Source organism: Bufo bufo, chromosome 3 (genome assembly GCF_905171765.1).
Source record: "Bufo bufo chromosome 3, aBufBuf1.1, whole genome shotgun sequence".
Taxonomy (NCBI): Eukaryota; Metazoa; Chordata; class Amphibia; order Anura; family Bufonidae; genus Bufo; species Bufo bufo.
Window position 1 is genome coordinate 622,125,030 of NC_053391.1, and position 129,123 is coordinate 622,254,152.

At 44.3% G+C, this 129,123-nt stretch overlaps 1 protein-coding gene across 1 annotated transcript; it reads left to right on the forward strand.

The window, feature by feature from the left end:
• The first annotated feature begins 431 nt into the window (after positions 1–431).
• ALG5 (ALG5 dolichyl-phosphate beta-glucosyltransferase) lies at positions 432–72,018 on the forward strand. The gene is made up of 10 exons (XM_040426101.1): positions 432–656; positions 14,345–14,516; positions 16,495–16,541; positions 17,650–17,718; positions 35,633–35,725; positions 39,183–39,296; positions 45,616–45,675; positions 47,209–47,360; positions 69,480–69,565; positions 71,564–72,018. The coding sequence occupies exons 1-10, from the start codon at positions 591–593 to the stop codon at positions 71,677–71,679; spliced, it is 975 nt and encodes a 324-aa protein (XP_040282035.1). The 5' UTR covers positions 432–590; the 3' UTR covers positions 71,680–72,018.
• Positions 72,019–129,123: the final 57,105 nt, after the last annotated feature.

Here is a 129,123-nt window from a genome sequence, read left to right on the forward strand (position 1 = left end):
TGGAGATTACGTCAGGATAGACCTAGTGAATACGCCGACCGGACAGAACGTATACGGCCGTGACCGAAGACTAGTTTAGGTCCTTTGTACGCTTTTTGATAACCACAATGTGGGTGACCGGGTTGGACGTCCATCAACAGGAAATCTCCAACTAAATGCACTTTCCAATGAGACCATAACATAGTGGCGTCTAGCAAGTGAAAAACCAAGCAATGATTACACGAATTAAAACCCGCAGGCTGCCTATTTATCTACTGTCATACACTATTTGTGTTTTATGTCTACAGTCCTACAATACGTCATCCCTATGTAAAAGTATAGGCAGCAATGGTAGAGGCCGCTATGCAGCCTCCGGGCGCACGGTGGCGCTCCTTACAGGACTGGACGCTCGCCTGTGACGTTCGCTCTTGAATTAGAAGGCGCAGCAGAGCAGTGACAGCCTCACTTCCGCATAGGTGTATGTGTGCTATAGGTTCCGGCAGATGCGGGGCTGGTGTGTGCCGGGTACCGGAAGAGAGTTGTTCCGGGCTGCAGACAGCGTTGACTGCTCCCCGTTTTAGCTGCCTGAGGCCGGGCATGGTGTGGGTATCATGCTGTGCTGCCTGTGTGATCTCCTGCAGCTGCTGGCTGCTCTGGCCGCTGCCCTGCTGCTCGCGGTGAGTCCAGAGATAACGTTAGTACATACGGGCAGCGTCTCCTCGGGGTGTACAATGTCTAACCGTGGCCATGCTTCTGCTAGCTTTGCAGATAGCCTTGATTAGAAAGTAAAGAAATCCACTGTTGTGTACACAGCTCTTGTACAGACCTATGCGTCTCCATGGTTACAGCAAACAAGCCCAGTGTAGTATCCTGCAGTAATCCCCCCATCTGTCTGGCTCCTGCTCCCTTCTAATGCACAGTTGATAGGTTTTGCCTTCAGGATTGGGGGACGCAGGTAACCATGGAGACGCATAGCTTTATAGGAGCTGTGTGCACCTAATGAGCTGTGGCTTCGTTTATAACAATGTATTACAGAGTAAAATAATGGTGGTTGCAAAGGTGGACATCCAAATATTCACCAGCTGTCCTCAGGATAGGTCGCCCGTTTCTGATTGGTCCCAGCAGCCCCGCCAACCAGCTGTTGGAAGAGCACTGTGACCTCTTCATATAATACCAAGCATGGCGCCGCACACTAGTGGCTGTGCTTGGTATTGCTGCTGAGTCCTAGTCACGTGAATGTGCTTGAGCGGCACGTAGCTCAGGTGATTGGTGGACGTGATGTCGCAGCTCGTGTCGAGCACGAATATTCGAATAGCAAATTTTTGTCGCGAATATTTATAATACAGTGCTATATATTCGTCATATCGCATATTCAGCTTTTTTTTTTTCCATCTGAACACGTGATTCCTCTCTGCTTCTTGCTTGTGGGCCAATGAGAAGGAAGCAATGTCAACAGTGATGGTCAGTTGGCAGTGTTTGCCAGCGAACACATGCGGGCTGCCATCTTTAGTAAGGTAGACTCACCCGTCCGGCAATGCACAGGTAAGCCCTTAAAGGGGTTATCCGAGTTAACTTAACCTTATCTTTATGGCTTTATTTCTCCTATACCTTAGTTTTCCTAAATCACTTACTGTACCTATCTTGTGCCGTTTCTCTGCTACACTAAACAGTCATGTGACCGCCCACGTCATCAGCTGTGACGTTCCGTTGACATGGAGCTCTCTGCTTGTCGGAGTGACTAAGCCATGTCAACGGAACGTCATCAGCCTTGGCCACGCCCCCACCTCTCTGCATTACAGTCCGTGCGGCTGTGAGTTGATCGCGCATGCGCGATCCTCAGGCTACTTTCACACTAGCGTTCGGAGCGGGTCCGTCTGATGTTTCATCAGACGGATCCGCTCCTATAATGCAAACGCTTGCATCCGTTCAGAACGGATCCGTTTGCATAACAGTTTATTTCAGATCTGATTTTTCACTTCGGAAAACTCAGATCCGACAGTATATTCTAAACACAGAAGCGTTCCCATGGTGATGGGGACGCTTCAAGTTAGAATATACTGAGAACTGTGTACATGACTGCCCCCTGCTGCCTGGCAGATGCTGCCAGGCAGCAGGGGGCAGACCCCCCCCCCCCCCCCCTCCTGTATTTAACTTATTGGTGGCCAGTGCAGCCCCCCCTCCCTCCCCAGTATTAATTGTAACCAGTGCGGCCCCCCTCCCTCTATATTCATCGGTGGCCAGTGCGGATATTAAATATGACCAGTGCGGCCCCCCCTCCCTCCCCAGTATTAAATATGAGCAGTGCGGTCTCCCCCTCCCTCCCCAGTATTAAATATGAGCAGTGCGGTCTCCCCCTCCCTCCCCAGTATTAAATATGAGCAGTGCGGTCTCCCCCTCCCTCCCCAGTATTAAATATGAGCAGTGCGGTCTCCCCCTCCCTCCCCAGTATTAAATATGAGCAGTGCGGCCTCCCCCTCCCTCTATTCATTGGTGGCCAGTGCGGATTCAAAGTATTGTGATCAGTGCGGCCTCTCCTCTCTTCCCCCCCCCCCCTCCCCCATCATTGGTGGCAGCGGAGAGTACCGATCGGAGTCCCAGTTTAAATCGCTGGGGCTCTGATCGGTTACCATGGCAGCCAAGACGCTATTGCAGTCTTGGCTGCCATGGTTACTTAGCAACAATTAGCAGCATTATACTTACCTGAAGAGCTGCGATGTCTGTGACCGGCCGGGAGCTCCTCCTACTGGTAAAGTGACAGGTCTGTGCGGCGCATTGCCTATAGACCTGTCACTTACCAGTAGGAGGAGCTCCCGGCCGGTCACATAGATCGCAGCTCTTCAGGTAAGTATAATGCTGCTATTTGTTGCTAAGTAACCATGGCAGCCAAGACTGCAATAGTGTCTTGGCTGCCATGGTAACCGATCGGAGCCCCAGCGATTTTAAACTGGGACTCCGATCGGTACTCTCCGCTGCCACCAATGATGGGGGGGGGGGGGGGGTCGAGAGGAGAGGCCGCACTGATCACAATACTTTGAATCCGCACTGGCCACCAATGAATAGAGGGAGGGGCAGGCCGCACTGCTCATATTTAATACTGGGGAGGGAGGGGGAGACCGCACTGCTCATATTTAATACTGGGGAGGGAGGGGGAGACCGCACTGCTCATATTTAATACTGGGGAGGGAGGGGGAGACCGCACTGCTCATATTTAATACTGGGGAGGGAGGGGGAGACCGCACTGGTCATATTCAATATCCGCACTGGCCACCGATGAATATAGAGGGAGGGGGGCCGCACTGGTTACAATTAATACTGGGGAGGGAGGGGGGGCCGCACTGGCCACCAATAAGTTAAATACAGGAGGAGGGGGGGGGGGTCTGCCCCCTGCTGCCTGGCAGCATCTGCTAGGCAGCAGGGGGCAGTCATGTACACAGTTCTCAGTATATTCTAACTTGAAGCGTCCCCATCACCATGGGAACGCTTCTGTGTTTAGAATATACTGTCGGATCTGAGTTTTCCGAAGTGAAAAATCAGATCTGAAATAAACTGTTATGCAAACGGATCCGTTCTGAACGGATGCAAGCGTTTGCATTATAGGAGCGGATCCGTCTGATGAAACATCAGACGGACCCGCTCCGAACGCTAGTGTGAAAGTAGCCTAACTGCGGCTAATAGCTCAACCCCTCCCACAAATATTCATGAGGGAGAGATGAGTCATTGTTACTGCTGCATGTAAACACAGCAATAACAGAACCTGGAAAAGTTGTAAGGATCGTTCTTTTTTCAAAAAATCAAGCTTGACTAATGTATATGTATATCCTGATTAATTTTGTTAGGTTTTATTTTTTTTCCCATAACTCGGATAACCCCTTTAACTGTGTCTGTGCTTGGGGGGCCTTCATCGGGCTGTTCTCCGAACTGCCTGCTCCCGGTGACTGCATTCGATTTCAGACCGGCTCCTGGCACAGGTAAGGGCTTACCTGTGCATCGCTGGATGGGTGAATCTACCTTACTAAAGATGGCAGCCCGCATGTGTTCACTGGCCAACACTGCCAACTGACCATCACTGAATGTCAAGTCACAACAATACTTAGTGCACCAATCAGTAATCTGTAGTCAGACCGCTAAAATGGGAAGTTGCACGTAGTGCGAAAAAATATTCTAATCCCTGCCGATTAGCGCTATTGGAGCACCCTATCTGCATAGAAAGCTATTGTAATGTTCTGCCGTGCCAACCATTTTCTCCAGTCTCAGGAAACTTATACCAGCTTGAAAAATGTAGCCAAAGTGACCCACGTCTGTATTTTGCGTTAGGAATTTGCATTACGCTATTTTTACATTGCTGATTTTTTGCATTCAATAAAATAATCTCAAATTCGCAAATATTCTACAAAATATTCGTGAAATATCACGAATTCGAATATAGCCCCAGCCGCTCATTACTACTGAGCACTACAGCTGATCCGTGGGGGGTGCTTGGAGTCGGACTTATCTGATATTGATGACCCCTCCCGAGGACAGATCATCAGTATTTAAAGGGGTTGTCTGACAAATTGGAACATGAATGGCAGCCAAGACAACCCCTTTAAATTGGGTATTGAGAATAGAAGCATGGGGCAGAAGGTTGTTAAAGACCTATGAAAGGCTGTGGGGAACAAAACTTAAAGGGGTTCTGCAGTTATTTTAAACGGATGATCTATCTTCTGGATAAATCATCAGCATCTGATCGGCGGGGGTCCGACACCGGGGACCCCCGCCGATCAGCTGTTTAACCACCTCCGGACCGCCTAACGCAGGATCGCGTTCCGGAGGTGGCAGCGCTGCGCACAGTCACGCATATACGCGTCATCTCGCGAGACGCGAGATTTCCTGTGAACGCGCGCACACAGGCGCGCGCGCTCACAGGAACGGAAGGTAAGAGAGTTGATCTCCAGCCTGCCAGCGGCGATCGTTCGCTGGCAGGCTGGAGATGTGTTTTTTTTAACCCCTAACAGGTATATTAGACGCTGTTTTGATAACAGCGTCTAATATACCTGCTACCTGGTCCTCTGGTGGTCCCCTTTGTTTGGATCGACCACCAGAGGACACAGGTAGCTCAGTAAAGTAGCACCAAGCACCACTACACTACACTACACCCCCCCCCCATCACTTATTAACCCCTTATTAGCCCCTGATCACCCCTAATCACCCCTGATCACCCCATATAGACTCCCTGATCACCCCCCTGTCATTGATTACCCCCCTGTCATTGATCAACCCCCTGTAAAGCTCCATTCAGACGTCCGCATGATTTTTACGGATCCACTGATAGATGGATCGGATCCGCAAAACGCATCCGGACGTCTGAATGAAGCCTTACAGGGGCATGATCAATGACTGTGGTGATCACCCCATATAGACTCCCTGATCACCCCCCTGTCATTGATTACCCCCCTGTAAAGCTCCATTCAGATGTCCGCATGATTTTTACGGATGCACTGATACATGGATCGGATCCGCAAAACGCATCCGGTCGTCTGAATGAAGCCTTACAGGGGCATGATCAATGACTGTGGTGATCACCCCCCTGTCATTGATTACCCCCCTGTAAAGCTCCATTCAGATGTCCGCATGATTTTTACGGATGCACTGATAGATGGATCGGATCCGCAAAACGCATCCGGACGTCTGAATGAAGCCATACAGGGGCATGATCAATGACTGTGGTGATCACCCCATATAGACTCCCTGATCACCCCCCTGTCATTGATTACCCCCCTGTCATTGATTACCCCCCTGTAAAGCTCCATTCAGATGTCCGCATGATTTTTACGGATGCACTGATAGATGGATCGGATCCGCAAAACGCATCCGGACGTCTGAATGAAGCCTTACAGGGGCATGATCAATGACTGTGGTGATCACCCCATATAGACTCCCTGATCACCCCCCTGTAAAGCTCCATTCAGATGTCCGCATGATTTTTACGGATGCACTGATACATGGATCGGATCCGCAAAACGCATCCGGTCGTCTGAATGAAGCCTTACAGGGGCATGATCAATGACTGTGGTGATCACCCCCCTGTCATTGATTACCCCCCTGTAAAGCTCCATTCAGATGTCCGCATGATTTTTACGGATGCACTGATAGATGGATCGGATCCGCAAAACGCATCCGGACGTCTGAATGAAGCCTTACAGGGGCATGATCAATGACTGTGGTGATCACCCCATATAGACTCCCTGATCACCCCCCTGTCATTGATCACCCCCCTGTCATTGATTACCCCCCTGTAAAGCTCCATTCAGATGTCCGCATGATTTTTACGGATGCACTGATAGATGGATCGGATCCGCAAAACGCATCCGGACGTCTGAATGAAGCCTTACACGGGCGTGATCAATGACTGTGGTTATCACCCCATATAGACTCCCTGATCACCCCCCTGTCATTGATCACCCCCCTGTCATTGATCAACCCCCCTGTCATTGATCACCCCTCTGTAAGGCTCCATTCAGATATTTTTTTGGCCCAAGTTAGCAGAATTTTTTTTTTTTTTTCTTACAAAGTCTCATATTCCACTAACTTGTGTCAAAAAATAAAATCTCACATGAACTCACCATACCCCTCACGGAATCCAAATGCGTAAAATTTTTTAGACATTTATATTCCAGACTTCTTCTCACGCTTTAGGGCCCCTAGAATGCCAGGGCAGTATAAATACCCCACATGTGACCCCATTTCGGAAAGAAGACACCCCCAGGTATTCCGTGAGGGGCATATTGAGTCCATGAAAGATTGAAATTTTTGTCCCAAGTTAGCGGAACGGGAGACTTTGTGAGAAAAAAATTAAAAATATCAATTTCCGCTAACTTGTGCCAAAAAAAAAAATATTCTATGAACTCGCCATGCCCCTCATTGAATACCTTGGGGTGTCTTCTTTCCAAAATGGGGTCACATGTGGGGTATTTATACTGCCCTGGCATTCTAGGGGCCCCAAAGCGTGAGAAGAAGTCTGGTATCCAAATGTCTAAAAATGCCCTCCTAAAAGGAATTTGGGCACCTTTGCGCATCTAGGCTGCAAAAAAGTGTCACACATCTGGTATCGCCGTACTCAGGAGAAGTTGGGGAATGTGTTTTGGGGTGTCATTTTACATATACCCATGCTGGGTGAGAGAAATATCTTGGTCAAATGCCAACTTTGTATAAAAAAATGGGAAAAGTTGTCTTTTGCCAAGATATTTCTCTCACCCAGCATGGGTATATGTAAAATGACACCCCAAAACACATTCCCCAACTTCTCCTGAATACGGCGATACCACATGTGTGACACTTTTTTGCAGCCTAGGTGGGCAAAGGGGCCCATATTCCAAAGAGCACCTTTAGGATTTCACAGGTCATTTACCTACTTACCACACATTAGGGCCCCTGGAAAATGCCAGGGCAGTATAACTACCCCACAAGTGACCCCATTTTGGAAAGAAGACACCCCAAGGTATTCCGTGAGGGGCATGGCGAGTTCCTAGAATTTTTTATTTTTTGTCACAAGTTAGTGGAAAATGCTTATTTTTTTTTTTTTTTTTTTTTTTCATACAAAGTCTCATATTCCACTAACTTGTGACAAAAAATAAAAACTTCCATGAACTCACTTTGCCCATCAGCGAATACCTTGGGGTCTCTTCTTTCCAAAATGGGGTCACTTGTGGGGTAGTTATACTGCCCTGGCATTCTAAGGGCCCAAATGTGTGGTAAGGAGTTTGAAATCAAATTCTGTAAAAAATGACCTGTGAAATCCGAAAGGTGCTCTTTTGAATATGGGCCCCTTTGCCCACCTCGGCTGCAAAAAAGTGTCACACATCTGGTATCTCCGTAATCGGGAGAAGTTGGGGAATGTGTTTTGGGGTGTCATTTTACATATACCCATGCTGGGTGAGAGAAATATCTTGGCAAAAGACAACTTTTCCCATTTTTTTATACAAAGTTGGCATTTGACCAAGATATTTATCTCACCCAGCATGGGTATATGTAAAAAGACACCCCAAAACACATTCCTCAACTTCTCCTGAATACAGAGATACCAGATGTGTGACACTTTTTTGCAGCCTAGGTGGGCAAAGGGGCCCACATTCCAAAGAGCACCTTTCGGATTTCACAGGTCATTTACCTACTTACCACACATTTGGGCCCCTAGAATGCCAGGGCAGTATAACTACCCCACAAGTGACCCCATTTTGGAAAGAAGAGACCCCAAGGTATTCGCTGATGGGCATAGTGAGTTCATGGAAGTTTTTATTTTTTGTCACAAGTTTGTGGAATATGAGACTTTGTATGAAAAAAAAAAAAAAAAATCATCATTTTCCACTAACTTGTGACAAAAAATAAAAAATTCTAGGAACTCGCCATGCCCCTCACGGAATACCTTGGGGTGTCTTCTTTCCAAAATGGGGTCACTTGTGGGGTAGTTATACTGCCCTGGTATTCTAGGGGCCCAAATGTGTGGTAAGGAGTTTGAAATCAAATTCAGGAAAAAATGAGGAGTGAAATCCGAAAGGTGCTCTTTGGAATATGGGCCCCTTTGCCCACCTAGGCTGCAAAAAAGTGTCACACATCTGGTATCCCCGTACTCAGGAGAAGTTGAGGAATGTGTTTTGGGGTGTCTTTTTACATATACCCATGCTGGGTGAGATAAATATCTTGGTCAAATGACAACTTTGTATAAAAAAATGGGAAAAGTTGTCTTTTGCCAAGATATTTCTCTCACCCAGCATGGGTATATATAAAATGACACCCCAAAACACATTCCCCACCTTCTCCTGAGTACGGAGATACCAGATGTGTGACACTTTTTTGCAGCCTAGGTGGGCAAAGGGGCCCATATTCCAAAGAGCACCTTTCGGATTTCACAGGTCATTTTTTACAGAATTTGATTTCAAACTCCTTACCACACATTTGGGCCCCTAGAATGCCAGGGCAGTATAACTACCCCACAAGTGACCCCATTTTGGAAAGAAGAGACCCCAAGGTATTCGCTGATGGGCATAGTGAGTTCATAGAAGTTTTTATTTTTTGTCACAAGTTAGTGGAACATGAGACTTTGTAAGGAAAAAAAAAAAAAAAAAAAAATCATCATTTTCCGCTAACTTGTGACAAAAAATAAAAAGTTCTATGAACTCACTATGCCCATCAGCGAATACCTTAGGGTGTGTACTTTCAGAAATGGGGTCATTTGTGGGGTGTTTGTACTGTCTGGGCATTGTAGAACCTCAGGAAACATGACAGGTGCTCAGAAAGTCAGAGCTGCTTCAAAAAGCGGAAATTCACATTTTTGTACCATAGTTTGTAAACGCTATAACTTTTACCCAAACATTTTTTTTTTATCAAAGACATGTAGAACTATAAATTTAGAGCAAAATTTCTATATGGATGTCGTTTTTTTTTGCAAAATTTTACAACTGAAAGTGAAAAATGTCATTTTTTTGCAAAAAAATCGTTAAATTTCGATTAATAACAAAAAAAGTAAAAATGTCAGCAGCAATGAAATACCACCAAATGAAAGCTCTATTAGTGAGAAGAAAAGGAGGTAAAATTCATTTGGGTGGTAAGTTGCATGACCGAGCAATAAACGGTGAAAGTAGTGTAGGTCAGAAGTGTAAAAAGTGGCCTGGTCTTTCAGGGTGTTTAAGCACTGGGGGCTGAGGTGGTTAAGAAGGCAGTAGCGCCGCGGCCTTCTCACTGTTTACTGCTGGCCCAGTGACGTCACGACTAGTATCAATGGCCTGGGCGGGGCTAAGCCCCACTCACGTGAACAGAGCTTAGCCCCGCCCAGGCCATTGATACAAGTCGTGACGTCACTGGGCCAGCAGTAAACAGCGAGAAGGCCACGGCGCTACTGCCAGCGCAGCTGCCTTCTCAAACAACTGATTGGCGAGGTCTCGGGTGTCGGACCCCCGCCTATCAGAAGCTGATGATCTATCCAGAGGATAGATCATCAGTTTAAAAAAAACTGCAGAACCCCTTTTAAAGGGGATTTTACCAAACGCAAGCCCTCTACTGTACAGAAGTTAAATGGTTTCTGTCATGAGAAATATCATTATGTAGCTGGCTGACATTAGCGATGTGGTAATGTCAGCAGAACATAACTGTATGACTTATATCTCCCTGCCTGCCGCCGTTTTCTTAAAATACAGACTTTTATAATATGCTAATGAGCCTCTAGGCGCTAGTGGGGCGTTGCTTCAGCACCTAGAGGCTCCATCTACGCACCCTTTAGCACGCCCAGGTCCAGTTGATTGACTTTCGAGTTCTCCTCATCGTTCCGTAAATTCCGCGCCGTCTCGTTTAGTATTCGCGCAGGGGCACTGGCTTCCTCACTGCGCATGCGCCGAAGGAAGGAAGCCTGCAGCAGGAGCGCGTCCTTCACTTACTGCGCCAGCGCCGAATACTAAACGGGATGGCGCAGGCACGGGATTTACAGGACACTGAGGAGAACTCGAAAGTCAATCAACTGGACCTGGGCGTGCCAAAGGGCGCATAGACGGAGCCTCTAGGTGCTGAAGCAACGCCCCACTAGCACCTAGAGGCTCATTAGCATATTATAAAAGTCAGTATTTTAAGAAAACAGCAGCAATATAAATGATACAGTTATGTTCTGCTGACATTACCACATCGCTAATGTCAGCCAGCTACATAACGATATTCCTCATGACCGAAACCATTTAAATATTCAAAACATCTCAACTTATTCAGTATAAGTGTCTTGTGCAGAAATACATGCCCTTTTGCAGGCCTTGGCATGCTATCGATGTGGTCATTAATGGTTGTCTGAGGAAAGTTCTGCCACACCAAATGCACTTGGAAACGGAGGCACTGCAGGCCATGGTAGCAGATTTCGGACACACAGGCTGCTCACAGTAGCACAAGCAATATGTGGCTGGACGTTGTCCTGTTGAAAAACGGCTCCTGGGACACTTTGGAGAAATGGGCGTCCCACTAGTTCAACGACCAAATCAATGAAACCCTGTGCTATTAGCGTGCCTGAAATGTGGACTAGAGGGGTTCGGCTATCATACATTGTGCCACCCCACATCCCTGGAGTGGGACCAGTGTGACGTTAGCCTTGTGAAGGCCTCTGCAGGAAGTTAGCCTCTGGAGACCACATGGGCATCATTGCTTCTGAGACAAAAGAAGGACTCATCGCTGAAGACGATAGACCTCCATTCCAGCCTCCATTGCCATCTTGCTGTGCATCATGATGGCCTATATGAATGGTGGTGTGAGATCAATACAACATCTTTAGCTGGCCATCTAGCTCATAGCCCAATGTCGTGCAAACCTCTTCTGATAGTTTGTATAGACACTGTTTGCCGCCTTAGGCTTGGGATGTGACGTTTAATTTTACTTGCCGTACAGAATGGATCACTATGCGCCATTGTTCTAATCAGGCGATCCGTCCATGCAGGGGTTCACCTCTGTGCATCTCTTGCTGTCATTCCAGTTTATCATTCCCATCCACCAGTACACACTGACCAGTGCTGACATCTCGGCCTAACCGTGTAGCAATCTGCCGGGGTGATAAACCAAGGTCTCCCAGTTCAAGGATTTTGTCCTTCCCGTTTGTGACAAGTGAGGATGACTGGCACATTGATGAACAGGGGGCATCACACAATCATCCCACACGACTTGATCTGATTTTGGAAGATTCATGTGGTGAAAAACTTTGACTAATATGCCCCTCCCACATTTCACTGATTGGAGCTAGGTGCTTGAAAATACGATCATCTGCAGATCTTAGCGACTCCTGCTAATTCCTTGATCTTCACAACCTTACGGCTTGTCCTTCTTGGTGTTGCTGTTTCAATGTTGAAGTGTGTAGATTATTGGGTGCTGCACCCCTCCAAGTGTGCTGTATACAGTTGTAGTGATCCATTTTAAGAGGAGGTGCCTTTACCACTTTCTTTTTGCTAATATCAGTGTTCGCTTATACGTGTTTCAAAAAGTAAATGGCCCATGGGTTGGGTTCCTACAAACGTCACATTACCAGTATGTGGGCGTATATAGAGTGTCACTGAGCCTCTCCGAAAAAACTGCCTGGCAGAGAAGCTCCCTGACTATATCTGCTCCGGCCTTCATCTTTAACTCTTTCCATAACTCAATACAAAATATGTGAATGTACATGACTAAACCAAGGAGGATAATCGATGAGAAATCTTCATTTGGCGCAAAGTGTTAAATGCAGTTTTATTAGAGCCTGATTTGTGAGAGGGACAAATGTGTATATAAAAAACAAAAAAAAGCCTTAATGGTCTGGAAACAGCACCACTGTAGTCCATGGGTTGTGTCTGGTATTGCAGTTCATCCTCATCCAAGTGGAAGGGTCTGAGCTGCAATACCAGGCACAGCCCATGGACAAGAGTGGCGCTTTTTCTGTGGGAATAACAGCAGCATCTGTTCATATTCTCTATTGGGGTGATGGACTTCATGAGGAGAAGGGTCCCCAATTTGGAACTCCTGTCTATGAGAACAGAGAGCTGCACTCTAATCAGTTTTGGACCCTGGAAGCGTTACATGGATATGTGATGCTGTTTGTGTCACACTAAGGCTACTTTCACACTAGCGCTTGATCGGATCCGTTCTGAACGGATCCGATCATATTAATGCAGACGGAGGCTCCGTTCAGTACGGATCCGTCTGCATTAATAACTTAGAAAAATTTCTAAGTGCGAAAGTAGCCTGAGCGGATCCGTTCAGACTTTCAATGTAAAGGCGGACACCCGAACGCTGCAAGCAGCGTTCAGCTGTCCGCCTGGCCGTGCGGAGGCGAGCGGAGCGGAGGCTGAACGCCGCCAGACTGATGCAGTCTGAGCGGATCCGCATCCATTCAGACTGCATCAGGGCTGGACGGAAGCGTTCTGCTCCGCTCGTGAGCCCCTTCAAACGGAGCTCACGAGCGGACAGCAGAACGCTAGTGTGAAAGTAGCCTTATCGTAGTGTGCCCATGACAATGGCCGTGGTTGTCGGATGCAATTTTAACATATTTGGCCTGTAAAACCTGTGTAACCGAAAGTGATGAGCGGATAGGCGATATTTTGTGAATTTTTTTTGCATTATATTCGCAGTGAATTCGTTCTCTCCAGTCATTATTTTAGCAATTGCACAAATCGACACTAATGATGCACAATACATGCAACTTCACATTTTATCAGGTCTGAGTAGTGTGGGGTTTGGCTCTGGTAGATAGGGTAAGCGGACGCAGTACAGAGGCAAAAGACAAGTTCTTAACGCAAAACTTCAGTGTTTATTCACACTTGAGGGAAATGCACAAAACAATGCGTTACTTTGCAGTCTTGGTGTTTACTTCACACAAAATGGAAAATTTATATAGGACAAGTCACCTTGATGTCAGTTCTGCCTCCAGCAGTCCAGGGCAGGCTTTAGGGGGCTTGTTTCCTCAGCCCATGGGTCTCAGCCCTCCAAACTGGCATCAAGCCTCAGATCCCAACACAGAGATCCTGCTGCTGAGCCCAGCTGCCTATTTAAGGACATCCAGGTGCTGCCAAAAACCCGGACCGGCATTCAAAATCCAGTCCGGTATTTGACCCCTCCAGGCTGCAAATCAGCCCAGCGGCACATGGTGGGAGGAAAATACCTGTTTTCCCAGACCATTCCCCTCACTGTGCCACAGTAAATATTACTAATTGGTGCACTAAGTATTGTCTGTAGCATGTAGGTTCTGCTGTCCATACTTATCAGCTACACTATCAATATCTAACCTACACTGACTATCTCACACTAACTATCTGTATTATATATATATATATATATATATAAATAACTACGGTAACTATCTAATGTAATTGGATAAGGAATATGATCCAGATGAGAGCACAGAGCACAGCAATGTCACTGCTCTCTCTCTCAGAACTGCAGGAAATGGCTGCTGGGGAGGTTCTTATATAGTAAGGGGTAGGCAACTTTCCTATTGGTTGTTAGGGATGTTGCTAAGCTCAGAAAAAGACATTGCAGCCTTCTCATTGGCCCACAAACAAGAAGGGAGGTTACTGATAAAAAAAAAATCTAGAATATTCGTGATTACGAATATATAGCACTATATTCTAGATTTTCGCGAATTGCTGATATTTGCGATAAAAATTTGCGATTAGAATATTCACAATCAACACTAGTAACCAATAACTACATTGCCAAACTGCAGCAATTCTTAGTAAAATACATGCAGTTTAGCCTCATGGTAATTGGTTGGGTGACACATTACCGCTATCTGTGACCCCAGTCTGTTGACAAGCTCAGCTCTTCGTGCTCTGCTATGTGTTGGATGCAGTGGCCCAGTGCTCCCATCTAACGTAATGTCTGAACACTCTCTTACCAGGTTGCAGTTATAGCCCATGTGACCGCCAGGAAAATGCCAAATCTGCATCGCCACGAGGCCGAGAAGTTCTTTATTGCCAGTAATGGAGAAAAGAAACCTTTCCCAAGTATTCATGACCGTCCCGAAAAAGACCTATCTGTGGTTGTCCCCGCATACAACGAAGAAGAGCGGTGTAAGTGCTACAAGGCAGGGCTTAACCCCTTAGGGACCAGGCTCATTTTCACCTTAAGGACCTGCCTTCCATGCCATCGGGTCCCCATTACAGCCGCACGGGGACCCGATGGCACCGCCCACTGCAACTCCCGTCATCGCCGCAAACCGCAGGTCTGAATTGACCTGCGGTTTGCTGCGATCGCCGACATGAGGGGGTCACAGAACCCCCCCCCCCCTGGGCATTGACCCAAGGTGCCTGCTCAATGATTTGAGCAGGCACCTTGTTCCGAACACCGCGTGGCGGTGATTGGAAATACACAGGACGTACAGTTACGCCCTGTGTCCTTAAAGGGAACCTGTCACCAGGAATTTGGGTATAGAGCTAAAGACATGGTTTGCTAGATCGCCGCTAGCACATCTGCAATACTCAGTCCCCATAGCTCTGTGTGCTTTTATTGAGTATAAAAACCGATTTGATACATATGCAAATGAACCTGAGATGAGTCAGAGCTTGAAAATATGACTCTTCTCTGGTCACACAAGTAAGATATGACTCCTATGTTAATTTGCATATGTATCAAATCGTTTTTTTTACACAATAAAAGCACACAGAGCTATGGGGACTGAATATTGCAGATGTGCTAGCGGCGATCTAGCAACCCATGTCCTCAGCACTATACCCAAAATCCCGGTGATAGGTTCCCTTTAAGTACCAGGACATCAGGGCGTACCTGTACACCCTGTGTCCTTAAGAGGTTAAAGGGGTCCTGCATCTTCACGTTACTGTTAGGGATGAGCGAATCGACTTCGCGAAGTAATAACTTTGGGTCATCGGAGCCAATACATTCTAATCCTGTACAGAGCGCTCGCTCCGTACAGTATTCTAACAAAGTTTTATGCGAATCGACTTCGGCTGTTTCATCCGAAGTGGATTCTCTCATCCCTAGTTACTGTGTTTGATCAGACACCCACTGAGCTGGAGGAAACCACCCCATGTACACGTAGTCAGGACAATGCTGTGTATATATGGGTATTCATGTGTAAGGAACTACATCTATGGACACCATGTATACATAGAGTCCATGTAGATCTAGAGGCAGCTGTATGGATTAGCATGTACACATACATGTGCAAATACTATATTTCTCTGCTTGTCCAAGTGATCACAAGCGTAGCATGCTAAGCCACGGGTCTAACCCCACCCAGTGCATATCTATACACGCCCTATCATGCTCAGTCCTCTTAGTGCCTCCATCCAGCAATTATTACCCACTAGTGCGCTCATACAGTAGAATGCCCCCACACATTAGTTATTCCCTCTTTGTGCCCCCACACAGTAATTATGCCCCCTTAGTGCCCCACTCACGGTCAGAATGCCCCCACGAAGTAGTTAAGCCCCATTTACGGTTATGCTGCCCCCTTACAATAATGTTGCCCCCTTAGTGCTCCCCTCTTACAGTAGTGAAGTCCCTTAGTGTTCTGAAGATAGGTGTGGGTCCAGGGGCGGACTGGCCATAGACCCTACAGCGAAATTTCCCAGTGGACCGATGCCTAAGGGGCCGCCCAAGCCCTCCTCACAGCCATCGGCTGGGTACATAACGTTCTGATGCTCTCAGCAAATGGTAATGATGACCTATCCTCAGAACAGGTCACCATTATCGGATCACCGGAGGTCCGAGTCTCAGCACCCGCACCGATCAGCTGTGTCAGGGAGCCGTCGCGCTGTGCTTGGTATTGCAAGTCAACCATCGGTCATCTCTGCCTACTCGTGTCGCTCCGCCTTCTGTCAATCTCCACACGTTTACAACATGGGGCCACTTTCTCCCCCCCCCATGGCCACTTTAAGATCCTAGTCCACCCCTGTTAGTGGCATATCCTACCAACGTCTAAATAAGTTATGATTGGAGTTGAGGTAGGTGCACGAGTTGAGGTAGGTGCACGACTTATGTCATTGCTTATATCTTACCCACTGATTACTGTGTTTGTCTTTCTTCCAGTGCCGGTTATGATGGACGAGGCATTGGGATTTCTTGAGAAAAGACAGGTATATACATATAAGAAAAAAATAAAACCCCATAGCCTTTTATATCGACCATTTTTATACAATAGTTTATTATAGTTTGTTAAACCTTTGCCTCCTTCTACCTCTTTTGACATGCCTGTTTTAGTAACGACTTGCATTCCCCCTTGTAATAGTAATTCTGGAGCATCTACTCTCATGACTCCATCGTGTGCCATTCCTCTATTATTCCTTCTAAAAGTTATGAAGGAATAGCAGTTTGCAATAAGGGCCCATCTGGGTGGTACCAGCTTGTGGGGGGGGGGGGGGGGGGTTCTGATGCTATCAAGTGAGTGCTGCCAGTTTTAGACTGTAGGGACCCCCCCCCCCCCCCCCCCCAATTATATTTATAAATTTCTCTTAGGAATAACAGAGGAATGGCACAACATAGTCATAAAGAATAGATGCTCTAGAGTTGTTCTTACATGGGGATGCAAGTGGTTACTAAACAGACACGTCAGGGGAGGTTGAAGGAAAGTGACATTGGTAGCATCTACATCAGGCATGGCCAACCTGTGGCTCTCCAGCTGTTGTAAAACTACAATTCCCACCATGCCCTGCTGTAGGCTGATAGCTGTTGGCAGTCCAGGCATGCTGGGAGTTGTAGTTTTGCAACATCTGGAGAGCCTCAGGTTGGCCATCCCTGATCTACATGGACAGTCTTAGAGCTGTTTTCTAAATGTAACTGGGTTTGCCAAATGTTTTCAGTTAAATTTGCCTTGGTATAATGGCCAATTTCCTGCTTCCCGTATTGATAAATAAATGGTTAACATTACCTGTATTTTGAATACAGCTACCAGTCCTTGGTGCTGTATGGATGTTGCCTGCATGTGTTCCAACTAACACTAGGGGGCAGTAATGTTATTACAATAATGAGGGGCTGCTGTCAGACCAATCCCTTAGTGTCTAGTAATGGTGACCACGTGCTTTGTAGTCCTTCAGCAGTGCGAGCTAACTGAAGGAGACAGGATGGAGCCTTGTGTGTTGGTCACTGGAGTGGTCGTTATGTGATAATTGTTGGGTTGATGTGGAATATGTTGGCAGTGTAGGAACCAAAGGAAATAACGTTATTGTGCTTCTTACTGTTCTACAGAGGCAACGTCCGTCCTTGAAGTATGAGGTCATCGTTGTAGATGATGGGAGTTCTGATAAAACATCACAGGTAATATAACACATGTCCTAGCCAGCTTGTGGCCAGGCAGTGCTCCATTCTGTTGTATGAAAGGGTTATTTAGACCATTTAGTTAGGTTGTTTTTTTTCTTAAAAAATCAGAGCGGTAGATCTATTAATAACTGATCAGTAGAGTTTACGGTGAACTGGAAATTTAGCAGAATTGACGTCTGGCCTACTATGATCCTAAACACATTTTTGCCAAGGGCCACATCAGCCTTATGGTTGTCTTCAAAGGGCCTTCAGTGATTCTGTATAAATGTAACTATGCCATTTATAACCCGTTGAAGGCAACCCTAAGGCTGATGTTACCCTGGACGTATCCCCTTCTTCCCCCACTCAGCCCCCCTGACATGAGGCTCTCCCTTGTCCTGCGCTGTATTGTGCAGGGCAAGGGCTTTTGTGTTTACATTTTTACACTGTCAGGTGGAAGCCACCGTCTAGCATGCCCATGGAGAGCCCGGTACGTCACCGGATCTCCAGAAAAAGCCCTTGCCCATCTCAGTGGGGGAAGAATGGAATATGTCCCCCTATGGGATATCTACCCCTTTAACCCCTTCACGCAACATCACGTACATGTACGTGGGGGAATGTGGTGCCTCACCGCATCCCCACGTGCATGTACGTGATCGACTTTCTGTGTCAGCGCAGGGAGCGAAGCGCTGAAGCTTCAGTGAAGCCGGCATGCTGGGGTTGCTAGGCAACCAGAGAAGCCGGCAGGAGCTGTATTGGAGCTCTGACCCGCCCACGATCGCTGTGATTGGTCCATTACTGCAGAGGGACCAATCACAGCGCATCGGGGCAGGTTAGGGAGGGACTATGTGCTTCTCCTTCTCTGATCGCCCCAATTCCTGTCAGGGAAGCGATCAGAGAAGGAGAAAGTGTGAAAATATTCCCGACCTATGACGAGTATACTCGTCATGGAGCACTGCTACTTAGCGCCCCATGATGAGTATACACATCATGGCATAAACTGTCACCATGTCTGCAGACATGGTGACAGCGCTGAGATCCCGGCTGTCACACACAGCCAGGCACCTTAGGTCAATGCCGAGGGGGGTGCTGTGACCCCCCCATGTCGGCGATCGCTGCAAACCGCAGGTCAATTCAGACCTGCGGTTTGTAGCGCTTTCTGCGGTTTCTGATCCCCGCGGTCCCTGACCGCGGGGATCAGAAACTTTAGTATGTCCAAAATAAAGATGTTTCACCCCCCCTGCCCCCCTGAATGATATTATGTGGGCGGGTGGTGCAGGGGGGGTGTCGCAGGCGGTGCGGTAAGGTGCGGGAGGCGGGCGGTGCGGCAGGCGGGATCGCGATCCCCCGCCCGCCTCCCTTTCAATGATCGTTGGCGTCTAGTGGGTATACCAGGGTGCCAGCACATTGCTGGCACCCTGGTATAAACGGCTGACATCTGCGATGCGATGTCAGCCGTTTAACCCTTTCCATACAGCGGTCCGTACGGACCGCTGTATGGAAAATGTTAACAGCGCAGGGAGCTCCCTCCCTCTCCCATCGGGGGGCTGCTGTGCCTTTTTAGCCCCCCGATGGGAGAGGGAGAGCGCCCCCCTCAGCCCTGTGCTTACCCTTCCCCGTCTGCGCAGTTATGACCAGTACTGAGCAGACGGGGAAGGTTCCCATGGCAACAGGACGCCTCTCAGGCGTCCTGCTGTCCATGGTGCTGAACAGATCTATGCTAAAAGGCATAGATCTGTTCAGACAAGTGTAAAATACAGTACAGTGCAATATATATTGTTCTGTACTGTATTATACAGACATCAGACCCACTGGATCTTCAAGAACCAAGTGGGTCTGGGTCAAAAAAAAAGTTCAAAAAAGTTAAAGTAAAGTTTCAAAAAAACACATTTATCACTGAATAAAAAAAATAAAAAATACACTACACATATTAGGTATCGCCGCGTCCGTAACGACCTGATCTATAAAACGGTCATGTTACTTTCCCCGCACGGTGAACGCCATAAAAATAAAAAAATAAAAACTATGAGGAAATTGAGATTTTGCCCACCTTACTTCCCAAAAAAGGTAATAAAAGTGATCAAAAAAGTCGCATGTACGCCAAAAAAGTACCAATCAAACCGTCACCTCATCCCGCAAAAAATGAGCCCTTACATGAGACAATGGCTCAAAAAATAAAAAAACTATGGGTCTCAGACTATGGAGATACTAAAACATGATTTTTTTTTTTTTTTGTTTCAAAAATGATATTGTGTAAAACCCTGATAAATTATAAAAAGGTAGACATATTAGGTATTGCCATGTCCGTAAGAACCTGATCTATAAAAATACCACATGACCTAACCCCTCAGGTGAACACTGTAAAAAAAATTAAATAAAAACTGTGTCAAAAAAGCTATTTTTTTGTTACCTTACATCACAAAAAGTGTAATAGCAAGCGATCAAAAAGTCATATGCACCCCAAAATAGTACCAATCTAACCGTCATCTCATCCCGCAAAAATGATACCCAACCTGAGACAATCGCCAAAAAAACTGAAAAAACTATGGCTCTCAGACAATGGAGACACTAAAACATGTTTTTTTTTTTTGTGTCAAAAATGATATTATTGTGTAAAACCTAAATAAATAAAGTATACATATTAGGTATCGTCACGTCCGTAAGAACCTGCTCTATAAAAATAGCACATGATCTAACCTGTCAGATGAACGTTGTAAATAATAAAAAATAAAAACAGTGCCAAAACAGCTATTTTTTGGCAAATTTTCCATTTTAATTCATTTTTTCCCATAACAAAGCAAGGGTTAACAGCCAAACAAAACTCAATATTTATTGCCCTGATTCTTTAGTTTATAGAAATGCCCCATATGTGGTCGTAAACTGCTGTATGGCCACACGGCAGGGCGCAGAAGGAAAGGAGCGCCATATGGTTTTTGGAAGGCAGTTTTTGCTGGACTGGTTTTTTGACACCATGTCCCATTTGAAGCCCCCCCAATGACCCCATTTTGGAAACTACACCCATCAAGGTATTCAAAACTGATTTTACAAACTTTGTCAACCATTTAAGTGTTCCACAAGAGTTAATGGCAAATGGAGATGAAATTTCTGAATTTCTATTTTTTGTTACTTTGCCTCACAAAAAGTGTAATATAGAGCAACCAAAAATCATATGTACCCTAAAATAGTACCAACAAAACTGCCACCTTATTCCGTAGTTTCCAAAATGGGGCCACTTTTTTGGAGTTTCTAACCTAGGGGTGCATCAGGGGGGCTTCAAATGGGACATGGTGTCTAAAAACAATCCAGCAAAATCTGCCTTCCAGAAACCATATGGTGTTCCTTTCCTTCTGCGCCCTGCCGTGTGCCCGTACAGCAGTTTACGACCACATATGGGGTGTTTCTGTAAACTACAGAATCAGGGCCATAAATAAAGAGTTTTGTTTGGCTGTTAACCCTTGCTTTGTTACTGGAAAAAAAATATTAAAATGGAAAATCTGCCGAAAAAGTGAAATTTTGAAATTGAATCTCTATTTTCCATTAATTCTTGTGGAACACCTAAAGGGTTAGCAACTTTTGTAAAAATCAGTTTTGAATACCTTGAGGGGTGAAGTTTCTTAGATGGGGTCACTTTTATGGAGTTTCTACTCTAGAGGTGCATCAGGGGGGCTTCAAATGGGACATGGTGTCAAACAAAACAGTCCAGCAAAACCTGCCTTCCAAAAACCGTATGGCATTCCTTTCCTTCTGCGCCCTGCCGTGTGCCCGTACAGCGGTTTACGACCACATATGGGGTGCTTCTGTAAACTACAGAATCAGGGCCATAAATAAAGTTTTGTTTGGCTGTTAACCCTTGCTTTGTAACTGGAAAAAAAATATTAAAATGGAAAATCTGCCAAAAATGTGAAATTTTGTCTCTATTTTCCATTAAATCTTGTGCAACACCTAAAGGGTTAACAAAGTTTGTAAAATCAGTTTTGAATACCTTGAGGGGTGTAGTTTCTTAGATGGGGTCACTTTTAGGGAGTTTCTACTCTAGGGGTGCATCAGGGGGCTTCAAATGGGACATGGTGTAAATAAACCAGTCCATAAAAATCAGCCTTCCAAAAACCAAACGGCGCACCTTTCACTCTACGCCCCGCTGTGTGGCCGTACAGTAGTTTACGGCCACATATTGGGTGTTTCTGTAAACGGCAGAGTCAGGGCAATAAAGATACAGTCTTGTTTGGCTGTTAACCCTTGCTTTGTTAGTGGAAAAAATGGGTTAAAGTGAAAAATTAGACAAAAAAATGAAATTCTCAAATTTCCTCCCCATTTGCCAATAACTCTTGTGCAACACCTAAAGGGTTAACAATGTATGCAAAATCAGTTTTGAATACCTTGAGGGGTGTAGTTTCTTAGATGGGGTCATTTTTGGGTGGTTTCTATTATGTAAGCCTCGCAAAGTGACTTCAGACCTGAACTGGTCCCTAAAAATTTAGTTTTTGTAAATTTCGGAAAAATTTCAAGATTTGCTTCTAAACTTCTAAGCCTTATAACATCCCCAAAAAATAAAATATCATTCCCAAAATAATTCAAGCATGAAGTAGACATATGTATGTAAAGTCATCACAATTTTTTGGGGTATTACTATGTATTACAGAAGTAGAGAAACTGAAACTTTGAAATTTGCAAATTTTTAAAATTTTTGGTAAATTTAGGTATTTTTTTGTGCAAAAAAAAAATTTTTTTTGACTTCATTTTACCAGTGTCATGAAGTACAATATGTGACGAAAAAACAATCTCAGAATGGCCTGGATAAGTCAAAGCGTTTTAAAGTTATTAGCACTTAAAGTGACACTGGTCAGATTTCCAAAAAATGGCCTGGTCCTTAAGGTGAAAATAAGCCCGGTCCTGAAGGGGTTAAATAACCCAGGGAGCCTGCTGCCATGTTGCCCAGGGGGATCTGCTGCCATATTGCTGCTACAAGTTGCATTTATCTTCTTCTCCACTTCTGCTCCACGGGGGCACAAAAAGAAAATGGCACACCCAATGATCCGTGCTCACCAATCCCGCAATGCATTGAGCCCCAGCTCTGCTACCACCACCTAGCGTGGAGGTGGAGCTGCGTCAAACTGATTGCTGAGCAGCTGGGGCAGAATTGGTGAGTATACATGGGGGGGGGGGGGGGGTGACTACATGGCCACAGTGCGCTGCTCATAGGAGTCGCTCTGCTGCAGCACTACTCGCAAGTATTTCGGGCTTTATTTCTCCTCAGCCGCCCATATCACCGGCAGGCCACAAAAAACAAGGCCTTGTGTTTGACACGTGCTTTTAAGATTTAGATGTTTTTATATAGGACATTTCTGGTGCTGCTTATCTAAAGGGATCACTGGAAAAATCGCCTTTTCTTCCATTAAAGTACAATTAGGCGTTCAGATTTCTTAACAACATCACTATATTATTACCAATATATTAAAGGGGTTGGCAGAGAGTTTGAAGGATAACTGTTGTATATTTGTTTGGGGAGTATTGGATTGTGGTGATTAATATCACCTTGGTGGCCCTATTTCTACTTTTCACTGTGTATTCAATTACCCCTTAATTCCACACTTTTGTTCCCTGTACTGCCTACTTTTACCTGTGCTTAAAATAGGGTTGCTAGGCACGGTCCGTCTATCTGTTGAAGGACGGAGCACGCTGCGTGCAGGGTCACATTACTGACAGCCAGGGACTGTAGGTAAATGATTAAAGCCAGGTCCTCCCCAGCAGCTGATAACAGTGCCTGGGCTGTGTGCACTTCTCCCTGTCCCTGCGCTTGGCAGACGCTCCCTCACTCAGCAGAGCTGGAGAAGGCAGAGTTGGTGCAGTGCAGACCAGGGAAGGGAGATCTGCCGTCTGCTCAGTGTATAAATGAAAGCAACATGTGGTAAGAGGACCCCTTTGTGCTGCAGGAGATTAACCCTTTAGGGGGAGGGCTCTGGTTACTGACCCTTTTGGGGGGCTATTGTTACTGGCTAGTGAGGGCAGGCGGGATTAGCCTCAGGGTGAGGGCAGTGGCGGCCATCTTAACTGAATAGTGAAATTGCAGTTTTATGCAGACTGGTTGCTAAGGGCTGAATCTTATTAAATATGGGGTAAGTCAGTCTAATAGTAACTGATTCTGGAATATCATGTTATTAGTAACTACATATATGAAAATTGAAATTGGGGTCTAAATGTGACAGTTATCCTTTAAGAAATTATAGTTGCTGCAGGAAATGTTCTAAAAGTAAAAAAAAATACCCACCCACCGCTCCAGCACCGATGCTCTGGTGGTCCTCACAGGTCATTTATTATGCTTCTGGAGCAATGACATGCCATTAGAGATGAGCGACTCGATTCGTCTCATCCACAAGAGTTCCCCAGCTGCAAGGGACTGTCCTCGCTTCCGAAGAAGCTCCCCTCTGCCGCTTGATTGACCAGGCCAGACATCTCGGCCGGTCCTGCCAATCTCACAGCTGCACCGCTGCTTCCAGTAGTGGAGGAAGTTCAGAGGCTTTGCTTTCGTCCTTCTGGAGCAGCGACTGTTCATGCACCGCTGGCAGGAAGTGTAGCAGCGCATGCGCAGCCGCTGCTCAAGAGCCTCTGTGCTTATGCTACTGCATGGAGCAATGGTGCAAGCGTGAGATTGGCAGGGCCATGTGTGGACCTGTCAATTCAGCAGCAGAGAGCTTCTTCAGCAGTGAGGACAGTCCCTCGCGGCTGCAGAACTCTTGTTGATGAGACAAGTCTATTTGCTCATCTATAAAGGGAATCTGTCATTAACTTTATGCAGCCCATACTAACGGCAGCATAAAGTCGAGACAGGTGAGTTGATTTCAGCCGTCTCATTTAAAAGTTAAAAGTAAGTGGTTGCCGAGAACCAACTTCGCAATCCTTGCAGACTGGGCCTGGAAAAGTCCCGGCCACCTGAGAAGAGTCCTGGTTATTCATGAATTCCTGCTCTCCTGCCCACCTACTGATGACTGACAGTCTTCTACCTAGTTTTCTCCCTTTCTGTCTTGGAGAGAACTGCCAATCATCAGCAGATGGGTGAGCGTTGGAGAGCAGGAAATTATGAATAACCAGGACTCTTCTCAGGTAGATTGACTCTTTTCGAGCCCTGTGCTGCAATGATTATGATGCTGGTTCTCGGCAACCACTTACTTTTACCTCATGAGTGACACTCCGCTGACATCAGCATTTCTGTCACTACTTTATACTGCCCTCAGTGAGGTCAGCATAAAGTTGATGATGGGTTCCCTTTAGTGGTGTGTCATTGCTCCAGAAAAAATAATAAATGACTTCTTCTAAACTCTCCGACAACCCCGTTAATATATCTGTGATAAAATAGTTGTGTTGTTGATGAGACAAATCGATTCACTCATCCTACGTTCCATACATCCACATGACCATTGTAGCCATTCAGCTGCCAGGATATCCGATCCCTACTGCCTAACCCCTTAGAATCGATGACCCATCATCCCCCATGCAACATGATCACTGCGTGTCTCGGGTTGTTACGGCAGCCAGGAGCATAAATAACCCCAGGTCTGCCATCGTCATGCTCCTCGGATTGTCTGCACTTGTATCTTCTTAATTGTAGTGCTGCAGAATATGTTGGCTCTAGATAAAGATTATTATTACACCTGTTAGGACCTGCCATGGCCTAATGGGATGCCTGCATTATGCTCAAGTATTGCAGTGTACTGAAACATGTACTATAAAATGTTAAAGAATATTTATTTTTATATTAAACATCCTTTCCTGTTTTATGTAGAAAAAAAATCTTTAAAAAAAAAACGAATTGGTATTATTGCATCCATAATGACTTGAACTAGAAAAGCTACAATTTCTGGGGAAATTGTGTGACGTGTTCTTGCCTCCACCAGTAGTCTACAACTGGAGTGGGCGAAGTAACTGGGTGGAGTGGCTTGAGTAACTGTGGAAAGGTTGGAGTGGGCAGAGTAACTGTTTGGAGTGAGTAAAGATAGTAGACATTACACTAACCAATTGATCAAATGTAAAAAGTGCACATGGCAAGCTTGATAGAGTGATAAATGCATTTCAACTTTTATATAGCACATTTAATTGCAATGTTGTTGCCCAAAGTGCTTCACAGTTACATTAAAACATACATTTATAAAAACATTAGCAGCCAATTTGTGTAGGTGGGCTTGAAAATGAGAGAGTGGTGGCAGTTTAGAAATCATGTCCTGATTTTTCAGCTCACACTCTAGCTTTTGTCACTCTGCTGGCTGCTCACACACCTGGGTTCCTATGGCAACTCACTCTACAGCAAGGGCAGAGGAGAGCGGTTAAAAACAAACTGCTCCAACTTACTCACTTCACTGGCGATTTTCCATCTTCAAACGGTTGTAGTTTAAAAATTATAAATCCTACAGTGAAGAGCTTTATATTGTGAGAATCACAAGACCTAGACCTACATTTTGATGCATAGTATGTCTCTGAAATATTAAAAATGAAGGCACAGCCGCAGTTTAGAGATTGCCGTTCAAATTTGAGGTGGCTAGAGTGGAGTTTCAATGAATGTTAATGGACGGCGTGAGTTGCAAACAAATGGTCATATTGTGAAAACTATCATGGCTTAGCCGTGGACCTTTTTAGTGGCAGCAGGGATAGCTGAACGTTTTGATATAAGATTTGTGTAGGTGGGCTTGAAAATGAGGGAGTAGTGGCAGTTTAGAAATCATGTCCTGATTTTTTCAGCTCACACTCTAGTTTTGAACATTCCCCCATTCATTCCTATAGGACCAATTTCGCCACAAAAACGCTGATATTTCGTGAACCATTCGGCGAAACGTTCCACAAAGTAATACTACACCAATCGGGAACAATCCGCACGTTTCGGTATATTACGGTATATGTAGTGTAAAAACTGTGGGAGGAGTTAGGGTGGTTAAATTTGGCTATAATAAGAATATATATGTGAGATAACAGTATGTCTCCCGCCTCAATAAGTCCTATATACCGCACAATGGGATCAATAAAACTACTCCTGCAAAAATACACGCCTCTCACATAGCACTGTTGATGGGGGGGATAAAAATACCATGGGTTTTCGAATACGATGAAACAAAAACTTTTCTTTAAAGTGTTTTTATTGTGCAAATGTAGTAAACCATAATAATGTATAAATTCAGTATAGACGTAAATGTAAAGACCCCAGGTTAACGTTAACATGCCTTTAAAGGGAGTTTCTGATACTTTAATATTGATAGCCTATTCCCAGGATAGCACATTACTATCTGATCGGCAGGGGTCTGACATCCTATACCCCAGTCCGCTCCAGCACTACAGCTCCATCCTTTTCTGCTGTAGAGGGAGATGGTTACTGCAGCACTGCTCCCACTGAAGTGGATGGAGCTGTGTAGTTGCGGCGCTGGAGCTACTATGACCACTGCTGAAAGTCGATCGGCAGGGTTGTCACACCACTGCCAATTAGATATTGATGGCCTATCCTGAGCGGAAAACCCCTTTAATGCTGCGCAGTGAAAACTGAAATATAGGCTAAAATAAGCCACGTCCTTAAAGGGAACCTGTCATGTGGATATTTGATTATAATCTAACTAATTATATACAATCCTTAACTACTAAAAAGTACCTTAGATGTATTCACTTACTGGTGTGACAGATGGTTACCTCATAATATACACACAAAGATGCCGCATGCTAATGAGCTGATTGGAGTCCAGCGTGATGTCATTGAGTCCAGCGTTTTTTTAATTCAGAGCTGTAGCCACTCCCCTGCCCACCTGCTGCTGATTCATATGGAGAAAAACTGTCAATCAGCAGCAGGTGGGCGGGGAGAGTCAGGAGCTCATGAATATTCATGACTCATCATTATGAGCTGGAGCTTTTCAATACAAGATGTTGGCAGATTGACTGGGTCAATTAAAGAAAGTGACCCAGCATTGTGCTAAGAGAATCAGTCACTTATTTATGTTGCCCTTAGTTAGGACACCATAAAACTGGTGACAGGTTCCCTTTAAAGGGAATGTGTCATGAGAAGATGACCTAACGTTTAATTGTAAACATACACTACTCACAAAAAATTAGGGATATTTGGCTTGTGGGTGAAATTTCAGGATGAGCCTAAAATGCACTCTAACCTTTACAGGAGAACTTAATGTGACCTTCTCTAAACTTTTGAATGCACATGTCTAACTGTTCAGTGTTTCAGTACTTTTTGCACAACTTGCTGTTCGCTAACAAGTAGCTTAACTGCAAAATTCACAACAGGTGTTTGATATATGAATGCATTTCCTGGATCAATTAGAATTGGTATTTAACCCCTTCCCAACTGCCATATGGCTATATACGTGCTATTTGCACATGCCCCGTGCAGCTAGCACATATATAAATGTTATGGCAGCTCTTTAATCCAAGCACTGCAAAATGCTTGGAATAAAGCTTCTGCCCCATGACTGCCGCTGTCACGGACAGCATATCGTCCAGTAATGCCTGCAAGGGTCCAATCAGAGTGGTCCCTTGCCGGAGATCGATCCGATTGGTTAGTCTGCACAGACTAACCAAATCGGATTGCGGCAGTGTAAAAGTGCCTGTTTCAGGCTCCCATCTGCATTCTGCAGATGAGAGGCTGAAATCAGGTAGTGTGTACTCCGTCGTCGTCCCCCCCCCCCCCGATCTGTGGGCCCCATCTGTGCACCCTGCAATCGTTGCGCACCCCAAACCCTCCCTTCCACCCCGTGTTTCCCTGCTTCCAAACATTCTGCCGACCATGTGCTCTTGCGCACTTCTGTCCTGGCACTGCCCCATCCATACCCCTGCCCCTAATGCGGTCCCCCCTGCTGTATGTGATGTATGCTGACACGCTGTTATAACCCCTTTGATGCCGCGGCATCCATGGGGTTAATAGAGTGAGGGGGCTCCCTCTCTCAACCATCACGCTGCGATGGCAGCGGCCCGATGATTGCCATGGCAACCGGACGCTTTGCAGAGGCGTCCGGTGTTGCCATCTATCAGGAAACCTGATAGTACTATACTTTGCAAAGCAAGAGCATTGCAAAGTATAGTACAGCCATCAGCCCCACTAGATCTTCAAGATCCAAGTGAGACTTGATAAAAAAAAAGTGTGAAAATAAAAAAAGTTTAAAAATAAATAAATAAAAATGTTAGTTAAAAATAAAATTGCCTTTTCCTATATCTGCTCATTTATAAGAGATGAAAAAAATAAATAAACTGCACATATTAGGTGTCACCGCGTCCGTAATGACCGGCTCTATAAATATATCACATGATCCACCCTGTCCGATAAACACCATAAAAAATAAAAACTGTGTCAAAAAAAGCAATTTGTCACCTTGCATCACAAACCGTGCAACACCAAGCGTTCAAAAAGGTGTATGTCCCATCGCAAAATGGTACCAATAGAACCCTCACCTCATCCTGCAAAAAATGAGCCCCTACATAAGAAAATCGCTTAAAAAAAAAAAAATATATATATATATAGCTCTTAGAACATGGAGACACTAAAACATAATTTTTGTTTCAAATATGCTATTATTGTGTAAAACTTAAATAAATAAGAAAAAGTATACATATTAGGTATCACCGCGTCCATAACAACCAGCTCTATAAAAATATCCCATGACCTAACCCCTCAGCTGAACACTGTAAAAAAAAAAAACGGTGCCCAAAAAGCAATTTTTGTCACCTTACATCACAAAAATTGCAACACCAAGTGAGACCCTACCTACGACAATCGGTCAAAAAACATCTATTTTATTTTTTTTTCAAAATGGTACCAATAAAAACGTCAACTCTTCCTGCAAAAACGAGCCCCTCAACAAGACAATCGGCAGAAAAATAAAAAAATATGGCGTTCAGAAAATGGAGATACAAAAACATTATATTTTTTTTTTTTTCAAAAAAGCTTTATTATGTAAAACTGAAACAAACAAAGTAGACATATTTGATATCATTGCATCCGTAACAACCTGCTCTATAAAAATAGCACCTGATCTACAACCTGTGCCAAAACAGCCATTTTTTGGTTACCTTGCCTCACAAAAAATGTAATATAGAGCAATTAAAAATCATATGTACTCCAGAATAGTACCAATAAAACTGGCACCTTATCCCCTAGTTTCCAAAATGGGGTCCCTTTTTTTTGAGTTTGTACTGTAAGGGTGCATCAGGGGGGCTTCAAATGGGACATGGCATCTAAAAAAAAACTTTTCAGCAAAATCTGCCTTCCGAAAACCATACAGCGCTCCTTTTATTCTGCGCCTGGCCGTGTGCCCTTACATTAGTTTACGACCACATGTAAGGGGGTTTATGTAAACCGCACAATCGGGGTAATAAATGAGTTTTGTTTTGCTGTTAAGTTAACCAAAATTTAGAAATTTCATCTCCATTTTCCTTTAATTCTTGTGGAACATCTAAAGGGTTAACAAATTTGTAAAATCAGTTTTGAGTAACTTGAGGGGTGTAGTTTCTATAATGGGGTCATTTATGGGGAGTTTCCACTATGTAAGCCTCACAAAGTGACTTCAGACCTGAACTGGCCCTTTAAAAAGTGGGTTTTGGAAATTTTCTTAAAAATTCAAGAATTGCTATTAAAATTCTAAGCCTTCTAACGTCCTAAAAAAATAAAATGACATTTACAAAATGATGCCAACATAAAGTAGACATATGGGGAATGTTAAGTAATAAATATTTTATGAGGTATCACTTTCTGTTTTAAAAGCAGAGAAATAGAAATTTTGAAAATTGTGAATTTTTAAAAAAATTTGGGTAAATAAGGAATTTTTTCATAGATAAAGGTGAAATATATTGACTCAAATTTATGACTGTCAATGAAGTACAATGTGTCACAAGGAAACCATCTCAGAACAGCTTGGATAAGTAAAAGCGTTCCAAAGTTATTACTACATAAAATGACACATGTCAGATTTGCAAAATTAGACGTGGTCACGGGGGCATCAATGACCCTTGGTCATAAAAGGGTTAAACAGTCCTCCTCATCATGCTGTTCACATTTTGACATCATGGGACCAAGATGACGCCTAACAATTGATCAACAGTACCTCGCTATTGTGAGGCTTCAAGCAGGATGTTCTCAGACTGAAGTGGCCACTGAGCCTAGAGCAGGGGTGGCCAACCTGTGGCTCTTGAGCCACATGCGGCTCTTCGCTTCTTCAAGTGAGGCTCTAGCTGTGAAGCCAGGAAGCAGTCAGGCCTGCTAACTCTCCGCCCCATGCTCAGATCTCTTTTCCTGATCGGGCACTGTTACTACTTTGCAGCTCCAGCTCACTCTCCACTACATCCTGATGCACACAGTGTGAGAACGTATTATGTGGAGACACGCACTATGACCTGACGTTGTGCTCATCAGGTCACAGTGGAGAACGTGTCAGACCTGCACCGAGCAGAAGCCCAGTGCCTGATCAGGAGAGGTAAGAGATTTTTATTTTTAATTTTTAATTTTTATTATAGAACTGAGCATGGGAGGTTCTTATCTGAGCATGGGGGGGGGATTCCTGATCTAGGCAATGGGTGTCTGATCTGAGCATGAGTGGGAAGATCTGAGAATGAGGGTTCATATTTGAGCATGAGGGCAGATCTGATCATGGGGGGTCTTGTTTCAGCATGGGTTGGTCAGGTCTGAGAAGGGGGAGATCTGAGCATGGGGAGGGGGGATCTGAGCACTGAGTGTCTGACACTGGGAGTCTGATTTGTGTTGTCTGATCCGAGCATTGGGGGTCTGATTTGGAGGTCTGATTAGGATTGGGGATCTGATTTAGGAGTGTGATCTGAGGTCTGATGAAAAATATTTTCATTTTTTTTTCTCTGCAAATGAAAATTAAGAAAAAAAAAATATTTTTAGCAGACCTCAGATCGGATGGAAAAAAAAATAAAAAATTATATATATATATATATTTTTTTTTTTTAAATCTTATTTTTCTTTAAAACCTAGGTGCATCTTGTAGGGAAAAAAATACGGTGACTCGTGTGTAAATGTATAGCTTGTGGCTCCTGGTAGTCATACGTGTTTTTTTTTGGGCTCTTTGTGTATGTAAGGTTGGCCACCCCTGGCCTAGAGTGTCACAGAGGGTCATCAGCAGTTTGCAACAGAGAGACTGGAAGAGTCACAGAAAGGCATAGAAGGGGATGTCCTTTGGCCACATCCCACACTGATGACTTCTTCATTGTAAACAATGCCCTGTGGAACCGGATGATGAATGCCACACAAGTCCAGGCACATTTAAGGGAGGTGAGAGGGACCGAAGTAGCACGTCAGACCATTCGAAACTGTTTACATCAGCGGAGTCTGCGTGCTATATACCTGACCACAGGCATCATCGTCTTGTATGGGCTAGGGACCATCTATGCTGGACAAGGGACCAGTGGGCCTCAGTGCTGTTCACTGCTGAAAGTCTATTCACGCTGAGCAGAAATGATGGCCACCAACGATGTTGTAGACATCAAGGAGAGCGCTATGCATCAGCCACAGACAAGCCTTTGGTGGTGGTGGTAGTACAATGTGGGCAGGGGTGTCTAGTCAATACAGAACTGCCCTACACTGAATGGTACAGTGACAAGCCTATGTTTCTTGAATAACCATTAATCCAGTCATTGTGCCTCTGCATGAACAACACAGGCCTAATTTCATCTTCACGGACGACAATGCACCGGCTCATCGAGGTTACATCATTAGGGACCCGATGGCATGGAAGGCAGCGCGCTGCCTTCCGGTGACGAGCCTGTGAGATCCAGCCCCCTGGATCTCACAGGCCGGAAGCTGTATGAGTAATACACAAAGTATTGGAATGCATTGAAAAGGATTAGACCCCCAAAAGTTCAAGTCCCAAAGTGGGACAAAAAATAGTGAAAAAAAAAGTTATAAAAAGTTTTCCCCCCAAAAAATAAAGTTTCAAGTAAAAATAAACCAAAACGTCATTTTCCCCAAATAAAGTAAAAAAAATTGGTAAAAAATATACATATTGGGTATCGCCGCGTCTGTATCGACCGGCTCTATAAACATATCACATGACCTAACCCCTCAGATGAACACCGTAAAAAATAAAAACTGTGCTAAAAAAAACATTTTTTTCGTCACCTTACATCACAAAAAGTACAACAGCAAGCGATAAAACCATCACCTCATCCCGCAAAAAATGAGCCCCTACCTGAGACAATCGCCCAAAAAATAAAAAAAAACTATGGCTCAGAATATGGAGACACTAAAACATAACTTTTTTTTGTTTTAAAAAAGCTGTTATTGTGTAAAACTAACATAAATAAAAAAAAAGTACACATTTGTTATCGCTGTGTTCGTATCGACCGGCTCTATAAAAATATCACACGACCTAACCCCTCAGATGAACACTGTAAAAAAAAATTAAATAAAAACTGTGCTAAATAAACAAACAATTTTTTGTCACCTTATATCACAAAAAGTGTAATAGCAAGCGATCAAAAAGTCACACGCACCCCAAAATAGTGCCAATAAAACCGTCATCTCATTCCGCAAAAATCATACCCTACCCAAGGTAATCGCCCAAAAACTGAAAAAATTATGGCTCTCCGACTATGGAAACACTAAAACATGATTTTTCTTTTGCTTCAAAAATGAAATCATTGTGTAAAACTTACATAAATAAAAAAAAAAGCTATACATATTATTAGGTATCGCCGCATCCGTGACAACCTGGTCTATAAAAATATCACATGATCTAACCTGTCAGATAATTGTTGTAAATAACAAAAAAATAAAAACTGTGCCAAAACAGCTATTTCTTGTTATCATGCCTCACAAAAAGTGTAATATAGAGCAACCAAAAATCATATGTACCCTAAACTAGTACCAACAATACTGCCACCCTATCCCGTAGTTTCTAAAATGGGGCCACTTTTTTTTGGCAGTTTCTACTCTAGGGGTGCATCAGGGGGGCTTCAAATGGCACATGGTGTCAAAAACACCAGTCCAGCAAAATCTGCCTTCCAAAAACCGTATGGCATTTCTTTCCTTCTGCGCTTTGCCATGTGCCCGTACAGCTGTTTACGACCACATATGGGGTGTTTCTGTAAACTACAGAATCAGGGCCATAAATATTGAGTTTGGTTTGGCTGTTAACCCTTGCTTTGTAACTGGAAAAAAATTATTAAAATGGAAAATCTGCCAAAAAAGTGAAATTTTGAAATTGTATCTCTATTTTCCATTAATTCTTGTGGAACACCTAAAGGGTTAACAAAGTTTGTAAAATCAGTTTTGAATACCTTGCGGGGTGTAGTTTAAAGAATGGGGTCATTTTTGGGTGGTTTCTATTATGTAAGCCTCGCAAAGTGACTTCAGACCTGAACTGATCCCTAAAAATTGGGTTTTTGAAAAATTTCAAGATTTGCTTCTAATCTTCTAAGCCTTGTAACATCCCCCAAAAATAAAATATAATTTCCAAAATGATCCAAACATGAAGTAGACATATTGGTAATGTAAAGTAATAACCATTTTTGTAGGTATTACTATGTATTATAGAAGTAGAGAAATTGAAACTTGGAAATTTGCAATATTTTAAAAAAAATTGGTAAATTAGATTTTTTTTTTTTTTATAAATAAAATTGATTTTTTTTTTCTTTGTTTTTAAAGTAAAAAATGATCTCAGAATGGCCTGGATAAGTCAAAGCGTTTTAAAGTTATTAGCACTTAAAGTGACACTGGTCAGATTTGCAAAAAATGGCCAAGTCCAGAAGGTGAAATGGGGCTGAGTCCTTAAGGGGTTAAATGTCCTACTTTTATGATATAAAATCACTGTAGTGAGAACGTTTTCCATAAATTTCACCCAAAAGCCAAATATCCCTAACTGTTTGAGTAGTGTATATATTTTTTGAGTTTTTGGTAATTTTTGTAAAATTTTAAAACTTAAAAAAAAATAAAAAATCCTAAAATTGGGCACTAAGCTTTTTAATATATAAAGACTTCCTGTTTAGAGATATGCTTTACAGCAGCCATGGGTCATAGACACAATGGACAGGAGCTGACCTTATTGACATCTATGGAAGAGTTTCCTAGGTATTGTGATTTGTGGATCCTGTGTTATCTATGCATAGGTAATATCTGTCATTGTGAGCCTGCCTGTAATGATGGTGAGATGACTGCTGAAAACTGACCTCTACAGAACAGGAAGTGTCACAGTATTAGGGTCCATTCACACGTCCGTAGAATGGGTCCGGATCCGTTGCGGAACAAATCCGGACCCATTTATTCTCTATGGGGCAGGAATGGATGCGGATAGCACAGTGTGCTGTCCACATCTGCAATTCCGGAGTGCGGCCCCGATCTACCGGTCCACGGCTCCTTAAAAAAAATTAAAACATGTTCTATTCTTGTCTGCAATTGCGGATAAGAATAGGCAGTTCTATGGGGGTGCCGGCCGGGTGAATTGCGGATCCGCAATACACCACGAACATGTGAATGGACCCTTTAGACTTGGTGGCCTGTCAAAAATTTTTAGGATTTGTTTAAATATAGATTAATTTTTTTTTTAAATAAAAGATAAAAATAAAAAAGTGTTTTGAACAACGTCATTTTCTGATGACACATTCCCTTTAAGGGGGCTACAGTGTGCAGCGTCCGCTTCTAATGGCTTTGTGGCTGGCGCTCTGTCGGTGTACTGGAAATGTATTTAGTTGTTTCTCTACGTAACAAACTGCTCTTGTAACGGGTGTAATTCATTCTGCGACCCATCGAGGAGCTCCCAGCTACAGACCCACGAGCTGTCTCCTCACATTGTTAATAGGCCTGATTTCAGGATTGGTAAAGTATAAAATTGTACAGAATAACTGTGCCCCTTTTTTTGTTTTGTAGCAGCTTTGTCTTTATTTTTTTCCGACACTTTCTGAAATCTGTCACATTCCCCAACATATCTTGTGTTTTTCCTTTTCTGTGTAGGTCGCCTTGAACTATTCCAAGAAATATGGAAGCGATAAAGTTCGGGTGCTGACACTGGTGAAAAATCGAGGCAAAGGTGGAGCTGTCCGGATGGTGCGCAAATGTCTATTTTCTGTATTTTACCCAAGCTTTAAAATCAAGCCCCTCTTTTTTTTTTTTTTTTTTCTGTCACTCTCAGTTCTACAGTACTTTGTAACACCTTGGCATCTTCCTACCATCTGTTTCAACCTTAAAGGGGTTGTCTCACTTCCACAAATAGCATTTATTACGTAGAGGAAGTTAATACAAGCCACTTAATAATGTATTAGTAACCATGTTGCTTCCTTTTGCTGGCTGGATTCATTTTTCCATCACATTATACACTGCCCGTCTCCAGGGTTATGACCATCCTGCAATCCATCAGTGGTGGCCATTCTTGCACACAATAAAAAGTGCCGGCCTCTCTGGTGGCCGGGACAGTGTTAGCGCACATGGGCTAGTGCTTTTTTTCTATAGTCTACAAGCACTGCCACCACTGATGGATTGCAGGGTGGCCGTAACCATGGAAACGAGCAGTGTATAATGTGATGGAAAAATGAATCCAGCCAGCAAAGGTGGCAATCTGGACAATCACAATACGTTAGGAAGTGTCTTGTATTCACTTCCTCTACATAATAAATGCTATTTGCTGAAGTGAGACAACCCCTTTAAATTGGACCATTGTCATTTGAGTGTTATACCAGACTCGCACACAATCGCTAGGATATGCCACCAATGTCAGATAGTTGCGGATCTCACCTCTGGGATCTGCTCCCATCTCCAGTACAAGCCCCAGAGAGTGAACGAGAGCACACTGGGCACGTTCGCCTGCTCTCCATTCACTTTTATGGGAGTTCCGAACAGGGCACTAGAGTTTGAGTCGAGGAGTCGGAAGCAATTTTGGGTACCTAGAGTCTGAGTCGGCAAAAATGAACCGACTCCGACTCCTACTAAATTTAAATTAGAATAGAATAAAAAAAAATAAAAAAAAAGCAAGTTTAAATGTCCCAATTCACAAAAAGTGCGATCATCAAGCTCCTGAGGCAACAGCGCTCACATTACGTCACTGGGCTCGGCGCATGCCCAGTGAGACTTTTGAGGCTGTTGCCCTCAGGAGCTTTATGATCGCGCAGGCGGTACTGCGCCTGTGCAAGATTTCTGCCAGCCGACAGGAAGAAGAAAGGGGCGTTTCTTGAAGGTAGAAGATGACGTGGCGAGGGGGTGGAACCGTTTGCCGGGCTGTGGGAGGTTATTTCAGGATCAGGAGGCGTTCTTGGGCTTCAAATTAAGGCGGGCTGGGCACTGCAGGGGGGCGTTACTAGGGGGCTCCAGAGAGGGGGAAAAAAACGCCCCTCTGGGCACCTTGGAGCTTCATTAGCATATCATAAAAAGATCTTTTTTTTTTTTTTTTTTTTTTATCAAAATGACAAAACGAAATAAAGTAAGACGACCACTGCAGGAAATAAGGTACTTTATTGGACATGGCAATGTTGAAAGCTTAAAATGCTAAAAGCAGGTGAGAGATTCCCTTTAATTACTTCTCTACTGTAAGAATAAAGGCCAATGCATGCAGTGCGTCACGTTACCGCAAAACGAAAACGTGTCCGTGAAGAAGCATGCTTTTCATATGCTTCACTATATGGCACGCAACGCACAGTTCAGGAGCGGCAATACCTATACTTTCCATTGCGTTATGTTCCGCTGTTACAGGGAGCACAACGCCCATGGTTAACCAAGCCTCTCACTGATAACTGATTAAGTAAATATGTTTTGTGCAGGACTAGACACTTGTATAAGTGACGGGAATGGGTGGTCAATAGTTCAAGACTGAAGCTGTAAACCATTTGAAAAACTGCTGTCATTCAGCGAAGGCTATAAAAACCTTGTAAACTCAGATTGTTAGCTTAGACTTTAAACATGACTATGGGATTCTACTAGGGAAATCATGTTTTACAATAAATGCCCCTTCCTGGATCCTCCCACTGCCCGATCTTCAGCAGAAGATCAGCACACAAAGGAGAAGGCAGCGGCTTCTGCCCAACTACCTCTCTCTGCTATAAGAGCTCAGAAGAACTTGGTGGAACAGCTGTATGTTGCCTTTCTTTCCTTCAAGGAATGTATAAAATACATTTGCATATTAAATACAGAGTCGGGGAGTCGGAGTACCAAAAACTGAGGAGTCTGAGTTGGAGTCGGAGCATTTATCTACCGACTCCACAGCCCTGGTTCCAAAAACAGCTGAGGGAGCGCTCTCTGCTATTTTCGGGAAGTCCCATAGAAGTGAATGGGGAGCGTACCGCGCATTCGTGGTCACTACTCCATTCTCTCCTAGTCGACTGCCATAAATCGAGTGTGGCTGCCCTTGCGCAGTGGGCTCTCTTTTACTTTCAGGTGCCCGTTCTTGAGCTAGGAGTAGATTCCAGAGGTGGGACCCATACCTATCTGGCATATCCTAGCGAGCCTGTGATTGATTGTTCAATGATATGATGCACTGAAATACTTCTATATTGCAGTGTGTATTCATTTTACCATTGTCCTATTACACCTTGTCATTGGCAGGGTGTAATAGGAATGGCAGTCCTGGGAGTTTTCCCATCTGATCACAAGGAGACTGATCGTGAAACAGAAGGATCCCTATACTTTGCCCAACCACTTTAGCATCATGGCTGCTATTGACTGGGCAAGTGAGGGGTTAGACAACCCCTGCGTGCTTCTACTATACATATACAGCAGTTGTTCCCAATAGTGAAGTATAAGTATGTAGAAAAAACGTAAAGCTTGTCATTTGTAACCCTTACCGTCACTCCTACCGAATGGTCTTTATCTGAGGCCTTGTTTTAATTTGGAGGAAAACTGATTACTTAGAATTGTGTCCTTGCAATATAGCACGGTCCCAAAATAAGCCTGGAGCTCGCCTATAACGTAAGTTCTAAACTAAGAGTTCTTCTAAAACTGTCCATACTCATAGAAATGTCAGCTGAACCCCCTAATCTCTGCAGGATCGGTCAGTGATCTCATCTGTATGGGGGTCTCTCTCAACTCTGCCATGTTAGGCAAGAGGTATCAGGCATATTGGAATTCAGCAAACCCAATCCTTTATTCCCACTGTAATAAATGTGCATAGCTGGGGTCATCACCAATCAAAGAATGGGGGTCCCAGACTCTCCTGTGTGAATGGAGTGGTGACATGCATTTGGGACCACCGATCCATTTACTTCTGTAGGAATGACCTCAGATAGCGGAGCGCTGCACTTGTCAGGCCCACAGTAGTGCATGCATGCACACCACTGCTCCATTACAGGATACCCGGGGATCCCTGTTGTGATTGGGAAGGGGGGAGGGGGGCGGTACAAGTGGTCAGACCCCAGCGATCATCCATGAGCACCTAACCTATGGATAGGCGATAAGTGATGTTGATGGGAAAACCCCCTTAAGGCTGAACTATCCACACGTGATGTCCATGGGAGCCGAGCTCTGTAATGAGATTGCATTTATATATTCATGTTCCCTTTTCCTTCTGTTATGTCATCAGGGTGTTCTTGTATCGAGGGGAAGGACTATATTAATGGCTGATGCAGATGGAGCTACGAAGTTTGCAGATCTAGAACATGTGGAAGCTGGACTGGACAGCCTGAAACCCTGGCCTGTAAGTCATCCCTTTTCTGCACAATTCACGTTTAGGAAGCGGCCTGTGCCAGGGTCTTGACTTTCACATGTGGCACACCGGGTTATTGGGATCTCCATTTGACTGCATTTATAGAAAATGTATGTTAGGCCTCATGCACACAACAGTGTTTTTTCACTGTCAGCGATTTGGCTTCAGTGGTCCGTGTCCGATTTTGCTTCAGTTGTGTTTCCTTGTGTCTTCCTTTTTTTTTTGCCTGACAGAGGAAAAAAAAAGGAAGGTTAATGAAAAGTGTCATTTTATTGCACCAAGGTCTTTTAGGGAAAAAAACGGACACGGATGACATACCAGTTGTGCATCCGTTTTTTTTAACTGACCCATTGATTGAATGGGTCCGTCCTCCGTTTTCCACTGACAAGAATAGGACAGGTTATATTTTTTTGACTGACTGGAATCACGGATCACTGACGTGAAGAAAAAACGGAGGACTATCAGTTTTTTTTTCACAGCTCCATAGAAATGAATGGGACCTCCGCTAAACTGTGAAAAATGACGGAACGGACGCGGATGCACACAACGGTCGTGTGCATGAGGCCTTACAGAGATGAAGCATTTTGGGTGCACAGTTACATAAGCCACATACGCAGAAGATGGTGAACTATTTAAAAGAAAACAAATTATATAATTTGAGTAAATTTTTAGACAGTAGTTCCAGTCCAGTTCAGCATTATTTTTTTTTTTTCTCCCAGACCTGCTAACCTTGATGTTTCCATATGGTCTACTAATATAGAGCTGCTTATTCTGCTACCACTGAACTCCAGAACTGAACGGATTATCCCAAGAAGAAGTATTTATTATGTCGGTTAACCTCTCCATTCACTTGTATGGGAGTGACCGAGCACTGTCTAGATCAGACCCATAGAGGTGAATGGCTTGGAGGACCAGCACCTACAGTTCTCCATTAACACAGGGCACTTCCATTCTCGGCATCCCAGCGGTCAGACCCACAGTGATCCATGATTTAACACTTGTTCTGTGGATAGGTGATAAATACTTTTTGTGGGCTAACTCCTTTTAAAGAGGACCTTTCATGGGTCCGAACATTGTAAGATAACTATCTGGACATGTAGAGCAGCGCCCAGGGATCTCACTGCACTTACTATTATCCCTGGGCGCCGCTCCGTTTGCCCGATGTTGCCCTGTTAACTTCTCCCGCGCTGTATGGTAATTACTACTCTCGGTTCACCAGGGAGGAGTCTGCCCTGTTTCTCCCTGGGCGTTCCTTCTCCCTGGCTGTGGCGCTGTCCAATCGCAGCGCAGAGCATCACAGCCTGGGAGAAGGAACGCCCAGGGAGAAACAGGGCAGACTCCTCCCTGGTGAACCGAGAGTAGTAATTAACTTGTCCCGCGCTGTATGGTAACAGGGCAACATCGGGCGAACGGAGCGGCGCCCAGGGATAATAGTAAGTGAGATCCTTGGGCGCCTCTCTACATATCCAGATAGTTATCTTACATTGTTCGGACCCATGAAAGGTCCTCTTTAAGGCTGGTTTTAAACAGTTTATTTTTATTTTTTAAAATTTTGTGGCGTTTTTCTGCACTTCTGTGCACGCAAATTGTGGGTTTTTTTTGGGGGGGTTTTTAACGCATTATGCTGGAGCTCTTGGTGTTCTTTCAGGCATTTTGACAACACACATATTCTATAGGAGAAAACGCCATGAAGAAATCATTAGTGGTAACACACTGGCCCAACAATCCGTCTAAAAAGTGGAGCACATTGGTGCATCTACAGTTTCTATGCTTTTTTTCCCGACATGCTTGTGAAGGGAACAAGATGTGTAATTTTGTTAAAAAATTTTGCCAAACCTCTGGCATAAAAATCTGTCGCAGTGAGCCAACCAATAGTTGGTACAGAGTGTCACGATCTATTGTTTAACCTTTTAAGGACATAGGGCGTACAGGTACGCCCTTGTGCCCTGGTACTTAAGGACACAGGGCGTACATGTACGCCCTGTGTATTTTCGATCACTGCCGTGCGGCTGGCAGTGATCGGAACCCGGTGCCTGCTCAAATCATTGAGCAGGCACCTAGGCTAAATGCGCGGGGGGGTCCCGTGACCCCCCCATGTCGGCGATCGCGGCAAACCGCAGGTCAATTCAGACCTGCGGTTTGCTGCGATTTCTGAAGTTTCTGGTCCCCGCAGTCCCTGACCGCGGGGATCAGAAACTTTATATGCCAAAAAAAAAGTTTTATTCACCCCCCCCTGCACCCCCGAATGATTTTTATGGTGGCGGGAGGTGCAGGGGGAGGGTTGCGGGCGGTGCGGGAGGCGGGCGGTGCGGCAGGCGGGATCGCGATCCCCCGCCCGCCTCCCCTTGTATAATCGTTGGTGTCTAGTGGGGATACCAGGGTGCCAGCACATTGCTGGCACCCTGGTATAAACGGCTGACATCTGCGATGCGATGTCAGCCGTTTAACCCTTTCCATACAGCGGTCCGTACGGACCGCTGTATGGAAAAGGTTAACAGCGCAGGGAGCTCCCTCCCTCTCCCATCGGGGGGCTGCTGTGCCTTTGCAGCCCCCCGATGGGGAGGGAGAGAGCCCCCCGAGAGATCCCCTCCTTACCCTTCCCCGTCTGCGAAGTTCTGAGCAGACGGGGAAGGTTCCCATGGCAACAGGACGCCTCTCAGGCGTCCTGCTGTCCATGGTGCTGAACAGATCTGTGCTGAAAGGCATAGATCTGTTCAGTGTAAGTAAAATACAGTACAGAACAATATATATTGTACTGTACTGTATTATACAGACATCAGACCCACTGGATCTTCAAGAACCAAGTGGGTCTGGGTAAAAAAAAAGTGAATAAAAGTGAAAAAAAAGTAAAAATCAAAAAACACATTTATCACTGATAAAAAATGAAAAAAATAAAATTCCCTACACATGTTTGGTATCGCCGCGTCCGTAACGACCTGATCTATAAAACGGTCATGTTACTTTACCCGAACGGTGAACACCATAAAAATAAAAAATAAAAAACTATGATGAAATTGAAATTTTGCCCACCTTACTTCCCAAAAAAGGTAATAAAAGTGATCAAAAAAGTCGCATGTACGCCAAAATTGTAACAATCAAACCGTCATCTCATCCCGCAAAAATCATACCCTACCCAAGATAATCGCCCAAAAACTGAAAAAACTATGGCTCTTAGACTATGGAAACACTAAAACATGATTTTTTTTGTTTCAAAAATGAAATCATTGTGTAAAACTTACATAAATAAAAAAAAAGTATACATATTAGGTATCGCCGCGTCCGTATCGCCCGGCTCTATAAAAATATCACATGATCTAACCCCTCAGATGACCACCGTAAAAAAATAAAAATAAAAACGGTGTAAAGAAAGCCATTTTTTGTCATCTTGTGTCACAAAAAGTGTAATAGCAAGCAATCAAAAAGTCATATGCACCCCAAAATAGATGCCAATCAAACCGTCATCTCATCCCGCAAAAAATGAGACCCTACTTAAGATAATCGCCCAAAAACTGAAAAAACTATGGCTCTTAGACTATGGAGACACTAAAACATTTTTTTGGTTTTAAAAATGAAATCATTGTGTAAAACTTACATAAATAAAAAAAATTGTATACATATTAGGTATCTCCGCGTCCGTGACAACCTGCTCTATAAAATTACCACATGATCTAACCTGTCAGATGAATGTTGTAAATAACAAAAAAAAAACGGTGCCAAAAAAGCTATTTCTTGTTACCTTGCCGCACAAAAAGTGTAATATAGAGCAACCAAAAATCATATGTACCCTAAACTAGTACCAACAAAACTGCCACCCTATCCCGTAGTTTCTAAAATGGGGTCACTTTTTTGGAGTTTCTACTCTAGGGGTGCATCAGGGGGGCTTCAAATGGGACATGGTGTCAAAAAAAACAGTCCAGCAAAATATGCCTTCCAAAAACCATATGGTGTTCCTTTCCTTCTGCGCCCTGCCGTGTGCCCGTACAGCTGTTTACGACCACATATGGGGTGTTTCTGTAAACTACAGAATTAGGGCCATAAATAATGAGTTTTGTTTGGCTGTTAACCCTTGCTTTGTAACTGGAAAAAAAATATTAAAATGGAAAATCTGCCAAAAAAGTTAAATTTTGAAATTGTATCTCTATTTTCCATTAAATCTTGTGCAACACCTAAAGGGTTAACAAAGTTTGTAAAATCAGTTTTGAATACCTTGAGGGGTGTAGTTTCTTAGATGGGGTCACTTTTATGGAGTTTATAATCTAGGGGTGCATCAGGGGGGCTTCAAATGGGACATGGTGCCAAAAAAACAGTCCAGCAAAATCAGCCCTCCAAAAACCAAACGGCGCACCTTTCACTCTACGCCCCGCTGTGTGCCCGTACAGTAGTTTACGGCCACATATGGGGTGTTTCTGTAAACAGCAGAGTCAGGGCAATAAAGATACAGTCTTGTTTGGCTGTTAACCCTTGCTTTGTTAGTGGAAAAAATGGGTTAAAATGGAAAATTAGGCAAAAAAATGAAATTCTCAAATTTCATCGCCATTTGCCAATAACTCTTGTGCAACACCTAAAGGGTTAACAACGTATGTAAAATCAGTTTTGAATACCTTGAGGGGTGTAGTTTCTTAGATGGGGTCACTTTTAGGGAGTTTCTCCTCTAGGGGTGCATCAGGGGGCTTCAAATGGGACATGGTGTAAATAAACCAGTCCATAAAAATCAGCCTTCCAAAAACCAAACGGCGCACCTTTCACTCTACGCCCCGCTGTGTGGCCGTACAGTAGTTTACGGCCACATATTGGGTGTTTCTGTAAACGGCAGAGTCAGGGCAATAAAGATACAGTCTTGTTTGGCTGTTAACCCTTGGTTTGTTAGTGGAAAAAATGGGTTAAAATGAAAAATTAGACAAAAAAATGAAATTCTCAAATTTCCTCCCTATTTGCCAATAACTCTTGTGCAACACCTAAAGGGTTAACAACGTATGCAAAATCAGTTTTGAATACCTTGAGGGGTGTAGTTTCTTACATGGGGTCATTTTTGGGTGGTTTCTATAATGTAAGCCTCGCAAAGTGACTTGAGACCTGAACTGGTCCCTAGAAATTGAGTTTTTGTAAATTTCGGAAAAATTTCAAGATTTGCTTCTAAACTTCTAAGCCTTATAACATCCCCAAAAAATAAAATATCATTCCCAAAACAATTCAAACATGAAGTAGACATATGGGGAATGTAAAGTCATCACAATTTTTGGGGGTATTACTATGTATTACAGAAGTAGAGAAACTGAAACTTTGAAATTTGCAAATTTTTTTCAAATTTTTGTTAAATTAGGTATTTTTTGGTGCAAAAAAAATTTTTTTTTTGACTCCATTTTACCAGTGTCATGAAGTACAATATGTGACGAAAAAACAATCTCAGAACGGCCTGGATAAGTCAAACCGTTTTAAAGTTATCAGCACTTAAAGGGACTCTGGTCAGATTTTCAAAAAATGGCCTGGTCCTAAGGTGTAAAAAGGCTGTGTCCTTAAGGGGTTAATATCGTGCCCCTAGTGTATTGGGGCACAATATTAAACAATAGATCGTGACTCTCCTCCCCTCTATCGCCTTCCTAGAGATTGTACCAACCAACAGGTCAATCTCCTAATCTCTCTTAAAAAATATATAATACTAAAAGCTAAGAATCTAGAGCAAGCCCGCACCACTGAGAGTTTTAAAATATGTCTTTAGTATAGCAATAGGATTAAATAAGATTAAAAGGTTAATGTATATTAAAATAACAGAATAAAAGTGAAGTTTTAAAAGAAAAAACAGTACTTGATCCAAGAACGTAAATAGGTCCATAGTGACCACCAGTTAGTAATTGTAATGTTATACACAATGACCCACGTTTTGCTAGTGTGAGTGCACCTAGATTTTGGTGTAAAATGGACCAAAATGTGGTGCAGTTTGGCACATCTAGGTTCAGAGAAATTTTGCGCCCCTAGTCCAATGAGGGGGCGTGGCTTACTGGAAAGGGGGTTGGCTTCAAAGGAAAGGGGTGTGATCTAATATTCAACCTCTTGTGCCAAAATTGCACCACAACTGTGGCGTAAAATTCGTATTTCTAATAAAGCCGACCATTAGTTTGGGGTAAAGTCAGATGAAAGTGTCTGTCCCTCCATCACACTGATCATCGAGCCTGAGCCCCTGTGATAAATCGGAAGGTCTAGACCGCCAGTCTAAGCCTCCGCCATCCACAGGCTTAGTAAACTGCTCCATAGCTTTGTCTCTGAAATGTATAAAATCTGCTCCGTTTGTGTAACGTTGTTTCCGTTCCATCAGGATAACCTGGCAATATCCTGTGGATCCCGAGCTCACCTGGAGAAGGAGTCCATAGCAAAGGTAAATATTAGTTTTCTGGTCATCGATTAATCATGTCTAAGTTAAAGGGCTTGTCCACTAGTTGTGTTCTGACACAGGCAGCTCTAAATACCCCTCTTACCACTGCACTGTATTTCAAGACCCCCTGAATCGTTTGTATGTAACCTGTGGGGCGCGGCGGTGTCCCTGTCCATAGGACTCTAGATTCAGACCACCTCCCAGGTTAGGGGTCTATGCTATGTACAGGGACACTGCCGCTGCCCACTGTTTATGCAGCCAATCCAGGGGCATTATGGGGCCTTGAAATTCAGCACAGGGGTAGGCAGTGGGGTACTTATAGTTACCTGGGAAAGAACACAACAGTTTAGTGAAGTTTAGATATTTGACTAGGACGTGGTGACCCCCTTTAATATCTCTACCTCTCCCAGGCATTTGTAGCAATCCTTGTTTGCTGGCATCTAAAGCTAGGGACAAAAGGGATGTTCTTACTGATGACCTCTCCTCTGGGGAACATTCGCCTGGTGTAAAGGGCCGTTTCATTGCCATACCTGTACAATTGTGATCTTCTGTTATAACCCTGCTCATTACTAGTTCTCCAGCCGCAGTACTTCAACATCTGCATGAAAATGCTCCGCTGCACGCAGCAGGTGTTTATACTTTAGTGTACATTGTTTTTGAATTAGAAGATCTCTGCTTGCTGTCATTGAATGTAAATATTATGACTTGCCTTTCGACAGTGAAAACCAACCCAGAGAGAGGCAGTGTGTCGCCAAAACTTGTATCTGCCAGTTAAAACCAGATAGTGACGCGCATCATTTTTTTATCTAATCGTTTCTATTCTGATTACAGATATTTTTATTCTATTTCATGAACATGATTATGGGGGCGGCCATCTTGTCTGACCTGTTTTTTAGCAGCATTTAAAAGCATTGAGAAAATTGCTTTGCTGCAGCCTCATGGTCCGTAGACACAATGGACAGGTGGGGACCCCATTGACTTCTATGGGAGAGTTTTCTAGGCATGTTCCTTTTTTTTCCAGGGCACTTTCAGTTCCCAGTCCGCCCCTGCTTAGGGGTCAGTGTGAAATCTACAGGATTTCAGGAGTTTTTTGTTTAAAGATGGATACAGACATTAAAAAAAAAAAAAGACATAAAAAAATTCTTTAAAAGATGTTAAAAATAATGTGATTTAAACAATAGGTCGTTTTCTGATGACGTATTCCCCTTTAAAACAAGTGCTGCCCCCTCAAAGTGTGCCAAGAGATTTCATCTTGAATTTAAAAATAAATGAATAAATGATCCCACCTGTAGTAAGCCTTTACATTCTAGCCATGAGAAGTCAAGGACGATGACAATCATTTGTAACGCGCTTCTCTTGCAAGGACTTGGAGCAGGGATAGTTGTGTGATTGGGACGACTCCCCGGGAAGTCAGTGGCTGCCATATAGGCAATCGACCACAGCGCACACTGGGGTCGGTGTAGTAGGGAGCCAATTTGTCATGATGTCTTGCACGTGGCAGTGTGAGAGTTAATCTCATCCCCATTTATTTTCCAGCGTTCCCTGTTCAGAACCATTCTCATGTATGGGTTCCACACCCTCGTCTGGTTTTTGTGTGTTCGGGGGGTTAAAGACACCCAGTGTGGGTTCAAGCTGTTTACAAGAGAAGCCGCTGCTCGCACATTCACAGCTCTCCATGTCGATCGCTGGTAAGTGCTCCCCTTTTCTACTTTATTGTATACGTCTTTCTTCCTCTCCTTTCAGTTCACGCTCGTTGACGCACATAACCGTTCTACTAGGGAATCGCTGGCTGCCTAATACGGCCCTAACGTGTGACCCAAATCTCATGAACCCTTTAACGACCTATGATGGTTATTTTCACTGATAGTTAACATATCATGCCATGTATCAGTCATGACTATCTTGTGGGCACTGCCCAATGTCCTCACAAGATCTCCAGAGAAGCTTGTCTGTAGAACACAGATGGGCTTCCACTGCAGCTGGCGTGGCGCCAGTCCTTGTTGCTTCCAGTACCCACCATGCCAGAAGTGTGATATGCCATCTACATGCATGTCATCACTATGTCCAGCCAGCTCTACTTTATTTTTTTTATTTTTAGGTCTCGGACAACCCCTTTAAACCCATAGATGCTGAGGTCAGTAGTGACTATGGCATCTCAGGTCTTCAACAAAGGGTTTAAAGGGTTATTTTCAAGTTGTGGAAAGTTATCCCTTAGGCCTAGTTCACACGAACGTGTGTGATCCGTGGCCGTATTGTGGCCCGCAAATCGCGGGCTGCAATACACGACCACAGTTCCGTGTGTATTCCGCATCACGGATGCGGACCCATTCACTTCAATGGGTCCGGAATCGCGGAACGGCCGCACGGGACGGGACCCCTCGGAAGCACTAGAACATGTCCTATCTTTTAGCAGAACGGGCGGCTCGCGGACCCATTAAAGTGAATGGGTCCGCGATCCGATGCGGCTGACCTACGGCCGGTGATCGTGCATTGCGGCCCGCTATTTGCGGGCCGCAGCACAGGCACGGGTCACACACGTTCGTGTGAACTCAGCCTTTCACACTAGCGTTTTTCTTTTCCAGCACTGAGTTCCGTCCTAGGGGCTCTATACCAGAAAAGAACTGATCAGGCATATCCCCATGCATTCTGAATGGAGAGTAAACCGTTCAGGATGCATCAGGATGTCTTCAGTTCAGTCTTTCTTACTTTTCAGGACAGAGATAATACCGCAGCATGCTGCAGTTTTATCTCCGGCCAAAAAAACTGAACACTTGCCTGAATTACGGATCCGGCATTTTTTTCCATAGGAATGTATTGGTGCCGGATCCGGCATTCAAATTGACGGATCCGGTATTCCGGGCTGCGTATGCGCAGACCTTTAGAAATGTGAAAAATAAATAAATACCGGATCCGGGTGTGAAACTAGTCCTGAGAATGAAGCAGCGGCAGCTCTGATTCGGTAGTGCAGACCATACACAGTGACACCCGGGCCACCCTCTCTGCCAACAAAACTGCCGCACAGCTCCATTTAAGTAAATGGGGGTGGCTGTGGTTCCCTGTACAGTCAGGTGGCCAGAAGTTCTGCCGTGCACTGAAGGATCATGGGGGTCCCAGAGTTCAGACCCCACTAGTCATAGTCATGTCATCCCTTTACAAGATGGAAATGCCTCTTATAATGAAGGGTCAGTAGCTGAAGCTTTATGGATTTATTTTTATCTTTACTAGCAAATTGTTAGCATTCCCCGTCCTCGGGATTAGCTCGTGTGAGGATTCTCTAAATATTAAGAACAGTTCTGTCTCCAGCCGCTGACTTGCAGTCTTTTAACTAAACACTGGTGTATCCGGACATCCTGCGCTGTGCTCTGTACTCATGTCCGACCCAACTGCAGCCTGTCTCTGGATGTAGTGCAGAGTTTACCATCTAATATAGAGGAAGGGGTGGGTTCACTTCTGGACTCGGTTCTAAAGTTTACATGTAGAAGCATGACTTGTGTTGTACTGATCATGGGTTACGGTACTAGAGTCTAGAGCTACATTCACAATTTGCTTCAGAGCTAAAATCTCCCACAATTTTAATTCCGGCTCAGTGAGCATTAGGCTAGGGCACTTCTTGACGCAGAAAAGTCACGCTACATTTTTTGTAATGATAGTCAATGGTGTCGCACTGTGACAAGTTGGATTTCTGTGCGACTATTGTCGCACGTTGCTTTTCCCCTTCTAAATGCTGCACGTTGCAGTGCGACACCATTTACTATCATTATAAAAAAATGTTGCACAACACGTTGCAGTGTAGTTGTTCCCTTATTGTCGCGCTACAAAACGCTGAGTAGCTCTAGCCTTAGAGCTTCACACACTTTTCCCCTTCATATCCTGCTCCCCGCCATTACCTTTCTGAGACCAACAACAACCACCACCACCAAGTCTCAGCTGGTCTCTGCTTCTCCACTGGAGAGAGACAAGGAAGTAGGGACCAGTGCGGACTGGGAGAACATCAGAACAGAAGCAGCAGGAGGTCGACGGAGGGCGTGTATGACTTCTTTTGCTTTGAGTCCTTAATAAAATATATTGGCTAAGCAACCCCTTTAGCCACTGATTCCCAACATCCATATTTTTGTACAGGAAGGCTAATTTTAATCTGTCAGAAAATCTGAAAATGCGTTTACCAAACCAATTAGTCCTCGTTCACACATCAGTGAATCATGGACGCGTGCTGTCCATAGTCTCCACAGACTGCCCACATATATTTTGACTTTAATGTACGAATTCACACACTAGTTGTTTTCCATGGACCTTGGGTCGGTGGTGACACAATGGAAGCCTGCTCCGTTTTTGTCGGATCCCTCAATCACATTATGGTCTATAGATCCGCAAAGACCACAGACACAACACAAATGGCATCTGTGTTTGGTCCATGGTTTTCACGGATCATTGCTAGGAGATGTTCTGGAAACCAATTTTCAACTAAGCAGCGTCCTTGGAATATGGATGCCACACAGAGAGCACAAAATGGGCACGGACAAAACATGGAATCTTCACAGATGAAACATCATGGGCACAGACTTGTTAATTGAGGCGGGTCTCTCATTCAGGACACTGATTTTATTAATTTTTTTTATTCATAGCGAAGTGTGGCTACAAATGGCGCCCCTAACTCTGCAGGACCTAACATGTTCAAACATTACACAAAAAGCCCATTGATTTTAGCAGAAACTATCATGCTTTATGTCCCCTGTGGTGGCGCTATAGGGAAATTGATCACTCTATGATCAGCTCATCGTAGGGGGATCGTATTAACAAAAAGTGATTGTCTACATCACACAACCTCTTTTAATTGTAATATTAACCCTTTCACACATTTGGTTGTAACTGTAGGTCCAAATTGCAAGTGACTTTCTGCATTATATAGTGTCACAGCCCCGGAGAGCAGAGACATCGGGGAAGTCGGCAAGGGACCCATCAGAGTAGACCCTTGCCGGTAAGCACTCTGATTGGTTAGTCTCTGCAGACTAACCAATCAGAGCGCTTCATTGAGAAAAATGCCGGTTTCAGGCTGTGATCTCCACGCTTGAGACCATAGCCTGAAATCAGGCATGGCTGCCATTGTGCCCCTGTGCCTCTGATAAATGTAAGTGCCCCCTTCATGCTGCCATGTCCTCTCTGCCGGCTGTGATGGCAGCGGCTCAAGAAACAGAGCCGCTGCCATCAGCATTGAGTGTCTGCTGTAACTTACAGATAACTCTGCTGCTACGGACAAAATCTGTGTTGGCACCGATCTCGGCCGTTTAACCCCATAGATGCCGCGGTCAGCAGCCGCCTGCCGCATCCATAGGGTTGAGAGGGAGGGAGCTCCTTCTCTCTTGCATTGGGCCACTGCTGCTGTTGCCATGGCAACCGGACGCCTTACAAAGGCACCCAGGTTGCCATGTACCTAAGGGCTCATTCAGACGGCCGTATGCTGTCCGCAAAAATACTGAATGCTATCCGTTTTTTTGCGGATCCGCAAAAAAAATGAAACATGTCCTATACTTGTCCGTGAAAATCAGGACATGGCCCCATTGAAGTCTATGGGTCCGCAAAAATACTGAATGCTATCCGTTTTTTTGCAGATCCGTTTTTTTGCGGATCCGCAAAAAAACGGATAGCATTCAGTATTTTTGCGGACAGCATACGGCCGTCTGAATGAGCCCTAAGGCTGATCAGCCTTAGTGTAAGTATAGCACTGACTATACAGTACATTACAATAGACGACTATTGCAATGCACTGTATAGTCATCAGGCCCACTGGATCTTCAAGATCCAGATGGGTCTTCATAAATAATTTTTATTTAATTTTATATATTTTTTTTATCTTTTCTCATATCCGTTCATTTGTCATTACAGAAATGAAATAAATAAAAAAAACTACACATAATTGGCATCGCCGCCTCCATAACGACCTGATCTATCAAAGTATCATATTACTAATCCCGCGCGGTGAACTCCGTAAAAAATAATGTAGAAAGGAAATGACGGAATTGCTTTTTTTGTCACCTCACGTCCACAAAAAAATTAAAAACAAGTGATCAAAAAGACGTATGTACCCCAAAATGATACCAATAAAAACTACAGCCCATCACTCAAAAAACAAGCCCCCTAACAGCTACGTTGGTGAAAAAATAAAGTTATGGACTTTAGTATATGCAAAATATCATTTATTTTTAACACACAAGTGATTTTATTGCTGAAAAAGTAGTAAAACATAAAAAACTACATAAATTTGGTATCGCCATAAACGTATCCACCCACGGAATAAAATATCATATAATTACCACAGAGGAACCCCATAAAAAACACTGACAGAATTGTCATTTTTGTCCACTTCACCTTCACAAAAAATGGTCTAAAAAGTGTTAGATATATATACCCCAAAATGATACCAATAAAAACTACAGCCCGTCCCACAAAAAAAGTCTCCACACAGCTACATTGGTGAAAAAATACAAATGTTATGGGCCCTAAACTAATTTCAGCAAATTACATGTTAGAAAATCCCAATGCCGCTTTTACCCTTCTGAATGCTGCTGTGTCCCAAAACAGCGGTTTATGACCACGTAATGCATTTTTTCCTGTTACCCCTTGTGAAAATGGAAAATTTGGGGCTAAAGCAATTTTATATTGGAAATAAAAGTAAATTTTTCATTTTCACAGGCATGTGTTTCTAAGTTCTAAGAAATGCTTGTTGGGTCAAAGCATTCACTTCATCAATAGATTTATTTCTTGAGGTGGGTAATTTGCAAAATGGGGTCACTTTTGGGGGTTTTCTTTCTAGGGGTACCTTCAATATGGCACTCCTTTCCCCCTGCACCCTGCCGTGTGCCCATAAAGCAGTTTACGACCAGCAGTTTCTGTAAATTTCAGAATCGGGATAATAAATATTGAGGTTTCTTTGGCTGTTAACCCTTGCTGTGTTACAGGAAAATTGGATTCAAATGGACAATCTGCCCAAAAAAAATAATAAATTTAAATTTCCCTTCAATTTAGCTTTAATTCTTGTGGAACACCTAAAGGGTTAATAAAGTTTGTAAAATCAGTTTGAATAACTTGAGGGGTGTAATTTCTAAAATGTGGTCATTTATAGGTGGTTTCTATTGAGTTAGCCCAACAAAGTGACTTCATAACTGAAATGGTCCTTAAAGTAGGTTTTGGAACTTTTCTTAGAAGTTTAGAAGCACATTTTTAACTTCTAGCTTTCTAAAAAAAAAAATATATGGGGAATGTAAAGTGAGAACTATTTTATGAAGTATCATTATCACCCCTACAGTAGAAACTTCCAAAAAGTGACTTCATTTTGGAAACTAGGGGATAAGGTGACAGTTTTGTTGGTATTATTTTGGAGTACATATGATTAACCGCTCTAGATTTGTTTTTTGTGAGGCAAGGTAACCAAAACATGGCTGTTCTGGCACAGTTTTTATTTTTTGTTTTTTTCAACATTCATTGGACAGGGTAGATCATGTGCTATTTTTATAGAACAGGTTGTTACGGACGCAATGATATCAAATATATCTACTTTCTTTGTTTCAGTTTTACATAATAAATATTTTTGTGAATTATTTTTTTTGTGTCTCCATTTTCTGAACGCCTTTTTATTTATTTTTTCTGCCAATTTGTCTTGTGCAGAGGCTCGTTTTTTGTAGTTAATGTTTTTATTGGTACCATTTTTGGGTACATATGATTTTTTGATCATTCATTATTACACTTTATGGGGCAAGGTGACCAAAAAATGGGTTGTTTTGGCACAGTTTTAATTTTTACAGCGTTCACCTGAGGGATTAGGTCATGTGATATTTTTATAGAGCAGGTTATTGCAGATGTGGAAATACCTAATATATATACTTTTTATTTTTTTTAAGTTTTACATAATAGCATTTTTTCAACCCAAAAAAATTATGTTTTAGTGTCTCCATAGTCTGAAAGCCATAGCTTTTTTTATTTTTTGAACGATTGTCTTAGGCAGGGTCTCATTTTTTGCGGGATGAGGAGACTGTTTGAATGGTACTATTTTTGGGGGGCATACGCCTTTTTGATCACTTGGTGTTGCACTTTTTGTAATGTTAGGTGACAAAAAAATGTTATTTTTTTCTCCCATTATTTTTTTTTTTACGGTGTTCATCTGAGAGGTTAGGTAATTTGATAGTTTTATAGAGATGGTTGTTACGGATGTGGCGATACCTAATGTCTACTTTTTTATGTTTTTCACTTAAACACAATAATAGCATTTTTTTAAACAAATTTTTTTTATTTTATGGTCTCCATATTCTGTATTTGGAGACTATTAAAGTTTTTGGGCGTTTGTCTTATGTCGGGGCTAGTTTTTTGCGGGAAGATGTGACTGTTTTATTGGTTCCTTTTTTTTTTATCGCTTTGTGTTGCACTTTTTGTGATGTAAGGTGACAAATATGGCTTTATTTTACAGTTTATTTATTTTTACGGTGTTTATCGGACGGGGTGGATCATGTGGTGTATTTATAGAGCAGGTCGTTACGGACGCGGCGATACCTAATACGTATTTGTTTTTTTGTTTTTGTTCTATTTTTTTTATTATAAAATCAGGGGAAAGGTTTTTTTTTTTTTTTTTTTTTTTTTTGTTTTGTTTTTTAACCATTTCTGTCCCACTATGGGACTTCAACTTTGGGGGGTTTGATCCCCTCTGCAATGCATTACAATACATCTGTATTGTAATGCATTGCCTGTTAGTGAAGGAGTGTAATACACTAACAGGTTTCCTAGGAGACCGGGCCTGGATCTCCTCAGCCCCCATAAAAGGCAGGTCCTGATGCCGTGCAAGGCATCGGGCTGCCCTCTCACCCATCGGGTCCCCGCCACAGCAGCGCGGGGACCTGATGCGCTCCCTCACCTGCCGCAACATGCTGCCGGATACAGCAGGGGGCCCTGCAGTGATCGGGCGTGCACCGCTCCGGTGCCCGCCCGATCACCATGACGTAATAGTACGTCAAAATGCGACCAGTCGCCTGCCGCTATGACGTACTATTACGTCATGTGTCAGGAAGGGGTTAATTTGTTTTTTGTTTTTTTTTCTGGACTGCGCTTTTACATCCTTTTCTTTCCATCGTATATGTTAAACGCAGGGCAAAAACAGACTGTCAACCCAGCCTAGCAATTTGACGGTTTTATTTTTTACTGTGGGCAAATATTGGCTAGGTTGCTTTATGACAGAAGAATCCCATGGTAATAAACTGAACACATAGGAGAAAATAATCATTGTTTAACCCGTTAGTGACTAGTCTGTTTTGGTCCTTAACCACCTCAGCCCCTATAGCTTAAACACCCTTAATGACCAGGCCACTTTTTACACTTCTGACCTACACTACTTTCACCGTTTATTGCTCGGTCATGCAACTTACCACCCAAATGAATTTTACCTCCTTTTCTTCTCACTAATAGAGCTTTCATTTGGTGGTATTTCATTGCTGCTGACATTTTTACTTTTTTTGTTATTAATCGAAATTTAACGATTTTTTTGAAAAAAAATGACATTTTTCACTTTCAGTTGTAAAATTTTGCAAAAAAAACGACATCCATATATAAATTTTTCTCTAAATTTATTGTTCTACATGTCTTTGATAAAAAAAAAAATGGTTTGGGTAAAAGTTATAGCGTTTACAAACTATGGTACAAAAATGTGAATTTCCGCTTTTTGAAGCAGCTCTGACTTGCTGAGCACCTGTCATGTTTCCTGAGGTTCTACAATGCCCAGACAGTAGAAAAACCCCACAAATGACCCGGAAAGTAGACACCCTAAGGTATTCGCTGATGGGCATAGTGAGTTCATAGAACTTTTTATTTTTTGTCACAAGTTATTGGAAAATGATGATTTTTTTTTTTTGATTTTTATTTTCTTACAAAGTCTCATATTCCACTAACTTGTGACAAAAAATAAAAACTTCTATGAACTCACTATGCCCATCAGCGAATACCTTGGGGTGTCTTCTTTCCAAAATGGGGTCACTTGTGGGGTAGTTATACTGCCCTGGCATTCTAGGGGCCCAAATGTGTGGTAAGTAGTTTGAAATCAAATTCTGTAAAAAATGGCCGGTGAAATCCGAAAGGTGCTCTTTGGAATGTGGGCCCCTTTGCCCACCTAGGCTGCAAAAAAGTGTCACACATCTGGTATCACCGTACTCAGGAGAAGTTGGGCAATGTGTTTTGGGGTGTCATTTTACATATACCCATGCTGGGTGAGATAAATATCTTGGTCAAATGCCAACTTTGTATAAAAAAAATGGGAAAAGTTGTCTTTTGCCAAGATATTTCTCTCACCCAGCATGGGTATATGTAAAATGACACCCCAAAACACATTGCCCAACTTCTCCTGAGTACAGAGATACCACATGTGTGACACTTTTTTGCAGCCTAGATGCGCAAATGTGCCCAAATTCCTTTTAGGAGGGCATTTTTAGACATTTGGATCCCAGACTTCTTCTCACGCTTTAGGGTCCCTAAAAAGCCAGGGCAGTATAAATACCCCACATGTGACCCCATTTTGGATAGAAGACACCCCAAGGTATTCAATGAGGGGCATGGCGAGTTCATAGAAAAAAAAAAAAATTGGCACAAGTTAGCGGAAATTTATTTTTTGGGGTTTTTTTCTCACAAAGTCTCCCTTTCCGCTAACTTGAGACAAAAATTTCAATCTTTCATGGACTCAATATGCCCCTCAGCGAATACCTTGGGGTGTCTTCTTTCCAAAATGGTGTTATTTGTGGGGTATTTGTACTGCCCTGGCATTTGAGGGTCTCCGCAATAGTTACATGTATGGCCAGCATTAGGAGTTTCTGCTATTCTCCTTATATTGAGCATACGGGTAATCAGATTTTTTTTTTTTCCGTTCAGCCTCTGGGCTGAAAGAAAAAAATGAACGGCACAGATTTCTTCATTCGCATCGATCAATGTGGATGAAAAAGGAGGGGAAAGGCGTCTGCCAGGACATAGGAGCTCCGCCTAACATCCATACCCACTTAGCTCGTATGCCCTGGCAAACCAGATTTATCCATTCACATCAATCGATGTGGATGAATAAATCATTGCCGGGATTTTTTATTTTTTTTTATATATACAAAGTGTTTGCCAAAGCATATGAACACCGCCACCTCCTCAGCTCATATGCCTCGGCAAACGTATCTTTTACTGCAGAGGAGAAATCTCGTCTTGCAGCGCCGCATACACCGACTTGTGTGTAATCTGACAGCAGCGCAATGCTTCTGTCCGAATGCAAATCAGTGCTGCAGCTAGTCGATCGGTTGGTCCACCTGGAAACAAAACAAAAAAGAAAAAACCAGGCCGCAACGCAATAAATTTTATTAACTTTATAATAACTTTTGAACAGAACATATAAACTTTTTTTTTTTACTTTTTGAACTGAAGTTAACTTTTTTGCTTACCTTTTTTTTGTTTTTGTTTTTTTGTTTGTTTTTTACCTTTTTATAGGACAAACCTCTCCTTCCCCATGGGACAATGTGCAAAGCGCAAATCGCCCAAAGATGTGGCGAAGTACATTATGCACTTTATCCCAGGTGAAAGGAGAGGTTTGCAGTAGCTGTGAGTGTAAGGGCCCTAATAGCCCTGTGTGCCTGTCCTGTGAGATGCAATCCCTATGCTAAGTGTACCTGTGTGTGGTACTTCCTGAAACACTCTCCAAAGCATAGGGCAGGGTGGTCAGGACAGTCAGGACAGAAATAGCGGGTGTCACGCCTTATTCCGCTCCTGCTACAGACACGACATCTTTTTTCGGGGTGACGGTTGGGTTGAGGTACCAGGAAAGACACTGGGGAAATGTCGCTCGTGTAGACGGCTAACTACACTGGTGGATGGGGCCACGGAACCTTCTGGATACAGGAGGTTCTCGATGATCTCTTCCTGAAATTTGAGGAAGGATCGTGTTCTCCCAGCCTTACTGTAGAGAACAAAACTATTGTACAGAGCCAATTGAATTAAATATACAGACACCTTCTTATACCAGCATCTGGTGCGTCGGGAAACTAAATACGGAGACAACATCTGGTCATTGAAGTCCACCCCTCCCATGAGCAAATTATAGTCGTGGACACAGAGGGGCTTTTCAATGACACGGGTTGCTCGCTCAATTTGGATTGTCGTGTCTGCGTGAATGGAGGAGAGCATGTAAACGTCACGCTTGTCTCTCCATTTCACCGCGAGCAGTTCTTCGTTACACAAGGCAGCCCTCTCCCCCCTTGCAAGACGGGTGGTAACGAGCCGTTGGGGGAAGCACACGCGACTAGTTCGCGCGGGGCCACAGGCGCCAATCTGTTCTAGAAACAAATGCCTAAAGAGGGCCACACTTGTGTAGAAATTGTCCACATAAAGATGGTACCCCTTGCCAAATAAGGGTGACACCAAGTCCCAGACTGTCTTCCCACTGCTCCCCAGGTAGTCAGGGCAACCGACCGGCTCCAGGGTCTGATCTTTTCCCTCATAGATCCGAAATTTGTGGGTATAGCCTGTGGCCCTTTCACAGAGCTTATACAATTTGACCCCATACCGGGCACACTTGCTTGGGATGTACTGTTTGAAGCCAAGGCGCCCGGTAAAATGTATTAGGGACTCGTCTACGCAGATGTTTTGCTCTGGGGTATACAAATCTGCAAATTTCTGGTTGAAGTGGTCTATGAGGGGCCGAATTTTGTGGAGCCGGTCAAAAGCTGGGTGGCCTCTGGGACGGGAGGTGGTGTTGTCGCTAAAATGCAGGAAACGCAGGATGGCCTCAAATCGTGCCCTGAACATAGCAGCAGAGAACATGGGCATGTGATGAATCGGGTTCGTGGACCAATATGACCGCAATTCATGCTTTTTGGTTAGACCCATGTTGAGGAGAAGGCCCAGAAAAATTTTAATTTCGGAAACTTGGACTGGTTTCCACCGGAAAGGCTGGGCATAATAGCTTCCCGGGTTGGCGGATATAAATTGTGTGGCATACCGGTTTGTCTCTGCCACGACTAAGTCCAAGAGCTCCGCAGTCAAGAACAGCTCAAAAAATCCCAGGGCCGAACCGATCTGAGCCGTCTCAACCCGAACTCCAGACTGGGCGGTGAAAGGAGGAACTAATGGTGCGGCTGAAGTTGGTGACTGCCAATCAGGATTTGCCAGCACCTCAGGGACTCTAGGGGCTCTACGGGCCTGTCTGTGCGGTGGCTGCGACGCGGTAACTACTGCACGTGCCACCGTACCAGCTTCAACTGCCCTTCTGGTGCTCGCCACTTCACCATGTTGTACGGCAGTGCTGGTACTAGGTCCAGGGAGGGCTGCGCTGCTGGTGTATGCCTCACCACGTGATCCGACAGCGACAGCCCCACTCTGCTGCTCTTGAAGCGGATCCTGCGTAACCTGTGGTCTAGCGACACGGGGCCGGGTACGCCTGGTGCCATCAGGGACCTCCACCTCCTCGTCCGAACTTTGGGTCAGAGTGCCATTGCTTTCTACAGGTTCATATTCGTCAGATGAGGGTTCCCATTCCTCATCCGACTGGGTCAGAATCCTGTAGGCCTCATCAGAAGAATACCCCCTGTTTGACATTTGGACTACTAAATTTAGGGGTATTCCCTGAGACTACCCAAGAAAAAAAGCAAGCCTGTCTTACAAAGGGGAGGCTAGCGAAGTACCGGAGGCCGCTGCGGTTGATTAAAAAATATCAAAACTGATTTTTTTTTATCGCCGCAGCGCTTGGAAAGTGATTGTGCAGTGATCAAAAAAATATATATTTTTTGTCACTGCGGTGGGGCGGGTGTGGGTGAACGCACGTGTGGGTGAACGCACGTGTGGGCGACCGATCAGGCCTGATCGGGCAAACACTGCGTTTTGGGTGGAGGGCGAACTAAGGTGACACTAATACAATTATAGATCTGACTGTGATCAGTTTTGATCACTTACAGATACTATAAAAGTACAAATGCTGATTAGCGATACGCTAAACAGCGAATATGTGACTGCGGTGGGCTGAGCGCTAAACAATCGCTAAACTACCTAACCAAGGGACCTAAACTATCCTAAAACCTAACAGTCAATACCAGTGAAAAAAAAAGTGACAGTTTACACTGATCTCTTTTTTCCTTTCACTAGGTGATTGACAGGGGCGATCAAGGGGTTAATTCGGGTGATGGGGGTGATCTGGGGCTAAGGTGTAGTGTTGGTGGGTACTCACAGTGATCTCTGCTCCTCTGCTGGAACCAACCGACGAAAAGGACCAGCAGAGGAGCAGACAAGCCATTTAACACATCATATTTACTAATATGATGTGTTAGATGGCTTGTGATTCGTTTTTTTGAAAATCGCCAACCTGCCAGCCAATGATCGTGGCTGGCAGGCTGGTGACGAACTTGTCCTCTAACTTTTGCTGGCCCGCGATGCGCATGCGCGGCCTGGCTTTGAGCGAAATCTCGCGTCTCGCGAGATGACGCGTATATGCGTGACTCTGCGCAGCGCTGCCGCCTCCGGAACGCGATCCTGCGTTAGGCGGTCCGGAGGCGGTTAATAAGGATGAGCGAATTGATGCTAACGATTTCTCATCAGGAAAAGTTATTCACCTTTTTTTTAATGGCTTTCCCACAATTTTCATAATTTATAGATTATTATTTTTTGAACAGAATATAAATCACACAGTTTGCAAGAATTATAGAAGTCCAATAGAAATAGACCTCTGTAAATATCATTGTACAATAGAACAATAAAAGTGTGTAAAATGAAACCGTGTCTCTTCATGTCTATAAAGCTATCATAGTCCTACGAGTGTCCCATGGTTGCCAACATTTCAAGAATTTGGCCGTCGTGTTCCGCTGAAGAGCTATTGAATTCTCCAGGGATCTGATCTCCTGTATCCGAGCATAGAGGTCCGGTCCCGAAGGTGTTGCGGCGTGTTTACAGTAGAGGGCGATCAGACATTTAGCTGCCGTTGGTATATGAAGGAGCAACCTGGCACCTTGACCCCTCAGTGTTGTTGGGACTATGTTTAGGAGTAGAGTCGATTGATCCCTGGGGATAGGAATATCTAGCATAACCCTTAATAATCACGTCACTTGCCTCCAAAATGGCGTTATAACCGGGCACGACCAGAAAATATGAAATGGAGGCATTAGGTAAGGACCACCTCCAACAGAGATCCAGCACCTCAGAATTCATGGCGTGAAGAACTGCTGGTGTATGATACCAGAACATTAGGATTTTCAATTGGTTTTCCCTATATGTTATGGAAGATGAACTAGTATGTGCCCTTCTCCATATGGTCTGCCAAGTCTTTGGGGGGAGCTCCCTTTGCACCCAATTCTCCCACTTCAGCATAAATCCATATGGAAGTCTGAGGAGGACAATATCAGGTATATGTCAGAGATGAGGCCTTTGGCGGAGGGGCTTAAATATAGGCTTAAAGAGGGTTAGGTTGGGGACATTCATGGATCCCATTATGGTCTCAATAGTGGAGTATTCTGTGGAATTGAAATTTTAGAGTATACAGTAGTGAGAATTTAGCCTGCAGTTCTTCAAATGTCAGAATCCTATCAGAAAAAGGATCTTTCAGGTTGACAAGGCTGTACAGCACCACAGCTGTCCACTGTCTAACCATCCCCGCCTCAGAGCTTTCCGGAAGATGAGTGAAGAGAAAGAGGGGAACGAAGTGTTGCTAAATTATATCTAATCCTGGTCCTGTACCAAATCTCTCTTGTAAACAACATGGGCCGAGTAAATTTGAAGGAGAGATAGGGGTAGGGGAGCCCCAGATCATAGTCCCTGGGTGAGTTGGTGCCAGCCACAGCCTCTCAATCTCGGTCCATCGGTTATAGGAATGGAGCGTAGACCATGAGGCAATATGCCTCAGATGTGTTGCTAGGTAATATGAAGTGATATTAGGAAGGGCTAAGCCTCCATTCGTAACTGGGGCTACTAAAGTCTGATTAGAAAATCTATGGCGTTTATAATTCCAGACAAAAGTAGTGAAGGAGGACTGTATGAAGCAAAGAGCAGTAGCCGGCACCCTCACCGGGAGGGTTTCAAAAAGGTGTATGAATTTGGGGAGAATGGACATCTTGATGGCTGCAATGCGACCAAGTAGTAATATCGAGAGTGATTTCCACTTAGTGAAGAGGGCGTTCATTTCCGATATCAATGGTTGAAAATTTGCTTTATATAGAGCAGAGTAGTCAGGGGTAAGTTGGATTCCCAGGTACTTTTATGGATTGTGTACGCCAAGTGTAGTTAAACCTGCTTTGGAGGAGGTGGAGTCTGTCAGGGGGGATATTGATTGGCAGTGCCTCGGACTTAGAGGCATTAAGCTTATAACCTGACATCGCACTACACCGGTCTAAGACTGCGTGGAGGTTGGGGAGAGAAAGAAAAGGTTTTGTCAGAGTAAGCAACACATCGGCGAAAAGGCAAACGGAGAATGATTTCTCCCTAATGTCTGGGGTTTTACGTATAAGAGCTGCCAGGGGTTCGATGCTGAGAACATGGGAGAGGGGGCATCCCTGTTTTGTCCCGTTGTAGATCGAGAGAGATGAGGAGTGGGCATGGGGCAGCCTAAACACTACTGTGGGGGAAGAGTAGAGGCCCCTTAGGGCCGTAAGGAATGGACCCTTACAGCCGAAGTGATGTAATGCTCGGAACATGAAGTACCAATTCAGGCGATCAAATGCTTTTTCGGCATCTAAGCTAAGCAAGAGGGCCTCCACTCCCCTTCTGTCCCCCGCCTGGCGGAACTGGACAAAACCAACTTGGCCTTTATGAACCAGGTGATGAAGCCAGAGATTCAACCGGTTCGCCAGCAATTTGGTAAAGATTTTCAGATCTAAATTCAATAGACTAATAGGCCTGTAGCTTGCACAGTCTGCAGGGTCCTTGCCAGGTTTGGGGAAAACACACATAATAGCCCAGCATGGAGTCAGGGATTCTATCTCCTCGTAGGAACCCATTTAACAGTACAGCCATGTGAGGAGTCAATAGTTCCCCAAATGTCTTAAAATAATCATAAGAAAGTCCATCCGATCCGGGTGACTTTCCATTAGGCAATTCAGAAATGGTGTCCCTGATTTCTTCCACCGTGAAAGGTTGGTTTGGATGGGCTAGGGCTGCAGGAGTTAAGGGATGTAATTGGCATTCTGAGAGGAACTCATCTAAGAGTGCATTACGTTTCGTTTCATCCTTAGGTAGAGCAGAGGGGAGGAAGTATAGGGCCGAATAATATGTATGAAATAACCTAGCAATAATCGCAGGGTGGTATTGGAGCACACCCTGGCAGTCTCTAATAGCGTGTGGGGTAGAGGTGGCTGAGTGGTCCTTAAGTTGTTGGGCCAGCAGGGTATGTGGCTTGTTACTATATGCAAAGAAGCGTTGTCGAGTGTAGCGGATCAGCCGCTCTGTTGATGAGGAGGCCAGGGACTTGAGTTGGGCTCGCAGGTCAGTTATTTGTCTCTGTATCCGAATGGAGGGATGAGATGCGAGAGACTACTCTGCCGTTCAAAGATAACGTAGACCTTCTCGATTATTGTGCCTCTCTATCCTTCATTCGAGAAGAGAAGGAGATGCACACACCCCGAAACACCGCCTTGTGTGCCTTCCATAAATCACCCGGGGAAGGCGCAGTAGGGGTGTTTTCCACAAAATACTGGGACAAAGGAGAGCGAAGCTCATCTCGTGTAACAGGATTGGTTAAAAGAGAGTCATTTAATCGCCATTGGGTGTGTCTCAGGGGGGCGGAGGGAAGACTGAGTTCCAAATATATAGGTGTATGGTCCGACCAAGTTATCGGGCGATATATGTCATAATATCTCCAAATAAATAATCAATCCTCGTGTGTGAGGTGAGGATTGAAGTAGAAGGTATATTGGCGAGAAGTAGGGTTATCCACTCGCCATAGGTTGTAAAGGGAGTGTGTACAGACCAGTTTACGGAAGCCTCTAGAAAGGTGTTTACTCTGGTTAGATGGAGGTGTCGGGAGCGTGGTAAGCCTGTCAGTGCATTCAGAGAAATGGATATTAAAATCACCCCCTATTAATTGTACCGCCCCTCGAACAGAAGAAAAAGCCGAAAGGAGAGAGGAGAGAAAAGTAAGCGGATCTGAATTGAGAGCGTAGACTGTGCAAAGCTGTAAGCTCACCCCATACAGAGTACCTTGGATAGTGAGGTAGCGTCCTAGGGGATTGGCTTGGACCTTGTCGACCTGAAGAGGGCAGGACTTGGAGATGAGAATTGAAACCCTGCAGACTTGGAACTAGCAGAGTAAACACCTTAGGCTACTTTCACACTTGCGTTCAGAGCGGGTCCGTCTGGTATCTGCACAGACGGATCCGCTCCTATAATGCAAACGCTTAGATCCGTTCAGAACGGATCCGTTTGCATTACCATGAACAAAAAAAAAAAAAATTTTTTTTTTTTTTTTTTGTTCATGATAATGCAAACGGATCCGTTTTGACTTTACATTGAAAGTCAATGGGGGACGGATCCGTTTGAAAATTGAGCCATACTGTGTCAACTTCAAATGGATCCGTCCCCATTGACTTACATTGTAAGTCTGGACGGATCCGTTTGCCTCCGCACGGCCAGGCGGACACCCGAACGCTGCAAGCAGCGTTCAGGTGTCCGTCTGCTGAGCGGAGCGGAGGACAAACGCTGCCAGACTGATGCATTCTGAGCGGATCCGCCTCCACTCAGAATGCATTAGGACTGGACGGATCCGTTCGGGGCCGCTTGTGAGAGCCTTCAAACGGAGCTCACAAGCGGACACCCGAACGCTAGTGTGAAAGTAGCCTTAGGGAACCAGTGTTTAGCAAAGGCGAAGGATCCATCAGCCGTAAGATGCGTCTCCTGTAAAAGAACAATGCCGACTCTGGATCTACATAGTTCTCGTAGTGTAATGCGTCTCTTAAAATTTGAATTAAGGCCTTTTACATTCAAGGACATTATCTTAGCCATGTGGGGGAGGGAAAAAGGTGGGGAGCATCTTTCGTGGCCAAAGCGGTAGGTAGAGGAGTGTTGAGTATTGGGTGCCAGGCTGCCCCCCCTATAATCCCTCAGTACTCGACCAATAAGAGGGGTAGACACATATAGTGGGCATGAAGAGAGAACATAAATTAAAAAGGACTATTGAAAAACTGAGGAAATCAGTACTAACATCGTAATGTAAAAAAAACTATTGTGACAATAAAGGCATAGTAAAAACTGAGACCTTTATGTCCGTGGAGTTTGGACAGGAAAAAGCAGTAACAACTAACAATGCAGCTAACTAATGGTAGCTGAGCCGAATGTAATGAACTCTGTTGGGGAGATCTAGCGGAAGCTTGTAAACCGAGACTAAAGAGTCTCCGCCCCAGAACTCCACAGAGACAAAGGGACCTACAATGAACACCGGAATAAAACTTATAAACCTGTTCAGGGAGGGAAGAAGCGGAGATCTAATTAGAGAAGGAGACAGGGAGAAAAGAAGGGAAAGACGTAATTGCACTCCCGAAGAGAAACCTTCTAAGGGAAGGGTCCAGTTCCCCTCTGGAGTGGCGGAGTGAGAGCAAGACGGGTGCAGAAGTCAGGGAGGTCTTCTGGATTCTTGACGACTGCTGTTGTGCCGTTTTTTTCGTGCGGTGAGGATGAAGGGGAAACCCCAGCAATATGGGATAGAGTGCTTGCAAAGTAAATTCAATAAGGGTTTCAAGGCTCTGCGCGATCTTGAAATCAGGACACCGTAGCTTCCTGGTAGTCCACTTGTTGCATAGTACGTGCTTTCGCCATAATGTCCTCCTTAAAGCCAAAGAAAACGTTGTGAAGAGCAGCACCCACGGGCCTATTCGACCTTTCCGAAATGCAACAGCCAAACCACGACCGCAGATCCACAGCAGTCCACCAATTAGTAGTCAAACAGGTAAAGGCAGCATCTCCAGATATTCCTTTTATTCTTCGTACTTACAGGAATGTGTACAAAAAGAGCAAAAAATTCTACGTTTCAGCTACATAGTAGCTTTTGTCAAGCATAGCTACAAGTGATAAAACACAAATATATATATGTGCATGTGACATCTCCCAATACCTCGAAGAGGCCAATCAAGTAGACTGTCCAACGCCCCATAGTTATGTCATGTCATATGTCATGTTATATTAATTATAATTGTGTTCAATTAAGAGGACGTGTATTACCTCACGGAGGGCGGGAGCAAAAGGAGCACATCCACCAGGCGACTCGGTTGACCATTAGCGTGTATTTAATGCAATTGTGCATGCTTAAAACGTCATCAAAGGGTACCACACATAGCTTGCAACAGTAATAGTATCCAATGATGTATTGATAACTGAAACAAGGTGCTTGGGTCACCCCAATCTGCTCCGCCCTCCGTCTGTGAAAAACAGTGCCAAGCTAAAATGGATAATTAAAAACATGATCGATAAATGCTCACTACTGATGAGGACATATAAAATCTAACGTCATCAACTCGCCTATAGAATTTAGTCCAAACCACTAACATTGAACTCAATGTTGAGTCCATAAGGTTGTAGTGCCCTCAAGGTGAAGATCCATTTTAGTTCCTTCTTCCTAAACTTTTTCTTTATCACCACCTCTTCTCAATGTGCTCACTGAGTCTGACACGGAATCTCAACTGATTGACAAAGTGACCACACTGCACAAAATGCTTGGCCACCGGTTTGTCCAACATCTTTTTCCTGATTGTACTTTTGTGTTTATGCTTTCCCTGATTTCCATGGTCGTCTCGCCCACATTAATTAGACTACACGGGCATTGTGTCATGTATATAACATCCCTAGATCTACATGTGTAGAACTCTCTGATGCTATATCTTTGTCCTGTATAAGGATGTACAAATGTGTCACCCTTTTATCATATTTCCAGTTACAGGGAAAATTGCCCATTTTACGGGGAGCTAGATATCGCTGCCTATCTTTCTGTGTATTCCCTATATCATTTTTCACCAATCTATCCCGCAAATTAGCATTCTTCTTATGCCAAAAGTGGGGGATTATCAACTTCCCATATAGTTGGTAACCCTTATATAGGATATGGCATTCCTTCCTCAGAATATCAGCAATTTTTCCCACTGTGTCTACCATATGTGGATACAAATGGAATTCTTTGAGTCTCATTCACAACCAGGGTCCTGTGCAATGTGGTCTCCCTAACAACCGCAAAGATTCTCCTACTAGCCTTCTGCAATAATCTACAGGGGTAACCTCTTTTGGAGAATTTATCGCACATCTCCTCCACCCTATCTTGAAATTTCACATCAGATACCACCCTCCTGACCCTCAGGAGTTGACTCCATGGAAGTGACTCCATCATGCGTTGGGGATGATAACTGTCATACCTCAAAAGGTTATTCCTATCCGTGGGCTTTTGGTATAATTGAGTTTTAATGTCTCCATTTTCCACACACACCTTTACATCAAGGAACTGTAGCTCTCTTTGAGAAGTTATCGTGAAATGTAACCAGGGACACCCCTATTCAAATGTTGGTGAAAATTGTCCAAATCTTCCATATTCCCACTCCATATCGTAAAGATATCCTTGATGTAGCGCCACCAGCACAGGACTCTCTCCATGAATGCTGATTTGATATACAAGCCTGTCCTCCACATCCGCCATGAAGATGTTTGCATAAGTTGGGCAGTCTACTTGATTGGCCTCTTCGAGGTATTAGGAGATGTCACATGCACTATATATGTTTGTGTTTTATCACTTGTAGCTATGCTTGACAAAAGCTACTATGTAGCCGAAACATTGCAATTTTTTTATTTTTTTTGTACACATTCCTGTAAGTACGAAGAATAAAAGAAATATCTGGAGATGCTGCCTTTACCTGTTTGACTACTAATCGGTGGACTGCTGTGGATCTGCGGTCGTAGTTTGGCTGTTGCATGCCGGAAACGTTGAAAAGGCCCGTGGGTGCTGCTCTTCACAACGTTTTCTTTGCTGTTTGGATCCAGAGAGAGTGCACTGGGGATTATTATACATCTGAAATGGAAGAATCCCAAGGACCGGGTAAGACCAAAGAGGCTGTTAACATGAATGTGTACTTATATACTGAAGAGGACATTCACAGATTGATCAATGATAAGAGTAATGTCTTTTTTTTAAGCACACCATCAATCGATCTGTTGAAAAGGAAATATGAACAGGAGTCTAAAAGGCTCACCACGATTGAACTACACCTCAATACATTGAAAGAATACTATAAAACACAAAGGATCCCACGAGGTTTGAGGTCCCACCTACGCCCTAATTTATTTCCTAATAATGAGGAATTTTGTGAGAAGTTTGAATTGGTGAACAATACTCATTTGAATTGATGTTATTGAACATTGAGTATTTACACAAAGAAGTGGAAATAATAAAAAAAAAAACTGATATCTTTAGTCACTCAAATACAAGGTCTACTTGGGGCGGATGATTTTGCTCTGAACCCGGACAACCCTTTTAAGGAAAACATTATGGCGAAAGCATGTACTATGCAGTTTACGAAGAATAAAAGGAAGATCTGGAGACTCCTTAAGGCCAAAGTCATTAATATAGCAAATGATGTCACGCGGAGGCCCCTTCAGCGATTTTTGTCTGAGTGCACTATCCATACTCCGCGCACCCTAATATTGTGGTGGCAACCTCTATTGTCTAGATCTTCCACGTGACTTTGCAAGTCGCGTAATTGGAGGGTATTCGAAGATGTTTGCTTTCGAAGTGTGCAAATGACTGTGCGTGAATCACGCATTATGGTCTTCTTGCTGGTGTATGGGGTGGCCCACATTTTGTACCATCCTGTCTCACCGCCGCCAGTTCCTCCTTAAAGGCGTTGGGCTGGTGACAAGTTGTATTTTTGTTCGCACTATTTAGTTGGCCATGTCTTGGGTTAGAAAATGGGGGGGGGGACAATCTGTGGGGTGAAATTGAAAGAAAAAACGCAAATCTGACATGGTTTTTTGTTTTTAGGGTGTTGACTATGCGCTAAAAACAACATCTTAGCCATATTCTGCGGGTCAGCACCAATTCTGTTTGTTTACTGACGGTGACATATCGGGCTTCACATCACTATGCTAGGTGGAGACTTTGCCTAGCAGTGAGCACGGTGACGTCACCACAATAAATGGGTGGTCTATAGTGCTGCCCTAGGCTGTTTTGTAAGCGTTCCGGTGATGTCACCTGGCACACGGCTAGGCGAAGTCTCCACCTAGTATAGTGATGTGAAGCCGGTTATGTCACCAGCAGCAAACAAACAGACCTTGTGCTGCGAGATGCAGCGCAAGGCAAGGGGGGGCATTGGAGCAAGGAAATTCTCAGATGCTCTACGCATATATAGTAAAAGAATAGCTTCTTGCTGGCTCCGGCCTGAACCAGAGAACCCCTTTAGGTGTTATTTTTACATTATTATTATTATTATTTATTATTATTATTACCTTTTTATTTAATGGCACTGTAGATATGAAAAGGGGTGTACATACATAAAACTACAAAAAGCATGAACGACATAAGTTACAAACTAGTACAGAAGGCGAGAGAACCTGCCCGTGAGGGCTTACAATCTACAACCTTCCATTGTATAGAGTCCCAGACTGTACATGAATTTCTCCAGGATTTAGCTTGGTGTTTTGATTAATAGACCGCAGGGTGCACCGACCTTCTCATCTATGTAATTAACCTTCCTCTTTATAAGAAGATGATTCTGAGCAGATAAACCACTTGATTTGTAAATGGCCTCTGCACAGAGCAGTAATGACATCTGCAGTAGCACCGATCAATATTCTGTATCTCCTGTTTGCAGGGCGTTTGATGTGGAACTACTATATATAGCCCAATGCTTAAAGATCCCAGTTGCAGAAATTGCAGTAAATTGGACAGAGATTGAAGGTAAGATGTAGGTTGTATTATGCTGTACTGAATGCATAGCAAAAGTCTAAAGGCTCCTTTACCTGGCCGGTCATTGAGTGGAGGTGATAGCTGCGTTTCCACACGGTAGCGATTGCTCATCCACATACAGATTCATTGTCTGCCGACAGCAGATCCCCGTTTGCACTGCAATGTACTGCTGACAGACAATGATTTTATGTAGAGGCCTTAAAGGACCTTAAAGAACACTGCATAATAACAGACATGGGACATTTCACAGACAAAACTGGGTTCTTGATAAGATATCCCCTTTATGTAATCAAAACCCAAATGTTGGGATCTTCAACGATCTAATGTTTTTGGGACTCCCAAATACTGCCAAAGGTTGTGAGGGGATTTAATTAGAAGGATTTTTAGTAAGTTTCTGCCATACAGCTTTCACCCAGATATATTATGTTATGATTATGATCATTTTAACACCTTCCAGGGTCCAGTCTATACGTCAAATAGCCACGAGTAGTATATTTACACTTGGGAACTGCTGCTGGACTGATCTTATTGACGATTGTGGCTCCATCTTGAATCAAACTCCTTTTTAAATCCAACCAAATTATCAGATATTCTGGATTATTGGACAGTCATAGAAAGTATATGCTGTTTAAAGCTGTTGTTTTATGAAGACAGGCCCTATTCTACCTGATTAGTGCATGTGGACATCATAGAGGGGGAAATCACCTACTTGGGAGATCTGCTCTTATTCAGACATCATAGAGATCACCCACTTGGGAGAGCTGTTCTCATATGGACATCCTAGGGGAGAGATCACCCACTTGGGAGAGCTGTTCTCATATGGACATCATGGGGGAGAGATTACCCACTTGGGAGAGCTGTTCTCATATGGACATCATGGGGGAGAGATTACCCACTTGGGAGAGCTGTTCTCATATGGACATCCTAGGGGAGAGATCACCCACTTGGGAGAGCTGTTCTCATATGGACATCATAGGGGAGAGATCACCCACTTGGGAGAGCTGTTCTCATATGGACATCATTTGGGAGAGTTGTTCTCATATGGACATCCTAGGGGAGAGATCACCCACTTGGGAGAGCTGTTCTCATATGGACATCATAGGGGAGAGATCACCCACTTGGCAGAGCTGTTCTCATATGGACATCATAGGGGAGAGATCACCCACTTGGCAGAGCTGTTCTCATATGGACATCCTAGGGGAGAGATCACCCACTTGGCAGAGCTGTTCTCATATGGACATCCTAGGGGAGAGTTGTTCTCATATGGACATCCTAGGGGAGAGATCACCCACTTGGGAGAGCTGTTCTCATATGGACATCATAGGGGAGAGATCACCCACTTGGCAGAGCTGTTCTCATATGAACATCCTAGGGGAGAGATCATCCACTTGGGAGAGCTGTTCTCATATGGACATCATTTGGGAGAGTTGTTCTCATATGGACATCCTAGGGGAGAGATCACCCACTTGGGAGAGCTGTTCTCATATGGACATCCTAGGGGAGAGATCACCCACTTGGCAGAGCTGTTCTCATATGGACATCCTAGGGGAGAGATCACCCACTTGGTAGAGCTGTTCTCATATGGACATCATACAGGGGGGATCACCCACTTGGGAGAGCTGCTCTGATGGACTCGAGCCCTTCTATGTATTACATTAACAACCATTTATTGGAATGGTTACCATGTTGGACGACATGCTGCCGGAATATCTAGCTCCTAGAACTGTTTTTTTCATTAATCCACAATTTTGGAAACCTGCAGAAGCTAAACATATTTCTACCTCATCATTGTAGAGTATTCAGATATAGCAGTTGACGTGCTGCGCAGCCAAAAATAAGATCCACTTAACTACTGATTTCCATGGTTTTAATGACTTACTGCTGTGTGTGTATATTTAAACGTCATTGGTCTATTAAACTCTTTTTGATAGGTAAATTATGAGGTGAATATTTTTGGATGCTCCTTAATATTTCTTATTTTATATACAGGATCTAAACTGGTGCCTTTCTGGAGTTGGTTGCAGATGGGACGAGACCTTCTTTTTATACGGCTGCGCTATCTCACTGGTGCCTGGAAATTGGATACTACTAGAAAGTTGGATTAAGATTCTATAATCTAAGGAAACATGGAGTCCGGAAGCAGCAGTCCTTGTTGGATGATCTTGGCGTGGGAGGTCCCAGTGTTAATATGGGTCTACATTTTACGGTGTATTGAAACAATTCTGTGTTTCATCATCTCTGGTGGTAGCGTTGTCCGATGGCAGGACTTTATTACAGCAGGGGTCAAATCTATGTGAATAGGTGCATCCTACTGTTCAGTGACCAGTCCGTTCTCTACAAACGGCAAAAGAGACAGCAAATGTCTAGAAATGGTTGGCCTTCTTTCTTTTTCTTTTTCTTTTTTTTAACACATAATTGAAACTGTGTAATATGTATATTGGCATAATTACATATTAAAAATGTTCCTTTTTACATAAATGTCTCGTCCGTAGGTCACTTTGATCTTTAAACGTGTTGCAAAAAAGGTTTTGTCACAATGAATTATGTTGTGCCATGTAAAGGGATGTTTATGTGCAAGCAAAGGATCTTCATTGCTAAGCTAAAGGTCTTGTCTCATGAAGTCAACCCCTGTCCATATGCCCTGTTAGGACATATCAAGGTCATGGAGGCTTGGAGAGCTGTCCTGTAAGAAGGTTCCATACTGGCGGATTTGAGACGTTCATGCATTGCATTTGAATTTCTTCCATGTAATACCATGGTTGTCCGGCCAGAGAAGGCTTCCTGTGTGCTGACAAATAAATCCTGGACACAGCGCAAAGAATTGTGGGTATACATATGCAAATGGATCACAACACTACCCAATTATATGGTCTTTCTAGGGGTTGTCGCTTTGAAATAACCCCACTGTAACTGGAGGCCTGGTCTGGCTTCTCTAAACTTCATTGATGGGCTATTAATGACAGAGTAAGCCAGGTCCTGTGCAAGGACCACTGGAGAAGAATTGTAGTATTACATAGCAGCCATTTAAATTAATCTTGCATAGCAGCTCTATGTTCAGGCTCGTAGAGTGGGGTCCTGAGCATCAGACCCCCCCAGTAGCGTATCTATAGGGGCATCGCAGATGCAGTTGTGACCAGGCCCACAGACCCCCTTCACCACATGAAGTACTTGATTGATCCCCTTTCTGATTTACTTTGATGTCTGGCATCCAAAGTATCATAAATCTGAGACAGTGGAGTGGAAGAGACAGGGGAAGAAGATTGATGCTGGACATCCTCCGCTGTCAGAAAGAAGATTGCTACTTTTGGCATTAAAAGGTTAATAATCAGTACATAGTCAAGAAAGGGAAGCTGTGAAGAAAAATGCAGACTGACGGCTGCAAGAGTTCATGTTTTCATACCAAATGTCTAAATGGAAGAGACTACAGCATGTACAGATTGTCAATATATTGAGTAATGTCAATCGGTGCATGTTTTAATCGGCCTATTACAGAGACTGATGCTAAATGAATCGTGGAGGAAAGAGTGCTACTGCTGTCATTCTTCCCTCATTCAGTTTTAATGATTATTACACAGACCGATGCTCTGCCAATTATTGTGCATCTTTCATCAGAGTGAAAAATGCACTTCAGCTGACAAATGAGACGTATAATTGTGCCAGTTATCTGGAATGACTGTTATTGTGAACACTTATTCCAGATAATTGGCCTTAAAATCGCTCCCTCTAATATGGCTTACAGTGCTGGTGGTGTGTAGGGGTATGCATATCAGGGCCTACAGGCCAGGTAGATTAAGGCCTAGTTCACACTTCAGTGATTTGGTCAGTGATTTTGATCCAAAACCAGAAGTGGAAGATACACAGACACAAGGTATAATGGAAAGATTTGCACCTGTTGTGTGTTTTTGACCCGTACTTGGTTTTGGCTCACAATCACTGATGGAAATCACTGACCAAGTCACTGAAATGTGAACTATGTCTAAAGTTGGCTGTTCATGCAGTGATTGATAGCAAAGAGTGCATACATTTGGAAACTATTTGGGAAGCAGACGACTCTAATTAGAGATGATGTAAATGGACTGTAATTACTGGCCTCTAGTGCTGCATTGATTTAAATCCCTGCTCTTTCTGAGCTTAGATAGAGGTGGAATTAATTGGTTCTACCACAAGTAGTTCACTAATAGGTTCAAAACAAGACCATTAGGAGAGCAAAGATACCGTGGGGGGTAGTCTCTTAAGGGTCAAGGAGAGCTGATGCGTGTAATCTGCTGTAATTGAAGCCTTGTGTTAATGCACATATGGTACATTCCATATATCCTGGTCTGTGAGCACTATCCAGGGCATGTAATATTTTATAGTGCTAGAAGAGCTTGATTTTGAAGTTTCCTTCTGGCTTTGAACTTGTGTTTGCCTCAGTACTGGTAGTTGAGGTCCTCCTATAACTCACTTTGGAATCCAAACACATGAAGAGATTTACAAGCATACACAATGACAATTCATGCAAACATTTTGGAAATTCCAGACATGTCTGTTTTCAGGAGTGTTAAGCCTAAATGGGAAGCACCCATGGACAGTCTGGATAACGAATGTCTGCCACACAGTCAGGTATCCTACTATCCCACTATTGTCATGATATAGAACGTTACTGAGAATACTGCCTTCTCTTATATGGTTACAATAGTGTATACACAATGGACCTGATGCATCAAGACTAGGGCAGGCAGAAAACATGGAGTTAACCCTAGCCACCAGTTATATCACCGGTTTCTCTGTCTGGTTGGTATGTAAAATCATGGTTGCCTACTGACCCATTTGCCATGTATGCTGCATTTGGTTATCCTTGAATAGAAAGAAGGTACATGAAATTCTTTGTACTAATCTATCTGACAACCGGCTTTACCTTACACTGAGCTACCGTACATACTGCTGCTATATTGTCTGTTTTTTTTTTATTTATTCCCATTTTTACCCTGGCCCCAAGACCAGTCACCAGCTCACTTATCAGCTTTTCTATGTAGACAGGCTGAGAAATGAAATGTGATTTATAGGCTATGGACAATGGCAAAAAATATTTCAGATATGTTAATGGTGACCTTGCGTTTAAAAACTTCAAGTTAAATTCTTCATTCAGCTTCCCTGCTATGTGGTTACTACCTGCTGCTAGTTAGATTTTTTATTTTTATTTATTTTTCCTGTGTCCAGGATGCTGCTGCCTTCACTAGCTCTCATGTATCAGAAAAGCTTCATTCTTGTACTGCTTTCCCCTTCTACAGCCCCTGAGGGATCTCTGCTATTCTGTACCAACAGAAACTGATGCTGAGAAGTGATTTCTCAATCCCTCCCCTGCAGAGACTGCCATCTTTCCCTACTTCTTGCTGCTCTCTGGTACACAAACTGTCTTGTCTGCTCTGCTCCATATATACACTGTAGTACTGTCCAGCTTGTGGGATCGGCCCTCTTGGATGCTCTTTGTCCCGATCCTTGACCGATGTAAATTATTGGGGACAAACATTCATACAAATTTATTTTCCTCTATTTATTTTACTTACATAGCTCTGACATTTTCTACAGCACTTTACAGAGATTATCATTGCTTGCTATCCCCAATGGGGTTCACAATCTAGGTTCCCTATAAGTATGTATTTGGAGTGTGGGAGGAAACCGGAGAACCCGGAGGAAACCACACAAAGAAGGGGAGAACGTACAAACTCCATGTAGTTGTCCTTGGTCAGATTCAAACATGGGGCCCCTGCACTACAAGGAACCAGTGCGAACCACTGAGCCACTGTGCTGCCCAAATTGTTGTTTCTGATAATTGCTGGATGTAAACGTGCTGCCAACCACCCAAGAAACAAGCAACTGATTTATTCTTCTGGTGATCTTTTAATTGGCACCTAAAATCACTGTCTTGCAGCAGCATATTGTGAAAAAAACAGCAATGCCACTATCGTCTTTTTACGTTAGAAATTTTGCAACATTCACTTTGAAGCATAAATAACACTAACAAGACCCATAACTATTATTTATTTATTTTTCTATATAGCTATGTGCGGGATTGATTTTTGCAGGATGACTTGTACCATAGTTTTCATTGCTATCATTATGATGTTTTGATCGCTTTTTATCCCATCTTTTTGGTGGTAGATTCAGTGGCACCATGCGCGTTGAATTACATGGGGCGATACCAAATATGTGGAGGGGGATATACACTCAAAAAAATAAAGGTAACACAAAAATAACCCATCTTAGATTTGAATTAATTAAATATTCTTCTGAAATACTTTGTTCTTTACATAGTTGAATGTGCTGACAACAAAATCACACAAAAATTAAAAAATGGAAATCAGATTTTTCAACCCATGGAGGTCTGGATTTGAAGTCACCCTCAAAATGAAAGTGGAAAAACACACTATAGGCTGATCCAACTTTGATGTAATGTCCTTAAAACAAGTCAAAATGAGGCTCAGTAGTGTGTGTGGCCTCCACGTGCCTGTATGACCTCCCTACAACGCCTGTACCTTTATTTTTTTGAGCAGTGTATTATTCACTTTAAAGGGTTAGCTTGCATTGACTTATACAATACTGTGTTTTTATGTGTGTTGTCATACACTGCTCAAAAAAATAAAGGGAACACTTAAACAACACAATGTAACTCCAAGTCAATCACACTTCTGTGAAATCAAACTGTCCACTTAGGAAGCAACACTGAGTGACAATCAATTTCACATGCTGTTGTGCAAATGGGATAGACAACAGGTGGAAATTATAGGCAATTGGCAAGACACCCCCAATAAAGGAGTGGTTCTGCAGGTGGTGACCACAGACCACTTCTCAGTTCCTATGCTTCCTGGCTGATCTTTTGGTCACTTTTGAATGCTGGCGGTGCTTTCACTCTAGTGGTAGCATGAGACGGAGTCTACAACCCACACAAGTGGCTCAGGTAGTGCAGCTTATCCAGGATGGCACATCAATGCGAGCTGTAGCAAGAAGGTTTGCTGTGTCTGTCAGCGTAGTGTCCAGAGCATGGAGGCGCTACCAGGAGACAGGCCAGTACATCAGGAGACGTGGAGGAGGCCGTAGGAGGGCAACAACCCAGCAGCAGGACCGCTACCTCCACCTTTGTGCAAGGAGGAACAGGAGGAGCACTGCCAGAGCCCTGCAAAATGACCTCCAGCAGGCCACAAATGTGCATGTGTTTGCTCAAAAGGTCAGAAACAGACTCTATGAGGGCCCGACGTCCACAGGTGGGGGTTGTGCTTACAGCCCAACACCGTGCAGGACGTTTGGCATTTGCCAGAGAACACCAAGATTGGCAAATTCGCCACTGGCGCCCTGTGCTCTTCACAGATGAAAGCAGGTTCACACTGAGCACATGTGACAGATGTGACAGAGTCTGGAGACTCCGTGGAGAACGTTCTGCTGCCTGCAACATCCTCCAGCATGACCGGTTTGGCATTGGGTCAGTAATGGTGTGGGGTGGCATTTCTTTGGAGGGCCGCACAGCCCTCCATGTGCTCGCCAGAGGTAGCCTGACTGCCATTAGGTACCGAGATGAGATCCTCAGACCCCTTGTGAGACCATATGCTGGTGCGGTTGGCCCTGGGTTCCTCCTAATGCAAGACAATGCTAGACCTCATGTGGTTTGAGTGTGTCAGCAGTTCCTGCAAGACGAAGGTATTGATGTTATGGACTGGCCCGCCCGTTCCCCAGACCTGAATCCAATTGAGCACATCTGGGACATCATGTCTCTCTCTATCCACCAACGTCACGTTGCACCACAGACTGTCCAGGAGTTGGCAGATGCTTTAGTCCAGGTCTGGGAGGAGATCCCTCAGGAGACCGTCCGCCACCTCATCAGGAGCATGCACAGGCGTTGTAGGGAGGTCATACAGGAACGTGGAGGCCACACACACTACTGAGCCTCATTTTGACTTGTTTTAAGGACATTACATCAAAGTTGGATCAGCCTGTAGTGTGTTTTTCCACTTTAATTTTGAGTGTGTCTCCAAATCCAGACCTCCATGGGTTGAAAAATTTGATTTCCATTTTTTTAAACTATGTAAAGAACAAAGTATTTCAGAAGAATATTTAATTAATTCAGATCTAGGATGTGTTCTTTTTGTGTTCCCTTTATTTTTTTGAGCAGTGTATATAGGGATGAGCAAATCGACTTTGGATGAAACATCTGAAGTCGATTCGCATAAAACTTAGTTCCTATACTGTACGAAGCAGGAACTCCGTACAGTATTAGAATGTATTGGCTCCGATGAGCCTAAGTTATTGCTTTGCGAAGTCTCGTGAGACTTCGGGTAATAACTTCATAAATTAATTTCTACTGTAAAAAACATTTCCCGAAATCTGGTTCAGTTCCAAGGTACCACTTGCAACCGAACCAGAGTTCGGGAAATGTTTTTTTACAGTACAAATAAATTTATGAAGTTATTACCCGAAGTGTTGCGAGACTTCGCGAAGCAATAACTTTGGCTCATCGGAGCCAATACATTCTAATTAGGGATGAGCGAATCGACTTCAGATGAAACATCCAAGGTACCACTTGGAACAGAACCAGAGTTCGGGAAATGTTTTTTTTACAGTATAAATCAATTTCTGAAGTTATTATGCGAAGTCTCGCTCTGTACAGTATTGAAACGAAGTTTAAAGCGAATTGACTTTGGATGTTTCATCCGAAGTCAATTCGCTCAGTCATATATGTTCTGCTCATTCGCACAGTACTGTGGAAAGGGTTTATAAATACGGAGAGACTTTGGGGACTTTCTAGCTAATAATGAGAAGCTAGTAATTTTGCCCAGCTACCATAAGGTTTAAAAAACATGTTTTGGAGGGAAAAGGGCAGATTTGTTTACCACCAAAACCAGACAGACTGACCTTTTGAATGCCATGTGCTGCTATGTTATTATGTCTGAAAATCTATTTTTGTCTGGAAAAACTGCTGTGTCATTGCCATTGAGTATTATTGAAGGACTAATACAAGTCTATAAGAGACAAAGTGTAACATTGTATTTGTTTGTGCTGAGTTTCTCCACTCCACCCCTCCCACTAGAAGGTTCTAGTTCAGCTAGAAATGGTATATAAGGAGAGCAGTCAAAGCCACTAGTGTTCTGCAGTTAGGGCTCATGCACACGACCGTTGTTGTTGTTTTGTGGTCCGTTTTTTTATTTATTTCAATATTCTTTATTAAGAGTATTTAAGAAAATAGTTTACAAATATGCAATTTCACATGACTATATAAAGTATCATAAACATTATACATCCACATAGACTTGTCAGGAGAGTGTTCAGACCCTCCCTGCCCACATATTTGAAGGTCCCAATGTAAGTGTGGAACATGAAGTATTTCCTTCTTAAAATCGTTTATAATTCTTTCTTACAAAAGGAAGCAAGGTCTACGTAAAGTGTGAGATCAAGATGAGCAGCATTGTGAAATGTACCATAATAAACACAAACTAAACAAACAAACAATAGGTCTCAGGTGCCCCTATAGATGTAGATCAGATAGGGTGGGGTTGGTCGAAGAGAAGTGTAATAACCACTGGCCCCAACAAAGTGTTGGATTGTAGTATATTTCCAATATCTAGTGATCGCTAATTTAGTCGTAAGAAACAGGAATGCCACTGGGATCCAGTTACGTGCAGGTAAAGTATTAATATCTTTAAAGAAAAGGGCCTTCGAATACTATGCCACTGAATTTTGAGGCTATTCCAAAGATCTCCTCCCATAGATGTGTTAAGAGAGGGCACGTCCATAAAACATGTAAGAGGGTACCACTTCCACCACAACCCCGCCAGCAGAGATGTGAAGCTCCAGGATATATCCTGCTTAGTTTGTCAGGGGTAAAGTACCATCTTAAACAAGTCTTGATGGCTGCTTCTAAAAGAGAGGTACTGCGAAAAATAAGTGTTATAAATTTAAATGTTGACAGCCATTCTGAATCTGAGATAGTTCACTGGAGCTCTCTGTCCCATGCAATGAGGTGGGAGGATTTTGAGAAGGTAGATTTTGTTCCTAGAGTTAGATATAGAGGTTTGATACCTTGTTTAGAAGAATTGGTTACGGCTGTCCACATTTCTAGAGTGTCTGTATTAGCGATCACTTGATAGGGGGCTTTAGAGGTCAAAAGGTGGCGTACTTGCAAGTACTTAAAGAAGTCTTCCCTAGGTATCTCAAATAATTTTTGAAGCTGTAGGAAAGATTTTAGATTACCTTTTATATAGCGTTGGCATACAAACCGGATACCTCTGTCCCTCCATGTACCTAGCTCCGTTTCTCGGAGGTGTAATTCCAAAAGCTGGATAGGAGAGGAATTCAATAGAGATATAGAGGTGTGGGTGCTTTTTTGATGGAATGTACGCCAGTGAAATACCGAGGCATCTATTAGAGCAGGGAGTTTAGGGGTTTCTATTGGCGACTTGCTGATAGTGTTCATCAGTAAAGACCTGGGATGTTTGGTGGGGGCTTGTATGGTCTCTATTTGAACCCAGGGGGTTGTAGTGACCGCTAACTTTTTAATAGTTGGATTTGGGTCGCCAAGAAATAATCTTGTAAGATGTGGAGGCCCAAGCCCCCATGTATTCTTGTCTGGACTACAGTATTGGCTACAATTCTTGGTAACCCTTGGGCTCTCCTAAAGAACTGGTTGGGGATTTTAATTGGGACCGTTCTGAATATGAACAAGAGTTTTGGCAGTATTAACATCTGGAAAGACGCAATGCGGCCAATCCAAACTTGTTATGGTCAATAGTGTCCTGTCTGATCGTATCCAACAGGGGAATACAATTAAGCTGGCAAAGTCGAGAAATAGACAGGGGGATATGTATTACCAAATATTGGATGCTCTCTAGTCCAAAGGGAAGCCATGTTTTAAAGAAGACAATACTTGGCTTGGGATATTCAATGGCAAGATTTGGGACTTCGCCTCATTGACTTTGAGGAATACAGCTTTGTGTCGTTCTATAATCACATAGAATGCAGCGGGTAAAGCTCTCTAAGGGGAGGATAAAGATAGAAGTACGTAATTTGCATACAGTGATATGCAATGGTTCTTACCAACAATTTGAATATCCGTTATGTCCAAGTGCAGTCTAATTGCCTGAGCTAACTGCTCTATGGCCATAATGAATATTAGAGGTGAGAGGGGGCACCCTTGCCTAGATCCGTTGGTTAGCTTGAATGGTGATGACAGAGCCCCATTTATAAATACCTTGGAGGAAGGTTTAAAATAAAGTGCTTGAACTGCAGTCACAAATGCTGTCCCTAGTAACATTGTACGCAACACCGAGAATGCAAATGACCAAGCGGTCAAACGCTTTTTCCGTGTCGAGCGCCACTAGTAGAGCCTGTTCCTTCCTACGATTAACATAATCTATCAAATTCAGGACCCTACGAGTATTGTCTGTAATTTGCCTACCTTTAACGAATCCCGTTTGATCTGAGTCAATTAAGAGGGGGAGAACATTTGATAACTTATTAGCTAAGATTTTAGCATACAGTTTTAGGTCGGTGTTCAAAAGGGAAATGGGCCTGTACTTCTGGGGTTTATCTGTAGGTTTACCGGGCTTCTGTATTGCCACAATTGTGGCCGAAGGCATTCCCTCTGGGAATGAGCCCTCCTGGAAAGCTTTATTGAACACTCTGTTTAGGTATGGTGAGAGAAGATCTTGAAAGGTCTTGTAGTAAAGGTTAGATAGTCCGTCTGGGATCGGTGACTTATGTAATGGAAGGGAGGCTATGGTCTTTGTGAGTTCTAATTGGGTGATAGGTGAGGACAACGCTTCCTTCTGACTGGGAGTCAGAGATGGGAGGTTAATTTTATACAAAAATGCATTATCAGATGGGGTGGCCATATGAGTGCCAGGAGAGTCTTTAAGGTTATATAAGGCTGAATAATAGACCGCGAATTGATCAGCTATAGCTTTCGGGTCATATATTTTGGAAGAGTTCGTTGGGTGCGTCAAATAGGGGGTTCTAGTCTTTGCTACCCTAGTTTTTATGCAGCGGGCTAGTAATTTCCCTGCCTTATTGTCTTGGGAGTAATATCTAGCCTTGGTAGATCTAAGAATTTTTTAATATGAAAAGAGGAGGCTTTCCCTGAGCTGGGTTCTGAGGGAGCGAATCTGAGCTGCTCTGTCAGAAGAGAAACATGATTTATTAAGTGACTCTAGTGGAGCCAGTTTTGCAAGTATATTCTGTGTCTTTTGTTCCCTCAGTTTTTTAGCTTGGTGGCCTAGTTTGATAAATGTGTTTTGAAGAACCGCCTTGTGCGCATTCCACAGACTATACGGACTGGAGACAGAAAGATCATTCAGTGAGAAATATTCTGAAATAGTCTTACCTAATTCTGTTCTATAGGATGGGTTGGATATGATATATGGGCTACACTGCCAAAGGGTATCTCTGCGATTAAAATATTCTCTGATTGAGAGAGTAATGGCGGCGTGATCGGACCACTTGATCACTCCAATGGTAGAATGGGAATCCAGTTGGAGAAGTGATCTGCTAACAAGAAATAGATCAATGCGCGAGTAGGTATTATGTACCTGCGAATAAAAAGTTAAATCGTGTTCAGATGCATGATGTAGTCTCCAAATGTCATACAGCTCTTCGCGTAATAATAGGGGATGCAGAGTGGGGTAAAGGCCTCAGGTACGATATTGAAATCCCCACAGATAATAAGGTGACCTTTTTTCACCTTGTTCACTTTGGCTAATACCTTGTTCAAAAAATGTATTTGATGTTTGTTGGGAGCGCATAGCGCCACCACTGTATATTCAATATTGTTCACTTAACATACTTGTATAATAAACGTTCCATTGGGATCAATGATTGAAGTGCTAGGAGTAAAGGAGACCTTGTGGGTCCGTTTTTCACGGATCCGTTGTTCCGTATCTGAGTTTTTTTTTTCTTCTGATTTAAGTCCTCTTCCGTTCCGTTATTCTACAAAACATTTCCGTATGCGATCTGTTTTTTGATAATCTGAAACAGTAACTTATTAATCACCAAACACATGAGCAATATGGGCTGGGCATAGCATTTCTACAGTATGAATCCACGAAATACGGATGACATACAGATGTGTTCCGTATTTTTTGGGGACCCATTGACTTGAATGGTTCTGCATACGGTCCGCAAAAAGAACAGAACGGAAGCGGAAAGAAAATACGTTTGTGTGCATGGGCCCTTAGGGAACAGTGCTGAGAAGAGGAGACTTTGCTAGACTATTGAGTGACCAGAAGAAGACGCTGAGACAGGAATACTCTGCTACAGACCCTGGATCACAAGCCTTTGGCCAGGATACCAGCCTTCTGAGAGAGAGAGAGACAGCTAGCTCAGGCCTTTCCTCAGCATCAAACCCTTCTGGAAAAGCCAGCCCTATGCCTCGCCTGAATTGTTTTGCACGTGAATTCCTCCAGTAAATAAGCACACTGGAGAGTTGCTAGTGAGGGACTGGGTTACTGCCTTATTGTGCTACTATACTTTACTGCCATGTCAGTGGACAGAGACTGTGATATACCTGCCAGTCCTGGCGTCTCTAGCCCTTCTACAACAATACCCTTGTCCATACCATACTTTTTTGGCGCAACATGGTTACCAAAATATAGAGGAATGCCTACATTATCAGAGTTAAAAATGCATTTCTTTAACCGTAAAACAAAACATGGGTGAAAACCTGCATGATTGCTTTGTCTGAAGCTCTGCGTGCCATCCAGCACATGGGTTCACATGAGGTACTTGACCCTGACTCTATGGACTTTTTTCCCATTGGGTTGCCCCACGGCTTACCATTCTTTGAGGAGAGCAGCAACATGTGGTGACACCTCAACCCTAAACCCGCCTACTGCATGGGCACAGCCTAATAATAATACCGAGAAGACAGACTTGGGTTCCTTTATTAGGCCCGGTTTACCCTAAAAGGATGTCTGTACCCCACTATCTCATTTGCGGTGGTGTCAATGCCTGACAGAGGCAGCCCCCTCCCTCAGAAACTACTTAGATGCAGTGGTCGCTATTGACTGTGGCATCTGAAGGGGATAAACAGGTAGGATTAGCGTTTGTGCCAAACTGGGCCATTAGAGCAGTAGCCTCGCTGTCATGCAAGAGCCGAGCTCCTGGTCTTTTACTAGGCCACTGTAAAAAGGTGACAGGCTAGTATATGGCCCCTCAATGACCGTCATAAAATGTGTATCAGTGGTCATTAAGGAGTTAAAGGGAACCTATCAGCGGCAAAAGACATCCCAAACTGCCATTAGTACCTTCAAGTAGCCGGCAGTGATTTTCTAATAATGATTTTCTTACTGCATTCATATATGGCAGAAGTATGAAAAATGTCCTCCGTCCGTGCTATTTTCCAGTCAGGCAGTGGCCTCATTGCTTCAAGTAAAGGTAACCGCGTCCCCTTTCCTGCCCCTTCGCTGTGACTGACAGCCGGCTGTTCGGCAAAGTCAGCCGGCTGTCGGGTATAAGCGTGGTCAGTCACAGCGAAGGAGCTCCGAGCAGGGAAGGGGACGCGGTTACCTTGACTTGAAGCCTGACTGGAAAATAGTGTGGACAGAGGATAAAAAACCATTTTCATACTTCTGCCTCATCTGAATGCAGTAAGAAAATCATTATTCGAAACTGACCGCTGGCTACTTGAAGGTGCTGCTGGCGGTTTGGGATAGCTTTTGCCGCTGACAGGTTCCCTTTAAAGGAAAAAAACAGCATTAGGGCTCATTCACATGACCGTGCCGTGTTTTGCGATCCGCAAAACACGGATCTCGCCCGTGTGCCTTCCACAATTTGTGGAATGGAACAGATGGCCCATTATAGAAATGCCTATTTTTATCCGCAAAACGAACAATGATAGGACATAATCTATAATTTTTGCGGGTCCACGGAACGGAGTAACAGATGTGGACAGCACACGGAGTGCTGTCCGCATCTTTTGCGGTCCCATTGAAGTGAATGGGTCCGCACCCGAGCAGCATAAAATGCGGCACCAAACCATGCCCGTGTGAATTTGTAACACCCTAGAGTTGTGTTACTACTCTCCTCTACCCTGCTACTATCTTCTAAGAGCTTTCATATTGTCATCTGATATCATTTTGCTTACAGTATGTCCTCCACAAATGTGCATATAAACCTGTGTTAAATTCAATTGTTCATGTAATTTGCCTGGTTACCAGTAGGTGGCAGCAACTCATTGGCAAATACAGTGTTTAGTGAATATAGGCTGGAATGGATTATTCCAGTTTAGCTCCCCCTCTGTGGAGAGTGGGCTGGTCCCACATCCTGCAGCATGGGTGAAGAAGGAAGTTAGGGTCAGTGTATCCCACCCCCTGCTTGGGGTAGGGTGTGTGTAGGAGATCCCCTGCATTGGGAAGACAGCAAGGGCCTAGTCTCGGCTGAGACTTGTCCATATTCCCAGCCTGAGCACCTTCAGCTTGACTGGATGAAGAAGCAGAAAACTTCAGACAACCTCCAGAGTTCCAGGAAGAAAGCATCCCCTGAGAATCCATTTGTGAGATAAGTCCAGAGACCTAGGAGAAGCCATTCTTCCTCAGCTAGTCTGTCCCCATACAGCAGAAGTTACAGAAAAGTGCAGAAGATTAATTCCTGTCACAATTACAGAGCTACCAAGCAGACGACTTATCCTGCAAGCTCCAAATTTAAAGCAGAAGTATTTATTCCTGCCAATCATTGCCAAAACCTGCTGGGACCAGAGACCAAAGCTTTATACCGCTTGGATTAAAGTCATTTCCAGTAAAGTAACGTTTGAACTTCATCTAAAGGTCTGGACATCATTTCTTCTGCAAAATTCCTCTATTACTCCTATTATCGCTGCACTCAAATTTATTGCAAGTGAGCCAGGAGTCCGGCCGTACCCAGGTAGGAGACACCGTGACACAATTATCACCCCCCTATAGAGACATTATATGCCATTACACCACTCTGGCATTCCTAATATGGGACGTGCGTTATATCACCTTGGAAGGGCCGTGGGACAGTACCCTGCGCACGCTGCAATTGGCGTCACGACAAAAAAAGAATATTATCCACACGTATCCTGGCCATTGCAAATGAGCCCTTATTCTACTAGTTTTCCTCTTTTTTAGATCTATATCTACTTAATTAAACTAAAATACATGACACTTTCTCTTTGATGGGATTTATAGACTTTTATAGCCCATGCCGTATCACAATACCTAGGTAAATACCATGACAATGTGATCTATTATCTGCTTATAGTATAAAATACATTGGTTATACAAATCTAATGCTACTTCTACATTATGTTATTGGCAAGAATATTCCCATGGCCTAAAAAATAATTTCCAGCCGTTAACAATTCATTGTATTTTTTAGCTAGGAGGACATCATTGTTTGCTTACATTGCTAACCTGGGTCAGCAAGAAAAACTGATATCCCAAGCGTGCTTCAGTCTGGAACTACAGCATCAGCAGAGCGAATTGCTTAGAAGACCCGCACATATCTTTACTAATAATCAGATCTTATTATTTAAAGTGGTTGTCTCATCGGAGGCAACCCCTTTAACAGTGCATCCTGTAGAAGAATCAGCTTATCATCCTGGATGCCACATCCAACAACTCTGGACCCCACCCTTCTATGATGTCCATATCAGTGGCGTAGCGTGGGTTGACAGCACCCGGGGCAAGCCACATATTGCACCCCCAACCCGTGGCCATGCCTTTTTTTTACAGATAATGTAGTAGATATCAGTTGCAGTCATACATAACACCACAGATAACACAGTGATAACTCTCTGAGTACAGATAAGGTAGTAGATGGATGTGAGCCCCCAGAAATCAGAACACGCACAGTGTGACCTGGAGTCTGGGGCCAGGATGCTACAGTGTGGGCCAAATTCATAATATCCACCCTCCCATCACTACAGAACATACAGGGTAATACAGCGCCCCATACCTCTTACATCCAGTGACGTCTCCTTTGATGTACAGGGTGGGCCATTTATATGAATACTGTCACGGCTGTAAGTGAGCAACTAGAGCATACACAGAAAATAGAGCCACTGACCGGACCCAAACTAGGGAGGATAAAGGGTGACCCCTGTCAGACCCTCAAAGCTTTCCCTATGCTGCTAAGCACATACCCGGATCCTAATGGTGGAACGAGGCATGCCCGCGTACCTAAGACTGATGACCACTGTAACCCCTACAATAGTGGAAGGGGCACGGCCACCGGTGCCCTGCTCAGTATATGGAGGGAACCGTGGTCGCCTCGGATCCGGTCAGAAAACAAACAGATACACTACAATGTCTGCACACTTAGCTGAAGGTGCTGCGGCAGCAGAGAAGACGGATCCAAAGACAGGTGGCAATATCCGGAGTACTTGCTGCAGCAGAACAAAGGTCCAGTGAAAAGATAGCATACAAGTGAAGATACTCAAGCAAGAGCTACAACTCAAATGAGAAATATAATCCACACTCTACAAAAGGAGGAGGGGTGATTTAAAGACAGAGAAATCAAACATAGGAGGAACAGCTGGAAGGAAGGAAACAGAAAGTAATGACCTCATCCCAGGGGCGGAGAAACAGAGCAGTGAGAACTCCTCCAAGCTCTGGTAGTGACATCATCACAGGGGTGGAGAAACAGAGCTGTGAGAACGTCTCAAAGCTCTGGTAGTGACAGATACACCTTAATAAAATGGGAATGGTTGGTGATATTAACTTCTTGTTTGTGGCACATTAGTATATGTGAGGGGGGAAACTTTTCAAGATGGGTGGTGACCATGGCGGCCATTTTGAAGTTGGCCATTTTGAATCCAACTTTTGTTTTTTCAATAGGAAGAGCGTCATTTGACATCTCGTATCTTCACAGCATAGACGATTGCCTTCAGATGATACGAGATGTGCAGCACCTGAAACTACGGATACTGGAAGCCTGTGCTAGCATTTCTCCTGCGGTGTTGCTATCAGTGTGTGAAGAGTGGGAGAAGAGGGTTGCATTGACAATCCAACACAATGGGCAGCACATTGAACACATTTTGTAAGTGGTCAGAAACTTGTAAATAACTCATGAAAGAATAAAATTACGTTAAAACCAAGCACACCATTGTTTTTCTTGTGCAATTCCCAATAAGTTTGATGTGTCAAATGACGCTCTTCCTATTGAAAAAACAAAAGTTGGATTCAAAATGGCCGACTTCAAAATGGTCGCCATGGTCACCACCCATCTTGAAAAGTTTCCCCCCTCACATATACTAATGTGCCACAAACAGGAAGTTAATATCACCAACCATTCCCATTTTATTAAGGTGTATCCATATAAATGGCCCACCCTGTAGATGTTCTCTTTCCTCATCTTCTCCTTTCAGACCTTCAGACCATACCACCATTTTTCATCCATTTCTCAGCTCTGCAGTTTGACAAAAAAAAAATCTTAGTTTACTACTTTTCCATCATCCTCCCATCTCCTGGACAAATCATCCTACCACCTGCAATACTGTGCCGCTGTGCTCCACAACACTATACTGCAGAAACAGATAAACCTCCTGATAATACTAGTGCCACACAGATAATGCTCTCTTCAATAATTATTGGCACACAGAGATGTCAGTACAGAGATCTATCCCATCATCTATTTATCCCCAGGACTGTGACTGTGACGAGGGGACATCCTCTGCGTCTGGAGGAAAGTAGGTTTGTACACAAACATAGAAGAGTATTCTTTACTGTAAGAGCAGTGAGACTATGGAACTCTCTGCCTGAGGAGGTGGTGATGGTGAATTCACTAAGGCCTCTTTCACACGGGCGTTGCGGAAAAATGTCCGGGTGCGTTGCGGGAACACCCGCGATTTTTCCGCGCGAGTGCAAAACCTTGTAATGCGTTTTGCACTCGCGTGAGAAAAATCGCGCGTGTTTGGTACCCAAACCCGAACTTCTTCACAGAAGTTCGGGCTTGGGATCGGTGTTCTGTAAATAGTATTATTTTCCCTTATAACATGGTTATAAGGGAAAATAATAGCATTCTGAATACAGAATGCTAAGTAAAACAGGGCTGGAGGGGGTTAAAAAAAATAAAAAATCATTTAACTCACCTTAATCCACTTGCTCGCGATGCCGGGCATCTCCGTCTGACTCTTTTACTGTCTAGGACCTGTGGAGAGCATTAACTATAGTTTAAGGACCTGGGATGACGTCACTCTGGTCATCACATGGTACGTCACATGATCTTTTACCATGGTGAATCACCATGGTAAAAGATCATGTGACGTACCATGTGATGACCGGAGTGACGTCATCCCAGGTCCTTAAACTATAGTTAATGCTCTCCACAGGTCCTATACAGTAAGAGAGTCAGACGGAGATGCCCGGCATCGCGAGCAAGTGGATTAAGGTGAGTTAAATGATTTTTTATTTTTTTTAACCCCCTCCAGCCCTGTTTTACTTAGCATTCTGTATTCAGAATGCTATTATTTTCCCTTATAACCATGTTATAAGGGAAAATAATAAGGTTCGGGTCTCCATCCCGATCGTCTCCTAGCAACCGTGCGTGAAAATCGCACCGCATCCGCACTTGCTTGCGGATGCTTGCGATTTTCACGCAACCCCATTCATTTCTATGGGGCCTGCGTTACGTGAAAAACGCACAAAGAGAAGCATGCAGCGATTTTCACGCAACGCAAAAGTGATGCGTGAAAATCACCGCTCCGCGCGGAATACTCGCTCGTGTGAAAGGGGCCTAAGAGTTCAAGAGGGGCCTGGATGTGTTTCTGGAGTGTAATAATATTACAGGCTATAGCTACTAGAGAGGGGTCGTTGATCCAGGGAGTCATTCTGATTGCCTGATTGGAGTCGGGAAGGAATTTTTAATTCCCCTAAAGCGGGGAAAATTGGCTTCTACCTCACAGTTGTTTTTTTTTGCCTTCCTCTGGATCAACTTGCAGGATAACAGGCCGAACTGGATGGACAGATGTCTTTTTTTGGCCTAATGTACTATGTTACTATGTTACATTGCCCTAAAATAACTGCGCCCAGCAAATAGTGCCCCTGACACTAAGAGTGTAAACATAACGTCCCCCAAAAATGATTGTGGTAAGCTGATACTGTGCGAGGGTGCCCCCACAGTAATAGTGCTACCAAAACTCCAACCAATAATTCTCTGCTAGAGGACACATGGTAGTAATAGTGCTCCTACAGTGCCCCCAACATGTCCCCACTGTGCCCCAGAAGTAATAATGCTCCCATAGTGTCCATATTAGTAATCATGTTCCCCATAGACCCCCAGTAGTAATAAAGCCCACCATAAGGCCCCCCAGTAGTAATAATTCTCCTTATAATGTGACAGTACAAAAAATGCCCCTTATAATGTGTGCTAGTGCAAAAAATACCCCCTTTTAATGCCCCCAGTTGTGCTAATGTCCCCATAGTGCCTCCATAATGTGCCAGTATAAAATACCCCTATATAGTTCCCCCATAGTGCTCCTCTCCCCCTTCCTCCTAGTGACCCCATAATGTACCAGTATAAAATGCCGCATATATAGTGCCCCAATAGATGCCCTCAGTGTCCCCCATAATTTGCAAGTATAAAATACCCTTCTTAGTGCCCCCCGTAGATGACCCCATAGTACTCCTCTGTGTCTTAGTATAAAATGCCCCTGTACAGAGCCCCCATATAAAATACCCCTTCTTTGTGGCCTCAGTAGAGTCCCCCATAGTGTTCCTCTCCCCATTCCCGCATAGTGCCCCCCATATAAAATACCCCTTCTTTGTGGCCTGAGTAAATGCCCCCATAGAGCCACCCAATAATGTTCCAGTAAGAAGTGCCCCCACAGTGCCCCCCAATAATGTGCCAATAAGAAGTGCCCCATAGATGCCCCCAATAATGTGCCAGTAAGAAGTACCCCCATAGATATCCCCCAATAATGTGCCAGTAAGAAGTGCCCACTATAGATGTGCCCCCAATTATGTGCCATTAAGAAGTGCCCACATAGATGCCCCCCAATCATATGCCAATAAGAAGTGCCCCTCATAGATGCCCCTCAATCAAGTGCCAGTAACAAGTGCCCCCCCCCAATCGTGTGCCAGTAACAAGTGCCCCATAGCGCTCCTCTCCGTATTGTACCATATAAAAAAATAAACACATACTTCCATCAGGCTGGCAGCAATGCGATGCAGGCCTCTTCCGGCCTGTGTCCTGCGCTGTACGGCTCAGGCGGCGCAATGACGTCATTGCGCCGTCTGCACTGGCCTCTAATAGCCTGCAGCCTATCAGAGGAACAGGGAAGGGAGACTCCTCTCCCCTGCCCCGCCGCAGGACATCCATCTGTATCGCTTCCACAATGGAAGCGCTCATCTCCCTGTGCTCTGCTGCCGCCCCCTACTTGTCACCAGGGCCGCGCCACCTGAGGCAATCTCCTCACCTCACCTAATTGGTGGTGGTGCGGCCCTGCTGGCGCCCCCTGCAGTTTAGTGTCTATCTGCAGTGAAACATTTTCAACACATGAACATAAAGTTGAAAACATCATCATGCCTGGCTCTGTCAATCAAAGTGCAGAAGGAGTGGCAGTTGGAGAGAGAGCAGAGCCTCTAGGAGTTAGGCCACACGACCGTATTTTGTTTCCGTGTCCGTTCTGTTTTTTTTTTTGCGGATAGGATGCGGACCAATTCATTTCAATGGGTCCGCAAAAAACGCGGACAGCACACCGTATGTCCGTTCCGCATCAGTATGTCCGTTCCATTTCTCCGCAAAAAAAATTGTGCATGTCCTATTTTTTTCTAGTTTGCGGACAAGGATAAGCATTATTACAATAGATCCCCAAAAAAAACGGATGCCATACGAAACTGCGGACCGCAAAACACATACGGTCGTGTGCATGTAGCCTTAGCGCAACGCCCCCGTTGCTCCTATAAATCATTTGCATATATTGAAACTTAATTTTTCTCAGCAATGCGGGCACATATGAACATGGGACCAACACAGATGCCTTCAGCTGCCAAGTACACATGTAACAGCTCAGCCAGTGTCATAGGGACAAATCTGCTGACAGATGCCCTTTCAAGCTGTCTACAGTCTCTGATATTGACTGGTCCTTAACCACTTCACGACCGCCCATTGACTATAAACGTCCTATGGGCGGTCATTTATCTCTGAATGGACATTCTGGAACGTTCATTCAGAGATGGCAGCTGCATGCTAATCGTGCAGCTGCCAAGCGGGGGGCCCGCTGTCAGTGACAGCAGGGCAACCCAGAGAGAAGGCAGGGACAGTTCCCAGGTGTCCCTTCCTTCTAGATTGCTCTCACCGAGAATACCCCAGAGGTCTTATATGACCTTATGGGGGACGAAAAGTGTAAAAAAAAAATGAAAAAAAAAAATAAATAAGTGTTTTATAAAAAATAAAAAAAAGGTTTCACATGTAAAAAAAATAATAATCCCCAATTAAAGGGGTTGTCCGGGATCACAGTCTTTTTAACTAACATTAGTATTCACCGTTAAATGTATCTCTAAGCCCCGCTGAAGGTTCCCAGTTTTTTTTTTTTCACTTCTTCGGGTCCCCGAAGCTGCGCTCTGTATTGTTTACATTGCAGCGCTCCCTCTATGTAATTTCCTGCCGCACTGCCTTATGGGTCCCGCAAGGCAGTGCGACTCTGTAGATTGACGTCTCAATCCCAACCATGGGAGGGGTGCCTACAGGACATGGCAGGCGTGCCTACAGCACTTGAATATGCAGAATCCATGCGGCCCCATTGAGTGTACATGCAGATGAGAGGCGTGCACTATGCTAAACAGCAGCCTTCCCTGCCTCCAAATCAACCTTCTTCAGCCCAGAATAACACCCCTCTGTGCCCGGTGACTTAACCGGCACAGAGGGGCGTTCTCTAGCGATGCCAGTTCCCTCCTACAAAACAGCCTCTTTGAGCGCTCCAGAACGCCAATCTGTGCCGGTGACGTCACCGGGCTCTTTGCTAAGCGGAAGACGAGGCTTCGCACACCAGTAAGGAGCCCGGTACGTCACCAGCTGAACAAAAAATAACACTTCCGGTCCGCAAATCCAGTCTAAGAAATGCGGGCATCAGAATAAAGAAATAAAGGTAGAACCCACATATATGTAGGCTGTTAGTGAAAAACAGCCTAATTACTAATAATCACCGAACCCGGACAACCCCTTTAAGAAATAAAAAAAATAGGAAAAATAGACATATTTGGTATTGCTGCGTCCATGACGGCCGGCTCTATAAATATATCACATGATCCACCCCGTCCGATAAACACCCTAAAAAAATTAATAAATAAAAACTGTCAAAAAAAGCAATTTTTGTCACCTTACATCACAAAAAGTGCAACACCAAGTGATCAAAAAGGCGTATGTCCCGCAAAATAGTACCAATAAAACCATCACCTCACCCCGCAAAAAATGAGCCCCTACATAAGAAAAATCGCTCTAAAAATAAAAAAAGAACTAGGGTATAGCTCTAGGAACATGGAGACATTAAAGCATAATTTTCTTTGTTTCAAAAATGCTATCATTGTGTTTAAGTGAAATAAATAAAAAAAAGTATACATATTAGGTATCACCGCGTCTGTAACAACCAGCTCTATAAAAATATCACATGACCTAACCCCTCAGGTGAACAACGTAAAAAAAATAAAAACAGTGCCTAAAAAAGCCATTTTTTGTCACCTTATATCACAAAAATTGCAACACCAAGCGATCAAAAAGGCATATGCCCCCCAATCAAACTGTCACCTCATCCCGCAAAAAATGAGACCCTACCTAACACAATCGGTCAAAAAAAAAAAAAGCTATAGCTCTCAAACCATGGACACATTAAAACATAATTTTTTTGTTTCAAAAATGCTATTATTGTGTTAAAGTGAAATAAATAAAAAAAAGTATATATATTAGGTATCGCCGCGTCCATAACAACCTGCTCTATAAAAATATCATATGACCTAACCCTCGGGTGAACACCATAAAAAAAAAAGAAGCCATTTTTTGTCACCTAGCATCACCTAAAGTGCAACACCAAGCGATCAAAAAGGCGTATGCCCCCCAAAATAGTACCAATCAAACTGTCACCTCATCCCACAAAAAATGAGATCTTTACTAAGACAATTGGTCAAAAAATAAAAAGGCTATGGCTCTCAGGCTATGGAGACACTAAAACATAATTTTTTTTTGTTTCAAAAATGCTATTATTGTGTAAAACTTAAATAAATAAGAAAAAGTATACATATTAGGTATTGCTACATCTGTAATGATCTGCTCTATAAAAATGTCACATGACCTAATCTCTCAGGTGAATGCTGTAAAAATAGATAAATAAAAACTGTGCTAAAACAACCAATTTTTTTGTCACCTTGCCCCATAAAGTGTAATAATAAATTATCAAAAAATCATATGTACCCAAAAATAGTACCAATAAAAACTTAAACTCTTCCTGCAAAAAATGAGCCCCTGCACAAGACGATCGGCAGAAAAATTTTAAAAAATGACATTCGGAAACTGAAACAAACAAAGTAGACATATTTGATATAATTGCGTCCGTAACAACCTGCTCTATAAAAATAGCACATGATCTACCCTGTCAGATGAATGTTGTAAAAAATACAAACAGTGCCAAAACAGCCATTTTTTGGTTACATTGCCTCACAAAAAATGTAATATAGAGCAATTAAAAATCATATGTACCCCAAAATAGTACCAATAAAACTGGCACCTTATCCCCTAGTTTCCAAAATGGGGTCACTTTTTGGGAGTTTCTACTGTAATGGTGCATCAGGGGGGTTTCAACTGGGACATGGCATCTAAAAACCAGTTCAGCAAAATCTGCCTTCCGAAAACCATACGGCACTCCTTTTCTTCTGCGCCTGGCCGTGTGCCCTTACATTAGTTTACGACCACATGTGGGGTGTTTACCGCAGAATCAGGGTAATAAATATTAAGTTTTGTTTGGCTGTTAATGCTCGATGTGTTAAAGAAGAAAATTTATTAAAATGGAAAATCTGCCAAAAAAGTGAAATTTAGAAATTTCATCTAAATTTTTCTTTAATTCTTGTGGAACACCTAAAGGGTTAACAAAGTTAGTAAAATCAGTTTTCAGTAACTTGAGGGGTGTAGTTTCTACAATGGGGTCATTTATGGGGGATTTCCACTATGTAAGCCCCATAAAGTGACTTCAGAACTGAACTGGTCCTTAAAAAACTTGACTTTGGAAATTTTCTTAAAAATGTCAAAAATTGCTTCAAAAATTCTAAACCTTCTAACGTCATAAAAAAATTAAATTACATTACTGGAGTGTGGCCTAACTGTCATGGAGTGAAGACGCTGCTCGTTTCAGCTCCTTCATAATCCGGCTATTATCCTTGACATCCACAGCGTTGAAAATCTTCAGACAGTGCCGCTGTGCCCAGTGACCGATGAGGACACTTCTGGGGGTCCTGTTTCCTGCTGCCTCCTGCGTTTAGAGGACCTTACCTCTCTCCAGCCTTCTGCCTGCGCTGCTGATCGCGACCCGTCCCGGAGCACCTGGAACTGTTGGTGAGTTGACTCCCCCGGCTCCCTCCCTGTGGCACTTCTTGGCCCTGGATTCGCGGCCTGCGGGTGATCGGCCGGCCGCAAGCATACCTGAACGGCATCGGGCCTGAGCGCCGAGCCTGGCTGCGGGACGGCGCGAAAAGCTGCATCGGGCTGCTTAATTACTGTGGAGGGACGGCCTCGGAGACTGGTGGGGCTGTGCGGTGACCCGCTTGACAGAAACCTGAAGTCCCAGCCCAAGCTTACCTGGAGGGACCCAGTGCCCTAGCTCTGCTGTCTGATTGCATGGAGCCATGCCTCACAGACTCTTCACTGCAGGTACCAAGAGGGTGTGCTGTATCTCTGTAGCCCATAGACGGTCTTGCTTATTACTACTGGCCCATCTGAGACCAGTCAGGCTCCTGTGTCCCTGATATTACTGAGGGTCTAAGCCTACTTATCCTAGGGGACCACTTGCCCCACGCGGGGAAAGAGGGGTGACAACCCTCCCTTGGCGCCTTACCTAAGGTTTATATACATGGGCCGGAAGACGGGTGTAGCTGGTGGCCCCCTTCCTCCCAAGCTATCAGTGGACGCCATGAGTCAAACCGAAGATAAAGGTCCTGATGGTCCCCCTGAACGGGAAGCGATTGTCACGGCCATGGCTATGACCGTGACTCCTGAACCGCATGCGGTTGTCAGCGGTTTTCATTGGTGTTCAATCACAGGTGAGGGCTGTGGTATTGGCCTCACCTGTGGTTGCCGCTGGCAACAGTATGTATGTGGCAGCGTAGCAGGCTGAGCTGTGCCATGCAGCTCGCTACCCTGCGCATGCGGTTTTGTGTGTGATGTGTGGATGTGTGCACTGTGTTTTATGTTATTGTGTGCACGTTCCCTTTAAGTGGTGTTTTCCCTTCCCTGGTGTTGGAAGGGTTAATCCCCTTCCTAGTGTGTGTGATCACTGGGTGTGTCCGACTGTGGGGTGTGGCTTCTTGGCCTATAAAGCCTCACTGCTTTTGCAGGCCTTCAGGTTGCTTCAGCCATGCTTAGCTGAGAGCAGCCTCATGTATTTATTACCTGCCAGTAAGAGCCACCCCTGTGGTCATAAACCTTAATGTCATAACCATAATGTCGCTTTAAGTTATTTCTAGTTATGTGTGATGTCCGTGTGATGTTTTATATGTGATTTTGTGCAGCTATGGATCTGGGTCCCTGTGTGGGGATGCGTTTGTGATCTGCACCCTGCTAACACAGGGATCCAGTCAGCAAGGCTGTGGCAGGTAGGTGGAACTCTTTGTTCACCTGCCATATCCATAGAGCTGTTTATGTCTCCCCTTTTCCTGCAGCTTGGCCGTTGAGACTCCTGCTCCTCCGTGTCTAGGAGGAGTGGGCTTGTCTTACTCAGCTCCTAGGTGAGGGTCATCTTGAGGGCTAGCAGGGACTTTTAGGTTCCGGAGCATGAGCCCTCCTACCATCAAGGTTGGCTCATGTAGCTAGGAGCCAGGGTCAGGTTAGGGATGCGTTTAGGAGGTGACCTGCTCCCTAATCCTGTCTTCATGGCCAAGCAGCCGTAACATCACCGGGCTTCACACGGCTGAGGATTTCCCCCATCCTCAGCCGTGACAGCGATTGACCTGAGCAGAACAATGTCGGCTATCACACAGTGTCAGTCTACCCTCACAGTTAAAATTGACCACTTGCAATCCGACCTTACCTGTCTCAGACATGACATTGATAAAATCCGTGATAGGACCACTGAAGTGGAACGGAGACTGGGTGAGGTCGAGGATGTGGCTCATCAGGGACAAAACCATGTCAGGGCCCTGCAGCAACAAGTGAGAACCTTGCAGGCAAAAGTTGATGGCGGAATAACATAAAATATTATGGGCCTTCCAGAGAGGGCTGAGGGCCAGTCGCCTGAGGTTTTTGCGGAACAGCTCATTAAGCAATGCCTGGCCCCGATTGATCTCTCCGCTTCCTTTGTGGTTGAAAGAGCGCATAGAATACCTACTAAGCCCCTGCCGCCGGGCGCGCCGATGCGCCCTTTCATATTGAGAGTCCTGAATTATAGGGATCGTGATACCATCCTAGCAGCGGCTCGTCAGTTGCATGACATCAAATTTGAAAACATCAGGATCTCGTTTTACCCAGACTTTTCCTCGGAAGTCACCTGAGGGAAAAAGGCTTCCGATATGCAATGTTGTATCCGGCTCGTCTCAGGATTCAGGATGGAGATTCTGTCAAATTCTTCACTACTCTGGAGGAAGCTTCGGACTGGCTGGACGGGAAGGGCTGAGTACCCGTGGCACCCTGGGTTTCTATACCTTTGAGCACCTTACGGATGTCCACGTTATCTGCGGGAGCTGAGGACTGCTTGCATGTCTTCACTCACTGTGGACTGTTATGTTCCCAGAGTTCAAATTGGGGACTGTTTAGTTCACTTCTGACGGGACTCTCCGATTTAGCAAGAACTTGCTAGCTTTATGTTTGGGAGGATAGGCTCAGATAGGTTGGGGTGGTCTGGGCAGGGTGGGGGGGGGGTGTCTACAGCTACTATGGTTTAAAGTTATTAAATGTGATATATGTCTGTCCTCTGTCTTGTCGGGTGAGTGGGGGAATAAATGGCCTGGAGGTTCTGGGGTTCTTGCGACTTATGTGGTCGGCTTTATAACATGATGGCAACCTGTAACTTTATCTCCTGGAATGTCAGGGGGCTTAATGATAAAGTGAAAAGATCTCTTGCGTTTAATTACCTGAAGAAATTCTCCCCAGATGTGGTTTTGTTGCAGGAGACCCATTTGAGAGGTCAAAAGCTGTTGGCGTTGAAGCGTCCATGGGTAGGTTCATCATTCCACGCTGTGTATAGTAACTATGCTAGAGGGGTGTCTGTCCTGGTATCAAAATCAATCCCTTTTCAATTTCACTCCGTACAGACTGATTTGTCTGGGCGTTATGTAATTGTGCACGCTGCTATACGGGGAAGGGACTACATAGTGGTGGATGTATATATCCCCCCCCCTTTCCAGAGGAGTGTACTTGATGATATAATGGGGAAGGTTTCAACTTTGCCGACTGACCCGCTAATTATGATGGGAGACTATAATGCAGTGTTAGACCCGACTGATGACAGACTTCGTACCCAAGTCTCACATAATAGGTCACTTGTCAATTGGGCTGATGCGCACGCTCTGACTGAGGGTTGGAGATTTCTTCACCCAAGTGTCCGTCAATATTCCTGTCACTCTGCATCTTTTGATACCTTGTCCCGTATAGATTTGGTGTTTGTTAACAAGGAGCTTCTGCCGTGGCTGTCTAGGGTGGAATACCTACCGAGGGGTATCTCTGATCACGCCCCGTTACTCGTGATTTTGCCAATGCCGCTGGCACCCCCGGACAGACAGTGGCGTCTCAATGCTAGATGGCTGGAGGTTTTAGCTGTGGCCTGTGCAGCTTCAGAAGGGGCAGTAGAATATTGGGATAATAATGAGGGGTCAGCCAATCCTACTGTTGAATGGCACTCTTATACATGCCATCGCCTCGCATAGGAAAGAGCTAGCGATTACTAGAACTAAACTAGAGGAAGAATTAGCCGATAAGGAGAGTGTATATACTCAGACTCCTAACCCAGAACCCCGTGAGGCGTGGGAGGAGGTTCAGAGGAGATATCACCTTCATTTACTGGAATATACTCAGAAGACGCTATTGTATCAGAAACAAGTAGTATTTTCGGAAGGGGACAAAAACGGGAGGGCGCTGGCTTATCTAGCGAAAACTGAAAATCCCCAAACAGCGGTCTCCCTGATTACCAACGCGGAGGGTGTTCACTTTTCCCAGCCGAGAGATATATGTACGCAATTTGCTTGTTATTACTCTGACCTATATACCTCTAAAGTACCATACACAGTCAGTGATATTCGGGAGTTTTTGGGAAATGTCCGGCTAACACCTCTTTTCAGCTCTGATAGTTCTTTTCTGGACGCCCCCATCGTGGTGGGGGAGGCTAGGTCAGCGATAGAAAGTATGATGGTGGGGAAATCTCCTGGCCCGGATAGTTTCCCGCTAGAGTGGTACAAAGCGGATTTGGACAGGCAAAGCGAGCGTTTGTTGAAACTCTTCAATTATGCCTTTGAGTGCAACAGATTGCCCCCGTCTTTCATGGAGGCGACCATTGTAGTAATCCACAAACCTGGGAAACCTCCGGATCAGTGCAGCTCCTATAGGCCAATCTCCCTGTTGAATGTGGATGCGAAAATCCTAGCTAAGCTTCTCACTAGACGACTCAGGGATGTGATCGATCCCGACCAATCTGGTTTCATGCCGGGTAAAACCACTGATATTAATCTTAGAAGATTGTTTACCAATTTACAGGTCTCACATGATAACGCGGGATCCCGAGTGATCGCATACCTCGATAATGAAAAGGCATTTGACTCGTTTAAAGGACTTTTATGTGGGAGACGTTGCACTGTCTGGGCTTCCCCCAGTCCTTTATAAGGTGGGTGCAATTACTGTACCAGGCACCTACGGCAAGGGTTAAGGTGAATGGGTACCTGTTCCTCCCTTTTGATCTCCATAGAGGGATTAGGCAGGGATGTCCCTTGTCGCCTATGTTATTTGCCTTAGTTATGGAACCCCTTACTCAATTGGTCAATGGATCGGGACTGATTGAGGGATGGTCTATAGCGGGAATCCAGGAGAAGATCTCACTTTATGCTGATGACCTACTGGTGTATCTAGCTGACACGGGTCCATCCTTGGAAGCACTTTTAGATACCATGGATGGCTTTTGGAAATTCTCGGGCCTCAGGGTTAACTGGAGTAAATCCAGTCTCTGCTTAATAGATGAGATGGATCTGGCAGATATATCGCCCTTGTCGCATCTAAAAGTAGTGGAGTCATTTGTCTATTTGGGGATTAGAATACACAGAGATCCCAGGCAGTTCTACCGGCTCAATGTAGTCCCCACTATGGAGTTAATTACCCGTAAACTGGAAGCTTGGGAGAATTTGCCACTGACACTAATAGGTAGGACAAATATGATAAAGATGGCTATATTGCCAAAGCTCCTATATATATACAGAGCGGCTCCCATAAAAATCCCCCATATCCACTTTGCTTCTCTAGACAAGATTTTCTCCCCCTTTTTGTGGAATCATCAGTCCCCTTGCATTGCCAGGAAATCTTTGAAAGCCTTATATAACCAGGGGGGTTTGAGACTACCAGACATGTATGTGTACTACATTGCTGCCCAATTGGTGTATGCCTCCTGGTGGATTAGGGCAGATGCCAACAATCCTGCAGTGGTATTAGAAGCGGCTCTTGTGGGCTCTTATGAGGCATTAGCCAACTTGGTATACCGGGGGGGAGGGAATTCAGTCCTGCACTACACTGAGGCTATGGCCGTGGTGGTGATGGCCTGGAAGCAATTCGTGGTGACACGCATCGAGGGTGAGGGAGGCGACACCTGGTCCCCATGCGTTCCATTGTGGCACAACAACCAGCTGCAGGAGATGCTCCATTTATCTGATATATCAATTTTGGCCTCAATGGGGTGTGAAGTACCTTACTCAATTATATGTGGATGGGGTCTTCTGCTCATTTGAGAGCCTCCGCAGGGAATATAACTTACCTCATACATGTTTCTATCGGTACCTCCAGCTGAGACACGCCTGTGAGACCCAATTTAAATCCTTATCCCTGTGTCTGAAATGTGGCCCCATTGAATCGGTGGCTCGGCTGAAACAACCACATAAACCCATTTCATCGTTTTATGTGGAAATAATGAAAATACAAGATTCGCCGCTCTGTCGCTCCTTCGAGCGTTGGAGGGCTGATATCCCAGATCTGGAGGCGTCTCACCTGGAGGAACTGAGCTCTGTCTGGAAGAACACGGTAATAAGTAGTGATGAGAGGGAGGTGCCATATTCGATTTCGACGAAATCGAATATTCGTCATTATTCTAGTTATCGCGATTAATATGCGATTTTAATAATCGCGTATTGCGATTTTTACTTAAGGCAACTTTCCTATTGGTTTGACATCTAGAATTAGCGAAGATGACGAATATGACGAATGTATTCGTCATATTCCTCAAAACAAAGATAACAAAATATTCTCCATCTTCGTTTTAGCTCCATATTCGTCAACTTCGCTAATTCTAGCAATCAAATAGGAAAGTTGACTATAGAGACAGCTGTGTTTAATTCGCTATGCGATTATATTACTTTGCTCTTTTTTTAAATAAATAGAATAATTATAATACTTGATAATTATTATAATTATTCTATTTATTTTTTAAAAAAAGCAAAGTAATATAATCGCATAGCGAATTAAACACAGCTGTCTCTATAGTCAACTTTCCTATTTGATTGCTAGAATTAGCGAAGTTGACAAATATGGAGCTAAAACGAAGATGGCGAATATTTTGTTATCTTCGTTTTGAGGAATATGACGAATACATTCGTCATATTCGTCATCTTCGCTAATTCTACCAAGCCAACCATAGTAAACCAGGTCTAAGTTGAAATCGCAATGCGATTACTTCAAGTTATATTAATCACATTGCGATTTCAACTATAGCATGGTATATTCCATATTCGTTAACTTCGTTAATTCTAGCCTAGAATTAACGAAGTTAACGAATATGGAATATAGCAGTGCTAAGTTGAAATCGCAATGCGATTAATATAACGAAGTAATCGCATTGCGATTTCAACTTAGCACTGCTACCCTGTTTCCCCGAAACTAAGACAGTGTCTTATATTAATTTTTGCTCCCAAAGATGCAATAGGTCTTATTTTCAGGGATGTCTTATTTTTCCATGACACAGGAGGGAATCAAAATCACACAGGGGGATCAGAAGGATCAGAAGGGGGAATCAAAATGGCACAGGAGAATCAGAGGGGGGATTACTATTTTAGTACCCCCTTCTGATCCTTCTGTGTCATTTTGATTCCCCCCTCTGATCCCCCTGTGCCAGCGGACAGTGGATTATTTAGTCTCTCCCCCCCTCCCACCTTCACCAGACATCCCCCACCACTTTATCAGACATTCCCCCCCCACCTCAGTCACCCCTGTGTGTCCGTGCCAGCCAGATTCCACACAATGTGCCCGACTCCTGCCCCGCGCCACTCACTCACTGTCTAATTGTGAGTCAGCCAGACTCAGTCAGGGCAGAGAGAACAGCAGGCAGCAGCTTGTCCTGACGGCGGCGCGGGCTCTCCGATTTAAAGAGACCTCGCACGGCCTGAACAGCTCTGGCTGCGCTGCGGCCAATCAGTGAGCTGCGCGGCGGAGCCCGCTGCTACAGTCCTGAGGAGTCAGACCTCTTACGGTAGCTTTGGGGGCCTTATATTCCGGGGGGGCCTTATGTTCGGGGGTGGCCTTATTATCGGGGAGGTCTTATTTTCCGGGGGATGCCTTATATTAAAGCGGGAGGCAAAACTGGAAGTAGGTCGTATTTTCGGGGGATGTCTTATTTTCGGGGAAACACGGTATATTCCATATTCGTTAACTTTGTTAATTCTAGCAAGCGGACCCATTACAAAACCAGCTCTAAGTTGAAATCGCAATGCGATTACTTCAAGTTATATTAATCGCATTGCGATTTCAACTTAATTCTCACATCCGACAGTACATTCTAGTATGGAGGCGTTCCCATGGTGATGGGGACGCTCCATGAGCACGGAAGTCTGCAGAAGCGGCAACGGGCACTGACTGGAGCAGCCAGGAAGCCAGGAATCCTCAGGACAGGTAAGAACTACTTTTGGGAAGTGGGAAAGAAAAAAATATTCGAAATAACGAATTTATAGCGCTATATTCGAAATATTCGCGAATTAGCGAAGTGCCGATATTCGCTAAAAAAATTCGCTATTCGAATATTCGCGCTCAACACTAGTAATAAGTGCTCGTGACCAGCTCATTCAACTTAAGTGGCTAAACAGGGTTTATCTCACTCCAGTCCGTCTGTACCATATGCGTAGGCTCCCAGACCCTTCTTGTATTAGGTGTGGTGAATCGAGAGGATCCTTGTATCATATGGTTTGGTCTTGTCCGGTAGTGCAACGTTACTGCAGTGAGAATTGTGATTTTGTCTCCTCAAAGTTGGGGCTCCCGGGGATACTCTCCCCTATAGTATGTTTGCTGGGATTATTGTCTGAGGTAATTCCCACCAAATATGGAAGAAAGTTGCTCCGTTTACTCATGTTCTATGGGAGAAAGACAATTCTCTCTTCTTCTCGCTCGTGGATCCAACTGATAAATTCTGACCTGCAGATGTACAAGCTCACTTTTGCAACAAGGGGGACTCCTGATAGATTTGATCAGATTTGAGGACTGTGGGTATGTGCGCAGGGTACTGTCTGATTTTATAACTGGAACCCGGTACTCCAGGTTGTATGAATGTGTGTGTGTGGATGGGTGTCTAATCCGGTACTCGTTAATAAACCATACTGTACTTTGGGACTGCCCATTGGTTTAACAACACAAAGCCTTTAATTTCGTAGGATGCTTTTCCCGCTCAGGGATCTTCTGTATGGGTACTGGATTGTGGACCTGTTGTCCAACTGTCTGTGTTTCGTTTTTATATTCCTTGTGGGATTTTGAATGTACTTTCGCATTTTAAAATGTTTTCTATAAATAAATACTATTAAAAAATAAAATAAAAATTACATTACCAAAATGATGCTCACATAAAGTAGATATATGGGGAATGTTAATAATGAATATTTTATGAGGCATCACTATCTGTCTTAAAAGCCGAGAGATTCAAATAAAGGTAAAATACATTGACTCAAATTTGCCACTGTCATGAAGTACAATGTGTCACGAGGAAACAATCTCAGAATGGCTTGGATAAGTAAAAGTGTTCCAAAACTATTACCACATAAAGTGACACATGTCAGATTTGCAAAATTAGGCCTGGTCAGGAAGGGGGTAAATGGCCCGGTCTGGATGTGGTTAAAGGGTTTCTTGTGTCCGCCTACAGCATCTCTGACTTGATAATTCGACATTCATCCATTTCCCAGATCATTCCCTGGTGGATTTATTTGCGTATTTAAAGTTATTGTTGTGTTGCAAGGTCCACTTTTAGCTCTGCTCCTTCTGGTACAATGCTGATTTCACCAAATATGTCTTCTAAGGTCTCATACACATGACCGTAATTTTGGCCAGCATCTCATCCGCGTTTAGGGTCCATTCACACGTCCGTAAGTGTTTTGTGGATCCGCAAAACACGGACAACGGCAATGTGCGTTCCGCAATTTGCTGACCGCAAAACATTTACGTCCATGTGCATAATGTAGCAACATTTTTTGCCCCATTTATTTTTGTAGAGAACATTGTCCTGAAATCATTTACCTAGGTATTCATGGGCAAACTTTAGTTAACTTTTAGTTATGTTCTTTCTGTAAAGTGAAACAGTCAAACACTTAAAGGGGTTCTGCAGTTTTTTTAAACTGATGATCTATCCTCTGGATAGATCATCAGCATCTGATCGGCGGGGGTCCGACACCCGGGACCCCCGCCGATCAGCTGTTTGAGAAGGCAGCTTGGGCCTGTGGTGAACAGCGAGAAGGCCGTGGCACTACTGCCAGCGCTGCTGCCTTCTCAAACAGCTGATCGGCGGGGGCCCCGGGTGTCGGACCCCCGCCGATCAGATGCTGATGATCTATCCAGAGGACAGATCATCAGTTTAAAAAAAACTGCAGAACCCCTTTAGCATCAGTAGTGGTGACATCTACCTTCTGGTCCTATAATCACATTTTGAGGCTCTTGGTGACTCCTTCAGCATCATATGTTCAACCCTTGGACTAGGATGGCCTGGCCTGGGTAACCTCACAGTTGTTAGAAATTATTCACACTTGTAGACAAACTTCTCAGCAGATTGAGGCATCTATAACCTTCTTCCTGAAGGCCTTACAGGGTGCTTTGGATCAAGGCATAGTGATACCACACATTTCACCAAAAAAGAGTTAACCAAGCCAAATTTCTGAGGTTTAAATAAGACATGGAAGGGGGCGTGACCTGGCCGGCAATGTGAGGAGACACGTATGTCTGAGCTCCTGAGCAGCACTCAGCAAAATCCTGTGCCATCCTACGGCTGGAGCCTCCTAATCGGCTGAACCGAAGTGGAGGAGGGTGGGCAAGATCCCTGCAACCATTTTTGGGCATGACCCGTACTACAAAGAAGGAGAAGGAGAGCCGGGAGGGACCGGGAATAATCTCAGAATGGCTTGGATAAGTAAAAGTGTTCCAAAACTATTACCACATAAAGTGACACATGTCAGATTTGCAAAATTAGGCCTGGTCAGGAAGGGGGGAAATGGCCCGGTCTGGAAGTGGTTAAAGGGTTTCTTGTGTCCGCCTACAGCATCTCTGACTTGATAATTCGACATTCATCCATTTCATAGATCATTCCCTGGTGGATTTATTTGCGTATTTAAAGTTATTGTTGTGTTGCAAGGTCCACTTTTAGCTCTGCTCCTTCTGGTACAATGCTGAATAGATCACCCTGCAACAATCTCCACTTAGTGGGAGTGCCGGAAAAGGCGGAAGGGGTTAATGCTGCACAGTTCTGTGGTTTAAAGATAAATTTGGACAAAACTCCTTGTCTCCATTATTTGCAATAGAAAGGGCGCACAGGGTGCCATTCTGTCCGCCACCACCGGGGGCACCCCCTCAGACCAATCCTGCTTAGGATCCTGCACTTTCACGATCGGGACACTATTCTCCGCAAAGAAAGAGATCATGTGGGTCTACTTATCAATGGTAATTTATCCATCTGCCCTAACTTCTCGGCAGAGGTCCAAAGACGACGGGCGAAATTTGTGGATGTTAAAAGACGTTTACGAATGAAAAATGTGCAGTATTCTACGTTTTATCTTTCCAAGCTGCGTGTGGTTGCTGGCGGAAATGTCCACTTGTTTGAATCACCTGAAGATGCCGCCCGCTGGATGGATCTGCATGAAAGCTCCCTATGTGACCCTACTGGGACTGGCTGACTAAAGGGTCTGACTCTCTTGAATTGGACTGTCACTGAGGATATCACAACGACCGTGGAAACATAGTGAGAAGTACTCTGCTTCCTCTGTACTTCACTCTATTTACCGTTACTGCCCCTCTCTTCTCTATGTTCTACTGTTCACTAGACAGAGGCAATGAACAAGGGGCTGTCCTAAGTTTTTACCTGTTTTCTCCTTCCCTCCTCCCTCTCTCTTTTCTTCCAGGTTTTGTTAGGCTAGCCGTCTATGTATCTTAGTTGTATGATTAAGATGTGCTTCTTATATAAGAAGCATGAGACAATTGGAGAGATTTTTGTTGGGATGTTTTTTTTATATTGTTTGTATTGGGAGGGTATTTGCGGAGAGACGACCTACAGATCAATTCATATGGATATATATATCCTACACATTTCTGTACTCTTCTAAAATATGCCGGGTAAGGCTCGGATTATAGTCTGGAATGTCAGAGGCCTGGGGGATGCGACAAAACGTCAGGCTGTCTTTGTGGCTGTACAAAAGTATCAACTGGCCATACTGTGTCTCATAGAAACGCACCTTTCTAAACAATTCCTGCTGCATAAGCCGTGGAACTCACACGCCTACCATTCCACCTTCTCTACACACGCCACAGGGGTCGGTGTCCTAGTTCATAGGGCTCTACCTTTTGAATGTTATTCTTCGGAAATTGATCCTGACGGCAGATATGTTTGCTTACGCTGTTCTTTATATAAAGTGCAATTTTTACTAATTGCTATGTATATTCCGCCACCATATTCCTGCGATGTGATAAGGCAGGCGATGACAGCTGTATTTCTCGCCCTCCAGTGCCGCTACTCATGTTGGGAGACTTTAATAAGTACTTAGACCCTTCTCTAGATAAATTCCATCAGGGCCCCAATCCGGCAGGTACCTCATGGGCGAGGCTATTGCGCGAGTTGGATCTTCATGATCTGTGGAGACTCCGATATCTTGATGTACGCAAATATTCTTGTTTCTCAACATCTTATAACTCTCTTTCCAGAATAGACTTGCCTATTGGGTCCCTGGAGGCCTCGTCATATATTTCCTCTCTAGAATACCTACCACGTAGTCTGTCAGACCACTCCCCCATCCGTTTAGAGATGCAACTTGTGAAAGGTAGGGAGCACAGGGGACCATTTCTTTGAAAACTTAACCCATTCTGGATCCAGCTATTAGATGAGGGAGATCCTCTTACAGAACAGATTAATGAGTTATTTCGCTGTAATTAAGGCTCAGCGGCCATGGGGACAGTCTGGGATACCATGAAAGCTTATGTCCAGGGTTTATACATACAAAAAATTAAACAGCGCAAAACAAAGACTATGGGACTTTCGGACTCCTTGCAGTGGGAGGTGAAAGACTCTGAGGCTGCTTATACACGGGACCCATCCACGCGGACTGAGTCGGTGAGGAAGGAGGCACAGGATAAACTTAATGATCATCTGATCCAAACTGCAGACAACAAACGTTTCTTCCTGAGACAGAAATATTTTGAAGCGGGTGAAATCGCGGACAGTTTGCTGGCCAGAATAGAGAGGGTTCTCCTTCTACAGATGATTTGGTTATCCTTAATGAGTTTTATAGATACTGTAAAGAGTTATACACCTCAAATCTTACCTAGCCAATGTACCTATTCCGGTGATGTCTCTGGAATCAGCCAGATATCTAGATGAGCCCTTAGAGTTGGAGGTACTTAGGACGGCCCTTGGTTCTTTTCCCAATGAGAAAACCCCGGGTTTTGATGGCTTATCAGCTGAGTTTTTTTAAAAGATATCAGGAAACCCTTCTTCCTCATCTAATGGTGATCAGGGAAATTGCTGGCATCTATGCGGGAGGCTGTGGTGGTAGTGTTACCAAAACCTGGAAAGGACCCAACTTTGCCTGACTCTCCTATAGGCTCATCTCCTTTCTGTCAACAAATGTGAAAATACTGGCAAAGGTATTGGCTAATCGTTTGAATAAGGTTATTACCTCCCTCATACATGAAGATTAGTCAGGGTTCATGCTGGACAAAAGTACTTCCATTAATCTTCGGAGACTTTTCCTTAATCTCCAAAAATCTGTGGATACTGGGGACTGTCACGCAATAACATCCCTAGACCCTGCCAAGGCTTTTGACAGCTTCGAGTGGGAATATTTGTGGGAGGTTATGGGGTTTGGACAATGTTTCATGTCATGGGTCAAGCTTCTCTACTGTTCAGCAGTAGCCAAAATTAAGGCAAACTGAGAGTTAGGCCTCATGCACACGGCCGGTGTTTTGGTCCGCGGCCCCGCAAAAAAAATATAACCTGTCCTATTCTTGTCCGCAAAACGGACAAGAATAGGCAGTTATATCAATGGCCTCCCGTTCTGTTCCGCAAATTGCGAAAGGTACACGGACGGCTTCCGTTTTTTGCGGATCCGCGGTTTGCGGACCGCAAAAAACAGCACGGTTGTGTGCATGTAGCCTTATCTGCACAATTTCCATTGCACAGGGGAACAAGGCAGGGTTGTCCATTATCCCCTCTATTGTTCGCTATTGCTATCGAACCCCTGGCCTGCCTCCTATGTGCTTCTCCTGACTGGAAAGGGTTTCTGCTAGGTTCTCAAGAGGAAAGAGTCTCCCTGTATGCCGATGATATGCTTCAATATACAGGGGACATAGTGCAATCTATTCGCCCAATTATGAGGTACATTATTGAATTTGGAAAACGCTCTGGATTAACAATTAATTGGGAAAAATCTGTAATCCTCTTGATCACCTTCCATAACAAATGGACTGGACGCAAATCCAGTTACAGGTCACCCAGAGCTTTAAAGGGGTTGTCCGGGTTCAGAGCTGAACCCGGACATCCCTCCATTTTCACCCCGGCAGCCCTCCTGACATGAGCATCGGAGCAGTTTATGCTCCGATGCTCTCCTTTGTCCTGCGCTAAATTGCGCAGGGCAAAGGCATTTTTAGGAGTTCCGGTGACGTACCGGAGCTCTCCATGGGGCTGACAGGAACCTCGGTGACGTCACCGGCACTGATGGGCGGGATTTAGCTCTGCCCTAGCCAGTAAAACGGCTAGGGCAGAGCTAAAGCTCGCCCCTCAGAGCCGGTGACGTCACCGAACACACTGCCGGGCGGAAGTTACTGCCCGGCAGTGTGTTATTGAAAACAAAAAAGCCTGTGCCCTGCGCGATTTAGCGCAGGGCAAGGGAGCGCATCGGAGCATGAGATGCTCCGATGCTAGCCTCAGGGGGGCTGTCTGGGTGAAAATAAGGGTATGTCCGGGTTCAGCTCTGAACCCGGACAACCCCTTTAAGTATCTGGGTGTGGTGATAACACCAACAATTACAGAATATGTTATATGGATCCCCTGATTCATAAATTTATGGGCAAGGTTAATGCCTGGTGTAAACTACCCTTGTCAGTTGTTGGTCGTTGTAATCTAATTAAAATGATACTGATGCCTCAACTGCTTTATATTCTACATAATTCTCCCGTGTGGATTCCCCAAAGGGTATTTTATAAGATCCAGGGCATCTTCCGCTCCCTGGTGTGGAAAAAGCAACATCCTAGAATTTGTATGGAGACTCTCCAGAGGGGCAAAGAGGAGGGAGGTCTCTCTCTCCCAAATCCATGGTTATACTTCGTAGCCGCACAAATACAGCACCTTAAGGGATGGGGACAACGTGTTGGCTTGGGGCCCTCGGCTAGAATAGCGTCATTTATTATGAAGCAAAAGGCACCTATTGCTATGGCAGAGTTGGAAAAGCCACAGACATGCTCTGGGAATTATCCTACGATTTCTCTAATAACGAAAATATGGTCTAGGTTTAAGGAATTGATTGGTCTCCAAGGATTATATGACAATACGCCTTTGTGGCGCAACCCGCCATTACCTGAAATATTTAGACTAAAAAGGTTTTTCCCCGTGGGAAGAAAAGGGTATTCTTTTTCTCCATCAGATTCAGACGGGAGGCGTTATGAAACCGTTTGCACAATTACAACTAGAATTAGGTCTCCCTCATACCGCATTCTACCAATTCCTGCAGCTAAGACATGCATATCAGGCGCAGTTTAAGGAAGGAATACAAATGCCTCCCCTCCGATAGTCCAACAGTTGTTGTGTAGCGGCAGCTCTAAGGGATTCATTTCTATTCTCATTAGGCATCTGTTTGATAAATCTACCTCATGGGGCCGATTACCGATCAAAGATAAGTGGGAACGGGACGTTGGTATTATAACGCAGGAGCAATGGGACGCTGTCCTCGCTTTAACTCCTAGCCTAAGGCCTCATGCACATGACCGTATGTATTTTGCGGTCCGCAAAAAATGGATCCGCAAAAAATACGGATGATGCCCGTGTGCATTCCGTATTTTGCAGAACAGAACAAATGGCCCCTGATAGAACAGTCCTATCCTTGTCCGTAATACGGACAATAATAGGACATGTTCTATTTTTTTGCAGAATGGAAATACGGACATACAGAAACGAAATGCACACAGACTAACTTCCGTTTTTTTTTTTTCAGACCCATTGAAATTAATGGTTCCGTATACGGTCCGCAAAGAAAACGGAACGGACCCGGAAAGAATATACGTTCGTGTGCATGAGGCCTAACACTTAGTGAGGCGCAACGATTATCCCAGCTATACCTAGTACATAGAGTGTATAAAACCCCTGTCTTCTTACGCAAGATAGGTCTTCGGACGAACTCATGCTGCCCCCGGTGTGGAGCGGAGGAGGCTTCCCCGATGCATATGTTTTGGGAATGTTTTGTGTTAGGGGTCTACTGGAAGGAAGTTTTGCCGATAGTTGCCCAGACGACTCAGATAAAGTTGCCGAGAGATCCCAGAGTCTCTGTGTTAGGTCTCGTAGACTTGTCGGTGGGTGATAGCAGAGTGTCTCTAAGTATTCAAAGAATGCTCTTCCAAACTAGAATATTGATAGCCAAACACTGCATAGAACAGAACCCACCCACTAATCGGGAACACGTAAACCGACTTAACAATATTCTGAGATATGAAAGAGGAATATATTTGAAAAGAAGATGCCAGGCTAAGTTTATGGCTATTTGGCAGGGATGGTTTGAAGCCCCTGGATTGGCGTCGCGGGTTTTAGCAAAAGACTGTTTACAGGGTCAACTATCTACTAGGGCAAATGATATGGGCCTTGGGGACTCGTGTTATGGCTCCGACCTGTGACCGTGGGCAAACCCGACATTCTGGACTATGCAATCAATTGTGCAGATAGTGTCACATCGTACCTACCATGCACTGTGACGCAGTACCTTCATATTATGTGCTAATGTAGCCGTATCTCCGCAGGGAGGTTGGGGGGGAATTTGTATTATGTAAGTATGTATTATGTGTTTAAAAATCGATATAGCAATAATGACAAAATATGCAATATTTGTATTAAGGTAATACTTTATTATGCTTTGACTCAGATATATGGATCAATGTACAAGAAATACTTTTTTTTTTCTCAATAAACAATATACTTGATTAAAAAAAAATTATAATAAGACATGGAAGAAAACAATATACCTAATTTTTTTTTTTTTTTTTTGTTGAAGTTAATATTGTTCTTTATTCAATTACATCGCCTTTATGTATTGTGTGAATGAAGACAAAAATAATCATTTTTCTACATACCGTATATTAAAGGGTTTTTCCAGGAGTTAAATAATGATGACCTATCCTTACTTTTAACAATCCTGTGCCGCGTCCATCACTGGTTCCTTTTTTTCATTCGTCTGCCCTTCCTGTCTTCCAAACTTTGTTCCTTAAACCTGTAAGTGGAAACCCCCTTGGTTCTATACACAAAGACTTTTACGGTAGACGTACTATAAAAGTACAGTATATTGGGAACTGAATGCTAGATCTGCTAGCATTTTCTGCGGACAGCACACATACCTATTGATTTGAATGTGTCTGTTCACACATCAGTATTTTTTTACTGACCGTGGATCAGTAAAACAAAATCCCAGAGACAAGCACTACTTTGATCCATGATGCCTACCAGGCATGCCCATTAAAGTCTATGGGTCTGTGTAAAAACAGATGTCATCCGTGGTGCATCCTTTTTCACTGAAGACTGATAGGAGATGCTTTGGAAATTGATTTTCAGCTGAGCAACTTCCATGGATTACGGATGACACACGGACCAAAAACAGATCCTTCACGGATGAAACACGCTTTTTTCATTGACACAGAAATGTGGACAAGGCTAAGTCAGTGTATGGTCAGTGTCTGTCAGTGATAGGGTTGCCAACTGTCCAGAAATTTCTGGAGAGTCTGTAAAAATTGGTGACTTTTTTCCTGTGTCCGTGATTATTTTTGCAACTGGTGATACTTCAGTAGATTATTTTGGTGTTAATTATCATCATTTTACAGCTCACAGTAAATGCTGCTAATGAGTTATTATCAGTATATTGCTCTATAGACATGTATTACCTATAATTTTTATCATCCATTATGGTTTTCCAGTTTGTCCGTAAAAAGCGTTCTTGGATAAGTTGACCAGAAAAGGGAAACATTCTGGTTGGCAACCCTGGTTAGTGATTGCCAAAACCAGAAATGCAGCCTGCAGACATAAAGACCTACACCCGTTTTGGCTCACAATCACTGACCAAACACTGACTGTGTGAATGCAGCTGTGGCAGAAATAACCTCACCACTAGGTTTTGTAGGGGCCTGTTTGCCAGCCTCTTGCCTCAGGATTATGGCCCATATACTAAAACTTTGAAGGAGAAGGTAGACCGGCTGCACAGCCTAAGGGCTCATGCACACGACAGTATTTTGCGTTCAGTATACTGGCCGTTTTTTTTAGTTCAGTATGCGGTACATATACTGAACCATTCATTTCAATGGTTCAGCAAAAAATACTGAAGTGTCTCAGTGTGCATTCCGTTTCAGTATTTCAGCATTTCCGTACCGTGAAAAGATAGAACATGTCCTATTCTTGTCCGCAAATCACGGTGCTTGGCTCCATTCAAGTCAATGGGTCTGCAAAAAAAAAAAGAACACATACGGAAATGCATCCGTATGTCTTCCGTATCCGTTTCGTTTTTGCTGAACCATCTATTGAAAATGTTATGCCCAGCCCAATTTTTTCTATGTAATTACTGTATACTGTACATGGCATACGGAAAAACGGAAAGGAAACGGAAACACAACAGAAACAAAAAACGGATCAACGGATCCGTAAAAAACAGACCGCAAAACACTGAAAAAGCCATACGGTCGTGTGCATGAGCCCTAAGGCTCCATTCACACGTCCGTGGTGTGTTGCGGACCCACAAATTGCGGGTCCGCAACACACCAGCCCGTCACCCCCATAGAAATGCCTATTCTTGTCCGCAAGCTGCGGACAAGAATAGGACATGTTCTATCTTTTGCGGAGCTGTGGACCTCAAGATCGGGGCTGCGCTCCGCAAATGCATCCATTCCGTCCCCATAGAGAATGAATGGGTCCGCACCCGTTCCGCAAAATTGTGGAACGGATGTGGACCCATTTTGCGGACGTGTGAATGGAGCCTAAATCTGTGAAACTGTTTTGTGCAGGAAAGCCATGCTTGCGGTCGGTCAAATGTGACTTCCATAGATTTTGGGAACCCCTGCTCGGATCAGAGCTATCCAGGGATGTATAATTAATGGGGATATCTGGGGCTTTGGTGTGTTTTCTGTGTTTTGGGGAAAAATTTGTGTTTTCTGCCTGTGAGTGATTAAGTTAGCCCATTGTGTTTGGTAATTGTATCACAGGCAGAGCCCATTGTGTTTGGTAATTGTATCACAGGCAGAGCCCATTGTGTTTGGTAATTGTATCACAGGCAGAGCCCATTGTGTTTGGTAATTGCATCACAGGCAGAGGGGGGTTGTGTACAATTGCTGGAAGTGTTTCCATACTGTAAATGCATGTGATTGGCTAATGCAAAAACTGTCTCAGTCTTCCACAAGGTCCCCAGGGGAGTGTCCCTTGCTGGAAGACCTGCATAAAAGGCTGACATGTAGCCTCATTAAAGAGTTCCTGTTTTACCCTCAACATAGAGCCTCATCTCATGTGTGGGGGGAAAAGGCTGCATCTACACTGGGGAATGCTATATGCTGTATACTCCCCTGGTTATAATCCCTGAGCTCTTTTAAGAGCTTGTTCCTGCATCGCTCTCAGAAGAAAGAGAGGTTCACCCACTGGAACTTGGAAGCCTTGTCGTAGGTCCAGGGTGGGTACATCCATCAATGAAGGTACCCAGTCGGGGAGCCAGGAGATCCATTACATCGGCCTAATGTGTATTGCAATTAGGCCATTATCAATGACTTCATAGCATGTGCTGCAGACTCTACGCAACCATAAGCTGGAGGTTTGCCCCGTGAGCTTCATTATTTTCTAAAAACAGGAAAACCTCCATTTGGAAAGAAGGTATAAAGTTTCCTTTACCTCATGTCACCTCGCTGTATGGAAATTTGAATGAACTACTGACATATAATTACAATATATCCAAAATATTGATAATAATGTCTAACCTAAGACTCCATTCATACGTCCGTAGCGTGTTTTGCGGATCCACAGATCTGCAAAACACGCACACTGGCAATGTGCGGTCCGCATTTTGCGGACCGCACATCACCGGCACTAATAGAATATGCCTATTCTTGTCCGCAATTGCGGATAATCATAGGACATGTTCTATTTTTTTCGGGAATGGAATTGCGTACCCGGAAGTGCAGGTCCGCAATTCCGTATCCGGGCAGCACATCGTGCGGCCCCATAGAAATGAATGGGTCTGCAATTCTGTTCCGCAAAATGCGAAACGAAATTGTGGACGTGTGAATGGGATGAGCGTATCGATTCGTCTCATTAGTCGGAGTTCTGGCTGTCCCCCAAGTTGAAGAAGCGCCCACCTGTCTGTTGGTTAACATAGGCTGGACATGTCACCTGGTACCAACAGTCTGGGCTCTAATTGTCACGTATCGGGGACCAGACCAGCCCACCGCGTCACGTGATAAGGGTTGCCCTAGCCCTTTAGTCCGATACACCTAACGCCCTCACACGCTGTTAACGCCCTACACCGGGCCGTAACTTGAGCATAAATCGCCACCTAAAGCCTGCAAGCACACCCACGCACTAACACGAAACTTTCACTGCCACCACCCATCAGTTATAAGGTCGACAGGACACCCCTGAATGTTCCACTCGCAAGCAGACACCCACACGATAGCAAGCCACACGGAAAAACAACATACCGCCTCAGACTGCACACACAACTCTTCATGGAGCTAACAGGTTCTGAAGGTTACAAGACGAACCATCAAACTTTTAGGTTTAATGTATAAAAAATAGACAGTACTTGGTCCATTGTTAAAAATGATTAACAAGAGACATACATAAATGGCAAACAATTATAAAATAAAAAGAAGAAAACAAAGAAAGTTCTCATACTAAGGCCTCATGCACACGACCGTTTTTTTTTGCGGTCCGCAAAAACGGGTTCCGTAGTTCCGTGATCCGTGTCCGTTTTTTCTTCCGTGGGTCTTCCTTGATTTTTGGAGGATCCACGGACATGAAAAGTGAAAAAAAAAAATAAGTCAAGTTTGCATTGAAAATGATAGGAAAAACGGACACGGATCACGGACACGGATCACGGACGCGGATGACTATCTTGTGTGCATCCGTGATTTTTCACGGACCCATTGACTTGAATGGGTCCATGAACCGTTGTCCGTGAAAAAAATAGGACAGGTCATATTTTTTTCATGGACTGGAAAAACGGATCACGGCTGCGGAAGCCAAACGGTGCATTTTCCGATTTTTCAACGGACCCATTGAAAGTCAATGGGTCCGCGAAAAAAAACGGAAAACGGTACAACGGCTGCGGATGCACACAACGGTCGTGTGCATGAGGCCTTAACATTTCTGTGGTAAAAGTCCTTTCCTCCCAGGAGATTTGGGCAAAGTAATAATGGTGCACAAACCAATTCGATTGGATCTCCCACTTTGTGACACCCAAATATCCAGGGATTGCATGTCTATGCCTTTCCTCCAGGGTCAGGCCGGACGGGGATTCTCCCACCTCTGGCTCAGCCCCTCTAGGCCGAGCTACATTACCCATGCAGCCGGCTCCGTGGCCATATAGGGAACAGGTAAGAAAATATCAAAAAGATAGTTTCCCAGTTGCGCTGGTGAAGATACAGACCCCAGACCTTCTTCATAATTCATATCTCATCGTTCTGAGTCCTAGCATATCAAACACTACACGTCCAGGACGCTCGGAAGATGAGATCCTTATTTTAAGAAGATGAAGGCGAGTTGATACTCCATGTCTGGTGTCCATGCGATGCCCCCATCATACCAGAGGTGATGAGCTGGGTTTTAGAGACGTCAGCCCCATCCTGAAGAAGTTATGAAGGACAACACTTATTGTTCATTCTCTGGTATGAAGCCCCCATGCTGACACACGGCGCCGGAGAGTCTGCTGTCCCCTGTCCTGAGTGTGACCAGCAAACGAGACCATCCTGGTTAGCATCTCTGTGCTAACTAACCCCCCGGGGAGCAGTTGGCTGTTTTCACAGGTATGAGGCAGACATCTCGGCACTATATGCAGCCTTCAACCAATTCATCAATGGCTGCTGACCTGGCAATACAAATACATAAATACATACTGTATATGAATCACCCTGGACTATGTTACACTACGACATATACCCATAAAACATATAATATCACAGCAAACATTATAACTAGAAATAAGGCGTCCTTTTTAAAACCAATTACAAAATGCTGACAACCATTGCTCTCTGCTGACACTGCGCACAGGTGACTACTTGCCGAGTCTGCAGCTGCACAGAGACCATGCGGCTGCAGAGACCATGCGGCTGCAGAGACCATGCGGCTGCAGGAGCGGCGATCCGGTTGTTAGTGACAGTTGGACTCACCATATAGAAAGCAGAGACGTTTTGTTACCATCCATGCCTTCCCGACCGCTGGAGGCACGCGCGCAGTGAGGCCCCGGAGGCTGGGTGTAATATTTCATCCCCAGATACAGGAGAAATCAGCAATAAAAAACAATGAGGGTCATTTTTTTTTAGCTCTAAATCTGGCATGGAAAAGTTGCAAATTTAGTTGCAAGTGCTGGTTTGCAGCAAAATTTGTGACTTTTTGGCTAGGTCTACATGACGACATGCAACAATATGGGGCGCAACTACACTGCAACATTTGTCGCACCAATGCCGCGCAACAATTTTTATAATGATAGTCTATGGTGTCGCACTGCTCGGCATGCGACATGCTGCGACTGCGTCAGTCGCAGAAAAATCCATCTCAAATGGATTTTTTGCCACTGTCGCAGTATGTCGCATGTCGCGCAGTGCGACACCATAGACTATCATTATAAAAATTGTTGCGCGACATTGGTGCGACAAAATGTTGCGTGACAAATGTCGTGGTGTAGACCTAGCCTTTAGCTTTCTGACACCCTCAAAACTTTTACAAAAAGTGAGGGACGTGTGCCGAAGGTGGTGGGCTGCAGGCGGGAAAACTAGGCAAATGTTGTTAAATGAGTTAGATGGAAATAAATGTCAAAATGGATTCCTTTGATTTCGAAGGGATCCATTTTTGCACAGCGTTGTGCCATTATCACATACTAGGTTCTGTACACACTGGCATCATGGCTTCCATTTATAATAGGATGGCCATGGCCCTGTGCCCGATCCGAGGTCGTACTATGGATCTGTGACCGATTGATTATAGGGACTTTCAAAACTTCCATCATTTTGTTGGAAAAATTAGTTTTTGACGGAAAACCGATGGAGGCTGGCCCCACGACATGAGCAGAGCAGTACACGGTCATCTACTTTTACCTTTTGTCATCCTATTGATTCAATGTTAAATAACTGATGAATAACCGGGCGGTATCTCAATGATGTTTTTACATCTGCTGGTTAAAATAAAGGGGTTTTCCGAGATTTTAATACTGATGACCTGTCCTCAGAATAGGTCATCAGTATCTGATCACCCGGGACCCCCGCCGATCACAGTAGTGCCATGGCCTTCTCTCAGCTTTTCCTAGGCCAGTGATGACACATTCATCGGTCACGTGGCCTAGGAGCAGCTCAGCCCCATAGAAGTGAATGGAGCTGAGAGCGATACCATGCACCGCCGCTATACAATGTGTGGTGCTGTGGTTGGTGAGCGCGGTGAAGGACGCAGCGCGGACAGGAGTGCCGATGCCTTTTCAAACAGCTTATCGTAAGGGGTCCCGGGTGTCGGACCCTACTGATCAGATACAGGTCATCATTATATAAATCTTGGAAAGCCCTTTTAAACTCGGTGGGTTCACAGATATACACTCACCTAAAGAATTATTAGGAACACCTGTTCTATTTCTCATTAATGCAATTATCTAGTCAACCAATCACATGGCAGTTGCTTCAACGCATTTAGGGTTGTGTTCCTGGTCAAGACAATCTCCTGAACTCCAAACTGAATGTCAGAATGGGAAAGAAAGGTGATTTAAGCAATTTTGAGCGTGGCATGGTTGTTGGTGCCAGACGGGCCGGTCTGAGTATTTCACAATCTGCTCAGTTACTGGGATTTTCACGCACAACCATTTCTAGGGTTTACAAAGAATGGTGTGAAAAGGGAAAAACATCCAGTATGCGGCAGTCCTGTGGGCAAAAATGCCTTGTGGATGCTAGAGGTCAGAGGAGAATGGGCCGACTGATTCAAGCTGATAGAAGAGCAACGTTGACTGAAATAACCACTCGTTACAACCGAGGTATGCAGCAAAGCATTTGTGAAGCCACAACACGCACAACCTTGAGGCGGATGGGCTACAACAGCAGAAGACCCCACCGGGTACCACTCATCTCCACTACAAATAGGAAAAAGAGGCTACAATTTGCACGAGCTCACCAAAATTGGACTGTTGAAGACTGTAAAAATGTTGCCTGGTCTGATGAGTCACGATTTCTGTTGAGACATTCAAATGGTAGAGTCCGAATTTGGCGTAAGCAGAATGAGAACATGTATCCATCATGCCTTGTTACCACTGTGCAGGCTGGTGGTGGTGGTGTAATGGTGTGGGGGATGTTTTCTGGGCACACTTTAGGCCCCTTAGTGCCAATTGGGCATCGTTTAAATGCCACGGGCTACCTGAGCATTGTTTCTGACCATGTCCATCCCTTCATGACCACCATGTATCCATCCTCTGATAGCTACTTCCAGCAGGATAATGCACCATGTCACAAAGCTTGAATCATTTCAAATTGGTTTCTTGAACATGACAATGAGTTCACTGTACTAAAATGGCCCCACAGTCACCAGATCTCAACCCAATAGAGCATCTTTGGGATGTGGTGGAACGGGAGCTTCGTGCCCTGGATGTGCATCCCTCAAATCTCCATCAACTGCAAGATGCTATCCTATCAATATGGGCCAACATTTCTAAAGAATGCTATCAGCACCTTGTTGAATCAATGCCACGTAGAATTAAGGCAGTTCTGAAGGCAAAGGGGGTCCAACACCGTATTAGTATGGTGTTCCTAATAATTCTTTAGGTGAGTGTATATAGGATACAATAGATGCACGTTTTTCCTCCATCTCTGTCTGTTCATCACCAAAACAAAAGAAAAATAATGACAAAGGTGTGAGCAGAACCTAGAGCGGGCATTTCACGTAAGGCTACTTTCACACTGGCGTTTTGGCTTTCCGTTTGTGAGATCCGTTCAGGGTTCTCACAAGCGGTCCAAACGGATCAGTTTGCATTCTAACGCATTCTGAATGGCAAAGGATCCGCTCAGAATGCATCAGTTTGCCTCCGTCCCGTTTCCATTCCGCTCTGGAGGCGGACACCAAAACGCTGCTGGTGTCCATCTGACGAAACGGAGCCAAACGGATCCGTCCTGACACACAATGTAAGTCAATGGGGACGGATCAGTTTTCACTGACACAATAGAAAACTGATCCGTTCTGACACACAATGCCAGTCAATGGGGACGGATCCGTTTTCACTGACACAATATGGCACAATATAAAACGTATCCGTCCTCCATTGACTTTTAGTGGTGTTCATGACGGATCCGTCTTGGCTATGTTAAAAATAATACAAACGGATCCGTTCTCAACGGATGCAGATGGTAGTATTATCTGGACGGATTCGTCCATGACGGATCCGCTCAAAATGCGAGTGTGAAAGTAGCCTTATCAAGGAAAAAGTCGCCTAATGTTACCCTAATTTTACTTACTATTTGTGGTAACCAGGGGCGGACTGGGAACTTAAAGTGGCCCCGTTTTGTAGTCAGGTCCAATTTGATGGAAGGGAGGGCCAGCAATACCATAACGGGGCATATTACACCACCCCAACAGAGCCAGTTACCACAGTCCATGACAAATTACTGCCAGCAGCACAAAATACATCCCCAAAAACTTCCACTGGCCGGCCATGAGGAGGGCCCATGCGGCCCCCTGGGCATCAGCCCACTGGGAAATTTCCCTGTGAGGTCTATGGCCAATCTGCCCCTGGTGGTAACAGAGCCATCATAGGAACCATAAAGCTGTGTTTACACATTGCAGGTTATGTGCATTTTATCCATGTGGATTCTTGTGCGGAAAAAACGTGGCGTAATACAGTACCAGCAAAGTGTGTGAGACTCCACAAATCTCATGGGCACTTTGCTTTTTCGTTCCACGTGGAAAGTGACCTGCCGTACGGATTTTGAAATCTGCAGCATGTCCATTCTTTGTGCGGTTCTTTTCTGCGGATTTCACCCTTTTCAATGCAAGCGTGAGATCTGCGGCAAAACCGCATCAAATCCGCAAGTGGTTTTGCTGCAGAAATGCAAAGAAACCCGCACGGAAATTTCTGCACTACTCAAATCGCAGCGGAGAACCTTCAAAATACCTTGTTAAAATCGATACCGTTAAAGGGGTTTTCTGAGATTTTGATACTAATGACCTATCCTCAGGATCGGTGGGGATCCAACACCCGGGACCCCCACCGATCAGCTGTTTAAGCGTCTGTGCTATACAATGAACATAAAAAAACTCTGCAACGTCCTTTGTAAAACCCCCAGAGACACATTCATGTGTGTATGGACCCTTATGAGAATTATTAGCAGTTTTATCCCATTGGCATGAATAGGAAAAACCACGACAATGCGCTCGCAGTTTTCTCCATTCATGTCTACGGAATAAAACCGCAAATAAACTGTGTAATCAGACCTTTTCAAAAACGGCAACCGCAGCGGAGAACCGGTCGGGGCCGAAACACTACATTCAGACTTCTTTAGCTAAAATCAGTTACGCTTTTTTTTTTTTTTTTTTAACCATTCTTTATTATTTTATCGTGTTACAATAAAGCAGATGATACATTACATTCGAAGTAGATCATATCTCAAATGCATTACAAAACTCAATTTATCTCATCACAGAGGTAATTATAACGATCTGGTAACACAACAATTCTTTTACTCGGTTATTCCCCCCCCCCCCCTCTCTGGATAACCCCTATACTCCCCCTGATCTTCTTCTTCAGTATAGGCACGATTCACTGGGCACGGACCTCATCTAGAAGAAGGCCATCATCCTCTTATTTTCAATCTACCTAGCTGGCCCTTCAGATCTTCTTGTAAATACCATGCTGTCAGTTGAAAGGGTTCCATCAGTGTACTATACTCAGAATCTGGTATATAATCCAGAATGAACCTTCTCCATGTCCGATAAAGTTTTTTTCCTAAGATTTCTTTTCTGGTTAGAGCGTCTAGCCATTCTAAATGAAAGATTTGGCGTAGTTGTCCGAGTAGCATTTCGGCACTCGGGACCTCTGACTCAAGCCACGGTGATAACAGGCATCGTTTAGCTCCTAGTACCACTTTGTGTCCTAACATGGTAAGTCCCGTCTCGTCCCCCACCCCACTAACCCTGGGTTCCCCTTTGGTATCTGCCTGAAGTACAACTAACGTCGGCGATAGAGCTGTCCGACGATTGCAGGTCTGTTTCAAGATTTGGTTCACCTGCTTCCAAAACTCTCCCAACTTCGGGCAACTCCATAGGCCGTGGAACAAGTCAGTTTTTGGAGTGGCGCACTTAGGGCAGGCTGTAATTCTGTCCGGTCTCGCCGCTGTCACTGGCAGGTCTAAAACCGTACATGGTGGAGAATCTTAAAATGTGTTTCCCTCATCCTTTCATTTAAGGCTACTTTCACACCAGGTAAGAAAATATCAAAAAGATAGTTTCCCAGTTGCGCTGGTGAAGATACAGACCCCAGACCTTCTTCATAATTCATATCTCATCGTTCTGAGTCCTAGCATATCAAACACTACACGTCCAGGACGCTCGGAAGATGAGATCCTTATTTTAAGAAGATGAAGGCGAGTTGATACTCCATGTCTGGTGTCCATGCGATGCCCCCATCATACCAGAGGTGATGAGCTGGGTTTTAGAGACGTCAGCCCCATCCTGAAGAAGTTATGAAGGACAACACTTATTGTTCATTCTCTGGTATGAAGCCCCCATGCTGACACACGGCGCCGGAGAGTCTGCTGTCCCCTGTCCTGAGTGTGACCAGCAAACGAGACCATCCTGGTTAGCATCTCTGTGCTAACTAACCCCCCGGGGAGCAGTTGGCTGTTTTCACAGGTATGAGGCAGACATCTCGGCACTATATGCAGCCTTCAACCAATTCATCAATGGCTGCTGACCTGGCAATACAAATACATAAATACATACTGTATATGAATCACCCTGGACTATGTTACACTACGACATATACCCATAAAACATATAATATCACAGCAAACATTATAACTAGAAATAAGGCGTCCTTTTTAAAACCAATTACAAAATGCTGACAACCATTGCTCTCTGCTGACACTGCGCACAGGTGACTACTTGCCGAGTCTGCAGCTGCACAGAGACCATGCGGCTGCAGAGACCATGCGGCTGCAGAGACCATGCGGCTGCAGGAGCGGCGATCCGGTTGTTAGTGACAGTTGGACTCACCATATAGAAAGCAGAGACGTTTTGTTACCATCCATGCCTTCCCGACCGCTGGAGGCACGCGCGCAGTGAGGCCCCGGAGGCTGGGTGTAATATTTCATCCCCAGATACAGGAGAAATCAGCAATAAAAAACAATGAGGGTCATTTTTTTTTAGCTCTAAATCTGGCATGGAAAAGTTGCAAATTTAGTTGCAAGTGCTGGTTTGCAGCAAAATTTGTGACTTTTTGGCTAGGTCTACATGACGACATGCAACAATATGGGGCGCAACTACACTGCAACATTTGTCGCACCAATGCCGCGCAACAATTTTTATAATGATAGTCTATGGTGTCGCACTGCTCGGCATGCGACATGCTGCGACTGCGTCAGTCGCAGAAAAATCCATCTCAAATGGATTTTTTGCCACTGTCGCAGTATGTCGCATGTCGCGCAGTGCGACACCATAGACTATCATTATAAAAATTGTTGCGCGACATTGGTGCGACAAAATGTTGCGTGACAAATGTCGTGGTGTAGACCTAGCCTTTAGCTTTCTGACACCCTCAAAACTTTTACAAAAAGTGAGGGACGTGTGCCGAAGGTGGTGGGCTGCAGGCGGGAAAACTAGGCAAATGTTGTTAAATGAGTTAGATGGAAATAAATGTCAAAATGGATTCCTTTGATTTCGAAGGGATCCATTTTTGCACAGCGTTGTGCCATTATCACATACTAGGTTCTGTACACACTGGCATCATGGCTTCCATTTATAATAGGATGGCCATGGCCCTGTGCCCGATCCGAGGTCGTACTATGGATCTGTGACCGATTGATTATAGGGACTTTCAAAACTTCCATCATTTTGTTGGAAAAATTAGTTTTTGACGGAAAACCGATGGAGGCTGGCCCCACGACATGAGCAGAGCAGTACACGGTCATCTACTTTTACCTTTTGTCATCCTATTGATTCAATGTTAAATAACTGATGAATAACCGGGCGGTATCTCAATGATGTTTTTACATCTGCTGGTTAAAATAAAGGGGTTTTCCGAGATTTTAATACTGATGACCTGTCCTCAGAATAGGTCATCAGTATCTGATCACCCGGGACCCCCGCCGATCACAGTAGTGCCATGGCCTTCTCTCAGCTTTTCCTAGGCCAGTGATGACACATTCATCGGTCACGTGGCCTAGGAGCAGCTCAGCCCCATAGAAGTGAATGGAGCTGAGAGCGATACCATGCACCGCCGCTATACAATGTGTGGTGCTGTGGTTGGTGAGCGCGGTGAAGGACGCAGCGCGGACAGGAGTGCCGATGCCTTTTCAAACAGCTTATCGTAAGGGGTCCCGGGTGTCGGACCCTACTGATCAGATACAGGTCATCATTATATAAATCTTGGAAAGCCCTTTTAAACTCGGTGGGTTCACAGATATACACTCACCTAAAGAATTATTAGGAACACCTGTTCTATTTCTCATTAATGCAATTATCTAGTCAACCAATCACATGGCAGTTGCTTCAACGCATTTAGGGTTGTGTTCCTGGTCAAGACAATCTCCTGAACTCCAAACTGAATGTCAGAATGGGAAAGAAAGGTGATTTAAGCAATTTTGAGCGTGGCATGGTTGTTGGTGCCAGACGGGCCGGTCTGAGTATTTCACAATCTGCTCAGTTACTGGGATTTTCACGCACAACCATTTCTAGGGTTTACAAAGAATGGTGTGAAAAGGGAAAAACATCCAGTATGCGGCAGTCCTGTGGGCAAAAATGCCTTGTGGATGCTAGAGGTCAGAGGAGAATGGGCCGACTGATTCAAGCTGATAGAAGAGCAACGTTGACTGAAATAACCACTCGTTACAACCGAGGTATGCAGCAAAGCATTTGTGAAGCCACAACACGCACAACCTTGAGGCGGATGGGCTACAACAGCAGAAGACCCCACCGGGTACCACTCATCTCCACTACAAATAGGAAAAAGAGGCTACAATTTGCACGAGCTCACCAAAATTGGACTGTTGAAGACTGTAAAAATGTTGCCTGGTCTGATGAGTCACGATTTCTGTTGAGACATTCAAATGGTAGAGTCCGAATTTGGCGTAAGCAGAATGAGAACATGTATCCATCATGCCTTGTTACCACTGTGCAGGCTGGTGGTGGTGGTGTAATGGTGTGGGGGATGTTTTCTGGGCACACTTTAGGCCCCTTAGTGCCAATTGGGCATCGTTTAAATGCCACGGGCTACCTGAGCATTGTTTCTGACCATGTCCATCCCTTCATGACCACCATGTATCCATCCTCTGATAGCTACTTCCAGCAGGATAATGCACCATGTCACAAAGCTTGAATCATTTCAAATTGGTTTCTTGAACATGACAATGAGTTCACTGTACTAAAATGGCCCCACAGTCACCAGATCTCAACCCAATAGAGCATCTTTGGGATGTGGTGGAACGGGAGCTTCGTGCCCTGGATGTGCATCCCTCAAATCTCCATCAACTGCAAGATGCTATCCTATCAATATGGGCCAACATTTCTAAAGAATGCTATCAGCACCTTGTTGAATCAATGCCACGTAGAATTAAGGCAGTTCTGAAGGCAAAGGGGGTCCAACACCGTATTAGTATGGTGTTCCTAATAATTCTTTAGGTGAGTGTATATAGGATACAATAGATGCACGTTTTTCCTCCATCTCTGTCTGTTCATCACCAAAACAAAAGAAAAATAATGACAAAGGTGTGAGCAGAACCTAGAGCGGGCATTTCACGTAAGGCTACTTTCACACTGGCGTTTTGGCTTTCCGTTTGTGAGATCCGTTCAGGGTTCTCACAAGCGGTCCAAACGGATCAGTTTGCATTCTAACGCATTCTGAATGGCAAAGGATCCGCTCAGAATGCATCAGTTTGCCTCCGTCCCGTTTCCATTCCGCTCTGGAGGCGGACACCAAAACGCTGCTGGTGTCCATCTGACGAAACGGAGCCAAACGGATCCGTCCTGACACACAATGTAAGTCAATGGGGACGGATCAGTTTTCACTGACACAATAGAAAACTGATCCGTTCTGACACACAATGCCAGTCAATGGGGACGGATCCGTTTTCACTGACACAATATGGCACAATATAAAACGTATCCGTCCTCCATTGACTTTTAGTGGTGTTCATGACGGATCCGTCTTGGCTATGTTAAAAATAATACAAACGGATCCGTTCTCAACGGATGCAGATGGTAGTATTATCTGGACGGATTCGTCCATGACGGATCCGCTCAAAATGCGAGTGTGAAAGTAGCCTTATCAAGGAAAAAGTCGCCTAATGTTACCCTAATTTTACTTACTATTTGTGGTAACCAGGGGCGGACTGGGAACTTAAAGTGGCCCCGTTTTGTAGTCAGGTCCAAATTGATGGAAGGGAGGGCCAGCAATACCATAACGGGGCATATTACACCACCCCAACAGAGCCAGTTACCACAGTCCATGACAAATTACTGCCAGCAGCACAAAATACATCCCCAAAAACTTCCACTGGCCGGCCATGAGGAGGGCCCATGCGGCCCCCTGGGCATCAGCCCACTGGGAAATTTCCCTGTGAGGTCTATGGCCAATCTGCCCCTGGTGGTAACAGAGCCATCATAGGAACCATAAAGCTGTGTTTACACATTGCAGGTTATGTGCATTTTATCCATGTGGATTCTTGTGCGGAAAAAACGTGGCGTAATACAGTACCAGCAAAGTGTGTGAGACTCCACAAATCTCATGGGCACTTTGCTTTTTCGTTCCACGTGGAAAGTGACCTGCCGTACGGATTTTGAAATCTGCAGCATGTCCATTCTTTGTGCGGTTCTTTTCTGCGGATTTCACCCTTTTCAATGCAAGCGTGAGATCTGCGGCAAAACCGCATCAAATCCGCAAGTGGTTTTGCTGCAGAAATGCAAAGAAACCCGCACGGAAATTTCTGCACTACTCAAATCGCAGCGGAGAACCTTCAAAATACCTTGTTAAAATCGATACCGTTAAAGGGGTTTTCTGAGATTTTGATACTAATGACCTATCCTCAGGATCGGTGGGGATCCAACACCCGGGACCCCCACCGATCAGCTGTTTAAGCGTCTGTGCTATACAATGAACATAAAAAAACTCTGCAACGTCCTTTGTAAAACCCCCAGAGACACATTCATGTGTGTATGGACCCTTATGAGAATTATTAGCAGTTTTATCCCATTGGCATGAATAGGAAAAACCACGACAATGCGCTCGCAGTTTTCTCCATTCATGTCTACGGAATAAAACCGCAAATAAACTGTGTAATCAGACCTTTTCAAAAACGGCAACCGCAGCGGAGAACCGGTCGGGGCCGAAACACTACACTCAGACTTCTTTAGCTAAAATCAGTTACGCTTTTTTTTTTTTTTTTTTTAACCATTCTTTATTATTTTATCGTGTTACAATAAAGCAGATGATACATTACATTCGAAGTAGATCATATCTCAAATGCATTACAAAACTCAATTTATCTCATCACAGAGGTAATTATAACGATCTGGTAACACAACAATTCTTTTACTCGGTTATTCCCCCCCCCCCCCCTCTCTGGATAACCCCTATACTCCCCCTGATCTTCTTCTTCAGTATAGGCACGATTCACTGGGCACGGACCTCATCTAGAAGAAGGCCATCATCCTCTTATTTTCAATCTACCTAGCTGGCCCTTCAGATCTTCTTGTAAATACCATGCTGTCAGTTGAAAGGGTTCCATCAGTGTACTATACTCAGAATCTGGTATATAATCCAGAATGAACCTTCTCCATGTCCGATAAAGTTTTTTTCCTAAGATTTCTTTTCTGGTTAGAGCGTCTAGCCATTCTAAATGAAAGATTTGGCGTAGTTGTCCGAGTAGCATTTCGGCACTCGGGACCTCTGACTCAAGCCACGGTGATAACAGGCATCGTTTAGCTCCTAGTACCACTTTGTGTCCTAACATGGTAAGTCCCGTCTCGTCCCCCACCCCACTAACCCTGGGTTCCCCTTTGGTATCTGCCTGAAGTACAACTAACGTCGGCGATAGAGCTGTCCGACGATTGCAGGTCTGTTTCAAGATTTGGTTCACCTGCTTCCAAAACTCTCCCAACTTCGGGCAACTCCATAGGCCGTGGAACAAGTCAGTTTTTGGAGTGGCGCACTTAGGGCAGGCTGTAATTCTGTCCGGTCTCGCCGCTGTCACTGGCAGGTCTAAAACCGTACATGGTGGAGAATCTTAAAATGTGTTTCCCTCATCCTTTCATTTAAGGCTACTTTCACACTTGCGTTTTTCTTTTCCGGCATAGAGTTCCATCCTAGGGGCTCTATACCAGAAAAGAACTGATCAGGTATATCCTAATGCATTCTGAATGGAGAGTAATCCGTTCAGGATGCATCAGGATGTCTTCAGTTCAGTCTTTTTGACTGATCAGGCAAAAGATAAAACCGCAGCATGCTATGGTTTTATCTCCGGCTAAAAAAACTGAAGACTTGCCTGAATGCCTGATCCGACATTTTTTTCTATAGGAATGTATTAGTGCTGTATCCGGTGTTCAAAATACCGGAATGCCGGATCAGTCCTTCCGGTATGCGCATGCGCAGCACGTTTAAAATGTGAAAAAAAAATCAAAACGGATCAGTTTGTCCGTATGACAAACGGACAGACGGATCCGTTCTTACAATGCATTTTAAAGACGGATCAGGATCCTGATCAGTCTTAAAATGCAATCAGGTGGCATCCATTTTGCCGGCGACGGAACTGCTTGCCGGATCACTCTGCCGCAAGTGTGAAAGTAGCCTAACACTGCCTTATTTAAGGCAAGTATGCCAGCACGAGCCACTGATTGAACATCCTTGATGCCCAGCCTTTTGCCCCACTTTTTGAATAGCCCTTCAGATATAGAATCCTCCCATGTATCTCTCAGTACACTATAGAACACTGAAATGGAGGTTTTGCTTTTGTTCTCAAGAAAGAAATCAAATTTGTTCCGTCGCAATTCCTTGGATACATCCTTGACTAGGCTCTTCCCATAATTCCTCACTTGCATATAGGGAAACAGATTTGGGCCCTACAAGTTCCAT

Coding starts and splice junctions, on each gene's coding strand:
- ALG5 (XM_040426101.1), top strand. CDS start 591: ATGCTGTGCTGCCTGTGTGATCTCCTGCAGCTGCTGGCTGCTCTGGCC. Junction 14,517..16,494: donor ATACAACGAAGAAGAGCGGT/GTAAGTGCTACA, acceptor TCTTTCTTCCAG/TGCCGGTTATGATGGACGAG. Junction 16,542..17,649: donor GATTTCTTGAGAAAAGACAG/GTATATACATAT, acceptor ACTGTTCTACAG/AGGCAACGTCCGTCCTTGAA.